Raw genomic sequence first — 114,159 nt, forward strand, 5'->3', positions numbered from 1 at the left:
CTATGCACATATTTGAGAAGTGTAGCTTGCAGAGATTTAAATGCCAAAGCAATTTAGAGACAGTATAATATCCATTTTGCTCATTACTATTCGTTCATCTCTGGTTATTATTGTGGGGCCTAATTGTAGCCTATAATTCTGGTAATTTCTTTGAAAAGTGTCGAAGAGGTAGTCTAATTGTAGGCCTCATAGTGGTAGCAAATAGTGACGAGTGGTAATGATTGTCAAAAAGAGGTTGCAATGATCATAGTCATTTCAGATTTGGTATGATAGTCTGGTATATGATAAAATTCCCATGATACATTTTATTTACTCTATCCAGGAGTTTGCCTTTTTACTCAATGAATGTCTCCAAAATCCGAGCATACTGTCATACAACAGAATTACGAACTGAGAACATGGGGAAACAGAGGTTTTAAAAGAAAGAGAGCTGCACTCTGGCCACCTATTATAACCCATTCCACGACCTAACAATGTAAGGTTCTGCCACAAAATGGCCAGCCTAGCCTGGGCGCGAGGTTGTAAACAGATTAAGGTTCCCCCATGTCAGACGTCTCGCCAGAATCTTTTTGTGGCGTTTTATGGCACTGCTGTAGGGCGGCCAGGATGCGCTCGGAAGTGAAACAAAGGGAGGCTGCGAGAACACTGGACTCCGGCGGTTCATCTGGAAGTACAGACCTCGCCACGCAAGCCCCCCCACTCCTAGTGGAATCCGTAAACAACAAACGCAGCAAACAATAAATGACAAACGCAATGGAACAACGTAAATCCCCAGTCTAGAACGTAGATTAGGCCTACCCCACGACACCTCGAAACAGTTATTAAGGAGGACTTGAAACTTTTCATTCTCCCGGTGTTTGCTTTACAGCCGTTTAGTTCTTAACCTTCAGAAATTTATACCCTATAAAGTTTTATTGCAGTCATATTATTTTATTGCGGCACACCGCATTGAATTTTCTTTCTCTCTTTTATGACAGTCGGCTTCCCCATCTCCTCCTCCCCAAACGAAAGTCCACATCCTCTTTGCTGTTTGTTTCCTCCTGAAAGATACCATAACAGGCCCAGGATTGGGTGGTACAAAGCCGTAATAACTAATACTGACCCCTTAGCCTACTTAAGAAGAAATAGGCTTTTTATTCACATATGCTTGGCGACGCAAAAAACGTCGATGTCTCAGTTGCACATCTGCAAGCCAGTAGTTCTGGTTGGCCCGAACTTCAATATCTGTTTTAATTACTACAGGCTGCAGGGATTCAGAGAATAACACCCAAAAATGTTATTGTACATTCAACCTCATGTTGCCTATATTGAGTTTCCTTAGTTCCACGCCCATGTTGTTATTTTCCATTTCTGAAAAGAAATCGATGAAACATTTAGCATAATAGTTTATTATAGGATGTTACAGGAGTATATAGGGTATGAATTGTACCATCATGCACCACACTGTACCAAAATACGCGCAATATATCTATAAAACTATTTCATCCAAGTTCATGAATAGACTGCTTTTTAGTTAAATATAATGCATGGACTCATTATGCAAAGGGTTGGGCATTTGCTGGGCGTGCCATTTTTGGAAAGACGCATTCGAAAATCATAGTTTTCTTTGCGTTCATCTTTGGAACAAAGCGAACATGGGCCTTAGAATCATAGCCTACCTCACATAACCTACCTCACCTAACCGACCTCACTAGTCATATGTCACAGGCCTCATGAATAGTATTTTCCACGCACAATACAGCACAGCCGATTGGTTTCATTCCACGTCCTTCTCTAACCCCTTCTCGGGTTCTACCCAGAGTGACACATTTTAAATACACCTAACCAAAACTTTTAATTTTCATAAACGTATTAGATGAAAACTTCAAGATAAACATTGCCATAGGGTCATCTTAATGAATGTTAGGGTCTAGGGCTATCTTCTTCAGGGAACCATGTGCATACTTGGCCAAATTGACTCCTTTCCTTCAAGTACAATTCAAAACAAATGCTCCGGCGCACGAGACACATTTTGAACACATGCTCCTTCTAAAAGATGAAATGAATTTGGAAGTATAAAAAGGCTCAAACTTGTTTTGTTCTCACTCACACGCAGAGAAGGCGCATATGCGCCCTATTACGCGCTCTCGAGACCTTCTCACTGTCTAAAAGGAATTGGCTATCTTAAATACAACTGCTTTATTTTCATTTCAATCTCATATCAATTCCATGAAGTTATCAATAGCAGTAAAAAGTGCCGAGACGTTGTTCTAATGTAAACTATTTTTTTAATACGAATCCAGCATCAGCAGTGCTATCTCACAGGTAAACAACACAGGACTGAATACAATTTACATGAGAGACACAAGAGATTAATGTGATATAAAAAAAAAAAGACAGAGTGGGATAGTAGCTCCTGGAGTCGGTCCTTACAGCGTTGTTGTTATTAAAAATGAAGAGTCCAGCTGAGATGACCTGAAGGCCTCTATAATGAAAGCTGCGAGGCTCGAGCGCATGAAGAGACAATAGGGTCTAATGCTCCTTAATATTCAGAATGAAGGACAGCTATGCGCGCGACTCCAGAAACGCCACCCATTTCATATCTCACTGAAAATGCATCGTAACAGTTTCCCAGGATGTTTGTAAGTACTCCCACAAACAAACAAACAAAAATACATGTACACCAAATAAGTAGATCATTCCTTATTGTATCGACAACACGGTTAAATCAGTTAACGCTCAATACATTCTGGACAAGAACATGTAAACAATATCTAAAACTGGGAAAACGACGTCTGCTCATTCAACTCCGATGTCATTTCCCAAAACACCAATTTTTAACATATGCAACTCATTCCGAATAAAACAATTGAGGTTATTCACCTAGGCCTATTTACAATCAATTAGAAATATTACCATCCCAAAACTGCTTTTCTTCAGATAGATTTCATTTTCAAAACACACAAACGTAAAGAAATAAATTACATTTCATTATGATATTAGGCATGCGCTAACAATGTAAACATTTTTATTCTTAGACAATGTAGGCTTGTTTTTCTTCGACAGGTGTTATATCCTGTATTTAAGCGCATATGAGTAAATCTTTTTGTGGCATATATCAAAACGAGAGAGTGTAAAAGGGCGGGTTATTGTAGGCCCTTTCATTTCCACGTAAATGTTTAAAAACGTTCCACTGTTAGAATGCACAGTCATTAAATGAATGCAAGTAGGCTACAGGCCAACGGGTCTACTGACCTTATATTGGCAGACCGAACTATATAAAACTAGGCTTAATCGCAGTCGCGAACAAGGTTCCATGTTGAATGTGAACTTACATGTTGCATGTTGCTTCAATGAAATATACCATGTCGCGCTATCTACCCAAAAACACGTATTCCTGATGAATTTCCACATCAAAGTAGTCTAAAATATTTACTCTCAGTAGCGGCTTAAACTCTTTAAGTTATGTTTTTAGCAATTACACAACGAAATAGTAACACTGACCGCAAGGAAATGTTAAAGGATAAATACCCCATAGACCAGGGTTCTCCAACCCTCTTCCTGGAGGGCTACTGTCCTGTGTCTTTTCACTCCAACCCTAATCTACCGTACCCGATTCTAATATTTAGCTGGTTGATAAGATGAATCAGGTTCATTACAACTGGAGTTGGTGTGAAAACCTACAGGAGAGTACCTCACCAGGAACAGGGTTGGAGAGCTATGCCATAGACCTTTCCATATGAAACCCTTATTAGGTTATTACGCACTTTTACGCACAAGGAACTTGAAGGTAAAATGATGCACATGTAGAAAAAAGAGATACATATAAGAGTGTGCACATACCTGTTGAGTTAGTATTTAAAGGGATTACAACAAATACATGGAACCCTGATATTTTGCTAAATACGAGCCAGTCAAAGGGGCTCTGGGGGATGTGACTCTACAAGGAATTATAAATAATACACTCATAATAATAATAATAGGCCAACCCCTTTACACTAGCTTATTAATCGATTTACAATATAACATAATTGGGGCAACTGAGTTGGGGAACTGCTGCTCGAATAATAAAATCATGTATTTTTCGTGAAAGACCAGTTATGTAAGGCGCATCTATGGAGCTGAAGAGAGGAATGGAGCGAAAAAGCTAAAAGATAAGAATAAATGCAGGTCGCACACTCCCTTTAACTACAACCGTTCCTCTTATGTATTAATGACCACATGAAACCGACGTTTCAGCACTTCCATGCCTCTCCTGATGAAGCGTTGGTGTCATGCGTAAAGCAATAAATAAGTGATAAAAGTTAGTGCTTGAGAAAGAGCCGCGTGAATCCACCCACCTTTCTACTATATAATGTAATATATGCTATTTAGCAGACGCTTTTATCCAAAGCACTTACAGTCATGCGTGCATACATTTTATGTACGGGTGGTCCCGGGAATCAAACCCACTATCCTGGCGTCACAAGCGCCATGCTATACCAACTCAGCTACAAAGCACCATAAGAGTTTTCTCTATTGGTCTGCGCTTCTATAATGTCAGAGGATGTTTTTCACATCGAGATGGAAAATAATAAAAACAAGCTTCCTGCACCCCCACTTTACCCACGACAGTCCATGTATGCCTATTTAAGGAAAAAGTCACGCGAAAGCAGACTCTTTGTGATGGTGGTGTTTTTTTAATATAACTCCCTTTTTTTCTTAATCCTTGGGTTGGTCCTTATTCATTTTCTTCATTTTCATCCGTCGGTTTTGGAACCATATTTTGACTTGTCTCTCGGTCAAGTTCAGCGAGCGTGCTACCTCATGCCTTCTGTCCCGGGTGAGGTACATGTTGAAGAGGAACTCTTTCTCGAGCTCGAGGGTTTGGTATTTCGTGTAAGGGCACCGCTTCTTCCGGGAAGACCGGGCATGCAACCAGTTGGCAGAGGGGTCATCTACAAGGGAAAGTCAGACGGACACCTTTAGTAAAGGGCAAACAAACACAGACCAGAACAGGCCCTAGACTAGCAAGCCTAATAACATAACTAAATACAAACATCGGTGCCTAATAACAAGATTTCCATGCCCATGCGATACATAATCGAGTTAAAGTGATATCAAAAGCCATGTCTCATATTGCTCCAAATGGAAGAGTGTTCGGTAATGTAATGGAGCAGAGGAGAGAGGAAAGTAGTCCATCACCTCCCCTCAGGCCGAAGGTGACCTTGGTGGGTCTTGTAAATGAGTTTAGAGGACAGGCGAGTTCTTCCTTCATGTTCACCATGAAAGTACATTCTGGACCACAAGGTGTCATTTAATATTGTCATAACATTATCATAAATGGGAAAGACAAAGAGAATGGAAAAGGTACTCGTGTTCTTCACCCCACTAGACCTTGAAAATCACCCTGGTTGTGAAAAGTGCACTCTACATGGATGGAACACTTGGAATGTGATGTTATCTCGTAAACTATGAATCTCCGTATCCCGTAGTTTTTTTTTTTGTCAAAACCTCCAATCATTGCAATGCACTCCACCCTTCAGCTTGGTTAGCAGGCCTCAGCCGAATGCAATTAGGGAAGAAAGCGCAGCGTGGTTATGAGGAGAAGCTATCCTCCCCCAACAGAGCCAAAAGCATTCGAACTATGAGAGACCTATAGTCAACCGAGGCTAACCCAAACAAAAATGCAGTCCCCCTCAAATGCGGTTGCTTTGGAAAGTGGATTATCTCCTTTTTATGGGAAATGTTCCAGGGGAAATATTTCTTGCTGTCTCCGTGGAGACGCCTCTCCTCTCTGGTGGCTTTCTCGGGAATGCATGCTATGTATTTTCATGTAGGCCCATCTACATTTCTTCACAGTTGCTTTTGGTATAACATCACTGTGCAGAGCCTGCATGTCGGGCTACCATGGTATTCAAATGGACTTGAAAAGCTTAAACTGAGAATACCGTGATTACACAAAAGGCCGTGGGGATATAAATCTCCCAGGCATGGCATTGGAACGATTGCATCTGCAAGTGGACACCAATACCTGTTCCGGGGCACTGGAGGTAGAAGTGGGCTTTGTGACACGCAAAGTGGTGCTTCGCATTCCCCAAGTACATAATCACCTAGTGTCATTCATCCCGTGCAAAGTCAGGGCTTTTCCTGTCACTGCATGACAAACCATCCAGTGCTATCCGATAACGCGTATGGATATGTGAAGGGTTATAGCTTTGGCCAATGGATCTGGGCATTTCTACAGATAAAAAAAAAAAACTGGGCTCATTGAAGCCCATGGCCATTTCTCTTAGGCTACATACATGTAACCAATGTGGGGAAATCCAATCGGCCCATGCCCCTAGACACGCACTTTAATACCACACCAACTGTCTCCAATATCCTAAATCGTATGATGCAATCCTATTTTTATCATGAAAGGAAATAACCCCCCTGGGATGATTGATAACCCTGTAAACCGATCCGTTGCCGGCGGACACGTCGGAGATAGAGGTGTGCCATATAAATACTTATGAGACAGCTCAAAGACATGATCTGCAACAATGCACGTTTAAGAGGGTATTGTCGCTGGATGATCATGGGGTGGGGGTCTGTTTTGTGACGAATGTTGGGATGGAAAGACATAATGGCTACGGACCGTTATAATACCATCATGTCTCTTTGCAATTTTACCTTAATAGTCTGAGAAATTGACCTTTCGTATATGCCAAGAGAGATTCGTTATTGCATTTCTCTACGATAAGGTTGCATCATAATTTTTTTTTTTTTTCCAGAACTGTCCCAGGGAGCCAACATACAACAATTAATAGTGATGTTGGCTGGTCTTATAACTTAATAAACTTCAGGGGCAATAACTTTTTTCACTCACGAGCCGCTGCTAGCACAAAGAGGGACGTGTAATTCCCAACTTCATTGCCTTTGCACGTAGTTTATTCTGGAATGCCGCCCAGGGCAACACAAAGGGGAATTCTGTTGCGCACCATCCATTAGAGAGTTCACGTTTGCGTGAACACATTTTGTGGATTCAAATCAATGTCCGTCTCCACCGTCAGTCCATGCTACTCGAAAATGACCATCAGTCAGAACCTTGACCTATCCAATTAAGGTTAGGCCTCAGATAGCCTATATTTATGGTATATCTCTCAGTTTCCCGGTGCACCAAAACGTTACCGGGCGAGCACGCACAGCCTATTTCAACAAGACTGTGCTGTGCGGAGTAGCACACATAAATAGGTTTCTACTCCGGCTCGGCTCCAGGCCTGATTAATAGCCAGCCTGATCTTATGAGGCAGTGTTGGTAAAGGACAGAAAATACATTTTATTCTGTCAAGGCAACCATAGGCATGGCTAGAACAGTGAGTCAACTGAGAGTAGTGACCAACATCCTCCACATAATGTCATATAGCTCAGACAAACGAGTCTGCTAGTAAAAAAAAAAATAGCTGAGAGTCTCACTTGGAAAATGTTTCAGATTCATTTTCTGGTGTTAAAGAAAGAGAGACTCTTGCCCACTCAACAGTCCTAAAGGCATCAATAAAACTTGCTTTCCAGAAAACGTCGTCAATGCGGTTTCTTTGCCAAAATAATAATTGCAAAAACGAACATATAGTCCAATCCCCCACACTCCACCTTCTAAACGACATTAAACGTCTATAAATAGACTACTGCCACCAGACGTGAATAAAACAAAAGCACGTTTCCCCTTAGAGAGGATATTTACACTAAAATATCGACTAGAGTTAAGAGGGCCTTGCCCTGGTAACCCCTAATTTTGCATTGGAGAGACTCTTGGCACATAGTTCAATAGAGGGACGTTTTTCTTGAGGTGTTGTTCAGTTATTACTAGATTAAAACAAGCTGCTGACAAAATGAACTGCACTAAAGTGCAATTGAGCGCAGAGAACCTGTTCTCAGAGACTGTGTGCCAAAACTTACACAACTCAGTGTGAAAAGGGCTGCAGTAAAATTATATTCACTACCAGTTGGTCCCCAAAACTAAAGCAGGACAGCGCAGAAAACCGCGCACGTGAAATGTCGCACTAAAAACAGAGTATCATCCATACCTTGACCTGATGTATGTATAAATGTATGATAATAATTCTAACGTAAACATACATAGTAAGTTAGACGCACACTACGGGACCAGATTTGGTAGTGAGAATCTATGACTCGCAATCTCTTTGTTCCTGTTTTATGACAGCATTAAAAGCTTTACAGACTGTTCACTTCCTCGTTTTATAACTTACTTTGATCTGGCCCGTCTTTGTCTTCGCTAACTTCACAAATATCCTTATTGTCCTCGAATCCGGAGCCCTGGCTGGAATTCATCTCTCTTGCCGAAGAGGATTCCAAAATGTACTCGTGTCCACCGATTTTGGGGGGTTCCCCGAGGTGTCCCAGTAGCGGCTCCATCTTGACCTGTCCCTGCCCGGGGAGGGATTCCGAGCGCGGAGCGCAGTCGAGCCAAGTGCGTATGTATCGGGTGTCGGTGGAAGGCACGGGCTGAGTCGGGATGTATGGATGGTAAACGGCTGGTAAGCCATTGGAGGCATGGGGGCTGAAAGGGCTCCAGGACGAGCTAAAAACGGGAGGTTTAGGCTGGAAGCTACAAGAGGGGAATTCGGGATGCTCGCCATGTCCCCCCGGTTGTCTGGAGTTGGAATACTGTACATTGGAAAACCTGGCTGAAGTCGGATCTTCGCTCTCGTGACTTATTATAGAGTCCACATAATAGTTGCTCAGAGTTCCAGAAATTGACATTCTCGGACATTATACAAAACACGGTTCATTGAATTCAAAACATGTAGGACAGAAGTCGTTTTTTTTACGCGACTCCCCTTCAACGAGCGCACGAACAAAGTAGAGCTGGGTTGCTGGGACTGTGCGCTCGGAGCGAAATGATTGGTCAGACTTTTTTCACGACCCTGATAAAGCGTCAATGGGGCGTAAATCAATCCGCCAAGGGGCTGCACCTCTCCTAGCACTGTACATATTTTCCTCTCTAAATAAATTGTCTTTTTTATGCAATATGCAAAATGGGAGTGCGTCCATATATATGTGGGTATCTGTAGGCTGTCGTAGAAATATCCAGTTAAATTATGGATCCCAAGGACATTATAAATGCATATTGGAAACAATGGACGACAAATAAGCGACCACATAATTTTCTTAATCAAACTGATACATGCATGCGTTTTATGGAACAAGGCCATTGAATACAATAAGCCTTATCCAATATATTACGTGTATGAATGCCCAGTACAGCATCAGAATCAAAGTAACATCACAATACTATTAAGGCGCCGTTATTTCTCTATCACTTTCATCTCTGGATGTCAAATCAAATCAAATGCATCTCTCTTGCCTATCACGTTTTATGTTTCAAATCTTCAGGTTTTAGACCTTTATTAGTTTGTTTTCTTCAAACTTCCGTCTGAGTTTCCTCTGGTGTAGGAAACGTCTATGTTCGTGCTTTATTGGCAGATTAACAGTCATGTTTCTTAACGAGCGCATTAAACACTACTGCGTGCCAATCCCCTGTCTTTATAGAAGAAACTACTTGAACTTTTTTGGTCGTTTAATACTATAATAAAATGCTACATCAGGCAGCTTTGATTTTTATAGACCTGATATATCGCCTGTGGCGGGGACCGTAAACGAGTCTGCTGTAGCATTCCTGCCACTGACAAAAACGCTCACTTCACACTCAGACACAAAAAGTAAACACGGAAGAAATGAGACTAATGAGACTACACCGGGATATTCTAAAACCCAGCGGATGATAACCATTTTACTGATACAGGGGAAAGCAAAGAAGACTCGTAAGTTAACGGTTTGGAGACAGTTCATATTTATTTCTGGCGGCTTTCCACGTATTGTGCATGACTTGTCACATTCAAGGGGGTCAAAGCTTTGGCCTCGGCCTTCACTGCTCTCTCTGCGTTCCACTGGCTCTGGTGCTAGCAACTAATGCATTTCAGCTTCAGAACAACTTCTATCAAGTGCAAAAAGGACGGCAATTTAGAAATACCTTCGGCTGATAAAACTTTGCCTTGTGTTTGCACTCGAATATATCTGCAGATTTATTGAGCACTAAATAGCCTAACAGCTGTTATGGTAAAAAATATAGGCTAATTGCCAAACACGAAAACATGCGAAAAGGGAATTGGGTTGATGAGATTCATTTGTAAGGTGATTTGAATGTTTTTCACTGCATACATTTGGGCCAGTAACCGAAAGGTTGCTAGATCGAATCCTCGAACTGACAAGGTAAAAATCTGACGTTCTGCCCCTGAACAAGGTAACCAACTGTTCCTAGGCCGTCATTGTAAATAAGATTTTGTTCTTAACTGACTTGCCTAGTTAAATAAACGTTAAATAAAAATAAATAAATAAAATAGCATTGCATGTAGCCTTCCACTGGCTTGAATGTTGCAGTGATAATTTAACGAACTCCACCAAATACCCGCTGTGCAAAGTGCCAACAATTTAATTAGATACATTGGAGTAGTAAACATTGAAAACATGATCTGCAAACCGCACGAAATGTAAAAAAAAATGTAAAGAGCAACGTTTAATTAATTGTTGTAGACTATAATGCATCGAGCATAAAAATGTACACAAATTAGACTCAGACTATTCTTCACTTATTTTGATAAGACATATTGGCGAATACAATTTAACATGGTAAATTGAGAAATACAGAAATCGTAACAAAATGTAATCATTGGTAAGCAGATAGGCCAACAAGTTACAATAATAAGGCTTTGATAACACAAAATGGTTAAATCAACTTAAAACAAACCATGAAACAAACATATTTATCCATACTTATAATTCATCATCAGATATTTCTTTCTACTACAGAGGCTCTCACTTTTCAATAAGAAACCTGATATTGGCAGGAGTTATAACAACTATCATATAGCCTCTCCAAAGCTATGGGCACAACACAGTCTCACGATCAATTCGTGCATATATGCACATAATGTTGATGGGCAACACCAGTGACGTGGAAATGAAATGATACCGTATGAATATGCTCAGGTTCTTTATAACTGTTTAAAGACACTCATAAAGTCTCTTAAGTGGATTTCCGCACAAGAGAGCTAATCAAATACGTTTTGTGAGTAGCCTACACTCGTAGAAAAAAGGTTCTGGATAGAACCAAAAAGGGTTATATTGCTTGCTTCATACATGGCACCCCTAAAGCTTATATGTAGAACCCCCGTATGGTTCCATATAGAACTCTTGGGTTCCATTCCATACAAGGTTCTATTTGGAACCAATTTTCTTCTATATAGAACCTTACGGGGTGTCATATATAAAGCAAGTAGTAGCAGCAGTAGGCCTATATTGGCTAGTAGTAGAAGCTTCAGCACTAGTATAGCATGCAGCTAATATTAGCCTATATGCTAAATAGTATGCAGTCTGCGGTTCTTTAGGGGATTGTTGCTACTAGCCTAAAGCAGTAAACAGTAACCTACACATTTGAGCAATAACTAGACACAATAAATCAGCGTTACATTTCTGTGGAATGTAAAGTACCAGCCTTTAAGATATTGGACTGCATTATCTATCCTGATAAGATAAAATATAATGACAAATAATATATATATAATTATATATAATCGTTAATCGTATATACATATATATATAACGCAGTATCATGAAGTTGTAGTTGAAGTGCAAATGCCTTTAGCCTTTTCGGCTAGCGTCTAAATAAGGGTAATGTTTTCGTGAATACTTTGCTGAAATAATACTACAGATGTGGAAGTTTGAAGGTTTGACATGACTGCATACAAACACACTATGTCTGTTAATGACCGTTCTGACATGCATATGTGTTATACTCTGTCGTCTTTCTGTGAGCCCCCTCTGGATAAGCCTTAAAGGGATACTTCAGGATTTTGGCAATGAAACCCTTTATCTACTTCCCCAAAGGCAGATTAACTAATGGATACCAGTTTTATGTCTCTGCGTGCAATTTGAAGGAAGTTGCTAACTAGTGTTAGTGCAATTGGTAACTAGCATTAGCACAATGACTGGAAGTCTATAGTAACTGCTAGCATGCTACTCGATACCATAGACTTTCATTCATTGTGCTAACGCTAGTTAGCATTGGCTCGCGAAACTACCTAGGAAGTTAGACTTCCTTCATAATGTATGCAGAGACATACAAATAGTATCCATGAGTTCATCTAACTCTGGGGAAGTAGATAATAGGCTTCAATGCCAACTGAAATGCAGAATGCAAAGGCAGATAGGGCCTAACCTGTTTTAAATTCATTGCCATTGAACGTGTAAGAATCCGCCTTCAGACCAAGTTAATGAAGTTGTTAGGTTTCATGATGACAGATCTCTCTCGCTCAAACACACACACAACACAGAACTCACACACACGCCCCTGAGGGCCTCGCTCTTTGAACCAGTCCAAAAAGTCTATACTCTTTCACATTAAATCATCAAAACAAACAAGAGAAAGTGTATCAGCCATTCACGTGTAACAGTCATATCCCCAACAGAGACATTCCTGTGGTAATATTCATGGCAACTCTTGGGTTATATATGAAGATGTACCTTCAGAAAGTGCCTTCAAAAAGTATTTACACCCCTTTACTTTTTCCAAATTTTATTGTGTTATAGCCTGAATTTAAAATGGTTAAATTGAGATTTTGTGTCACCTGCCTACACAATACTCTATCATGTCAAAGTGGAATTATGTTTTTAGAAACATTAACAAATTAATTAAAAATGAAAGCCCATTGTTATGACAAGCCTAAATAAGTTCAGGAGTAAACATTTGCTTAACGAGTTACATGTTAATTTGCATGGACTCACTTTGTGCAATAATAGTGTTTAACATTTTTGAATGACTACCTCATCTCTTTACCCAACACAAATAATTATCTGTACGGTCCCTCAGATTCAACCACAAAGACCAGGGTGGTTTTCCATTATTAATTGCACTTTGGGTGGTGTATCAATACATCCAGTCACTACAAAGATACAGGCGTCTTTTCCTAACTCAGTTGCTGGAGAGGAAGGAAACCACTCAGGGATAGAAAATTACAGATTCAACCACAAAGACCAGGGTGGTTTTCCATTATTAATTGCACTTTGGATGGTGTATCAATACATCCAGTCACTACAAAGATACAGGCGTCTTTTCCGAACTCAGTTGCTGTAGAGGAAGGAAACCACTCAGGGATAGAAAATAACTGAGAATGGATCAACCTTGTAGTTACTCTACAATACTAACCTAAATGACAGATTAAAAAGGAAGCCTCTACAGAATACAAATATTCCAAAATAAGCATCCTGTTTGCAAAAAGGCACTAAAGTAAAACTACAACAAATGTGTCAAAGAAATGTACTTTATGTCCTGAGTACCACTCTTCATATTTTCTAGCACAGTGGTGGCTGCATCATGTTATGGGTATTTTTGTCATCTGCAAAGACTATGGAGTTTTTTTTAGAATAAAAAGAAATGGAATAGAGCTAAGCACAGGAAAATTCCTAGAGGAAAACCTGGGTCAGTCTGCTTTCCACCAGACACTGTGAGACAAATTCACCTTTCAGCAGGATAATAACCTAAAACACATGCTTACTAAGACAACACTGAATGTTCCTGAGTGGCCTTATTACAGTTTGACTTAAATTGGCTTAAAAAAATCTATGGCAAGACTTGAAAATGGTTGTCTAGCAGTGATCAACAACCAACTTGATATAGCTTGAAGAATTTTTTAAAGAATAATATGCAAATATTGTACAATCCAGGTGTGCAAAGCTCTTAGAGACTTACCCAGAAAGACTCACAGCTGTATTCGCTGCCAAAGGGGATTCTAACATGTGTTGACTCAGGGGTGTGAATACTTATGTAAATTAGACATTTCTGTATTTAAACTTTAATAAATCTGGAAAAATTTTGAGAATATATGTTTTTACTTTGTCTTTATGTGGTATTGTGTGTAGATGGGAGAGAAAAAATATACATTTAATCCATTTTGAATTCAGGCTGTAACACAACAAAATGTGGTATATGTCAAGAGTATGAATACTTCCTGAAGGCACTGTATATAGAGTACATACCATCAATAGTAATGCTGTAACATTTATCTGTAAGAAATAAACGCATTTATCAAAAGCATATATGGCTTCTGAGTTTGTTTTTGTTCATTGAATTTTATTGAGAAGTTTGTGTTCACAATGCAGAAAATAATTTGTAAAAATTGTGAATGATATTTGTCTTGTATTACAAAGTTAAAACAAGATAGAAGTTAGAAAATGTATTGTAGACGGTAAATGTTAATGTGCTATTAAATGGCCTGCAAATTATATGAAAGCCTTGCCCCTGACGCAAAGTAAAAACAAGCTGGGGTGAACATGAGGTAGAGTCTGGTGCTGGTGTCTTTAATGGAGATCGTTTACAGCGTCTGGGCCTGCTGTACTTCACAAAATGTATTATTTTAGAAGGAGCGTTCACCACACCCAAGTGCACGCAGGCATTTTGGGGGAGGCCTAAATTAGCAATTTTACTCTCCACACGCCCATGTGCAATACATTAACTCTTGGGAGTGAAATACATGTCAACAATAACAACTATTTTAGATAATATTGAATGCATTTTTTGTGTGTGCAATTACAAAATGTAGGGTAGTGCGCAGACATGTGGAAACGGCGTATTCTCGCTGTTGTTGCATTCGTCCATTACGCACGAGCGTTGATGTGCAGTACTGGAGTAATTCAGGTAGTTTCAGGTTCCTGTGATACACGTCCAGCCCAACAACTTGAAACTACCTAAATCACACAACAGCTCGTCTCACATATTCTCTTCAAAGACCTTCAGAGAACCTGGCTGAGCCACTGGACAAGTTCCCATACCTTATAAACGTGGATGACCATCCATAAACGTTATTCTTCGTTCCGCAATATGAATAACATAAACAAAACTGTAGCCTTTATTCCATAATACACTAGCCTACTGAAGTGATCAGCAGTTAGAAAACGAGACAAGATACAAACTGCAATACAGTAGGAATAAAGAATAGGAGAGGAAGTAGCATGCCCATGCTATTTCAATCATGCACAGACAGGCCTATAACGCACGTTAGGACGTCTTTGTTAGCCACAATACCAGGCAATAATATTGTAGTGAAAAGTACAGTACTATAATCCTTGGGACACATCTGCTACCCTGACTTCCTGAGTCTACAATAAATGCCCTGTCAATTGCCCCTGATAAAATCTGGAGGCGGCAGACAGAGTCACTATAATCGTGCGCTCTTCAACATGGCGATGCTAGCAGGAGACGCTACACAGTCTCCTTTCGAGATAAAAGGCCAATAGCTGTATATCCGGTGTCCAGTGTGGGGAAGTTGCGGCATGTGTTTCCCATCAAATATTCATATTCAAACAATATCAGAGAAAGTACATGCAGAATGAAACCATAGATCACGTCAATCACGTCGAATGAATACATAAATCTAGATAACAATTGAATCAATAGGGATTAAATAATCTTATGTACACACTAAATACACGCACGTTATTAGTTTTTTCCTACGTGCAATGGTTGTCATGATGATCTGGCATAAGGCTATACATTGCTTCTTATTTTTAGCCTATAAATGCCACAGACCAGGTCGTAATTCCAGCTCGACCAATCTCTAATAATCTGGAAGACAAAAATAAGAGGAAATTCAATGTGGAATGCATGTACGCTGTTCCCAGAGGACGTGAACGACTGGCCTGTGTGTTGGCTGACAACCCACACATCAGCAGCGGAAACTCTGGCATCTGCAACTTGGCTTCTGTTTTTCTTAAAAGGGGGAAAAAAGAATGTCTTTTGAATTCAGAAGGATGGCTACAGTAAATGGTGGCCACTGAACCCAGCTAGTGAAAAAAGGGGAAATAAAGTTAAAGGCACAAGACAAATGTAGGCTAAACTCAAAAAAAGTATATTATATACATTATTCCTTTTTACAATTAATCACTCCTAAATCAGATTAAATTGTTTTCAATTAGACCTTGCATAAACCAAATATATGCATTGACATTGCTTGTTAGGATAAGGAAATTACACCATGCAACTAGGCTACTGCAAACCACAAATACTAGCGTAATAATAATAGTTACAGCAATTACAATCATCATTACAGGAAGAATAATCACAATACTGGAGCTCATATGACCTGGTAGGAGAAGGCTACTAGGAAGAGGGATGTGCTAAGGGTGGTAATAGGTGTCTAGAACTAGTAATTGTTGCAATGGGGTGTACCCAACAATTACACTAAATGTAATAGGGGGGAAAAATATTTATTTCAGCAGCTGTATGTTTTTCTCCATCTATCTACACATATCGAAGTTGCAAACTAAGAAATATGGGAACTGGGGAATATTTATTCAAGCAGAAGTGATAGGCGAAACTATACCAAAACAAACATTGATAATACAAGACAAAAATATATATTCTATCCCAGGCTTGCCTTTTGGAACGTCAAGGGCTCATGTGCGTAAGGAAACGTTTCCCTATTTCCCGGAAAGAGTAAACTTTAATTCAAATGCTCTCATTTAGAAAACTATTTTTGTTTTTTTATACATCCAATCATGCATTATTGTAATCAACACATTCTTTGTTTCAAGTCAAGCTATCTGAAAAAGGACTCCGTATAAACAAGAAATAATGTTTTAAATCCTTCCTATTTTACAAAATTGAAGTTCAAAATATTGTGCTTACTGGTGCACATTTTTCAGAGCTTACAAATACAATTGCGTCCGCAAATAAATAAAATAGTGCTTACGTTATAAATAAAGTGATCCTTTCAAATTGGCTTCCCATAGCCTAGCATGAACAGTAAACAATGGTCTTCGATTCAAGACAGTAGCCTGTGTCTGGCAAAAATACAAATTAAGCAACGTTGCAATCATTCTATTGAGCTATCAAGAAACAACTACAAGACAATAATCAAATAAAGTGCTTTTATGAAGCGTGTTGCGGGACAGGGGTATGGAGAAAGAAAAAGCTTCCCGATATGTCTCCTTCATGGAAAAACTCAAGCGTAACCGGTAACAGCCACCATATCCTCATGCAAAGTGTATAGGACATAGATAGTACTTTCATCCAGGCCGTCCTTCAGATCAGGGCCTCTACTACATCCTTCAGTATATGGTCCATCCTATTATTGACGTTGCGTCATCCCGTGCTCCTGCACACAGTCACGTCCATGTAGGCCTCTCTCTGCGCACCATGTTTGTGAGGAATCAGATGGGGAAATGTGTGACCGAGTCCCTGGTTCTGTGTTCCCGTGTCATCTTCTTCATCTTCATGCGGCGGTTCTGGAACCAGATTTTGACTTGACGGTCAGTGAGGTTGACACTGCGAGCGATCTCCAGGCGGCGATCGCGAGTCAGATACATGTTGAAGAGGTACTCCTTTTCCAGCTCCAGTGTTTGGTATTTGGTGTAAGGACAGCGCTTCTTCCTCCCCGCCTTCGCCCACAGCCATCCACAGGTTGCATCATTTTTGAATGTTGCATCCTCTGTCAAAACAAGACAAAACATGTTTTTAGTGGTAGACTGGCAGAACGCAAATTCTCTGTTCCAGGATATGCACATTTCTAAAATGCTTCCGCGGGCATTACCTGGCTGAGAATTTCAGTTTATGACGGAACATAATGGCACATGGCATGCCTCTCTCCCCATGTGTGTGTGTGTGGTGTGTGTGTGTGTGTGTGTGTGTGTGTGTGTGTGTGTGTGTGTGAGAGAGAGATAGATGTAGTACAATTGTTTTGTGTTCTATTTTCTCCTCCAATTCACTGATTGCTAGTTCTCTGGTAGTTCTCTGAAATGCAGGGTTTGTTATCACGTAGGCCTTAGCTAAAACGACTTACATTCTACTTGGGCATGAATAAGGTATTATCAAATGAACAAACTATTATCAAAAGGACAAATGGACATTTTGTAGGTCTACACATGCATAGGAGAGGCATAGGAATAGGTCTTACAAGTATGGTACTGAATTTAACGACTGTTGCGCCTACTGGAGTAAATTCAATTAGCCTAGCAACGCATACGTCAAACAAAAAACGATGCCAGACCCAAGTTTCCATCAAATCTATGACACACCTCAATATTTTCCTATGTTTCATTTGTAAATGGACAACAAGCTAAGTAGTAGTCTATCTGAATGTAGCAGATGATGTGAATGGTGTGTAGGCTTACAGCGAGGCATAGGCTATTGTTAGGCTAAATGATGCTAGCCTACTCCATAAATCATTATATGACAAAGCTCTATTCTGAGTAGGATATAGAAATCAGAAGATTTCACACAAAACTGAACAAATTCATTGAAAATCTTAAGTAGAAATGGGTTGTTGTTGACCCATTAATCGGTTTCACTAGGCCTATAATGACAATGTATTTTTAATATGCCAAATGCCGTTGGACAACTTATTTCGACATGTACTATTGACAAACATGCTATAGTTGTAAAGAAAAGTATTATTTTGAACAAAATTACGTCATTTTGAACACTCAATGGCAAATATTGTCATCCGTGATGACTTTACAACCCGAGTTGAAATATGTGAATATTTGGTTCATTGGTTAACGTCCGTGTTACATGACCCCTTTTTTAAATTGGATATTTTATGGCATCTCTGTGCTCATTTTACGAAACTATATACATGTTAGCTATAGCATCTAGCATTGCAACAGGCAAATTGAAGCTAGCATTAGCTTTAGCCTACATTTTATTGTGAGACGGTTATAGCCTACCCTCACATAAACCTGGGCCCACAGTCAATTGTAGGCTACACCTAGCTAACTGTCCCTAAACACAAAGGAGACTTCCGCTGTTTTGATGTTCAAAGGAGCGCACAGTAAAATTGAGTGCAATTTAGCCTGGCAGGGTAGTTCCGTGCAATAAATTAATTTTGAGCAATGGCTCCCTTTGTCCTCTCCTCTCTCTTCCCTTTAACAGCCTTAGTAAAAAAAATCACCTTGTCTCGATTGACCGAATCACGTTTTCCTGTGGCTATTGCCATGGTCGCGTTCTATCTTTTCAGAGCTTTTTTTTAACTTTTCATTCCATTTACCCACCTTGCGACTCCTGTCTGGGACCTTTATCGCCCTTGGGTAAGTCTGATGGGGGCTTGTCTCGCCGTAAACCTATGACTAAGTCTTCCGTGTTGGTCTGACTGGCCAGGGTGCTGCTGCTGTCGCTTCTCTGGGCTGGACACTCACTGCTGCCCAGCGCTAAGTCATCAATAACGCGCTTGATGTCAGTGTCTGGATATGGCAGCACCGGGAAGCTCAAGTGGTACAAATGGCTCGAGACAGAGTGGGGAGCGCGCGGTGGATTGGTCGTGGGCAAGCCGTGCACGCTGTTGTTGTACTCCTGGACTTTGAACCCGGAGTATGACTGCTCCGGGCGGAAGTAGCCCTGAATTGGACCAGAACCGCCCGTCATGGAGCCCATCTCTGACATTAGTCTGGTGAAGGCAGACACGTCCGGTGACGGTTTTGAGTGGTTGTCAGGTTCCAGGAGCAAATAGGAGGAGTCGTCTTTTCTGTTTGACGCGCTGTAAGGGCACGCACTGACCTGCGGCACCCGGACCGGACTCAAGTGTGGCTCGTCCCAGTTCAGTATTCCCTGGTGGTATTGGTATCGAGGCTGAGCCATAGCTTCTTGCGGCTGCAACGGCTGGTGCTGGTTCATTGTCCCGGGTATGGCCGTGTTTGGAACGGAACCCCAAATATGTTGGACTCTGCAGTCCGGGTCAGAGCGGGCAGCGTGCTGGTGAGGGTGGGCGAATGAGGGGGGCTCCTTTGGACGGCAGTCCACGAAAGAGTTAATCAAGGACGCCGTGAAAACGAATCTCTCAGAGCATGACATTGCTAGGACATATTTTCGCGAAAAGAGTCTGGCGAGCAGCTTCCTGCAAGGGACCCAATAACGTCTGGGGTTCACGTGCAGGCTCCTCCCCTTGCGGTGCTGGTTAATTCAAGCGCCTAAATCTGCTATTGCCAGAACTTCCTGTTTAATTGATTTCTGTAATAGGTTGCAGATTTCTTATCCATTCTCATATAGCCATAGCTTATCTTTAAATAAGTTAAATGTATATCGCCAATGTGTCAATGGAAGTAGCAGAGTTGTTTTCAAAATGGCTTTCAAAATGGCAGAGATTTTGACATGTTGTTCACTGCTAGATGGGATATCTGCATTAAATTATATTTTGGACACAGTGTGTAATTCACTCACTCGGTTTAATAATATATTTACGCCTGGCTTGTCTCTATTCCAAGCTGTATGAGCATATTCATATCCGTTCCTAACGTGTATGATTTTATAGGATTAAAGCTTTCAAACCTGTTGTCAAAATTAAGCAGCGTTTCGATTCGGCTACAATCCTTTGTTAAAATGACAAGTTTATCAGTCAGATTTATGCCTATAAATTCGACGAAATGTGTAGCAATGTCATATACATCGCACAAGTTATTAGCTCAAATGCACGCCTAGCAATAGCCTATCACTTACATCATTATGCACAGAAATTATGACCTCAAATCTTATTTTAAATGGATTATTACTTCATACTTTGTACAATCACACACTTATTTCTGTTTTAGTACAGGTTATATACAGTACCTTAGCCATGGCTCCTTATAACCTAATGAGTCATTGCTGTTGATTATTTATATTCTGTAAACTTTGTTTATTGTTTGTACATAAACCCCCCCAGCTTTACAGACAATCTTGAATGTTTCCAACAACGGATAAAATATATAAGTATTAATCTTGTAAATGTATTTTAACGCTGTATTGATTAGTAATAATACAACAATGATAACAATAGTAACAACTAAAGCCTATAGCTATAACAGCAGTAGTTATAATGTTCTTACCTTCTTAGCAACACATTGAAAATCTACAATTGTTTTCATTTTTAAATAACACACATTCCTAAAAAGTGGTGAAATTGCTTTATTCATTTATGTAAAGTACTATTTCAGTCACACCTACAGACACTTCAATATGGCATAAAAACAACAATTTAATGCAGGACTGTCTTTCATATTTGGTTAGAGGATAGGCCTATTCTGGGCACACAAACGAGCTGAAGTAAAAAACGAACTGTAGAATTTTCGATATAGGCTATCTAGTATTACATGTTTGAAATGACAAGAAATGACATGTCATGGCCCATAATCAGGGTTACAACTAAGCCTCAAGTTGTAATAGTCTTGTATTTTTTTAAGCAGCAACATTTTACTGCATTAGGCAATATGGCCAATGAAAACAGCTGGCAGAGCAGGTATGTTTAAAAAAATCTAAATCAAACCAAACATTATTTGTCACATGCGCCGTGTTGTTTAATGCATACTTACAAGCCCTTAACCAACAGTGCAGTTCAAGAAGAGTTGAAGAAAATATTTACCAAATAAACTAAAGTAAAACATAAAATAAAAATAATAACAAAAAGTATCACAATAACATAACAATAACGAGGCTATATACAGAGGGTTCCGGTACCGAGTCAGTGTGCAGGGGTACAGGTTAGTCGAGGTAATTTGTAATGTAGGTAGGGGTGAAGTGACCATGCATAGATAATAAACAGCGAGTAGCAGCAGTGTACAAAACAAATTCTGAATTAAGAAACAAATGAAAACACCTGTATGTCTCAACGATAGAATTATACGTGCTCTTTGGTGCCAGGTATGCGCAAAATATGTATCCTAAATAGGCAGGCCTAGTGTTCATTCAACAAGGCCCAATCAATGGAGTAGTCTACAGCATTGATGTGAAAGGTTTGACGAATTAAGGGACAATATGCATGTTGAAAATTTTCAGGGAATACAGATACTGCTGAATGCAAGTAAATGTTATAGTTAAAAACGAGGTTTACTAAAACAAATGGAAATTAGAAAGTTTTGGAAATGTCCCCGAGTCAACATCCTTTGTGGCCTCCAGATGTCACTGTACAGTTGAATCTATCGAAGGGCTCATGACACGTTGAATAGTGGGTACAGATATATTATTGTGAATTTGTAGGGCCTAGAGGTTTATACACCTTTCTTGGTGCACTGCATTTACAGGCTAACTAATACCATATGTTGGCTTTGGACAGACAACAAAGACTGCGTGCAACTAATACATAAATATGTAGCCTAATTCTTACAGTTCACTAAATTATAGACTAGCCAACTGATCAAAACTAAAATGCCCGTATGCTATAACCATATTTCATACAGATGAAACACATTGCTAAGAAACATAACTAGCCTACATTCCAATCGAGTAACAAATAATAATATCCATCCGATAGAAATGACAGATTCGTTGCAGGTAATCGTTTTGCTAAAAAGCACATTGGTCAACAAAAGCACTATTGCAAACTGATAGCCTAATATTTCATGATAAAGTCTATTAGCCTACACATGTTAAGGTCAGACTTCGACAGAAGAATACATAAGCACCGTGTCTGAGGAAAATATAGCCTATATTACAAGAAAAACAACGTTAAAACGGAGAAAGATGTAGAAGGTTGTATAAAACGTTTGCATGGGCGCAGAACGACCATTGCTACGGCTACGGCGTTAGTATTGCATAGGCCTGCACATTTGTCATTAACATAGGTCTGTCTATACAACTTTAAAAGCGTCACATATATTTAAATTGTTTATATTCTATATAGGCCTACGCTACATCATTCAATGTAGCTTTAACTTGGACTGCACACGTTGCCTCGTGGGATGAACTGCTCCCATTTTTTCTGTAAAGCCTGCCCCATCGGATGGTAAATAATAACAACAATACGCTATGGGATGACGTATTAGCTTACAGTAAAACTACACTCAAAAAAGTAACCAAAGCTTACCAGACTTCGAGGATATTGACGTATGACAAACATCCTTGGATTAAAACTATAGGCCTCTTGATCCAAAACCAAACGAATTTGTATCTTCCTTTGCAAAAACTAATCCAATCGTTTCCGGCGGGGCCTTTGGCCTCGTTTGTATTCCAGACACTGCAGTTTTGACGTTGACAACCCGTCTCATGCGGCTGTTTACTTTTTGTCTGGCGGGCTGCACTAAAGCAATTAAACATTTGTGGGGGACTTGGAATGATGGCCATGTCCTAGGAGCCCAGATAGAAGACTATCTTATATGCAAAGTACAATTTTAGACCCGTCTTTTTTTTCGTGCAACGAAGGAACGACAATTTACATATTCCGAACATTCCTTTTTCATAATCACAAAGAATTGCTCTCCAAATGGTGAGACTAACGACCGCCAAACTCGTATAACTGTATCCATGACTACGGAGCCCCCAGATTGCTATAAAGTTTTACAACTGATAAAGGCTCTAAATACTATGCAGCTGCTCTGGAAGGTAATGGGATCGATCGTATGCAGATATTTCCTCTCAAAGCTGGAATGCTGGGCTTTTTTTAAAGACAAACCCACGGGGCTGTCCATGCATGCATGAGTCGTTATCTATATATAAAAAAAAACGACTGGTTTTTATGAAAATAGAATTGTGAGTGCATTGCTTGCTGAGGATAGTAAAATAGTGCATTAGTAGAATTAAACCATATTATAACGAGCTGATTTGCATATCTTATAATCAGCACAATGCAAAAGTCTAACCTTGAGGTTGGAAGGTCGAGCACGTGCACTAAAGAGTTGAGTGCATGGGCTACATTACTGGAAATCGCTATTCATAGGCTATGTGCTACTCACTGCTTCCTCAACAGAAAACGAGTCAATATTTTACAGCATGGGGCCTTTGCCAAATTACCAACACAGGTATTGGTATACCTGTTTGTCTGGTATAGACGAAATCAGTAGCCTATTCGTAGGTCAAGGATTGAAACAATTCATATAGCATAGCTAAACCCATGGCCAGACTATGGCAAATAATGTCAATTGGAGTTTAAAAAAAATTCCGGTATGCTTACCTACCTCACATTTGTTTTTGCGAATTCGGAATCTCCGCTGTTAATCTTCGTTTCGACTACTCACGCAATAGATACAAAACAATGGCTATTAGAACTGAAACTTTACCTTCAATACTGTAAAAATCTTCAGCGGTGCAGACTTTGTGAAAGACTATCTAGAAATAGATCTAGCATCCTCCGTGCAAAAGACAAGAGAAATAACCCACTAGGCAAAAACTGGTCATTAAAAACAAATTAAATGTGATGACGTTGAATCAACGTGGAAAACTGATTGGATTTGCAAAAAATCATCAATGTAAGGAAATGTCATATTTTTTTCACCCAACTTTTAACCTAAATTGAATTACATGGTGACATGTTTTGTTGATTTCACGTTAAATTCAAGTTAGTTGACAACTAAACCAAATGTAAATGAAAATTAAACGTTAAACTGACGTCTGTGCCCAGTGGGAACGACAGTAAGTGGTTAACTTTGGGACATACGGACATGGACAAACCCACATGCAAGTTCTGCTAACAATTATACGTTTCCTGTGCCGTAAACCAGAAATGGAATGGCACATTTGAACTTTAACAAGTCTTATCTGGCAGATGACCATGTTGGCATCTTACGCATGAATGGAAGTGCAGAGTAGTCGTTCAATACGAAATCCTAATTTTATATTTAAAAAGCTGAACAAGAAGGGGGAAACTAAACAACACGGAATAGATTGCCTTGTGCGTAATGCAGGGTGTTTCACACATTAAGAACATTATATTATATACTATAGTGCTATGTAGTTCATCATTTTCAAACAGAACTTAAACAAAGTAACAACATTCTGCAAGGACCGAGATACTTCAATACCCTGCATCTAGTCACCAATAGGTTTTAGAGCATGACGCAGGCGTGTAGCCTACTTTTACGTTTCACGTATCTCTACTACCAGATACCCATTGGTATTGTTAACACTTGTATTGTTGTGATAAATATTACAATTTAAAAACAACAATAATAGCATTGTTGTTGTTGTTAGCAGTATTGTTGACTGTTTTTTTTAAGGATCATCTTTATTGTTGTTATCATCGTTATTCTTTTCTATTACTTTCATAATGACTACTGTCATAACTCGAAAACGACGAGAGGCGAGAGAAGAAGACGTGTATATTGATTGTTATTTGTTATTTATTTATTATTAAGTTGCTTGCTTCTTGGTAATGGGGTGTTATAAGACTGCTTTTGTTTATTTTAATTGCATGTTTATAAGTAGATTTCAGAACAGCTTTAAATCATTTGTATTGCATGATGAGTTATCCTTTCAAAAGTCAATGGATTCATTCTATAACATTTGCATTGCAGACACTATTAGCGCAATCAAAATGAGATGCTTTCAATCTAAGTCTTTTCTATTAATACGCTGTGTATTTCAAAATTGCTCCGTATTTTAGATTTTGTTGAAACCATCTTATTTATCCCACGAATATATGGACATAGAGCAAAGAGCTATGCTTTTGCATTAATACTTTGAGTTGAAATGCTGTTAACCAAGCAAACTGAATGAGACTTGACAGTTAGAGAAAACGTCTGCCTTCGGTGTGCAATACTATCCAATGACCAGAAGGTGACAGTGTTGCCTAACTTTGACTCCTGTATTTATTTGTATTTAATTTTAATCTTATCAGTGAGTCAAACTGAGACAAAGGTCTCTTTTACAGATGAGCCCTGAATGACATAAATTACAGAAAATACACAAATCAATATAAATACAAAAATGCAAGCAGAAAAACACGGTCATAAAAAACAAATCAGCGTTCTGAATTGCCATAGAGGCACCAGAACATCACCTGTAAGAACATTTTGAAGACTGTTCCTCAAATAAGGCGCAAGAAAACTAAACGCTGATTTATGTATGCAAAGGTCTGCAGTGGTGAGTACTGGTGTCTGCCCCAAAACAACAAGGCAGTGAGAATCTACTCTTGTCTTTTCATTGCGACATTACTGATACAGTTGTCACCATTTAAAGCTAGAATCCTTAATTGAAACAATAAAAAAGCTGTTACCCCGCCTCTGTTTTAGTAAAAAAAAAAAAACTCAGGGATGTGCCTGGAGAAATGTAACCACTACCAAATTCATAGACAGAGCTATGGATTGCAAGGACTGACCATCCATAATATCAAAAATGATTGTTGTAACCATGTTTTAAAGCTATACAGTGTTTATTTACATTTACATTGTTTACAAACATTGGAGTAAAACAAGCTTATATTTTGGGTTCTGGTGGGATACAACCGTTGAACAAAGCTCATTTAAGTTGTATTCTTTAAGAATCAATGGGTATATATCCTCAATTTATAAGTCCAAAAATGGATGTAGCAACTAAGGATGCTAGCTTTAATCACAAATACCCAGATACAGACATAGTTTCACTGCAGCATCTGTCTATAATGGGGCCTATGATGGACACAGTATACAGACTGTCCATGGAGATTAACAAACAAACATTGTTTTACACAAGAACAAATGTGAAAAGCAGACTCATCACAGAATGTGTTTGTCTACTCCATCCAGGGCCGGTTCTAGCCTTTTGGGGGCCCTAAACGATATTTGGTTTTGGGGGGGGGGGGGGGGGGGGGGGGGTCATTTTTTGTGACAGCAGAGAAAACAATGTACGTTTAAAGTTAATTTCCTGCAATTCTACACATTTTGCCATGACTTATGCCATGAGTGAGCGTGACTAACAAAATCAATGGGGCCCCCTGGAGGTCAGGGCCCTTGGGCACGTGCCCTGCATGTCCGGTTGATACTCAGCTATGATTACTACGAGTTTAGATAACTTGGCTAGACTAACTTATCAATCTAAAATGTAGAAGCTGACATGGCTAATTGAGTGACTGTCAGTGACTGACAAAACAAGAGAAAAACTGCTGATGCACAACCAAATTAACTAGCTTACACACTTCTGGCCCAAACACTGATGATTTGGATGGTCTGCTTGCAATTAGCATATTAATCCAATTAATATGGTCAAAATCTGGTTTAACAATGACACCCTGTACAGAGTCTCTCTTTCAGCATGTTGATACATCCGACCACAATAGACATGGTTTTCAATTCAACCCACAATTTTATCAAGGGCACTTTTGTTGTCATCCAAAAATCTTCCTCTTTCCATCATTGTTCCATTCTCTCTATCAGTCCACAGCCGTTAGATGTATTGTTCTGCTGTGCCCCTCTGCAGTGGGAGAGAAAGATGCAATGATGGGTCCACTATGAACCTTTATTCACGATCCCTCTGGAATCCGGGAGACGGAGACGTTGATTGGTTATTACTTCAGCCTGAAAAGGCCTGTGATGAAATAAACACGCTGTTAAGAGCATATTCATAAAGTATTTTCCTTGGTTTCCACTCTGCCTACTTGTCATGCATGCAGTATATTACATGTACATGCTATTTATTTTAACAAAGGCCCAATATCTAATAACCTGCATTCTGAATGGAAACTGTGTTTTAGTCATGTTTAACCTGTTGGGAAGTGTTGTCTCACACTTAAACATCAATGAAGAAGTATGAAGAACTAGACACTGTATAGTCTACTGTACATGGCAGTAGACCCTACCAGCACCTGTGTTAGCAATCAAACATCGATATGTAAAGATGATCGATAGGCAACCCGTGATCTCATGATGGATGAATTAAAAACTACTAGGATATTTATAACGAAGCCACTAAGCCAGTTGATTCATTCAAAATCATGCAAAACGCATGTAGGCATATAGGCCTACTTCTCAAAATGGAACCAAAACTGCACAATGCGAAGAAGTATTTTCCAATACCTCCTGAGTTTTATTTTTTATTCATATATATTAGGTGACAGCCAATCTAGATCATTGGACAAGGGTGAAGTATTTTATAGATATGTATTTCAGTGACTGTATTGCCTCCGACAGACAATTAAGATTGGGAACACACGCTCAATGTCCCGGGTGCCTATCGGGCCGAGAACAATTCAATAAAGAGGCTTCCTGTAAAACGAGCAGCCGATGTCGTCACTGGGAAGGACCGCCGGGTTTTTCGGAATCGTAAAACACTAGGCCGTTCTCTAATCAGAAGCTCTCGCTTCAAGATCGCGTTTGACCTTAAGTGACCGTGAAAGAGGACAAAACCAAGAAATTCGCTTCTGTCTGTGTAAAGTATCGTTTCTCTAACTCTCTTTATTCTATCTGATGTCAAATCCCGATCTAAAGATTTGTATATTTGGTTTGTGAGTGCGGTCTCTGCACAATCCCCCTTGAAGGAGAATTCTTCCACCGACCTCATGGGTTGCCTACTAGTGGACGTTTAATGCAACTATCTGGTTGCATGTCACTCAAAACGACGCAAGATGGCAGAAGAGAGCCGACCTACTGAAGAGAAGGACGTTGCACAAACGTGCCTGTCTCTTTGACTATGCATACGAATTCATATCAAATGTACCAATCATATTTTAACACAACTATATTCTACAAGTTTATAGTGCAGCCTAGAAGTGAATAAACAATTTTAAATACTTAGGCTACCCCAAGAAGAAGTCCAAATTATGCCTTCCTACTTTACTAAGCCATTGGGAAATAGGCTATTAACCAAATATGAATACAATTTGAAGACATTATTTAATTTTTCATGTCAATCATCAAGCATCACATTGTACAAAATCATGAGTAGGCTAACTCATAACAAGGCTAGTAAAAATTGTAATTTACATACAGAAAAAAAAAGAGAAACCGCTGATGTCCAAAAGAAGTATTCATGATTCATGAAGATTAATCGGTACGTGCGCTAATGATAACTTGTTGAATGTCCGAAAATATAGGCCTAAACTCTGTGTCTGGGAGCACGAAATATACCCATGTGATTTGAGTACTCAATTGCAAAATCCTATTTCAAAAAAGGACAATTCTGTTGTATACTTTTTCGATAGTATTATTGCTGGAAAGTACTTTTTACAAGATGAACACGGTAGAGAGAAATTCAACTCGAGGTAGGTCCACTCAAGAACATCTTAGACCACACATAAATACGTTTTTACCATTCTCATCTGATCCTCTTGTATTGTTTACGTAGGACCAGATCAAATCCAACATTTTAATCAAGATTTGAAAAGATAAGGCATAGACGAATAGCAAAAATCTAAATCGGAATTGTATACAATGCATATTATTGTCTTGGTTAAAAAGTCATAGGATAAACAAACAGCCATTGTCTTTGAACGGCTATCAAAGCCTCTAGAGATACTTCAAGCGACAATAACAGCAAATATTTTTTATTACGCAAAATTACAACTCAGTATTGACATGTTTTCTAACGAAATCTAAGGTATTGACATGGCACAGCATAAGAAGAAATTGCTAATTTCGACGGATACACAGGAACCCGCAATGCAGTATTTAGGCAGTAGCTCTCTCAGTAGCCTAGATTTTTCATTATAAGAAGTGTGTGTGCAGTAGTTATTGATAATTCATCGTTTTATTTCTCACTGTATCCTATCGTTTTCTACATTCAGGCTAAATGTATAAACAATTCAACAACTTTCAATTGTATTTGATTGGTCATATTGAAGCATGCATTTGCGAGACTCTCTCTCTATAACTAATAGGGTGAAATTACGCACTTGTTCTTTACGCACTTATCGAAATAAATAAATTGGTAGCATATTACGTTTCGAATTTATATCACAGAACCACTAAACGTTTTGAATAGTGTCAGAGGTAAAACACAGCAGGTCTGATTCATATATCCAAATGGGAACGCAATAGACTTGTATCAAACATGTAACACAATTCGGATTACAAGGATTGCATTCGTTTATCCATGTCCGTTTACTTTGTTCACCAGATGTTACTTAGGCTATATGTATTTATATTTACATTTACATTTAAGTCATTTAGCAGATATATAATATATATATATATATATATATATATATATAATATATATTAGCTATATGTACCAATACAGGTTACAACATTATATATAACGTTGTCTATATATCTTAAACCGGCACAATTCTGAAGTCCCACAACAATTTGTATCCCAATTTAGGCTAATTTAAGGACATTTAACCCGGGAAGCTATTCCCTACCGGAAAAAAACGTGATCAATTACGGCTGTAGAGAATTAATTAACCGAATTACAGGTTATTGACGATTTTGTGTGTTATTGTTTTGGGAAAACGTTAAAATACACAACGGCCTGCAAAAAAACACGATAAATATATCAGGCTATTTTGTGAAGTGCGGTTTCGCTGATACACTGCGACACCCGGCATCAACACTTGTCCATTACAGGCTATGCCGTCACCACTACCCCGGAGAGCAATGTCTGGCGTGAGGTGTTGACAAACCACCCACGTCATGATACAAAATGCCCTTTTTACTGGCCCTCAAAATATGGAATCGGCGACCAGAAAATGCGAGTGAGGTCAATTGGGCCTCGGCTTCTAACACGCTGCTGATTCGTGTAGGGCACCTCTGCACTCTGGCGCGGCCCACCACATCTGGACCACATCCACGCGATGCCAGCGGGCTAGTGCACTGGGCTGCTAAAAACATCCACGCCTTTCATTACGATTCTAGCTACACAACTCATCCAGATGTACTGAGTCCCATTTTAATGCTTGTGCAAGGCATGGAGCAAGGTTAAAGCGATAGTTTACTCAAATTACAAAATGACACATTTGTTTCCTTACCCTGTAAGCAGTCAATGGACAAGGTATGACAACAATCCATGCTTCGGTGTAGTTTCCACATGCTAATGTTTTTTAATTTGTGTCATGGGACCGATATTAGTATATCTCGCGCATCATGTCCAAATCATCCAAAGTATCTCAAATTATTTGTGAAGCTCAACAAAGTCACTTTTAGATGTTTTGAACAAAATTCGTCCCATGAATTGAATGGGATTTGTGCCACAAATGCTAAATCCTTCGCATGTAGAAAGAGAAACTAAACCAAAGCATGGCTTGCTGTCATATGTAAGGAAACCAATATGTAATTTTGTAATTTGGCTGAACTATTCCTTTAAGGAGATCCCCACACAACAGGTGAACGATGAAGGTTGTTGCTTACAATTACCTAATTAAACATGGTAGATATAGCAATGTTTGTGTTATTCGGTCCGATACTGAGGACTTGGGACATTTTTTTTAATTATTTTTGTAATTGTAGGCCATGAGTTAACCTGTAAAGCCATATATGATTATTGACAATATATTCAGCATAATGTTATTGAAATGAATTATTGGCGGGCTAAATAAATCCAAATGTAGCTAACAGTTATAACATAACTAGACTCTACAATTGGAGGTCAGTGCGTAAATGATTTCAATGACAGGGAAAATAATGGAACCAATAGTTAGCCCAGCACAATGAAGAACGTTGCCTCACTTTTTTCCAAAACCCAACTCCGATTTATAAGGTCAACATAATTGTAGTGCCCCGTAAAATTTCACAGATGAGTTGTGTGTTGCATGCCAATACATTTGGTTATTTTACTGCGTAGTCTTAAAGTTATGTTGATCTCGGTTTAAGTAGGCGGGCTTTTCCTCTCAATCAGAACGATGCTATGATGTGGTTTCATTGTGCGCGGGTGGGCTAGTGATCATTAGCGCGCTCAAGAGTTCCAACTCGTGCTCCTGTTTGTCAATACCAACACCTCTCCCGCTTCTCCCAGTTCCCCTGGCGACATAAGAAAAGAAAGCATAAACCTAACCGGATTCAAGATATACAGTGAGTAGCCTAGCGCATGGGCAAAAGGCAGGCCAAGCCCATGCTGTCACCCTTTAGTATAATTTCCTCTCATATTATTTTCAGTATAGTCTTTATTCATCTTAAATATTGTTCATTTCTAGCCCTGTAAGTAGCCTTGTCTTCCAGAGCCCCATTTATTCAGCCATATCCGGTAGCTGGAAATATAATAGTCTAGGCCTGGTTGAATGCGTCTATCGAAAAGTCCCTTTGCTGGCGTATGGGCCTATCAATAACTTTTGGCATGACGATATGCAAGGAAGGTAAATAACGGCATACGAATACATACCTAACACGATGAGCGCCTTATCAATTAATCTTAATGACTCTCCTTTCTCAATGTAATGTCAGTAAGTATCCAGCTATTGGCTATACGTTTGGTAGCTTAATGGCAATATGTACATTCGAAAATATTGTAGACATAAATATTGGACACCTAACTGTGCAGTGTTGTGGAGGGCATATGTGACAAAAAATAATAATATATAAAAATGTAAATAAATATTCAAGATTCAGACATACAATACACATTAGAATAGCCTACAGTTTTTAGGTTTTTATTTTTAAATAGTTATTACAGAGCTAACATGCCTAATAATAATAATAATAGTATGTTGGATACATATAGGGTAAACAGATTAAAAGTTGTTGAAAACGACAGGCCTATGTGACTTTTGAGAATCTACACAGTTGAAGGCCAACAATTTGTTTTGCTCAACAACAACAAAAATACATTTCAGTTATTTCCTCCGAGTTTTCAATCCTGAAATGTGGCGTAGCCATATTATAGCGAGCCGTTCAAAATAACACATTTGACCACTTGTATGGGCAGTAAGCTTTAGCACGTGCACCGCCAGAAAATATTTACAGTTGAGTTCATGACCTATTGGAATAGTGTTGGCACCAGCTGATGTGGTTGTCAGAAACATCATTTGTTTCCACAATCTATATGCTCTTTATAAAAGCACACCTTTGGGGAAATTCTAGCCCAGCTACAGTTTAGCTAGGCTATTAGTGTTGTGCCTTTTTAAATGTGTCTTTAGGTGGGGATTTTCATCCATGATCTTTTCCCACAATATCTTCTTACATGTGTCTATTGTTCTTCTTTGTAAATATTGTATATAGATATCGTCTATGTTTTCATGTGATTTTGACCTTGTCCCCATATATACCTATATGGGAATGCAGGTCTTATTCATTAATCCATGTAGGACCTATGTGTCACCTTGCAGCTCAGGGAGCTCAGACTGAGCTGACCACTATTTCTAGGTGCATCGTTGGAGGCCTGGTGTGTAGAGTCATTTCCTCTTCCTCCTGCATGCAGCGAATACGTTTTGAGCCTCAGGTCTATTGACCACCTCTGTCCAGACAAGGGCCAGACTACTTATTGTTTACAAGATGTCTCAAGTTCAACTGCAAAGTCCGCCGTGTAACAAAAGACTGTCCGCAATGCAGACTGGGGGAGGGGGAGTCTGCAAAGGGAAAGAGTGTAATAAACGGGGGAAGGGGGACGGGGACTGGACGTGAACTTGAGAGAGAAGAGTCTGGCATTCTTGAAATGAAGCATGCTCTTGGGACGGCCAGTTGGAGGGATATTGACATGGAAGACATCGCGGGATAGAGCTTGGACTCTCCTGCTTGTCTCCAAGCAAGCCACCAAAAGCACTGTCAAAATATTCCTATTTTAACAGATTGACATATTAATTAGCAATCTGCGTTGTTTAAAGAAAAAAAGACATATTTTAAAGCACACTCAGGAGTTTCAAAAATGAGCCTGAGTGGCCGAATGTCTCAAATCTAGAATATGCCTAACGTTACCATGTCCAAAAACGTTTAATAGAATTAGACCTATTGAATAGGTTAACAATTATTAAACGGCTTTACCCCATTTAACTTTGTGTAACTTTCCTATGACAGTAGTTCATATTGTCATTTTCTGAGAAAATACTCAAATGGAAAATAGGCCTACTAAAATATATATGTTAAATTTGCTTCCATATACCCGTCAAGTTTCACAGACATAAACATTGTCACTGTCAAATACATCGAATAAAGTAAAGTAGGCCAAACTATGATATTAAAGCACAAATGTATAGCCAATATGTGACATAGCCTGTCCTATCAATAAATGAGTTTTGAGCGTCACACTTTAAAATGGAACTTTATTTCTTCAGAGTTGGAATGCTGTGTGATGATGATAAGATCTGTTGCCTACTTCAAAAAGCCACGACATGCTAACATTTGTGGTTATGTTACAAGTTACACCTCCGTGAATCTTGAGCAAAGCTATAGGCTAACCCTGATATTGTATTGGTAGTTGGGTATCAAGCACACTCAAGTCCCTGAGCGTTTGAGTTATTGGAATATCTTATATTGACGAAAGCAAAATGTCGATCACAGTGAAGACAACGTTCAACAAAAGCCAAAATATTGCTTCAGTACTGCGGCACTATAGGCTACAGCGTCAACTTCCGTCACTCCAGAGTGGGATAGGTCCAGATGCACGTAAAAGGCCTTGAAGTGGCTATAGGCCATACGAAATGGGAAATGGCTATATTTCCTATACACTGATAAAATATCGAACAATTACAATTTACTGTTCAAGAGTAAAACAATTAATTATAGGGCCTGGTATTTCAACTAAGGGAAAATTGCATCTTTATTGTATTGCTGGTGGAAAGCTACTTCCGTGCTTGATGCCCATATTGTGCGTTTTCTAAAGGAGGAGAAGGAACTACCATTAAACCACAACGTAAACACAAAGCAGACGCGCCGTTTGTTAGAATGCTTTTGTCAAGTTCAATGTTAACCAGCGGTGGAAGGAAGGGTATTCTGAATTTATTGCCTAGCACGTCTAGCCTACGCTGTGATGGTCTGAAAAGCAGCACTGCACATGCCGTGAAATCTGGACTGCCATGTTTATAATCATTTAGTCTTATGCACAAACGTAATCAATAAGATATACTAGGGGGGAAATACATCATTCAGTTGTATTTAAAACAATAAAACTGAAATAACAACATTACGAATTAGGTTTCAAATGGCAGGCATTGCTATTTACTGAGGCTTACCTGAATAGAAATGCTACGGGGCACAAAAAGCTGCACGTGATACAAGCGCCGTAGGCTGTGTTGAAATAGGCCTATGAGGTCTAATAGCTGTTTTTATCGTCTTATTTTGGTATCGTATGTCAAATTATGTCTGGTCTGAGAGTAGCACCAGGATAATATCATTAAATATATGGGTTTGGGTTGGAATACTAAAAAAACTGCGACGGGTTTCCAAAAGTCTCTTGCAATGCGTAAAGCTGCAGGAAAAGTGTACAGTGTTGAACGGGCTTTGATATCGTTCCTCTCAAATTCTGTCAGAATCCATACCAAGCACAAACTTCCCCAATCAAGGTTGGAGCATTAGACTAGTGCTTCAGCTCGTCTTTGTAGTTGGTGCATTTATCAATGGTAAAGTGAAATAACCTGTATTGTTATTACATGCCTATGCTGGCTGTCTGAGCGTTGCCTAGGCTACATATGGCACATATTATGGTACTCCTACGTCTTAATCAATGCGTCCGTAGTGTATGTTTCAATCTGAAATGTCGCTCCGCAAAACTTTTCCATTGGCAACATTCCTCAAAAGTGTCTATATTTCACCAACGAGCGAAATACATGCCTATGTGGTGTGTCGACTGCCTTCACAACAGAGCACAGCAAGAAGAAAGCAAAAGGACGATGCAAAGGTGACGATGTAAAGCCTTTGAATAACGACGCACCTTTTACACCCTGACTAATCTAGACCGGCGTTAAGTGCAGTATGCAGCCGGAGCGCGCCTTAGCTCTGCTCACTATCCAACAATGAAACTGTTCGGAACCGGACAGATGCGTAAATCACGTCTTGAAAGACTGTTAAACAGATTATAGTGCGTAAATCTGCTTATCCAAACGAGCGAACATTCGAAATAATGATATTTCATACAGTTACGCGTGAGTATAGCCACTATGAGATCCTCTCAACACGAAGGGAACCATGTGTGGGGCTCCAAAGGCTAGAAGCTACTTTGAGGGCTTTTTCCATAACAAAAGTGACACAAAATATTGTTTATGTTGTGAGATTTACTGTATATCCGAGATATGGACAAGTGAAGATAATCAGACCTAGCATAACGGTGGCTATAGGCTATTCATAGGGACATAGAAACACCCTGTTCCCCGTGTAAATATTCATGATTAGCGTTATTGCTGATCGGGTGAGCACGTGACACTCAAGGTCAAGGTCAAGGACGGATTAAGGATTTCTGCAGTTGCCTCATGCTCTTTTTTCTTCTTGAACATAAACATTCCTCGTATCCACCTAGAACAGGATATATAGACTAACAACCAATATTGAAATGCAACTCATTTCTTGACGCTTGAAGTGAATTTCATTTGTTTTAGTTTGCATTAAAAGCCTATATCTGAAGTCAGTTTAATCTTTGTAGCCGCATTTGTCTGATTACGTATTGAATAGGCTAGTAATTATGTTAATTGTAAAATAAAATAGGCCTACAGATGAACAAAATCCTGTCTAAACCATTCATATATGTTTTGAAGTAGCCAATTGGCCTAGGCCTGCGTAAACGTCCAAGGGTTCCAAGAGTGTTAATGAAGCAGTAACACGAGCATCAGTAGGTGATACAAGTAAGGCTAAGTAATAACATACAGCACGTTGTATAGCTAGCCATTTCAAATATGGCTGTGTTTGCAGGCCTTCAACTTTCAAGGTATATTTAAGCAATAAGGCCAGAGGGGGTGTGGTATATGGCCAATATACCACGGCTAAGGGCTGTTCTTACACAACAACGTAATGCGGAGTGTCTGGACACAGCCCTTAGCCGTGGTATATTGACCATATACTTTAAACCCCAGAGGTGCCTTATTGCTATTATAAACTGGTTACCAAAGTAATTAGAACAGTAAAAATACATGTTTTGTCATACCCGTGGTATACGGTCTGATACACCACGGCTGTCAGCCAATCAGCATTCAGGGCTCGAACCACCCAGTTTATAATAAATTATATATTTGGCACATTAGCTTTTACCCATCACCAAAATCATTAGCCCCAGAAAGACTGTTATTTGGCACGAAAAGCATGATATTATTTGTAAAGGGTATGGATACTTTAAAAGTAATATTTTTTCAAGTTTTGATGCAGCTTTCATGATGGAGCATAATATGTAAAATGAATCACCAACTTAATGCGTAAAACTCATATTTCAAATATATTATAAACGGTTTGAATGTAACTTTACATTGCACTGGAATTTCTGAACTACATTTCTTGGTCTTAGACCATCCCTATTTCAATGTGTACATTTACCAATCATTATTCTATTTTATCTTTAACTAGCCCTATATAATCAGGGTTTGCAAACATAATCACATGTATAACACATATATTCCACGGAGTAACATTTAATGTATACAACATACTGGGATTAAAACAATTTATTAAGCATTACGCTATATTTTTAAAAGTACTGTTTTACAAGCGTTATAAACAGTATAGATTGGGAATATGATTGCATAATACGTTTCCTATTCTACTGCAGTAACAACATTGACATACATAACATATAGCCTATATATACCTCCATGTATAGCACGAGTTAAACCGTTAAGCAGACTTAAGTGTTACATTAAAGCAGGCAAGTGCTGTATTTACAGGCCTCTAAAACATTGTCTTTAGAGGGCTTGGTTCTTGTTTTATTTCTTCTTTTCAAAAGACGAATTGGCGATGCAATTGCGCAAGCAAAATAGCACACCAAATCCCAATCCAAAAAAGGTACCACGTCGACGTTTTCTTTCCTTCATTTTTTGTTCATACAGCAAAAACAATGTCCCTCGTCCAAATCGTCTAGGTCAAGCCTGACTGGCTACGGCGCACTGGTCTTGACTTTGGCCACGAACTTCTTCTCTTTAACTCTCCTGTTTTGAAACCAGATCGTAATCTGCCTTTCCGACAAGTTGGTTCCTGCTGAAATCTTTCTCCTCTTATCTTTCGTGATGAATTTGTTGGCGGCATACTCTTTCTCCAGTTCCTTTAGCTGCACCTTGGTGTACGGAATCCTTTTCTTTCTACCGCGACGAAAGGAGTTGCCATCGTGTTGGTGGGCCACTACATCTGCAATGGACAACAAAGAGAAACTGGAGTCTGGAAAATGTGCATTTAATTCTATAATTCAGTCTTTCTCATTGTAAGGGATAACCCATGCTGCGTTTTTGAAAAACGGCAGTGTATAACTGCCTACATATTGATGAATTAACACTACAATGAGGTATTCAGAAACTCAGAAAACCAGGAAGACAACGACCAAAATGGTCGCTCATATGAACGTGCGTGCCTATACCGAGACACATATTGAAATTCAATATTCAGCCCAAACATGCGATAGAATAAGGGATTGAAAATCATAATGCATTCGATGGCTTGCGATTAATGCACAGAATGAAAGGTAACTATATTGCGTAATCATGCATTAGAAAAAGCTTGCAATCATTTGCCTCATATAGGCTATCCAACCCATGACACAATGTGTCCCATTACAGTAATCTAATAATGTACTAAGACAGTGTGCAGAGCACATGTTTTTACCTGCCAACGCAGATTTCCAAAGGTGTCCGGCTTGACTCTGGTCCTTTGAGCAGTACATCTGGCCGCCCCAGCCATTCGTCAGTGCCCACGGCTGATAGCTGTCCATTGGAAGCAGCGTGTCGTGGCGGGGCTCTCCTGCCCCGAGAGTCTGCACCACCGACACGTCCAGGTAGCTCGCCATGGACTGGTAGGGGCTTGGGTACCCGTGGTAGAACGCGAATTCTTTAGCTCGGCTCGGGTATTCTTCAGACGTGACCGGGGTGTCCATGTATTTTTCCGCAGAGTAGCTGAGCGCGCTGGGCTGTGTGCAGGACTTGAGCGAACCCCGCCCCATTCTGCAGGGATAATAGCCGTTGCCAAAGTACCCATAGGGTAAGGGACCTGTGGAGGAGCCTTGAGGGACCGCGGGGCACGGTGTGCACTGTTTGCCTGGTTCCCCGGAGCTTGAGCCCGATACATCCACCGCGGAGTAGCCGGAGCTGTGCACCAGGCTAGAGGGGTGACCCCCCAGAGCGGAGTGGGCCATCAGATTCCTGCACTGGTTGGCCGCGAAATTGCCGCTACCAACCAGACCCTCCATGTTCTTGTTCAGCTCATCCAAGTTGTTTTCATACACAAACATAACCGTGTCCGCCCAGCGAGGATTCAGGACCAAGGAGGTGGTCATATCACGCTCACCATTCGGACGGAGAATTCTGTTTCAAAGACCCACGTCCAGAGTAGGACACCAGGTTACATCCACAGCTGGATTGACGCAACGGACCAAGACATGGAATGGCGCGTCTCCATTGGATGAAAAGCTTACCACGTGATAAGTACAACAAACCCTTGTTGGGGATGTCAGTCAAATACATTATTTATATTGCTTTGGAGAAATGGCACGAGATACTCTTCAGCGTATTGTTTTGTCATTTTCTATTCCCCAATTGTTGTGTTTTCTGCGGTTTCCATAAACACACTGTCTGGAATAAATAATAGAATTCAACCTCTGACTACAATTCTGAAGCACAGCATTTCAATAAAAACGGTGTACAAAAGCCTTTCTACATGCGTTTCGTACTGGATTTATAGGGTGAAAAAAGCATCCCAAAGCTCAATGCGCCTAGCTCTCCAAAGGCCAATGGAAGCAGACCAACTAGCATGTAGCGCCTAAGATAACCTTGCAAAGGACTACCTATGTTAAGGCACGTCAAACAACGATGGCATGAGGACGATTTTACCTGTGACATCTATTGAATGCGCAGAACATCTGGGAATGAATCACTTTGGCAATCACTAAAACAACAATCTAGTGATAATGTAACCTACTTTGAAAAATGCTGTTTCCTTGTTTTGTTAAATGATTGCATAAAAATCATATTGGCTTTCACATAGGGAAATGACCATTCAAAATGAACACTGTTAAGAGATACTTTTTTAAAACTTTCACACAAAATGACTATTAATGTAGATTTTACCACAAAACCCAACAGATTATGTTACACTGTTTGCCTTTTTGGTTCGGCTTTAATTAGATAATGTAAAATGCAGAACATTTCCCAATGGTTGTGGACATATTTAAAGACGTATAATCGTCCTTGCCAAATGCATGAAGAAAGTTTACCGTTGTAATAAAAGTATTCTTTAAGCATAACATGAGATTGCATACCTGGCACATTTTTGGGGGGATTTTATAATTTACTATTAAACGTCCAAAGCAGTTAATTTATGTGAGCTTTTAGAATATAATGCTCAATGTTCATGGCTAAAAATATATTACTGAATGAATCGTAAATATAATTTATTAACGGGATTGGAGGTCTTAGGAGTTCTAAAATACGGGTGAAGTTCAAATAGATTTAGCGGGGTTTTGAGGCACTTCAGAGTAATATTCTTTGTGTAATCATTATTTCTGTGGTTATGACTGTAGTTGTGAATTTGAGTGTTTTATGCTGAAATGCATAGGCCTATTGCCATTATTCCAGATATAGCTAAACGTGTCTAAAGTATGCGGTCTAAGGCTCTGCATCTCAGTGCTAGAGACGTCACTACAGACCCTGGTTCGATTCCAGAATGTATCACAACTGGCGTGATTGGGAGTCCAATAGGGCGGAGCACAATTGGCCCAGCGTTGTCCGGGGTTTGGGTTTGGTTTTTTCCGGGGTAGGCCTTCATTATAAATAAGAATGTGTTCTTAACTGACTTGCCTAGATAAATAAAGGTACAATATAAATAAATAAATAAATGTTATATCTCAAACCTGACATGAAGTGATTCACAAAAGCAAAGTACGCTTTCATTCTGCCATGAAGTGGGTCTTGGTTTGGAAAATCTGTGTAGGCTATGCCCGTCGTAAAATGATACACATAGTACACACAGTTGTAGAGGACGACATGAAAAACACAATTAATAAATACATTGTTACAGGTTGCTCTATAGCTTTTTCAAATCTATCTCATGTTCACAAATGTGTTGAGCGAGATAGGATTTGGGGCGGCAGGTAGCCTAGTGGTTGCTGGATCGAATCCCCGAGCTGACAGGGTAAAAATCGATCGTTCTGCCCCTATAATGTTCACTGGTAGGCCGTCATTGTAAATGAGAATTTGTTCTTAACTGACTTGCCTAGTTAAATAAAAAATTAAATGAGTGGGCAAATACTCATGTGCGTAAAAGCGGTGTTTCATCTGAAAAGTAGCCTATAATGCTGCAATTAAAAAACCCTTTACCTCTCCGACTCTGCTATTTTGAAGGTGGGCCTGATGTTATCTAGCATTATGAAAACATGTGTCAATCTGCTTCTGGAATTGCTATCAGGTAACGAAATGTACATTTTAGCTCAAAGGCGCAGTTATGCATCTTATGGTTGATTTTTGCGTCAGCGAGAGACGCATAAAGGTCCAGCGATAAGGACAATGTTTCAAACAACATAACTATAATGAAAACGTTTCAAGCAATAAATATAGGTTAAACTAGTGTCTGATTCTTCTCATTAGTCAGGATTTGTACATTGTGTTTAAATGGGATAGGCAGAAAGACTCTCTCCAACAACAGCCCCATCCCCTCACTCATTCCAACCCTCACCACACACACGCGCGCGCACACACACACACACGCGCCCGCGCACACAACCCCCAGACAGTAGTCTTTACATAGGGATCAGAATAGGCCCTCAAGGTCAAGGCCAAGTTTAAAGTGAGTCTGGCCCTCCCTGAAGGCTCTGTTTCCGCCGCCACCGACCAGACCAGACCCGCCCCTGCCTGAGTAAATGCTCAAGTTCAAGGCTACCTCTTTCTGTGTGTCATCATCACAAACACACAAGGCACACAAATACCATATAACGTTTGTAACCAGCACCTTTCTGTCATTTCAATCAAAGATAGACCTACAGACCACAGGGCAAGTGACTAGGCTAGCCTATATACGCTCAATTAATACATGATTTATAGAATCATTTATTAAGAATTCAATCTACGGTTTCCAAACGTACATTGAGATTACTCTTGAATAATTGTGCAATAGTGCAGGATGAGATTGCATGTCGTATGTTATGCTGTATTTGGCGCGTTTGTCTGCTATGTCACGTCTCATGCGTACCGCGTCGATGCCACGCGCCTTGGCTCCTGGAGGTGCAAAGCATCCGCCTAATGGCACATGTTGTACTTGCGCACAGAGCTACTGTACGCAGGAAATGCCTTAATAACCCTTATTGTCAAACTTCCTGCCCAGTTGTCGAGGCTCATAACGACTTCAGAAAGGGGTCGGTGCATTTCACGGTTATCTCGCTCTCCACGAAAATAAAAGGCATTTTCCTATACCCAAATCCAGGAATAAGGAATGGTAAGTTTCAAAACTGATTTGTAACCTAAGTAATATTAACTGTGCGTAATTGTGCAACTAACAAGGGGAGTGACTCGGAGGGAAGACAACAATACAAAGAGTGGTGCACACGTGCAAATAAACTCCGGTTAAATATTTCCTGGGGGGGGGGGAATAAAATGTATTACCAATGCTTTGAAAACGGTAATATATTCAATTTCAAACGACTTGTCCATAAAACATATTCAAACCGAAAATCTATACAATAACTAGCGTTATTTGGTATGAGTTACTTGCGAATACAGCAGGCTATACAGTTTGGAAATAATAAATTAGACTATTAGGCTACATTGTGGAATAAGTATGATATCATGCTGTTACTAAAGTTATTGAGGAGAACGTGTCGTGCGTAATTATAATGCATCACCAAACATGAATAGGCCTCACCAACATTTTTTGCACAAAAATAGGTGCATGTAGCCAGGCAAAAAAAATCGGACTTGTGTGTGTGGATTCGAAATGTAGATACTAAACATGCCAATGACTATTAGGGTAAAAACCCTGGGCGTTTTGAAATGTGTAATATTTTTTTTTTTTTTTACCAAAACCATATCTTGGAATTGAAGTGCTCTCTGGAATTTAAGAGTTCTGTATTCAATATTTGAGAATGATAAGGTCTTAAAAGTGTGATGAAACTAGTAGCCAACAGCCCAACACAATATGCCGCTATTTATTTGTTATGGCAATTCATTATTTACATCCAAGAACTGTCTGATCAGATATGCTACAAATGTTTAAAAAACAACAAATAATTCCTAATACACAAATAAATGCCAATTATTCAGCATACTAACCCTTTGCAAATGTCATGTAATTTCCCATTGCATCCCTGGGCACTTGGCAGAGATGGCGTGTTGCCATGGCCTCCCATTTAGCCCCTTGTGTGTTTCTGCGACTGACCCATTTGGCTTGATTCTAAAACATGTCCAACCCTCTGTATTGAGAAGATAGGTAGCCTATAACTTTTCTTCCCGATGAAAATGCTGGATCCCGACATTTAGATTTAATTTATGTGAACAATGGACATAAATATGGCATCAACATTCTGAAAACAAGACCCTAACAACGAACCATTGGGTGAATTATCGACGAATACTTTCCATATAGTAACAGTTTCTTTAAATATGAACCAGATGTCAAAGCAGCCTTGTACAGTATTTTCAATCTCTAAAGAACCACCATTTGGTGCAGAGGACAAGGTTGGGCGTTTCACCTCAAGTCACTACCGCAGGACTGAGGCCGAACAGTTTTATTAGAGGGGCCACTCTTTCGCCATGAGGTCTAAGTCCTCAATGAGACTTTCGGATACATTCAATTACCTAATAGTAGGCTATTGATGTTTTCTAAAGTGGATTCGTGGAGCACAATACATACTAATCAAAGTAACCTATTCCATTGTTGTAAAGTTGTTCTTAGGCCTACATTTTGTCAACTGAATATTTGCAAAAATGCAAATGCGAGCAACATGCTTTATTTTACAGCAGACATGGTTGCAGTATTGTAATAGCCTACAGTTCTTGGACACTAGGCATTTTCACGTTATTTTCTATTTTCCGTGTGAATATATCTTCACCATACTGATCTACCGCGCACGGATGATTACATGTTTGCCTAAATTGAACGTCATATAATATTATGCACCATTTTAAAGTATGGTAGAGCCTGTCTATTCAGTTGAAACCCAAAATGAAAAGATATTGACGACTGAGAAAACATAGACATAGCTGTATAGACTAGCCTATAGTTGAATTATTTTGATAATTGTTCTGCCCATGAAACATTGTCCATATATGGACCTTGCATGCTGAGTCGCCATTATAGAGGAGTGAGTATAATAGGGAGTCAAAAATACATTTTCCTGTATAGTAAATTAGTCAAAAATCTATATTTTTGAAAGCAGATTTTGGTTGAGTTTTTAAATTACATTTTCAAAGAGCTGGTTTGACAGCCTGACATGCGTGAAAAAAATTTATGTTTTTATTTGTATGTACTAAAAAACGTGAGCTACAGCCGTGTAACTTCCATTTTCACGCTTCACAGCCATTAACATCAATACTTAAGGCTTAAATTCTAATCTTGAGTTTTACGCAAGGGGGGAAAAAAAGCATGTTTAATCTTATTTGATCTGCAGCATAATTAACTTCACTGCGGCTATCGAAACCATTATCACATTTGACGCTTGCTATTAATGGGCATCAACACCATTCAACCATTTTGCTCTAATATCTGACAGAATGTTAAGCAGCACGTGGTTACTAATACACAACACTTGTCAAAAGGTCAAATTGACAGACCAGATCAAGGTCATTTCAATGAACATGAAGTCAGGCTATTTTTCAGGCTCAGAATAATGCAATATTATAACTGCAGTGTGGTAATTCATGTAGCTAGATGAGGTCGTTTATTAGAACACTGAAGGTATCAACCAAGCATCATCAGCAGCAGCCCCAGCATCACCCCTATAGTCAAAGTGTAGCTAGAATAAATTGTGTGACAAGTTTGAGGAAACAAAACCATGTTTCAGCACTGAAGTAAAAAGGTTATTGGTGCTGCTTACTAATGGCCTTTATAACTAGTACCCCTACACAATCATCATCAACAACAACAAATCATCATCATCCGAATTATCATAGCCACAGTGGTAACACAAAATACAAAATCTAAACGACTTAATTACTGTTATTGAGCTTGTTAAACTGAGTGAGTAAACAGTAGCAGTATTTAACATGAAATCAAGTTGTGAAATATACGAAATTGAAGTAGCCCGATGGTTATTTATTCCAAATGTCCTTCATGTCCGCCAGCACCAAAGAAAAGAGTGTGGAGTGTTACAACACTTTAGTAAGATAGAGTGGCTATTATGTGGTTACATAAATGCCTCTTAACTGCTTCCAAATGCACCGCCATTAAATGGTTGGAATAATGGTAAACGAGTGCATGCTTTCTTGAGCTTTAGCCTAGACACAAAGTTGGAAGAATCTTCAGATTCCTTAACAAATTGATTTACCATTTGGAACTATATGAAGAACTTTCAAATATATTGGAAATGATGTTCCCTGTCTCAGATACATGAAAACAACCAAGGGTAGTGTGACGCATCACACACAGGCAGCCTGTCATTGTATTCACATCAAGATGTCATTATGAAAATGACCATGCTCCTTCGAAGGGAATCGTAGCTGATCCTTAGCACCAACCTTACAACTCTGACTATCATAAAGCCACGATAGAGATCATTACAGTGTCCAGTTGTCACTGTTCTGTGGCGTGTTATTCCAGTGTGGTGTCAGATCATTTCATTTCAACCCGTTTCAACCAGTTCACATCAACATGGGTATTGTTGAATACCAATTGAAGTCCTTCTTTGCTATTTAGAATGGAACTGTTATAACAAGTGGATATAGTTGACATATGACTGGTAACATAAGATGTAAGTGTGTAATTTGAAAGGCATTCTGTAAGAACAAACTAGCAGATGACAAACTGTCCACTAAAGAAGACTTGACTCATTCGAACAGGAAATGGTTCCTACGAGACAATACGCACTATGACTTCTTTCAGAAAAGCTTTGTTCGTACAGGAAGGAGCATAACTACGTAGAACAGGACACTACACTAAAAGCACATGTTTAGAATTAAGATAAGGCATAGACCCCTCATTATGAGTGGTTGTCCGTTAGTCTGTCAGGGAATCCTAACCTAACAAACATGCATGTGTAACTAGCAGTGATGTCTGCGGGGGAGTTGGGAGGACATTTTAGTTCCACATCGAAAGTTAGGACTCAGACCTTAGATTGTGTGTGTGTGTTTATACGTGTGTGTATACGTGTGTGTGTCCATGCAAGGCATTATCTAAAACCATGTGGGCCCATGAAGCACAACCCACAAAAAAACAGACCTGGAAATCTGGCGACTTTCAGGAGGCTGGGGTCCATTTCAACAATGTACTGTACAGTATTATCTGGGTAAGTTACACCAAAGGCTTTAGTTCTCAGCATAATAGTTGAATAATTACAAAAGTCAATTCTCTTCACCACAAAACCAGGCTGCCATTTGATTCATAACTTGGGTCCCCATGATTGTTATGGAGACGCGCCATAATGTTGACAAGGTTTGTTGCCTTCTCACGTGATCTTTAGTAGCAGTCTCTGAATATAGCCTACATTACTCTACTGTACACCATTCACTGTTTTTACTGGGATGCCTGCATATTGGCCTTGTTGGGCACCTTCCTTGCCATGGTTTAGGGCAGGGGTGCTCAACTCTGACCCTACGAGGTCCGGAGCCTGCAGGTTTTCTGTTATACCTGAAAAGTAATTGCACACACGTGGTGTCCCAGGTCTAAATCAATCCCTGATTAGAGGGGAACAATGGAAAAAATGCAGTGGAACTGGCTTCGAGGTCCAGAGTCGAGTTGGAGGGGTTTAGGGCCTTAATGACATATATACACTCAGTGGCCAGGTTATTAGGTACACACATCTAGTACCAGGTCGGACCCCCCCCCCCCCCCCTTGGATCCAGAACAGCCTGAATTCTTTGGGGAATGGATTCTCCAAGATGTGGCGTTCAAACATTTCTCAGTTGGTATCAAGGGACCTAACGTTGTGCCGGGAAAAGATTGCCCACACCCTTACACCACCGACACCAGCCTGTACCATTGATACCAGGCAGGATGGGACCATGGACTCATACTGCTTACGCCAAATCCTGACTCTGCCATCAGCATGACGCAACAGCAACCGGGATTTGTCAGTTTGTGGTCCACCTGTTAGCGTGCACGATTCTTGCCATTCTCCTTCAACCTCTCTCATCAACGAGCTGTTTTCGCCCACAAGATTGCCACTGACTGGATGTTTTTTGCTTGTCGCACCATTCTCGGTAATCCTTAGACACCGCTGTGCGTGAAAAGCCCAGGAGACCGGCTGTTTCTGAGATACTGACGCTGGCGCGCCTGGCACTGCCAATCATACAACGCTCAAAGTCACTTAGGTCACTCATGTTGCCCATTCTAACGTTCAATCGAACAGTAACTGAATGCCTCGATGACTGTCTGCCTGCTTTATATAGTAAGCCACAGCCACGTGACTCACTGTCTGTAGGAGTGAACAATGTTTTTGAATGGGGCGGTGCACCTAATAAACTATGTTGAGGATATAAGACATGGTTCACAAGCATAGTGAGTGATCCGTCCATTAGCCCCTTAGTGGTCTTGTCACCAACATGCAGATTCTGCAAAGGATTTAGCACCTAAGCGAAGGGCATAGCACCAGACTGGTTAGGGTACTTATAGGGACAGTTGCTGTACCTCTATAGGCAAATACAATAGGTACTCCATCAGAGGCTGGCAGTGGGGTTCACTGATTTGGGTCAGATTTATTACAACCCTACACTGTCATAAAAAAAAGTACCGAATTGTACTTAAAGCGGTACAAATGTGGTACCCTGTAAGGTACGTCCTTTGTATCATTAGTTATAGGTACATAATTGTACCCTTGCAGTTTGTACTTTAAAAGAGCCAAAAGGTACACATTTGCCTTTTTAGGGTACTACCACAGTGAAAAAGCTGTTTGATCCTTTTAAGTGGCAAAAATGTACCTATTGTGATGATGTCTCATCAAATTGGACATATAGGTTGGATGAAAACTTGTCAACAGGATATGTATGTGGTCAAAATTACCATCTGCTTCTGTAGTTATTGACAAAGTTGATGGAATTACTGTTAGCCCACATATACTGTCAACTATTGATCTAACATAATACAATCCCAAATTATGAGACACCATCATGGCAACTAGCAACTAGGCAGGCAAGTTGAGCCATGACTGAAATAAAACATATTTAACTACATAGTTTAAGACAGAAGGCAACTTAGGCTACCTCCTCAGAAAAATACAAAAAGCAATAAAAACAATTCTGTATCATGAATATCCCTCATTTGAAAGATCTTTATCTAAAATGTTTGCCAAATATGGACCATTACAGATAGAAACCTACATAATTAGACGGTGAATAGCATAAACCAGATTAAGTGAGACTGAAAATATTACTTCATCGAGTAAATCATAAAAAAATAAATCGATATTGCATACAGAAAAGTAGAGTTGAGCCGATCTAGAGTATTAGAGAATAAATCCCCTGACAAAAAAAATGTGCTAAGACACAATCGCATGTAGACTATCACTTTAGCCTATTTAGATCATGTATTTTTTTTAATATTTTGAGAAGAGGAAAATGTCAAAAGAAACCATCTGAACTGAAAGTCGACAGGACACATCCTCAACAATAGACCTACTAGTATTCTGCAATCTATCGAAGTTATATATAATAGGCCTGCATGCACCTGACCTGCCTTTTGTAGACCTACATATAGACCTGCATGCACCTGACCTGCCTTTTGTAGACCTACATATAGACCTGCATGCACCTGACCTGCCTTTTGTAGACCTACATATAGACCTGCATGCACCTGACCTGCCTTTTGTAGACCTACATATAGACCTGCATGCACCTGACCTGCCTTTTGTAGACCTACATATAGGCCTGCGCATGTACATGTTCAAGGACGATGACGGAAACGGACACAAATATGAATAGCGGCCCATGGAATGTTATTACTTGTCATCTATAACATAACGGCCAAATAAATTAAAACAATTAATACTTATCCCTGTGCCGTTATATTCCAGGACTCTAAGGACTCTACAGAGCTCATTTCTCTTAACATGAACTAAAAACTTGGCTGGCGGTATTAAATTAGGATAGGCTGGATAAGATGTTATTTAGGAAATCAATAATGATTGAGATGCACGTTTCAATGGTTCAGTTTCCCATGTCTAACAGATTCACCAAGGTTAAGCTCGAACTGTAAAAGTACAGAATAATCAACTCAATTTTGTTTTGAGTAACGGACAGAAATAGATGTGTATAATAACCACTACCATTACGACCGAACTGCAAGAGACACTGGCGGCCATGTCGGATAATTATGACTGGCGTTTAGATTTCAGTGCGGATAATAAACTTAGAGGAATAAAAGTGTTTATGGCGGAGAATTCCCACGCAGTTCCAGGCAGTGCCTTGCGTTCTGTTTCAGCTTGAGCACAGTAAATACCCAGGCTCGAATCATTACACACTTTCATCTTCGTTTTATAATGGCAGTCTGTGCAGTCGTTCAACCAACCTGAGTTAATGGATGCGGAAACCAGAGCCAAGGCAAGTAACAAGAGCCTTACCTGAAAACGGGATAGGCCTACATGAGAGCCATTACGCACAGTTTATGCACCAGCCATTCTGTCAACTCTGAGCTAAAAGACATTTATCGTAGACGTAGCCTACATGTTCTCGTTATCAGTTGTACGACTCAAATTCAATCGCTAGAACATCTTGACAATGTGTTACGAAAAGTGCCTAAAACAAAACTTTACTACAACCAAATATCTATGGTCATGACACAGAAAATACGTTTTGGGGTTGGCAGAATAATAATGGTGTTCTGGACGCAACATCTTGGAGAGGGAAAAGCAATTGTTTTCCTATTAATGAAGAGAATGCATTTCCAAGTAGGCCTACTTTTAATAGTTTTGTGAACTCCAACAATGTCCATCAATGAAAACGAATACGGCATATACATGCTCCGATCGTCATGTTTTAATAATAATGATGTATACTCTACTTTTAATAATACAATATTATGCTTCTGCTTTGTCTAACATCAGTGGGGCTGTATTTCTTTGATTGCGCTGGGTTGGTTTGACATTGATATGGTGGTAGGCAATAACAAAAATAACCAAACCTTCAAATCCGAAGCGGTTGTCACAATGTAGGCTAATGTACACTGTATATATAACAGGAAACATTTCGAGAACAATGTATTCGATAAATGAAAAACGGGGTGAACGTTTAAGATGACAAGTACACTATCCATAAGGAACCTCATAGGCACTACGCACGGATATTTTGTCCCCTCACAAGAAACAAATGTTTGGGTCAAATTATAGGCCTAAGCGTACTAATAAATATTGAAATGACTATTATTAGGCATGTATTGTAATAACCTGCACACATGATTGTGTTAATAGAGGCAGTGTGCACTCCTTGTGATGTGTGTGCATCACGCATGTTTTCACCACGATTAGCCTATCCGCACCTCATCTGCACTGTCGGTAAGCGTCAAATCATTTGGGGGGGGGGGGGGGGGGGGGGGCACACCTGTTATTGAATATTTTGACAAGTACACAATCATTATTTGATTTACCCACATTCATTTCAAGTTCACAATATTACATAAGGCAGAGGGAAACAAACCTTTGCGCAAATGCATTAACGTCGATAAAAGATTTACTTCCACTTGGAAGCAAAGCGCACTGTCTGTCATTGACTGAAAAAAGTACAAATTGAGAGTTGCAGTATAGGCTACCTTATCTATATGTTTCAATTGTTTTTCATAACTGAATAAATACGCACTACCCTTGCAGGAGGAATACAGTGTGACATTCAAGACAATAAGGACTGGAACTGGAAAGTAGTACAAACAGAGTAATGTAAGCAGGTCATTATAGTGCATCTAACTTCAGGCCTAAAAATGGCAATGATTAAATGTTTGTCCCTATGAGCAGCACCTTCATTAGTAACAGTGAAATTGGGTTGACATATCGACTCTTGATGACACATACGCTAAAACGACCTGTCAGAGATGAAGCAAAAATAAATACAAATAACACAGTGGCAGACAAACGGAACCACCGAAGCCTATATATTTTTTTAACTAGGCAAGTCAGTTAAGAACAAATTCTTATTTCCAATGACGGCCTACCCCGGCCAAACTAGGACGACGCTGGGCCAATTGTGCGCCACCCTATGGGACTCCCAATCACAGCCGGATGTGATGCAACCTGGATGTGAACCAGGTACTGCAGTGACAACTCTTGCACTGAGATGCAGTGTCTTAGACCACTGCGGCACGAGGGAACCCTATAACCTCTATTGTGTGCGTGTCAAGCTTATATTTGTTTCCCCGACATAAACAGTGACCGTGTTTTTTACATGTATTTCTTATTTGACCTTTATTTAACTAGGCAAGTCAGCTAAGAACAAATTCTTATTTACAATGACGGTCTACCAAAAGGCAAAAGGCCTCCTGCGGGGACGGCGGCTGGGATTAGAATGAAAAATATATATAAATATAGGACAAAACACACATCACGACAAGAGAGACAACACAACACTACATAAAGACAGACCTAAGACAACATAGCAAGGCAGCAACACATGACAACACAGCATGGTAAACACTCAACATGACAACAACATGGTAGCATCACAACATGGTAGCAGCGCAAAACATGGTGCAAACATTATTGGGCACAGACAACAGCACAAAGGGCAAGAAGGTAGAGAAAAGTGTAGGTCCCTCTTGTACTGTACACAGACAGCATCTGCTTCGGACTGACAAAGAGGGCACGGGCCTTTGCCAAACGTCGTTAAATTAACAAACTCCAGTTTCAGTCAAGGGAGAAGGATTGGCATCGACTCTCACCGATCTCTACAGGGGTGGTTGGTTTATTTAGGTCTCAACAATGAATAAGCGTCGCGTTAAGTCATAATGAAACGCACAGAACAGCTTCAAATGGCATAGCGGTTCGTTCTCTGGTCCAATATGGCAAACCGAATGTTAAACGACACCGCAATATGTAAGAAACATGACATCATCAATACATACCATCATGGGGGTTGCTCAACATGCACGAACGTTTATTTGATTTTGTTATTCTTGGGTGGTGACATGGCTGGTTGATCCATCACCACTTTAATAAATTAGACTTGAAAAACAGGCTGCCTTAAATGTTCTAAAACGTTAAATGAACACAACAGGCCGATGCACTTGTGCTAATAGCCATTTTTTTCCCAAGACAGAAAAATAGCAAATTCATAATTCTAGCATAACTCAATTGATTAGTGAACTGAAAGAATATACGTTGAATCATAATCAGTTGTTCAATAATATCACGACATTTCGTGAAATGGGACTACATACGATATTCAGGCCCACTTTGAGGACAGCAAGGGATGCGGCTACAAATAATTCAATCAAATTATTTTGTAAATTAGCCTAATTATGAAATTAATGCTATTGGAATACGTTTGTTAGGGGAAATCTATCATCTAAATCTTCCATTAAATGGTGCAAAAACAAATCAGCTATAGGTTACCTATGCCATATGACGAATTCCATACAATTTGACAGACAGTTATGCATATTTGTCACTGATATATAGGCTAATATTCATTTCTGCAACAAATGCCGATTATTTCCAAATTTAGGATATGTTTTGATTGTTAAAACGAACGAAAACTGTGCAAATGAAAACTAGATATTTAATATAGACTTATCCTTCATTGGCAGCAATTCATTTGTGTTTTTGATCCTCTGACCTGAAACTAAAATTGACAATAAAGGTCTGCGTTTTATTAACTGAATGATAATTCCTTCAACGAATATCGGCCAGGACCTCATTTCCCAGTTGGTTTGTACCTTAAGCATTACGATGCTCGTACCAGGTGCATCTTTATTTATAGGTGAACTTTTTAAGTTTCCCAAACAAGCACGTCGAGAGAATGTTCGATACGTGCGTCGATAGACCATGTATATGTAAAATGGAAAGAAAAGCAGCACTGCTCTCGGATCAGCTTTCTCCATTCAAATTATTCCACAATACTGACGACGGATCAGATCCCAGAGAGATATTACAACCTATTGCTGCATTAGGCTATTGAAGCTTACCGAATAATAATGCACTAAATCACAGATTGGGCACACCATTGCCCACACGTTGTCACACACCATGAAACACTAGACAAAAATTACAGACAGTAGCCTAGTCACAAAATAGAACTTAATTGATTGAACATTAACTTGATTTCAATATGATTGAAATAGGCTATAAGCCCCTGGTATCTTAATGCAGTCACCTGTGGTTTTTCATTTGAAGAACCATTTTATCCTTCACTTGTTTGTAACAATTCCAAATACTATGGCAACTTTGTATTTGTAGTCAACTTCGTTCTGAAATTATCTGCAGTCACATATTTTTTTTTTTTTATGGCGCCGAAGAGCACTTTGTGTGCACTTTGGCTGATACCAGTGGTCTGGATCACTCGTAGACGTGAGAATATTTTTAAGAGCCACGTTACTAACGAAGGCTCTGAGAAACACATCGGCTACTAAAGATATAAGGTTCCAACGATGATCGGAACGCTACGAAGACTGGGAAACGAGGGTCAGCTATCATTGTTTTAACTGGGAACGGAAAATGAATGTTTCAAGCGAGCTTATCACTCCTCCCTATTAATTAGCGTATTGCTCCATCCTCTATAGACTTCTATCCATCTAAATGTTTATCTTCATCACGGTGACGCGTCCACAAGTGGTACTCCGCACCCTCGTTCAATGACAGCCTTCCGAAAGTGGGCAGTTAGTGGTCTGATCATAAGGGGGCGCTCAGTGCCTAAACCCACAAACCCTTTTCTTCCCCCAAAACATGGGCGGGTATACACTATGGGAAGCTCAGAGGGTAGGCCTATATTTAGTCAATATAGCCTAATAGCAGAATGCATTCGTGTGACCTATTGAATAGGAATTAGAGATAGGTCATTGGAAAAGGAGATAGGTAATTTAAGCGTAAACTGTTTTGTTTTTTATTTATTAGTCTCTCTGTATAATACTCGATAGACGTGTGTGGTTAACGTCTATATTGGGGTAGAGAAAAGGATCCAGATGTCCAGAACATCGATGTTTCACACATTTTTTAATTTATTTAACCGTTATTTTACCAGGTAAGTTGACTGAGAACACATTCTCATTTACAGCAATGACCTGGGGAATAGTTACAGGGAGAGGAGGGGGATGAATGAGCTAATTGTAAGCTCATCGAACATCGAATCACATCCATGTTCTACATGCATTTGGTAAGTATTCTGTAGACCAATTTTGATTGAATAGCGGCCAAATATGACTCTGGTTATTCGATCAGTCGGAATGTCCAGGATGATTGTTAGTTAATTATATAAGTACCAATCAAAAGTTTGGATACACCTACTCATTAAAGGGGTTTTCTTTATTTTTTTTTACAATTTTCTACATTGTCGAATAATAGTGAAGACATCAAAACTATGAAAAAACATATGGAATCATGTAGTAACCAAAAAACTGATTATCAAATCAAAATATATTTTATATTTGAGATTATTCAAAGTAGCCAACCTTTGCCTTGATGACAGCTTTGCACACTCTTGGCATTCGCTCAACCAGCTTCTCCTAAAATGCTTTTCCAACAGTCTTGAAGGAGTTCCCACATATGCTGAGCACTGGTTGGCTGCTTTTCCTTCACTCTGTGGTCCAACTCATCTCAAACCATCTCAATTGGGTTGAGGTCAGGTGATTGTGGAGGCCAGGTCATCTGATGCAGCACTCCATCACTCGACTTCTTGGTCAAATAGCCCTTACTAAGCCTGGAGGTGTGCTGTGTCATTGTCCTGTTGAAAAATAAAATTATAATCCCACTAAGCGCAAACCAGATGGGATGGCGTATCGCTGCAGAATGCTGTGGTAGCCATGCTGGTTAAGTCTTCCTTGAATTCTAAATAAATCACAGACAGTGTCACAAGCAAAGCACCCCCACACCATCACACCTCCTCCATGCTTCACGGTGGAAACCACACATGCGGAGATCATCTGTTCACCTAATCTGCGTCTCACAAAGACACGGTGGTTGGAACCAAAAATCTCCAATTTGAACTCATCAGACCAAAGGACACATTTTCACCGGTGTTTCTTGGCCCAAGCAAGTCTCTTTTTCTTATTGGTGTCCTTTAGTAGTGGTTTCTTTGCAGCAATTCGACCATGAAGGCCTGATTCACGCTGTCTCCTCTGAACAGTTGTTGTTGAGAAGGGTCTGCTCCTTGAACTCTGTGAAGCATTTATTTGGGCTGCAATTTCTGAGGCTGGTAACTCTAATCAACTTATCAAATCAAAATCAAATCAAATTTTATTAGTCACATTTACTGAATACAACAGGTGTAGACCTTACAGTGAATTGCTTACTTACGAGCCCCTAACCAACAATGCAGTTTAAAAAAAAAGAAGATAAAAATAAAAGTAACAATTAATTAAAGAGCAGCAGTGAAATAACAATAGCGAGACAATATACAGGGGGGTACCGATACAGAGTCAATTTGCGGGGGCACCGGTTATTTGAAGTAGTACGCACAGTTGAAGTCGGAAGCCAAATACATTTAAGCCAAATACATTTAAACTCGGTTTTTCACAATTCCTGACATTTAATCCTAGTAAACATTCCCTGTCTTAGGTCAGTTAGGATCACCACTTTATTTTAAGAATGTGAAATGTCAGAATAATAGTAAACTCTGACCTCAATCCCATAGAAAATTTGTGGGCAGAACTGAAAAAGTGTGTGCGAGCAAGGAGGCCTACAAACTTGACTCAGTTACACCTGCTCTGTCAGGAGGAATGGGCCAAAATTCACCCAATTTATTGTGGGAAGCTTGTGGAAGGCTACCCAAAGCGCTTGACCCCAGTTAAACAATTTAAAGGCAATGCTACCAAATACTAATTGAGTGTATGTAAACTTCAAACCCACTGGGAATGTGATGAAAGAAATAAAAGCTGAAATAAATAATTCTCTCTACTATTATTCTGACATTTCACATTCAGAAAATAAAGTGGTGATCCTAACTGACCTAAAACAGATTATTTTTACGAGGATTAAATGTCAGGAATTGTGAAAAACTGAGTTTAAATGTATTTGGCTAAGGTGTATGTAAACTTCCGACTTCAAATGTAGGTGGTCCAGAGTTCTTTTTCCTCTGCTTGCACATTTAACATGCTGATAGAAATTTGGTAAAACGGATTTAAGTTTCCCTGCATTAAAGTCCCCGGCTACTAGGAGTGCCGCCTCTGGGTGAGCGTTTTTTGTTTGCTTATGGCGGATTACAGCTCATTCAATTCTGTCTTAGTGCCAACTTCTGACTGTGGTGGTATGTAAACCCCTTCAAAGAATACAGATGAAAACTCTCTCGATAGGTAGTGTGGTCTACAGCTTATCATGAGATACTCTACCTCAGGTGAGCAATAGCTTGAGACTTCCTTAGATATCGTGCACCAGCTGCTGTTTACAAAAATACATAGACTTCCGCCCCTTGTCTTACCAGACGCCGCTGTTCCATCCTGCCGGTACATCGTATAACCAGCCAGCTGTATGTTGATGTTGTCATCGTTCAGCCACGACTCCGTGAAGCATAAGATGTTACCGTTTTAATTGTCCCGTTAGTAGTTTAATCTTCCGCGTACCTCGTCAATTTTATTGTCCAAAGACTGCACGTTTGCTAGCAGAATGGAGGGAAGTGGGGGTTTATTCGATTGCCTACGAATTCTCAGAAGGCAGTCCGACCTTCACCCCCTCTTTCTCCGCCTCCTCTTCACGCAGATCACGGGGATTGGGCCTGTTCCCGAGGAAATAGTGCATCCTTCGCGTTGGGTTTTTCAGAGTCATGAAAGGAAAAAGAGGATTCTGCTAGTCCATCGTGAGTAATCGCAGTCCTGATGTCTAAAAGTTATTTTTGGTCATAAGAGATGGTAGCGGCAACATAATGTAAAACGTCTGCCATCCTCTCTGGCGCCATCTTATCCTCTGCAGCAGAGGTAACTCTGGGTCTTCCTTTCCTGTGACGGTCCTCATGAGAGCCAGTTTCATCATAGTGCATGATGGATTTTGTGACTGCACTTGAAGAAACTTGAAAAGTTATTGACATTTTCCATTTTGACTGGCCTTCATGTCTTAACCTCTCTTGGGTAGGGGGCAGTATTTTGACGTCCGGATGAAAAGCGTGCCCGTAGTAAACTGCCTGCTATTCAGGCCCAGAAGGTAGGATATGCATATTATTAGTAGATTTGGATAGAAAACACTCTGACATTTCTAAAACTGTTTGAATGATGTCTGTGAGTATAACAGAACTCATATGGCAGGCAAAAACCTGAGAGAAATCCAACCAGGAAGTGTGGAAATCTGAGGTTTGTAGTTTTTCAAGCGATTGCCTATACAGTATACAGTGTCTTAGGGGTCATTTTGCACTTCCTAAGGCTTCCACAAGATGTCAACAGTCTTTAGAACGTTGTTTCATGCTTCTACTGTGAATGGGGAGAGAATAAGAGCTCCTGGAAGTAGATGACTGAGAAAATCACATGAGCTCAGTGGCGCGCACTCACGTGAGAGTTAGCTGTGTTCCTTTTCTTTTTTGAAAACATTGGAATTGTCCGTTTGAAATATTACTGAAGATTTATGATAAAAACATCCTAAAGATTGATGCTATACATCGTTTGACATGTTTCTACGAACGTAAATATAACTTTTTTTGACTTTTTGTCATGACATTTTGCGCGCGCTTCCTGCATTTGGAGTAGTGGACTAAACGCACGAACAAAAAGGAGGTATTTGGACATAAATGATGGAGTTTATCAAACAAAACAAACATTTATTGTGGAACTGGGATTCCTGGGAGTGCATTCTGATGAAGATCATCAAAGGTAAGTGAATATTTATAATGCTATTTCTGATTTTAGTTGACTCCAAAATGGCGGGTATCTGTATTGCTTGTTGTTGTTGTCTGAGCGCTGTACTCAGATTATTGCAAAGTGTGCTTTCGCCGTAAAACTTTTTGAAATCTGACACAGCGGTTGCATTAAGGAGAAGTTTATCTTTAATTCTTTGAATAACAGTTGTTTATTTTATCAACGTTTATGATGAGTATTTCTGTAAATTGATTTGCTCATTCACTGGAAGTTTTTGGAGGCAAAACATTTCTGAACATTACACGCCAATGTAAAATGTGGTTTTTGGATATAAATATGAACTTTATCGAGCAAAGCATACATGTATTGTGTAACATGAAGTCCTATGAGTGCCATCTAATGAAGATCATCAAAGGTTAGTGCTTACTTTTAGCGGTATTTCTGTTTTTTGTGACGCCTCTCCTTGCTTGGAAAATGGCTGTGGTTTTTCTTGTCTAGGTGCTGTCCTAACATAATCTAATGCTATGCTTTCGCCGTAAAGCCTTTTTGAAATCGGACACTGTGGTTAGATTAATGAGAAGTTTATCTTTAAAATGGTGTATAATAGTTGTATGTTTGAGAAATTTGAATTATGAGATTTTTGTTGTTTTGAATTTGGTGCTTTTGAATTGAAATTGAAATTCATTCCAGGTGACTACCTCATGAAGCTGGTTGAGAGAATGCCAAGAGTGTGCAAAGCTGTCATCAAGGCACAGGGTGGCTACTTTTAAGAAATGTGTTTAACACTTTTTTGGTTACTACATGATTCCATATATGTTGTTTCAGATTTTTGTTGTCTTCACTATTATTCTACAATGTAGAAAATAGTACAAATAAAGAAAAACCCTTGAATGAGTAGGTGTGTCCAAACTTTTGACTGGTACTGTATATTTTTTTAAGTAAAGAGAGAATGTGCAAACTTCACACTTCACAGATGTTTAATGGCTGATATCAATAATTTCTAATAATAGGTCAAGTAACAGACAGGCCTATATAGCAATATATAGGCGTACCAACATGCTAACCCTGTATTCCAAGCGCCATTTGACCAGGTTTGACCCGGTTTTCCCCCAGACAGAATACAAGCAGTCAGTCAACGTGGAGCCACTCGGCCATTTGTGATCAAAGAGTCTATGTATAACAATACAAACATCAACTTGGGTGATATCAGTAGCCTAAGCCATCCTTCAGCGCAATGTCCGCCGATTAAACCACGTGAATGCTCTGTCTCTACGTCTGGAATAAGAGGATAGACAGGTGGACCACTGCGCACCCAGGTTGCCACCCTCTCCCCTCTGTTCCCATTTCCATGACCACTCTGCTGGGGCTATGCAACGTTTATCCGGGCAAGGAAAGGTTTATACGTTGGGGAGCGGGACAAAGAGATGCAGAGGCTCTTCCACCAGTCTCATTTTATTTTAAATAAGCCTACCCAATTTGCCGAGCGAACCTGTGACAACTAACACTTCCTATGCCCAAATTAGACAAAAATTACGTTTCCATGCGTTTCCATTTTAGATAGCCTATCTAGAATGAGGGCAACGCATCGATTCAGCCATCTCTGCAATTCACTTTCACAGTGACAAATCGATGAGAATTAGGCGGCTATGCATCAGATTTTGTTTAGGTCTATGATGAACAAATCTACTCAATAGAATGTATAATCGATCCCCTCAGTGAAGTTAACACTCTTTAATCATCGATGGGATCAGGACTGGATTAAGCATTGTAACAGTGTTCTGGTGGAACATAATCCAATGATCCCATTGATCAGTCAACTAGCACTAGGCGCAACTGTATTGACACATTAGTAAGCACATAAGGTAGAATATTTCCTCTGATTTTAAAGGTACCAACTCGTATTTCAACGGGGGACTCTGATACATTTTGGCACCATATTTATGTTTGACTCTGTAGCCTATCAATAATATGTTTTACAACGTTTTAATAAAGCATGTCTCTGTTTCAATAATCATGAACATCATCATCGCCAAATGTGTTTACATAGGCCTAATTATATCAGTGTATGAGTTGGTGTTTTAAATACTATTTATGCCAAACTATACGTCTAAACTGTATTAAATCGGTCTACAATATCTGAGAAAATGTTAAATGCCCAGTTTTCTGCCTTTGTGCTGGTTGTACCTGCACACATTTACGAACATTAGGGTTCTAATGATTGACTTCCAAAAATACAAACATCAAACGCCACAGAACAATGAGGGTTGGTCTATTTCGACAGGGAAGCTTCTGTGACAGTAAGGAAAGGGAGGTCGATCTTAATTCTCCATAACAAGAGTACAAAGACTGGTCGGAGACCAAAGACAATTGAACACCTCCTTCCCTCCTTGCGCCCAGGCGGCGCCTTGGCGGATAGACCGTGTCTCTCATTAGCAAAAGATGTCTCGACCAGGGAGATATAAAAGCCAGAAAGAAGGAGAGAAGGAGGGGGATTCAAACGGGGCGACAAAAACAACTAATCCCATCTATGTAAACGAACTTGGCTCGAGTCTGCAGACAGAGCGTCAACAAGGCATGGAGAGAGACACCAATTTTGGATGATACAGTGGCGCACGCATTGGGAATAATTAGAATTGTAGGCGAACATTTTCAAAGGAGTAAACTTGGTTTATTAAACTTGAAGTCTGGACACAAATAGACGACATTATGCGTAAGTAGCCCTAAAGTATTCTCAAATATTTTAGTAGTCTGTATGCTGCCTTGGCTTCCACAGCATCGATAAAGTGCTCTAAGGCTATTCATTTTTAGGCCCGTGTTACTTTAGTAATGTACGCGTAATTACGCATGGACAATACATTGCCAAATAGTATGCTAAGGGTGTTATATCTCGACTAGACTACAACGACCGTGACAAACGTGTTTGGTATTCCTTTCGAATAGTAGGCCTATCCTATTCTATTGAGAAGTTTGGATCCAACCAGTTTGAAACAGACATCCACTTTCATTTCTAAAAGGAAATAAAAACGGTTCTTTTTCATTTAACTTTACTTTCAATGTTTGTATTTTCAGTTGCAGAGGGAAGAGTGGTTGATACAAACAGTGGACATGGAGATGAGCCATGCCCGCGCAGCTCAGTCAATTTTATTGATCACAGTCGGCGACACCGAACTGCCTTTACCCGGGAACAACTGTCCCGCCTGGAGCAAGAGTACCTCAAGGAGAGCTACGTTTCTCGACCGAGGAGATGCGAACTGGCGACAGCACTGAACCTTCCCGAGACCACAATCAAGGTAGCTTACCCTACTGCACACATGGACATTCTATTTAAATGTCAAATTAGTTTTTACCTCTCATTTTTGATCATTTTGAGAGTTAAGCCTACACTTGGCCCTGACTTCAGAAATGAGGGAGTTTAGCAACAGCTTCTGGCATTTACTTTTTTATAGGTAGGGAGTGTCAGTTCAGGTTCCAGAACTACCAGTTTAACAGTGATGGTCCAACCTTACCTGAATGTAACCTAAACAAAGCACATTTGTGATGTATTATAGTGTGGGTCTAGTGTAATTTATCATTGAGAAATGTGAAGCAGCCCAGGTTTAATGGCATCTCGGTTGGTAACTCCTTCCTTCCTCTCTCATCCTCCTTTCTCTCCTCCCCAACTCCAGGTATGGTTCCAAAACAGGCGAATGAAGGACAAGAGGCAGCGTCACTCTCTCAGCTGGCCACACCCCCTGGACCCCAACCTGTGTGCCCTGATGGTGAGCCAGGCTGCAGCAGGCCTACCTTACCCCTTTCTCCCTCCCCTCCCCCTGCACCTCTACTCTCACCACGGAGTGGGGGCAGGTTCCCCCTCTGTTCCCAGCCCCTTCGCTGCTCCCCTCAGGCCACTGGATCCCCTGCGCCTCTCTCACTCCCCCTACCCCAGGCCGGGTGGTCTACCCCCAGCGGCCCTCTACCCCCATTCCAATGTGATGCACCATCCCGCCACTTGCCCCTGCCCCCTCTGCCTCCACTGGGGATCAGACCAACTGTTCAAAGCCAGAGGGCTGACCGCTATTGGCCTGAATCGACCACGCAGTCCCAAAACTATGGCTGCCAGTCTGGACAGGAGGGAAGAGGTGCCTTTGCCCAGATGAAGTTTGCTGCACTAGCTACAAGGAAATGACGATATGAAGTCAATGGTGGTGACGGTACATTGAGCACAATCACACCTCATGATCAGATAAACTGCCCTCCCTGGAGGAGTGCAATTTGATCCAGCTTTCCATGTTGTTGGAGCTCTAGATTTACATGTGTCTGTCTGTAACAACACAGCAGGGGATATGAATACTGTTTTATTTATACATGTGAAATGCAACGTTCTTTCCAGATCGATGATCTTGAAACATTCCGGCCTTCACACATACGGTAGCTAATACTGGGGATGACCTTGAGGCAATAAGAAACGTTCCTTTTGTTGTAACTGCGTTTTCTTATGCGCAAGAACGAGACGTTTTGTTCTAACTGCTGATTCACTAAAAGGCAGAGGAGTTCCATTAGTAGAATGTCCAATTAGACATCGAAGGTAAAACATTTTTTTTAAAGTACAGACATTTTCCAGTCATAGAAATTCACATAATTCACTGTTTGCTCTGATAATCAAGTATGAATCTCAACACATGAGAAATGGCTTTGCAGAAACCACTGCTGCTCATGTGTTTGTCTGATGTTTGGACTATTCTATTATCTTGTCTAGAATTGGAACAGAATGCATACAGTGCCAGAATATGTGAAGGCGCAAAGTGTACAGAAGATTTTCTTTTCCATCTTTCGGAATATGTGATGATATATTTTAGTTAATACATATTTATGAGAAATCTCTGGATCAATATTTTAAAGAACAAATTGTGATTGAGTACACTCGTTTGCATCAACAATGACATATATTACTCTGTTAAGCATACTTTTACAAAGTCAATTAAATAAATAAACTCAACACTTCTCAAATCAATCTACATTTCCAATGTACTTTTGAATGGTTCGATTGCACACATAGAACCTACATTATAATCATTTAACTGTGTCTTATCTGATAACAGTTCCTTGGTCTAGGGCAGCAATACCCTTTAGTGTAAGGACAGAAGCTGGGAGACGAGAAGCAAGTACAGGGAGTGAACATTTAATAAACAACGGACATGAAACAGAACACGGGCAGCATCTGGACAGGGGAAACAAAATGACATTAATGCTGACACAGGGATCAAACTGAGTAAAAGACAGATATAGAGGGGGCAATCAACAAAGTGAAGGAGTCGAGGTGAGTCCACTGAAGCGCTGATGCCCGTAATGATGGTGACAGGTGTGCGTATTGATGGGCAGCCTGGCGCCCTTGAGCGCCAGAGAGGGGGAGCAGGCGTGACAGTACCCCCCCCCCCCCCCCAGGATGAGCCTGACGGGCTGGCCGAGGCATGGGAGCCGGCTGAGGCGTGGGAGCCCGACAAGCTGGCTAAGGCGTGGGAGCCCGACGAGCCAGCTGAGGCATGACGTGGGGTGGGAGCCTGCAGAGCCAACCGAGGCAAGGAAACCTCTCGAGCCAGCTAAGGCGTGGAAGCCTGACGAGCCAGCTGAGGCACCCCCGGTTCCTTCGGCAGCAGCACCCGGACCCGACGTCACCAACCAAAACAAAAAACAAAACTTCCTGATGCTTCCAATATGGGTGTCAGCATTCTGTAAAGACAGACGCTGGGAGACGAGAAGCAAGTACAGGGAGTGAACATTTAATAAACAGGGGACGTGAAACAGAACACGGACAGCATCTGGACAGGGGAAACAAAACGACATTAATGCTGACACGGGGATCAAACTGAGGAACAGACTGGGGGGGGGCAATCAACAAAGTGAAGGAGTACGGGTGAGTCCTATGAAGCGTTGATGCACGTAACGATGGTGACAGGTGTGCGTATTGATGGGCAGCCTGGCGCCCTCGAGCGCCAGAGAGGGGGAGCGGGTGCAAGCGTGACAGTTAGACTTGTTTAGATTACTGTAAGTAGTTCTTTGTCTGATTCAGCAGTAATCCCAGACAGACTGTAGACACAGAGGCTATCAATTACATTATTGCTATTTATTGACGTTCAGGTGCCCTGTTATTATAGATTGTATTACACATACAGAGACTGCATGTTTTTACCAGGCTAAAAATAGAGAAATTATAGTACAGGCCAAAACATCAACAGATAAGAGATGGCAGGTCAACGATGGACAGATTTAAAAAAAAAAGGGCAGAGCGATGTACATAATGGTTAAAATGACGAATAGAAGCCCTCACTGATGTATGCCATAATCAAAGTAATATTATACTGTAGGTCCGGGAATAAAACAATATCAAAATATCCACCTCTCATTGAAGCTGAAAACAAATGAATAGCCTTCTGCTGGACATGGTCGCAGCTGTGTGCCATTATGTGAAACAGCAAAGCACAACAACCCTCCACATCTTGTAAATTGTTAGTGGAGTGGTCATAAAATGTTCTGGACAGAAATCCGCAAAACAATGTTTGTAATGAAGCTCTGTTAACGTTGTAAAACAGAAAAAAATGGATGGAAGAGTTCGCCCTCCTCTGAGACAGACACAAAACCAACCAATTAAGAACAGCTCTGATAATCAGACTGGAAGTCTGGTTTACCAAGTTGACCATCAGGACAACACACTCTGCTCCAACTCTAACCTGTGCTGTTATCAAGAAGAAGAACAGAACATCATACTACCTTTCTTTCTATACTGTAGTCCCAAACACTGAGTGTCCATACAACCCTTTCTTTGCAAGTCTGTCATCTCTTGAAAAGGTGATAAACCGGGCTACTGGAAAACAGAGGATAATCCTACTTCGCAAGTCTTAAAACTTGGCGAGGTCACCCTTCTCAAATGTAGATCAAACACTACTTTAATGATTTACCTACAGGAGCGGTCTAGAATATATTACAGTATGTGTAACAATGTTTTACGGCACGTCTTTTTGGAAGCAAGAACTTTTACAGTGATATGGAGACAGGTCACTGAAAAATCAATATGGCACTTAAAGAACAAAAACAAACCAATAACTGCAGCACTATAAGTGCTTGCTACTGTAGGGTACATTTTGGGGTGTATTAAGGTAACCGAATGAAGTTCAATGGACGTTTTTTTTAACCCTACGTTCGTCTCAAATGAAATCAGTCTAGATTGATTGCTTTTATCTAAGCGCTCATAATGACTGGGCAGATGATTTCTAAGTGCCTGCAGTGGCTTAGATTACCCTGTGGTCTCCACACCTGCACAGGTGCTTAACAAAGTATAGGGAGAGATTAGTCTGTCTGAATACAGCTTATGTTGGCGGGACACCAAGGGGAAGAGCAGCCATTTGTGAAGGCTCTTCTGTCTAGGGTTCATCTCTACAGCTCCGTTGTGATCACGCGTTTGCCTGACTAAATATGACTGGCTGCCGAGACTGTCGAGGACAGATGATATAACACAATAGTATCAGCATTGGGAAAGGAACTCAAATAAAAAGTTGTTGCAATGACAACATTGTATTACAAATGGTAAATCGTGTGTCGTCATGAGTGGTCATCGTGCCCTCGGATGAAATGACTGAATACATTTGTATGCGGTTTATTGTTGCATAAATTAGTTAGCAATTTAGCGTCATTAAAATCGCTTGTGAGAGGCGCAACCAGCTGGAATGGTGTAAGCTTTTATAGGGACCAAAGGGGATGGAGAATTGCGGTCGTATCCATGTCGGTCACAGTAGCAATGATGTACAAGGTCTCTCAATCACCACCCTTATGCATTATGGCCAGTCTGTCCTCTGCAGCGTAGCTGGCGTAAGATACAAGTAAAAACCTGTTGTCTGAATCACAATCCCCTACCACCGCCTTGACCAATGCTACTCCAGACCAGCACAATCCCTCAGGATTCAAAGCACAATCTCCAATTCAAAAGAACAATCTCAGAGTTCTGAGCTCAAAGAGCTTTTGTCTTTCATATGAACAGTGACTGACGAATGAAGGAATGAAGCGATAGGGAACGGCCTCTGTAAATGCCATGGAAACACTAGATGGGAACAGACAGAGGGGAATCTCTTTCCCTCTGGAAGTCTGCATGGGTAATAAGATCAGACAGACACTGGAAAGGAAGACTCTCTAACTAGAGAACTATGGGCAAGCCAAGCAGCGAAAGCAGAGCAGACAGTAAAATCTCTGCTTCCCGCCCGGCGTTTCTGCCTGTGTCTGGGGAACGCCATTGTGTGATATTTACAACATCCTCCTGCTGGACATGCTAACGACATGCTAACGACATGCTAACGTAGCCTCTATCTCTTTCTCTTGTCTTAATGGCATCAACAGCCCCAATGCTCTGCAACTAGACTTCAATACCTTTATTTCCACATGCAGCTTATAGTAAGAGATCGGTTCACAGACCTTAAACAAGTTCTTGAAATGGCATCAAGTTAATAAGGTATACTTTGTAACCCCCCCCCCAAATGATGCATTTATAAGTACTTTGAAATAGACTTGATATTGTTAATGACAACTATGTGACTTGACAGAGATTTATTCACAAAAAGCTGCTGGATTGTGTTTAACAACTAACCATAACTACGCTCAATGTAATGTTTCCAAATGGAGGCCTACCTTTTTAGCCTTCAGCTACCAGACATCTTATTTTTAAAATGCTTCCCCTTGTGTTTCCCACTAACCCTCACAGCCAGCCAGCCAGCCAGCCAGCCAGCCAGCCAGCCAGCCAGCCAGCCAGCCAGCCAGCCAGCCAGCTCCACAAATGGGATATAAATACTGCGGTGGATAACCATCAGCGCTTCAGACAGCAGGACAAGTTACAACCTGAGCGTAAGCACCTGCTACTTCCGAGTTGAAATTACGTACCCACCTGAACATTTCAAAACAGCGCTCTGTAAAACATGAACGAGAAGTAACAGATATTGATTTAGATGTTTCGACATTTTTGTTTATTTGATTGAAAACGTCACAGAGAGTAAATTGCTGTGTCTCTGGTGGAATTGGTCAGACTGAGGAGTAACGTCTCTTGATGATGCTTGATAGATGAACCAATGATCCAACCACATTCTCTTCTGGACAACATCATCTTGGCAGAGTAAAAATAACTGTCAGCATGCCTGTAGTTATGTTGACCTGTACAACACACAGTCTCAACGAGTCTCAGATCGGCTGGTTTGGCTTGTTCACGGAAGAGTCAGCAGTCTTACGTCCATAGCTTCTTCTTTCACCAGGTCCCTGGAGTGATGGTGGTCGATGGCCTAATCACAGCGGTTGACCACGGTCTGGTCTGTAGCCTGGTATATCTCAATCACTCCGTACGACGCCACAAAGTGTTCGCCGGAGAGCTGCGGCAGCCGGAAGTGGGCTGCTGGAGTGAGATCCCTGTGCTGCATCCACATTAGGTCACGGGCCGAAAGACAAAGACAGCTGCTGTGCTTTCCCCAACAGGTGTGAGAAAATCTTATTTCACCCACCTTGTATTACCCATTTGCCCAAAACCTCATGAGAGGTGACATTTGTTACCACAAACAATCTTATATGTCATTAGCTGATTTTCTACCTGCTGTTCTGTGACAGGGCCATGATGTGTATTGGCCGCTTGGTCATAGGGGCTAGCTTAGAGATGGTGTAGAGGCCTGGGGAGCGCTGGGTCCTTGACATACCTGAGAGAGGGGCAGCCTGGGGTGGGGCAGCCTCAGGGTGATAGGGGGAGAGCCCTGCATGTGCATTTCAGCAAAGCTGCTGTTGTTGTTATCCAGCCTACCCAGAGAGGCACTGACTGGAGATGAGGAAGAGAGGATGAGAGGTGGGGGAAGGAGGGAGGAGAAAGGTTAGGTGAAGAGTATGTATGACAAACGATAGGGATCTCTATCAACGTGGGGCAAGCAGGCATCACAGAAAAAGGAAGAAGTGAAATAGGTAGTAGTTCACTTACTGGGTTCACTCCGAATCGGTGCACTTCACTCCCAATTTGGGCACATGCCCTGGAGAGGCATGGTGGAGACACTGTGGCCCAGCCCCTGGGGGTGCCAGTCTTGGTCCCGCCAGGGCCAATAGGGCTAAGAGAGAACAGTCCCGGGAGGATGACACTCAGACAGTACAGAGGGCTCCTTTGGTCGCACTGCAGCGGTCACCCTACGACTCCAGCTACACAGACATCATAGTTTAACATCAGCATGTGGTAGAGCAGGGGGGTCAAACTCAATTCCTGGAGGGCCATGTGTTTGCAGGTTTTGGTTGTGTCCTTTCAATGTGTCCACTGAGGACACGAGGGGAGTTCCTAACTAGTCAATGACCTTAACTGATTAATCAAGTACAAGGTAGCGAAAACCTGCAGACACTCGGCCCTGTATGAATTGAGTTCGACCCCCCTGTGGTACAGCTCTCAAGCATTCGTTCACTTCTCCAACGGGGGTTGTGTGGCTAACAAGTGACGGCATTGTTTGTCTAGTGTCTAGACATGTCTGGCCCTATGTGTTGCCCATGTGTGTTGCTGTCTATGTTCCTCTCTACACTTCTAGATTAGTATATCTGGACTAATGATTGAGCATTTCTGGGGGCACTGTGAAAGTTATGATTTCTGAGATTGTAAATATGCACCTCTGGGAATATTAATGTGCGTTTAATTACTTTTAAGTGGCCAAACGTATGTGTTAGCATTTATGGGCTATTAAAATAGCATGTGTGTTTGGATTTATGGATAAACCTATATAAAGGCGTGGGTCAACCTTAATAGAAAACATGGTACTTGCACGTTTACAGTAATGGGATGTTTGAAGGAAATGTTGTTGGGCCTTTTATTAAAGAAACATGTTGTTTTACTGTTGTTAAATTGCAGTCTAAAGAATAATAAGTACTAACCTTTGAACCTGTATAATCTGACATCTTTCAAATAGCTGCTCGGGTATTTATATGTGTCTGTCTGTGTACTGCATATATGCATAGTACCGTACACAGTTGACTCCTGATAAGTGCACTTCGGATAAGTGTACATTTGGAAAAGTGCTCACCTTGGCAGCCATGTTGCTTATGTATTGCTGTGAGTCAGTCTTGACAACAGGTGGCACTGTGACGTCTTTATAGGAGGGCGTTCCCTTGAGGAGCTGGTACACCTGGTCTACGATGCCCAGGTCTCTGAGCAGGCTGGCTCTCAGCTGCAGCCCCCTGAGACAAGGAGACAATGATCAGGTAACAGAAACATTGTTTGTTTTTGGGGGGGGTTGAGGTGACCATAGGACACAGCAGCAGGCAGAAGATAGTACTCACATCGGGATGGACGGGGCAGAAGGGAACTTGGTGGATTTTACCCTTCTCTCCCGCAGACTCCCCCAGCAGGCCCAGTCTCTGACACCTCCTCTGGCTCTGTTTCTCATGCGACTCCTGCAACTGCTCTCTGCACAGAGAAATGTTCCTGAGTATACTTTGTGTAAACCTGTATACAAGCACTGCTGTGTGCGCCATACATGGACACAAACATCCCTGCTATGTGTTTAGTCTATCCAGTAAACCTGCATGCACACATTATATATGGCACTGAGGTTGGAACTGATGTTGTATGCAGGTGTGGATGGGCACTTGTTAATGTGTGGGTGATGTGTTTGTGTCTACGCCACCCAGGTGCTACTGGCTCTGCTCCTTGCTCCTGGAGCACAGAGGACATTGGAATGGGCTTGGTAAAATTACATTTTCTTTGTGCTACTTTCTCATTTTATGTTTGGATAATTACGTTTGACTCAGCGCAGACGCTATTATGAGTCAGTGCAGACTGGACCATAAAACTCATAGCGGCAGACTATTATGACTCAGAACAGCAGACTATTATGACTCAGAACAGCAGACTATTATGACTCAAGAGCAGCAGACTTTTATGACTCGAGCAGCAGACTATTATGACTCAAGAGCAGCAGACTCAATAGCAGCAGACTATTATGACTCAGAGCAGCAGACTATTATGACTCAGAGCAGCAGACTTTTTTGACTCAAGAGCTGCAGACAATTATGACTCAAGAGCAGCTGACTCAATAGCAGCATACTATTATGACTCAGAGCAGCAGACTATTATGACTCAGAGCAGCAGACTTTTTTGACTCAAGAGCTGCAGACAATTATGACTCAAGAGCAGCTGATTCAAGAGCAGCAGACTATTATGACTCAGAGCAACAGACTTATGACTCAAGAGCAGCTGACTCAAGAGCAGCAGACTAATGACTCAGAGCAGCAGACTTTTATGACTCAAGAGCAGCAGACTATTATGACTCAAGAGCAGTAGACTATTATGACTCAAGAGCAGCAGACTATGACTCAACAGCAACAGACTATTATGACTCAAAAACGGCTAAAACGGGCCTACAATGGCCACATTCATCATGATTTTCAAAAAATTGTTTGTGATACAAATGTAAAATGCATATCAAACATCCTTCCTCCCAATTAAGTTTCTATGTGAGAATTGCCAGAACAATCGGAGATATTTCCGGGCCTTCCTGGCGTGGAATCACCCTATTATGACTCAGTGCTATGACTCCATAACATCTATGTGCTGTGACTCTATCATGACTCAGTGAAGTGACTACAAAGACTGTGCTATGACTCTATTGTGACTGAAGTTTTGCGGGGTCGTCAGCACACCTTGTCTCCTTGGAGCGGACGTGCTGCAGCCAGTCTCTGATCCTGCGCCTCTTCCTCGGTGGCTTTGCGTCGGTCACAGGTCCCCAGATTAATCAGCACCATTGTGTCATACAGCAGCCTGTCCTTCACCTCTCTGTCCAGGAAAGAGCCTGTGGTGAAGCTAGTGGAGTGGTTGATCTCCACACACAAATACACAAGTACATCACACTGTACAAATACATGAGCAAGTGAGTGTGTGTTGTCTCACCTCGATCAGCCAGGGCTTGAGGCGGTGGTTGATGAGCACGTGGAAGCCCAGGATCTGGAAGTAGGCCCCGGTGGCATTGTAGGAGGTGGCCTGGTGCGGGAAGCAGATGTGGTAGCTGTGGCGGAGCACCGAGTGGGCTGAGACCAGAGCCTCGATCGCCACATCCTCGATGTCGGCCCACAGCTTCCCCGTGTCACAACGCATCATCTCCAGGAGACGGGTCAGCGTGGACAACTTCCTGTGGGGAAGGGGAGAGAGACAGACAGAGGGGAAGAGACAGAGAAAGACAGACAGCGAGCGAGACAGCGAGAGAAAAACCATTCAAACAGTCAGACAGGAATGTCGCCACATACAGTATTGGTTGTGCATCGTGTCATAGACCTGTTCCGATGCCCCTGCCTCTTCTCGCGAACACTTTTAACCGTCACAATGTTGTCTGTGTGTACACTGTAGACACACGTTCATCTTCACTTTATCCCCACTGTTAAGGTTCTAGAAGTTAGTTTTGTTTGGGGGGGGGGGGGGCTATAATAAGCTCGACATACCAAGGCAGTGATGAAATATGAGTGGCAGTATATCAGCCTCCTGAGTTGTGACACATGCTGCAAATAAGATTGGTTGCTTGGCCTGCTGACAAGCCTGGCTGTGGCTCTTGCATACTGATACAAGTATGGTACGGGGGGACCTGGGCAGGAGATGGCCATAAGTCTCAGAGTGAGACATGACTGACAGCTCTGAGTCGTTGCTTTTAGACTGACATAAATTTGTTATAGCTGCTTCATTCCGACACAGGTCGCGTAAGCATGGTCTCGGTTTTGTGACAGACAGGGTTTTCTCAAGTGGATTGAGCTGTTATCCTAATGAGAGGGAAACATATATAATTTATACCTAAAATAATAGAAGTTGTGCTTGCCTTTCCCCTGCTGGAACCAAGCACTAGTACATATCTACACTAGAGAAACACATTGGTGTCAAATACAGCATCAGAGAGAAAGCCCAGGAAGACCCGTGTCAATAGATCACCTTTCACTGCCAGCGTTCTCGTCCCAGACAAAGTTCTCACTTTGTTTGTTAATGGTGTAGTTGGTCTGGTGCATGAAAGAGGCCAGTGTGCGAGATAGGGACTGCGTCGAAGAGGACCTAGAAAACAGGAGTACTTTCACAGTGCTTGCATGTTTAGCATTGTTGATAAGTCTTTTATGACAGAGCTAGTTTAACGTTAGCTTGAGTCATCAATGGGGCCATATCACTGGTTTAAAAAAAAAAACGGTTTGAGAGGAGCAAGACTGAACACACCCATTGTAGGTCTGAGTTCAAGGACAGATGTCTATCTTATCTAAGTCCGTCTGCCTGCGTGTCTGTGTTTGGTTGTGTTCCTGTCTGTCTCTGTCCCCTTGAACACGCTTACAACAGACGGACAATATACAACATATCAATACCGACAGAAAACAAATGTTACCATTTCTATGGTCCCTAACAAAACTACACAGTATGAACACGAAAGACCAATCACGTTGAAAGAAACATGAGATGCACACAATGTAAAACATGTCGCCCTCTCATTCCCACTTCTGTGGTTATGCCCATTGTGCCGTGCCACACCACGTTGTCGCGGGTGGAGTTGTAGCGGCTGGTGCAGAAACGGGCCAGACGCTCCTTATACAGGAAGATACGGAAGGGGTCGAAGACGTCACCAGCACGTAGATGCGTAGGTCAAACTTGAAGCCGTCAATGACCAATGGCTGTTTGTGGTGGCAGAGAGGGACAAGAACAACAAATAAGAATGGCTAAGACAAAGTAGAATATCTGGAAATTATGACAAGACAGGTTGAGAAAATGGCTGTTCCGCCTTACGCTGACAACTCAGATAATGGACCACCATTCGCGGAGATGCAGAATTGAAAATAAATACAATTTAGAGTCAATTTAGAGTCAGTGAATGTAACAGTTTAAAGGCCTATTATTATATTATTATTATAATAATGATAAACAATCTGCATTGTGAAACGTTATGTAAAATTGCTTATTATACCATTAATATTCCCAGCTGCATCTTCTTCTTCACATCTTCTTGTAAATGCAATACAATAAAAAAAATTTAAAAAAAGAAGGTCAACACAGCCAAAGTTCATCCTGCTCCTATTCTACTTTCATAGATGATTTAGATCAGGGGTTCTCAACCATATTCCCCCAGGGCCCCTTTTTTCACATGTAAAAAATGTCATTTAAAAATGTTGTTTATTTAGATATAGTATATTAAATAAAACACCAGCTTGAATTTGTTTAATTTGAAGGACCTAGGAAAATGTTTGTTTTGAAGCTCATTTCCTGAAATTCTACGTAGTTTAACCTGTTGGGGATAGGGGGCAGTATTTGCACGGCCGGATAAAAAACGTACCCGATTTAATCTGGTTACTACTCCTGCCCAGTAACTAGAATATGCATATAATTGTTTGATTTGGATAGAAAACCCCCTAAAGTTTCTAAAACTGTTTGAATGGTGTCTGTGAGTATAACAGAACTCATTTGGCAGGCCAAAACCTGAGAAGATTCCAAACAGGAAGCGCTCTCTCTGACTATATCTTGGCCTTCTTGATCATCTCTAACCAAAACACGGTATCTCTGGCATAACGTGACATTTTCTAACGCTCCCAACGATGAATGGTGGCATTGCAGGCCATGGCTGAAAAACATTAGCGCATTTGGATAGTGGTCGATCTGAGGACAATGAGACTGGAGGCGCGTGCACAAGCCGACACTATGTTTACTTTCTCTCTCTTTGAACGAAAACAACGACTCCCGGTCGGAATATTATCGTTTTTTTACGAGAAAAATAGCATAAAAATTGATTTTAAACAGCGTTTGACATGCTTCGAAGTACGGTAATGGAATATTTTGAATTTTTTTTGTCACGAAACGCGTCGGGCGCGTCACCCTTCTTTACCCTTCGGATAGTGTCTTGAACGCACGAACAAAACGCCGCTATTTGGATATAACTATGGATTATTTGGAACCAAACCAACATTTGTTATTGAAGTAGAAGTCCTGGGAGTGCATTCTGACGAAGAACAGCAAAGGTAATCAAACTTTTCTAATAGTAAATCGGAGTTTGGTGAGTACCACACTTGGTGGGTGTCAAAATAGCTAGCCTGTGATGGCCGGGCTATCTACTCAGAATATTGCAAAATGTGCTTTCACCGAAAAGCTATTTTAAAATCGGACATAGCGAGTGCATAAAGGAGTTCTGTATCTATAATTCTTAAAATAATTGTTATGTTTTTTGTGAACGTTTATCGTGAGTAATTTAGTAAATTCACCGGAAGTGTTCGGTGGGAATGCTAGTCACATGCTAGTCACATGCTAATGTAAAAAGCTGGTTTTTGATATAAATATGAACTTGATTGAACAAAACATGCATGTATTGTATAACATAATGTCCTAGGATTGTCATCTGATGAAGATCATCAAAGGTTAGTGCTGCATTTAGCTGTGGTTTGGGTTTATGTGACATTATATGCTAGCTTGAAAAATGGGTGTCTGATTATTTCTGGCTGGGTACTCTGCTGACATAATCTAATGTTTTGCTTTCGTTGTAAAGCCTTTTTGAAATCGGACAGTGTGGTTAGATTAACGAGAGTCTTGTCTTTAAAATGGTGTAAAATAGTCATATGTTTGAGAAATTGAAGTAATAGCATTTCTAAGATATTTGAATATCGCGCCACGGGATTACACTGGCTGTGCCCAGAGAGGTTAACAAGACTCATTACATCTTTTGGTAGGCTATTTAATGATAATAATAATAATAATAATAATAATAATAATAATAATAATGGTAATAATGATAATCATCATCATCATTAAAAAATAATAATAAGGAATATAAAGTCAAGACCCGATTTCCCCAAATGTTATTCTGCTACCAAATATGTTTTAATAGGATAATTTATATGAACCCTCAATATAATTATACTGATTATCTTTTACAGAAAGTGATTTGATCAACTGATAGCGACACTGGGAGACGAGAAGCAAGTACAGGGAGTGAACATTTAATAAATAACGGACAAGAAACAAAACAAAGCCAGCGTCTGGATAGGGGAAACAAAACTACATTAATGCTGACACGAAGAACAAACTGAGGAACAGACAGATATAGAGGGGGCAATCCACAAAGTGAAGGAGTCCAGGTGAGTCCAATGAAGTGCTGATGCGCGCAATAATGGTGACAGGTGTGCGTAATGACGGGCAGCCTGGCGGAGGGGGAGCAGGAGCAGGTGTGACAGCAGGCATGACAGCGTCTCACCTGAGCGAACCTGATGGGTCGGACGAGCCGGCTGAGGAGTGGGAGCCCGACGAGCCGGCTGAGGCGTGGAAGCCCAACGAGCCGGCTGAGGTGTGGGAGCCAGACGAGCCGGCTGAGGCATTACGTGGGGTGGGAGCCTGCCTCCACTACAGGCCCGTCGATGAGAATGGGGGTGTGCTCGGTCCTCCTTTTCTTGTAGTCCACAATCATCTCCTTTATGTTGATCACGTACTTGTCCTGGCACCACAAGGCCAGGTCTCTGACCCCCTCCCTATAGGCTGTCACGTCGTTGTCGGTGATCAGGCCTACCACTGTTGTGTCGTCGGCAAACTTAATGATGGTGTTGGAGTCGTTTCTGGCCATGCAGTCATGAGTGAACAGAGAGTACAGGAGGGGACTGAGCACACACCCCTGAGGGGCCCCTGTGTTGAGGATCAGCGTGGCAGATGTGTTGTTACCTACCCTTACCACCTGGGGGCGGCCCGTCAGGAAGTCCATGATCCAGTTGCAGAGGGAGGTGTTTAGTCCCAGGGTCCTTAGCTTAGTGATGAGCTTTGAGGGCACTATGGTGTTGAACTCTGAGCTGAAGTCAATTAATAGCATTCTCACATAGGTGTTCCTTTTGTCCAGGTGTGAAATGGCAGTGTGGAGTGCAATAGAGATTGCATCATCTGTGGATCTGTTGGGGAGATACGCAAATTGGAGTGGGTCTAGGGTTTCTGGGATAATGGTGTTAAAGTGAGCCATGACCAGCCTTTCAAAGCACTTCATGGCGAGAGACGTGAGTGCTACGGGTCGGTAGTCATTTAGGCAGGTTACCTTAGTATTCTTGGGCACAGGGACTGTGGTGGTCTTCTTGAAACCTGCGCATGCTCGGAGTACACATCCTGGTAATCTGTCTGGCCCTGCGGCCTTGTGAATGTTGACCTGTTTAAAGGTCTTACTCACATCGGCTACGGAGAGCGTGATCAAACAGTCATCCGGAACAGCTGATGCTCTCATGCATGTTTCAGTGTTACTTGCCTCGAAACGAGCATAAAAGTTATTTAGCTCGTCTGGTAGGCTCGTGTCACTGGGCAGCACGCGGCTGTGCTTCCCTTTGTAGTCAGTAATAGTTTGCAAGCCCTGCCACATCCAACGAGCTTCGGATCCGGTGTAGTACGATTTGATCTTAGTCCTGTATTGATGCTTTGCCTGTTTGATGGTTCGTCGGAGGGCATAGCGGGATTTCTTATAAGCGTTAGAGTCCGCTCCTTGAAAGCGGCAGTGCGGATGTTTCCTGTAATCCATGACTTCTGGTTGGGGTATGTACGTACAGTCCCTGTGGGGACGACGTCATCGATGCACTTATTGATGAAGCCAGTAACTGATGTGGTGTACTCCACAATGCCATCGGAAGAATCCCAGAACATATTCCAGTATGTCCTAGCAAAACTGCCCTGTAGCTTAGCATCTGCTTCATCTGACCACTTTTTTATTGACCGTGTCACTGGTGCTCCCTGCTTTAGTTTCTGCTTGTCAGCAGGAATCAGGAGGATAGAATTATGGTCAGATTTGCCAAATGCAGGGCGAGGGAGAGCTTTGTACGCGTCTCTGTGTGTGGAGTAAAGGTGGTTTAAAGTTTTTTTTCCCTCTTGTTGCACGTTTAACATGCTGGTAGAAATGAGGTAAAACGGATAGAAGTTTCCCTGCATTAAAGTCCCCGGCCACTAGGAGCGCCGCCTCTGGATGAACGTTTTCCTGTTTGCTTATGGCCGTATTCAGCTCATTGAGTGCGGTCTTAGTGCCAGCATCGGTTTGTGGTGGTAAATAGACAGCTACGAAGAATACAGATGAAAACTCTCTTGGTAGATAGTACGGTCTACAGCTTATCATGATATACTCTACCTCAGGCGAGCAAAGCTTTGAGACTTCCTTAGATATCGTGCACCAGCTGTTGTTTACAAATATACATAGACCGCCACCCCTTGTCTTACCAGAGGCTGCTGTTCTATCCTGCTGATACAGTGTATAACCCGCCAGCTGTATGTTATTCAAATCAAATCCAATTTTATTGGTCACATACACATGGTTAGCAGATGTTAATGTGAGCGTAGCGAAATGCTTGTGCTTCTAGTTCCGACTATGCAGTAATATCTAACAAGTAATCTAACAAATTCACAACTACCTTATACACACAAATGTAAAGGGATGAATAGAATATGTACATACAAATATATGGATGAGCGATGGTGTGCGGCATAGGCAAGATGCAGTAGAATACAGAATATACATATGAGATGAGTAATGTAGGACATGTAAACATTATTAAAGTGGCGTTATCTAAAGTGACTACCGAGAGAGCTGAGAACACACCCTTGTGGGGCCCCAGTGTTGAGGATCAGCGGGGTGGAAATGTTGTTTCCTACCTTCACCACATGAGGGCAGGCCGTCAGAAAGACCAGGACCCAGTTGCACAGGACCCAGTTGATGAGTTTGGAGGGTACTATGGCGTTAAATGCTGAGCTGTAGTCAATGAACAGCATTCTTACATAGGTATTCCTCTTGTCCAGATGGGATAGGGCAGTGTGCAGTGTGATGGCGATTGCATCGTCAGTGGACCTATTGGGGCGGTAAGCAAATTGGAGTGGGTCTAGGGTATCAGGTAGGGTGGAGGTGATATGATCCTTGACTAGTCTCTCAAAGCACTTCATGATGACAGAAGTAAGCACAATGGGGCGATAGTCATTTAGATCAGTTACCTTAGATTTCTTGGGAACAGGAACAATGGTGGCCATCTTGAAGCATGTGGGAACAACAGACTGGGATAGGGATATGATCCGTAAACACGCCAGCCAGCTGGTCTGCGCATGCTCTGAGGATGTGGCTAGGGATGCAGTCTGGGCCGCCAGCCTTGCGAGGGTTAACACGTTTAAATGTTTTACTCATGTTGGCCACGGAGAAGGAGAGCCCACAGGCTTTGGTAGCAGGCCGTGTCAGTGGCACTGTATTGTCCTCAATGCGAGCAAAGAAGTTGTTTAATTTGTCTGGGAGCAAGACGTCGATGTCCACGACGGGGCTGGTTTTCTTTTTGTAATCCATGATTGACTGTAGGACCTGCCACATACGTCTTGTGTTTGAGCCGTTGAATTGCAACTCTACTTTGTCTCTATACTGACGCTTTGCTTGTTTGATTGGCTTGCGGAGGGAATAGCTGCACTGTTTGTATTCGGTCATGTTTCCGGTCGCCTTGCCATGATTAAAAGCGGTGGTTCGCGCTTTCAGTTTTGCGCGAATGCTGCCATTAATCCACGGTTTCTGGTTAGGGAAGGTTTTAAAAGTCACAACAGGTACGACATCTCTGATGCACTTGCTAATAAACTAGCTCACCGAGTCAGCGTATACATCAATGTTGTTGTCTGAGGCTATCCGGAACATATCCCAGTCCACGTGATCGAAGCAATCTTGAAGCGTGGGGTCAGATTGGTCAGACCAGCATTGTATTGACCTGAGCACGGGCGTTTCCTGTTATAGTTTCTGTCTATAGGATGGGAGCAACAAAATTGAGTCAGGGTGAGATTTGCCGAAGGCAGGGCGGGGGACGGCTTTGTATGCATCGCGGAAATTCAAGTAGCAATGATCCAGAATTCTGGCAGCTCGTGTCGCGCATTCGATATGCTGATAGAATTTAGGGAGAATTGATATTAGATTAGCTTTGTTAAAATCCCCAGCTACAATAACTGCAGCCTCAGGATGTATGGTTTCCAGTTTACATAGAGTCCAGTAAAGTTCTTTCAGGGCCGACAAGGTATCTGCTTGGGGGGGGGGGGGATATACACGGCTGTGACTTTCATCGAAAATAATTCCCTTGCAAGATAATGCGGTCGGCATTTGATTGTAAGGTATTCTAGGTCAGGTGAACAAAATGACTTGAGTTCCTGTATGTTGTTGTGATTACACCATGAGTCGTTAATTATAACACATACACCCCCGCCCTTCTTCTTACCAGAGAGATGTTTGTTTCTGTCGGCACGATGCGTGAAGAAACAGGGTGGCTGTACCGACTCTGATAACGTATCCCGAGTGAGCCATGTTTCCGTGAAACAGAGAATGTCGTCATTCAGCCACGACTCGGTGAAACATAAGATATGACCGTTTTTAATGTCCTGTTGGTAGGATATACGTGCTTGTAGTTTGTCCACTTTATTTTCCAGCGATTGTATGTTGGCCAATAGTACCGATGGCAAAGGTAGATTAGCGATTTGTCGCTGAATCCTTACAAGGCACCCGATCACTTTCTCCTGCGAATGACGGGGATGAGGGCCTTGTCGGGTGTCTGGAGTAAATCCCTCTCGTCCGACTCATTAAAGAAACATTCTTCGTCTAGTTCAAGGTGTGTAATCTCTGTTCTGATGTCCAGAAGCTCTTTCGGTCATAAGAGACGGTAGCATAAACATTATGTACAAAATAAGTTACAAAGCCATTTTACAGCTTGTTTCTAGCCTAAAGCATTGCAGATGTTTTAGTTACTTTAGATCAGTATAAACAATAGAGAATTGTAAATTGTTTTATAATTTTTTTATCAAAGAAGGTCCCGCATCCCCCCACGAAACGGTAGCGTCCCATATGTGGGGCGAGCCCCCTAGGTTGGGAACCCTTGACTTCGATAACAAATAGACAGCCTTATCAAATTCTAAAGTCCACTGCAGGGTACAGGGCCAATAGTGTCTGTCTCTCCTCTGTCCTCTAAGAAAGAGTTTGGGATTTCCATTCACAGACATCATGCAATCAAATGATAAGGGTGTATTAGCTACACCTCCCTCTGAAATTGGATCCTGGACTTCCTGACGGGCCGCCCCCAGGTGGTAAGGGTAGGTAACAACACATCTGCCACGCTGATCCTCAACACGGGGGGCTCTCAGGGGTGCATGCTCAGTCCCCTCATGTACTCCCTGTTCACACATGACTGCATGGCCAAGCACGACTCCAACACCATCATTAAGTTTGCCGACAACACAACATTGTTAGGCCTGATCACCGACAACGATGAGACAGCCTATAGGGAGGGGGGTCAGTGTGGTGCCAGGATAACAACCTCTCCCTCAACGTGATCAAGACAAAGGAGATGATTGTGGACAACGGGAAAAGGAGTACCGAGTACGCCCCCATTCAAATCGACGGGGCTGTAGTGGAGTAGGTTGAGAGCTCAAGCTCCTTGGTGTCCAAATCACCAACAAACTGTCATGGTCCAAACACACCAAGACAGTCGTGAAGAGGTCACAACAAAACCTATTCCCCCTCAGAAGACTGAAAAGATTTGGCATGGGTCCTCAGATCCTCAAAAAGTTCTATAGCTGCATCATCGAGAGCATCCTGACTGGTTGCATAACTGCCTGGTATGGCAACTGCTTGGCCTCCGACCGCAAGGCACTACAGAGGGTAGTGCGAACGGCCCAGTACATCACTGGGGCCAAGCTTCCTGCCATCCAGGACCTATACCAGGCTGTGTCAGAGGAAGGCCCTAAAAATGGTCAAAGACTCCAGCCGCCCTCGTCATAGACTGTTCTCTCTGCTACCACACGGCAAGCGATAGCGGAGCGCCAAGTCTAGGTCCAAGATGCTTCTTAACAGCTTCAACCCCTATAAGACTCCTGAACAGCTAATCAAATGGCCCCTCCCCTCACCAGCCATTTTTACACTGCTGCTACTCTGTTTATTATCCATGCATAGTCACTTTACCTCTACCTACAGTACATGTACATATTACCTTGACAAACCTGTGCCCCTGCACATTGACTCTGTACCGGAACCCCCTGTATATAGCCTTGCTACTGTTATTTTATTGTTGCTCCTTAATTATTTGTTGTTTTTCTATTTTTGTTCTTTATTTATTTTTAAAATTTTATTTATTTTTTACTTCAGGTTATTTTAATAAATGTTTTCTTAACTGCATTGTTGGTTAAGGGTTGTAAGCATTACACTGTAAGGTCTACACTTGTGTTCAGCGCATGTGACAAATAAAATAACATTTGATTTGAATATATACACTATAGTAATTACTTTAGTGTTTTTCCGGACATTACTGTAGCATTTACTATATTGTTTTTGTTTTATATTTGATAGAAGTGCTGGCTTTTCTATAACCTGTAGGTAGGACTAAGGTCTGAATGGATAGTTCAGACCTTCTGCTCTTTTCTATAACCTGTAAGGACCACAATAAATGGTCTCTACATGTATATTTCTCACTTACGGGTGGCACAAATTGGGATATGGGGAAGGGAAATGGGCAGGGTATACGCACATTAAATACTGTAATATTACTATAGTTAAACTGTAGTGTTGTTGTGGACTAGTTTTTGCGTACGGTAGTACATAATACTGTAGTACTTAGTATAGTGTTGTACAGTACACTGCAAAATGCTATAGTAAGTACTAGACATGATCGAGAGATACTACAGTGTGTAGTATAGTATTCTACAGTTTACTACATAATTCTATAGTAAGTACTGTACTATTCTATTATAAACTGTAGCATTTTTTTATGTGGAGGGGAGAGGGTAAATCCTATAAAGTCATATGCAAGGAAAACGTATGCGTTTAAAATGAAACTTGAAGAATGTCATTGTGAGCTAGTCGTAATGGGTAGAGCCCAAAGGTTTTTCCTGGTCAGGTCCGGATGTTAGGAAAAACTTCGGACCCAAAACCTATGAACAGGGGTTTTAGGGGTCATCTTCAAACATGGTAGGCTATGAAGCGTAAGTCTTTAGAAATTGATTATGGTGATACCTGGTAGCATTTCAATGCCATGCCGAGGTCCAGAGAGACTGTGATGTCAGTCCAGAAGACTGACCAGTCCTCCCCCTCTAGTGCCTCCTTCAGGCCAAACCTGCGCGCTGCACTGGGACCACAAAAGAGAAACAGAGTGCCTTCAGAAAGTATTTACACCCCTTGACTTTTTCCACATTTTGTTGTATTACGACATGAATTTTAAATTTATAAGATTTAGATTTTGTGTCACTGATGTACATACAAAATCATCCCATGATGTCAAAGAGGAATGATGTTTTTAGAAATGTTTACAAATTAATAAAAAATTAAAAGCAGACATTTCTTGAGTCCATAACCCTTTTGTTAAGGCATGCCTAAATAAGTTTAGTAGTAAAAATGTGCTTAACAAATTACATAAGTTGCATGGACTGACTGTGTGCAATAATAGTGTTTATCATGATTTTTAAATGACTAACCCATCTCTGTACCTCAAACATACAATTATCTGTAAGGTCCCTCAGTCAAGCAGTGAATTTCAAACAGATTCAAGCACAAAAAGCAGGGAGGTTTTCCAATGCCTCACAAAGAAGGGCTCCTATTGGTAAACAGGTAAAAACAAAAGCAACCATTGAATATCCCTTTGAGCATGGTGTAGTTATGAATTACACTTTGGATGGTGTATAAATACACTCAGTCACTTCAAAGATACAGGTGCCCTTCCTAACTCAGTTGCCGGAGAGGAAGGAAACTGCTCAGGGATTTCATCATGAGGCCAATGGTGATTTTAAAACAGTTACAGAGTTTAATGGCTGTGATAGGAGATGATTGAAAATGGATCAACAACATTGTAGATACTCCACAATACTATCATAAATGAGTGTGAAAAGAAGGAAGCCTTTACAGAATAAAACATATTCAAAACATGCATCCTGTTTGCAATAAGGCACAAAAGTAATACTGCTAAAAATGTGGCAAAGAAAGGAACTTTTTGTCCTGAATACAAAGCATTATGTTTGGGGAAAATCCTACACAACACATCACTGACTACCACTCTTCATAAATTCAAGCACGGTGGTGGCTACATTATGTTATATTTTTGCCCTAGTACTACACAGCTGATTCAAATAATCAACTAATCATCAAGCTTTTATTATTTGAATCAGCTGTGTAGTGCTAGGGCAAAAAAATAAACGTCCACCACTTGCGGTCCCAGGATCGAGTTTGGGAAACGCTGGACTAGGGGAGTTTTTTAGGATAAAAATAAATGGAATAGAGCTAAGCACAAGCAAAATCTGAGAGGAAAACTTGGTTCAGTCTGCTTTCCAACAAACACTGGGAGACAAATTCCCCTTTCAGCAGGACAATTACCTAAAGCACTACCAAGACAACATTGAATGTTCCTAAGTGGTCTAGTTACAGTTTTGACTTAAATCGGCTTGAAGATCTATGGCCAGACTTTAAAATGGCTGTCTAGCAATGATCAACAACCAACTTGACAGAGCTTGAAGAATTTAAAAAAGAATAATGGACAAATATTGTACAATCCAGGTTTGCAAAGCTTTTAGAGAATTACTCAGAAAGACTCACAGCTGTAATCACTGCTAAAGGTGATTCTAACATGTATTGACTCAGTTGGTTCAATACTTATCTAAACAAGATACACTATCCAGTGGATTCGGAAAGTATTCAGACCTCTTCACTTTTTCCACACGTTGTTATGTTAAAGCCTTATTCTAAAATTGATTAAAACATTTTTTCCACTCATTAATCACAATACCCCATAATGACAAAGTGAAAACAGATAGGTAGAAATTTTAGCACATTTATTTAAAAAAAAACACAAATAGAAATATTTACATAACTATATGAGACTCTAAATTGATCTCAGGTGCATCCTGTTTCCATGGATCATCCTTGAGATGTTTCTACAACTTGATTGGAGTCAAGTTGTGGTAAATTCAATTGATTGGACATGATTTGGAAAGGCACAAACCTGTCTATATAAAGGTCCCACAGTTAACCGCGCATGTCAGAGCAAAAATCAAGTCATGAGGTAAAAGGAATTGTCTTTAGAGCTCCAAGACAGGATTGTGTCGAGGCACAGATCTGGGGAAGGGTACCAAAAAATGTCTACGGCATTGAAGGTCCCCAAGAATAAAGACATTTGGAAGCACCAAGACCACCGTTGGGACAAACAGCAATCGGGGGAGAAGGGTCTTGGTCAGGGAGGTGACCAAGAACCCAATGGTCACTCTGACAGAACTCCAGAGTTCCTCTGTGGAGATGGGAGAACCTTCCAGAAGGACAACCATTTCTGCAGCACTCCACCAATCAGGCCTTTATGGTAGAGTAGCCAGACGGAAGCCACTCCTCAGTAAAAGGCACACGACAGCCCACTTGGAGTTTGCCTAAAACCACCCAAAGGACTCTCAGACCATGAGAAAAGATTATCTTGTCTGATAAAACTAAGATTGAACTCTTTGGCCTGAATGCCAAGCGTCACATCTGGAGGAAACCTGGCACCATCCCTATGGTGGAGCATGGTGGTGGCAGCATCATGTTGTGGGGATATTTTTCAGCGGCAGGGACTGAGAGACTAGACAGGATCGAGGGAAAGATGAACGGAGCAAAGTACAGAGAGATCCTTGATGAAAACCTGCTCCAGAGCACTCAGGACCTCAGACTGGGGTGTAGGTTCACCTTCCAACAGGACAACAACCCTAAGCACACAGCCAAGACAACGCAGTAGTGGCTTCGGGACAAGTCTCTGAATGTTCTTGAGTGACCCACACAGAGCTCGGACTTGAACCGATCGAACATCTCTGGAGAAACCTGAAAATAGCTGTGCAGCGACGCTCCCCATCCAACCTGACAGAGCTTACATTGTTAGCCCATAAAATGTTATGTGTTATTACATACAGACGGGAAGAACTATTGGATTTCAGAGCGGTGATAACTCACCAGCACTACCAGCCTTACGACCAGTAAATACGACTTTCCCGAAGCGGATCCTTTGTTCACACCAACCAGGGCAATTGAACTGATTCCAGAGGCCGACCCAAAACAACGGCCGGAGGAGAAGAGGGATTTGGAGCGGTCTTCTGGTCAGACTTAGGAGGCGCGCACACCATCCACCGCTTCCGAGTATATTACTCGCTAATGTTGAGTCCCTGGATAACGAAGTTCACATGATCAGGGCAATGGTTTCTTTCCAGAGAGACATCAGGGATTGTAACATACTCTGTTTCACGGAAACATGGCTCACTCGGGATATGCTGTCGGAGTCGGTCCAGCCATCTTGATTCTCAGTTCATCGCGCCGACAGGAATAAACATCTCTCCGGGAAGAAAGGCGGGGGTGTATGTTTCATGATTAATGACTCATGGTGTAATTGTAATAACATACAGGAACTCAAGTCCTTTTGCTCACCCGACCTAGAATACCTCACAATCAAATGCCGACCGTATTATCTTCCAAGAGAATTCTCTTCGGTTATTGTCACAGCCGTGTCTATCCCCCCTGAAGACAATACCACGACTGCCCTCAAGGAACTTCACTGGACTTTACGCAAACTGGAAACTATATATCCTGAGGCTGCATTTATTGTAGCTGTGGACATTAACAAAGCAAATCTGAGGAAAAGGCTACCTACATTTTATCAGCATATAGACTGTAGTACACTCGCTGGAAAAACACTCAACCATAGTTATTCCAACTTCCGGGATGCATACAAGGCCCACCCTCCTTTTGGCAAATCTGACCACGACTCCATTTTGCTCCTCCCTTCCTATAGGCAGAAACTCAAACAGGAAGTACCCGTACTAAGGACTATTCAACACTGGTCTGACCAATCGGAATCCACGCTTCAAGATTGTTTTGATCATGCGGACTGGGATATGTTCCAGGTAGCTTCAGAGAATAATATCGATGTATATACCGAGACGGTTACTGAGTTTATCAAGAAGTGTATAGGAGATGTTGTACACATTGTGACTATTAAAACCTACCCTAACCAGAAACCGTGGATAGATGGCAGCATTCGCACAAAACTGAAAGTGTGAACCACCGCATTTAACCATGGCAAGGTGACTGGGAATATGGCAGAATACAAACAGAGTAGTGAAGGCAATCAAACAGGAAAAACGTCAGTATAGAGACAAAGTGGAGGCGCAATTCAATGGCTCAGACACAAGACGTATGTGGCAGGGTCTACAGACAATCACAGACTACATAAGGAAACCACGCCACGTCGCGGACATTGACGTCTTGCTTCCGGACAAGCTAAACACATTCTTTGCCCACTTTGAAGATAACACAGTGCCACCGACGCTGCCAGATACCAAGGACTGTGGGCTCTCCTCCTCCGTGGCCAACGTGAGTAAGACATTTCAACATGTTAACCCTCGCTAGGCTGCCAGCCCAGACGGCATCCCTAGCCGCGTCCTCAGAGCAAGCGCAGACCAGCTTGCTGGTGTGTTTACGGACATATTCAATCTCTCCCTATCCCAGTCAGCTGTCCCCACATGCTTCAAGATGGCCACCATTGTTCCTGTACCCAAGAATGCAAAGGTAACTGAACTAAATTACAATCGCACCGTAGCACTCACTTCTGTCATCATGAAGTGCTTTGAGAGACTAGTCAAGGATCATATCACCTCCACCTGTCACCCTAGACCCACTTCAATTAGCTTACCGCTCCCATAGGTCCACAGACGACGCAATCGCCATCACACTGCATACTGCCCTATCCCATCTGGACAAAAGGAATACCTATGTAGGAATGCTGTTCATTGACTATAGTTCAGCATTCAACACCATAGTACCCTCCAAGCTCATCATTAAGCTTCAGGACCTGGGTCTGAACCCCGCCCTGTGCAATTGGGTCCTGGACGTCCTGACAGGCCGCCCCCAGGTGGTGAAGGTAGGAAACAACACCGCCACGTCGCTGATACTCAACACTGGTGCTCCACAAGGGTGTGTGCTCAGCCCCCTCCTGTACTCCCTGTTCACCCATGACTGCATGGCCATGCACGCCTCCAACTCAATCATCAAATCTGCGGACGACACAACAGTAGTAGGCTTGATTACCAACAACGACGAGACAGCCTACAGGGAGGAGGTGAGGGTTCTGGCTGTGTGGTGTCAGGAAAAGAAACTCTCACTCAACATCAAGAAAACAAAGGAGATGATCGTGGACTTCATGAAACAGCAGAGGGAGCACCCCCCCCCCCCCCCATCCACATCGACGGGACAGCAGTGGAGAAGGTGGAAAGTTTTAAGTTCCTCGGCGTACATATCACTGACAAACTGAAATGGTCCACCCACACAGACAGTGTGGTGAAGAAGGCGCAACAGCGCCTGCTAGACACGTGTATATGACCAATAAAATTTGATTTGATCTGTTACCATGACAAACTGTCCATATGCTGTCCATAACAATTTCAGAAACGAACAGATTTCAAACAACACAGATTACCCTCAGCTCCAGCTAAATTAGAAACATCATATTTTCTTGGCGTTCAGAATATTTTAGCATGAAGATACTGAACATTTCATCATTTCTGGAAATAATCATCTAAATCTGACACTCAACTAGAGAACGGACCTAAGGATCTGTATTTGCCATTGGCAGGAAGTGAAGGAAATGTGTGGTTCGGTTCATGATGTGTATGAATGGACACTGTGTTTGTTCTTGGTTGCGTATCGCAAGTGTTACTTTGGTGTTGTGTTGAATTGTGTGCCGTTGTGTAGTTCTGGGTTTGTGGATAACATAATCAAAGGCTGCGGTAATGGATAGGACTTGTGTAGTTGTGTGGGTTTTATGATTATGTAGATCTGTGTACTTGACTACATGATTGTATTTAGTTCTGTGGTTGCGGATCAGATATGGTCGCAATGCTTACTGCTTAGTTCTGTGGTTGTGTACATGGTTGCTCATGTTCTCCCACTCTTTGTGCGTGTGTGTGGCTGTGTTTGCATGTGCGTGCATGTTGTGCATTTTACACACATATAGTATGTTGTTTGAACCCAGAGACACAGTGTGGGAAATCCCTATGCGAAGGGAAAGGAGGCAGAGCACAGCTGCCCTCTCATCACATGCCCTGAATGTAGAGCAGTCTGAATGCCGTCTGGCTCTGCCAACAAAGCATGCCACAATTTTATGGGCTTGTATATACGTGCGGTTCACCCATGATCCTAAAGCCGGTCTCTTAACATCTCTTCCACAGCCCAGACAGTCCTTTCCCTTTTCTGTCTGTCTGTCTCTCTCTCTCTCCCACAGAAAGTCCTACAGCGCTTCCTAAACACACCATGTCGTAATCTTGGAGGCTGAGCTTCTCTTCTGCTTTTGACATTTAAGTTAGGCCAACATGAATAGTTGGCTAGGCCGAGACCGTTTTGGAAGAGTCTGTACATACTTGGTTTGTCAGGATAATTCCTTTACTTTCAAACTGACAAGACAGAACCATTGGGTCTTTCAAATTCTAACGGTGTGTATTATTGAAACTGTACGATGGGTCAAATAGTCAGAGGGATATATCTGTCATTACACTGGTGTACCAACATTTGACTGTGAAAGTACTAAACAAATTTGACACTTAATTCTACTGCCGATCCGGGTTAATATTACACTAGATCAGCATTTGATAAATATTGCGATACAGAATATGAGAAAGAAAATTGCTTGTCAATCACTTTTGCTTCTTACTAAAAACCTGATGCTCAAGGCCACGAGTGTTGAGAGCCAAATAGGTCTAGGTTAATGAGCTCAATTGATGATATTTTAATGACGCTCGATCAATGGCAATAGATCATGGAGACAATGGCGTTGATTGATCAGCTCTATAGGGATTAAGCACGATCCATTATCATTAGTAATTACTGTATTCAGTCATTCAGTGTGAACATCTCTATGCTAATCATCGGGTTTGATCGTTAGGAGGACGGGTATAGAGGTACTCACCGCTCTCAAACTTGCAGTTGGTCAGGTTGATCCACAGTCATCTGAAAGAGAAGAAACAGGCAGACCGAGGGGCAGATAGGTGCATTCTGACCATCCCTGACGAAACACTGACCATCCCTGACTAAACACTGACCATCCCTGACGAAACACTGACCATCCCTGACAAAACACTGACCATCGCTGACGAAACACTGACCATCCCTGACCATCTCTGACTAAACACTGACCATCCCTGACGAAACACTGACCATCCCTGACTAAACACTGACCATCCCTGACGAAACACTGACCATCCCTGACAAAACACTGACCATCGCTGACGAAACACTGACCATCCCTGACTAAACACTGACCATCTCTGACTAAACACTGACCATCCCTGACGAAACACTGACCATCCCTGACTAAACACTGACCATCCCTGACGAAACACTGACCATCCCTGACGAAACACTGACCATCGCTGACTAAACACTGACCATCCCTGACGAAACCCTGACCATCCCTGACTAAACACTGACCATCCCTGACTAAACACTCACCGTCTTTGACTAAACACTGACCATCTCTGACTAAACACTGACCATCCCTGACTAAACACTGACCATCTCTGACTAAACACTGACCATCTCTGACTAAACACTGACCATCTCTGACTAAACACTGACCATCCCTGACGAAACACTGACCATCCCTGACTAAACACTGACCATCCCTGACTAAACACTGACCATCCCTGACGAAACACTGACCATCGCTGACTAAACACTGACCATCCCTGACGAAACACTGACCATCCCTGACTAAACACTGACCATCCCTGACTAAACACTGACCATCTCTGACTAAACACTGACCATCTCTGACTAAACACTGACCATCTATGACTAAACACTGACCATCTATGACTAAACACTGACCATCCCTGACGAAACACTGACGAAACACTGACGAAACACTGACCATCCCTGACTAAACACTGAACATCCCTGACTAAACAGTGCCCTGCTAACGCCAAGTTTAACTGAATTTCCATTCACAATATTGAAATGTTTTCTCCAATCATCCAGATTTGAGTGGGATGTACTGCACGGACTATAAATCCTTGTAATAACAAAGTATGGTTCCATCAAACATATGGTTTCATTGGGACGGCTTTCTACATTGATTGTAAATTGTGCTTCAAGTCAAACACATTGCTAGCCAAGCTTTTACAATAAGATCCAGCTATACTGAGCTGCTCAGTGTCAGCAGCATGTCATTTCTGTAAAGGCCCGAGTTCCCCAGTGCCTACTAACAGGAAGCACAGTGCACCAAAGGCCCCTCCTTCCATTTCTCCCCCTCTCCCTTCCCCTGGTTACTGAGCCAAGATCCTAGACAAACACATCATTGGCCAGTACAGGAGTCTGATTCATACTAGTGTTACTACCACCACCTACTGGCTACAGGTCTACGGAGCACCATGCTCACCCACACTGCCAAAGCTTACACCTCATAGCAAGAAAAGCTGGCTGCTAAACCGCAAAGCCGCATTCATGTTTTCAACGTGCCCAAAAGTCAACCTCGTATGCATATACATAAACAAAAACATAAATAAACAAACAAATACACGACAACGTAAATAAATAAATAAATAAATGAACTGAACCAACCGCTCTCTTTTAATAAGAGTCAAAATAAAATGGTCGGGTGTATCGCATTGTGACTGGTCCTCATAAAAAATCATGCACCCTGACAATAATTAAGAGCAGGGCAATTTGACTTTCCGCCGTTGGAAAAGACAGACTCTTAAAAGGCACTGGTCTTGTAAACAGAATCTGAGAGCTCATTTTAAGGACCTGTATAGTTCACATGGCGCTTATTACTAGTTTCTGAACTGTTAAGCCTTCTCCTCTCCCAGTAAAAAAAAAAGAAAAAAAGGGGTGTGCCAAACTGTGCAGTAAAGAAATCCGCCATAAACTGTCCTTCGCTCTGCTCTCTCAGAGTCCTTCATCGGCTCCTGAATGTCATACGGTATGCAAGATATTTTAACGAGGAGATCAACTGGGTGGTGTGCCGTGGTGGGTACAAGGTTGACAACAAGGGTCTGGGTAAAAAAAAACACACTGCCTGCTTATACATGATATAATTTTAACTACCAATACTGTTATTATTATCATCAATGTATATAGAAATACTAATCGTTTATAACAGTATTTGGTATGCAGTAATAACATAAACCAATAAATGGGATGGTCATTGCATCCTGGCCGTTGCTTTTAGAAGCCCAGCTCACTCTGGGGTCTCTCTATTTGCCACCACCACCACCACCACCACCACCTGACAACCCTACACACCGACCCGTACCACCCAGCAGCACCCAATCCTATTTGGATCTCTGACCCTCAATGTCGGGCAGCAGACATCAAAAAGATCCCCTTGTTTACCCCTTGTTTGTGGGGTTGTGGCCCCATAGCCGCAGCTTTCGTTGCCTGTGCGGTTTGTGGGCGTGCCGAGGGACCTTGGGAGGCATGTGGAGGGGAAAGAGTGGGACGAGGGGCCTGGTTTAATGGACAGGTACTGTAACCGGAGAGCTGTGCTCCTGGCTGCTGCAGCGTCGCCCACTGTCTTTACAGACAGGCAGCTGCTCATAACCCGCCCGACGCTGCCTCCAGGCCCCACCCCCCTGTGCCACCTCCCTCCCTTCCAACCCCCTAATACATTCCTCCCAGCATCCCCCTCAGACAAGGCTCAGGCTGCCTCTTGGGATCCAAATGGGCTGCCAGCACTGCCACATTTATGACATAGGTAATGTGTGTGTGTGTGTGTGTGTGTGTGTGTGTGTGTGTGTGTGTGTGTGTGTGTGTGTGTGTGTGTGTGCGTGCATGCGTGTGTGACCACGTGCGTCCAATCACAAAAGGATTAGGAAGAAAATGGAGCCTTGAGGTACCTCTTCTTCCTGATGAGTGCCACTCCTGGAGGGACATTTGGAGTGTTGGGCTCTTGTCCCTGCTGGCCACCCTGTGCCTTGTTGGTCCCTGGGGAGTCACACGATGATGATGGAGATGTCTCCTCGTCTAGGACATCCTCAGGAGGCCTCATCCTATTGAATGCAAAAGGAAGCAAAACATTATTTAATTATCAATCTATAGGGATATATACAGTACCAGTCAAAAGTTTGGACACACCTACTCATTCCAGGGTTTTTCTTTATTTTTTACTATTTTTTACATTGTAGAATAACAGTGAAGACATCACAACTATTAAATAACACATATGGAATCATGAGGTAACCAAAAAAGTGTTAAACAAATTGGTATTTTACCAAATAGGGCTATCTTCTGTATCCCACCTATACCTTGTCACAACACAACTGATTGGCCTAAATTCATTAAGAAGGAAAGAAATTCCACAAATGAACTTTTAACAAGGCACACCTGTTAATTGAAATGCATTCCAGGTGACTAACTCACGAAGCTGGTTGAGAGAATACCAAGAGTGTGCAAACCTGTCATCAAGGCAATACTTTGAAGAATCTAAAATGATGTCTTTACTATTATTCTACAATGTAGAACATATTAAAAATAAAGAAAAACCCTCGAATAAGTAGGTGTGTCCAAACCTTTGACTGGTACTGTATATATATATATATATATATATTCGGCATTTGTTAAAAAATATTTACATTCAAGACCAATATAAAATCTTAGTTGGCCCCCATTTGAGAAAGTAGGAAATTGTATGTGCTTTAAAATAAAAGCATTGCGGGTGTTCTGGGAATTAATCATTAACACAAACTACCAAAATAAACACTGAACAAGCACATCTCTGCTACCAGTGTTAACTGCTGTGTCAGTATCAACTGGCTCCAGACACAGAGTCCGCTTCTGGTCAACATGTCAGCATAGCAGTAGTAAACACATTCACCTCCAGGAGAATGGTAGAGATGTATTCTACTAACCAACACCCCTGTGAATGTAAACAGTGAGGAGTACCCACATGGCTAACCACAGGGACACCTGAGCTAAGTAGGGCAGACAGTAAATAGCTCAGATTACTGAGCGTGGGCTCATCAAAGCACTGAGGTTAACCAAGAGGGTTACTATAAAAGTCCCAGATAGGTAACTAGCCACCATGCAGGTGGATGGGAGCTGAGACACTTTGGGTAGACTGGGACACCCAACCTGGCTGGATACCATAGCAACATAACCACCTGAGTTGTCTGGTCCTTATTCATCTGGTTCCATGGATGGTCTGTTTGAACCCAGGTAAGGTGACAACAACTGTGAAACTAAAAGCAGAAGCTGAGGTGTGGAAAAGGGTGTGTGTAACTGATAGCCTACCTGGCATTCCTTACAGCACTGCTCAAATATGGCCACACTTCCCCTCATACGGTGGAACAGCTATGGGGCAAAACAGAATTATCATGCAGCTGTACCCTACATGTGTCAAGTGTATGCCTACTCTGTCCCAAAAAAAGACAGAACGATTCTGTCAGAACCATAGCCTACACATATCTGTAAGCTACTCTACAACCATAAAATGCATGACATAGCTAGCTCATCTTTGATATTCTGTCTAATTTACAGACAAACTGGCATGGTGGGAAATGGAGGGAAACGTGAGGGCACAACTCCGTAGCTAACGTTACCCTACAGTAGACAGTAACGTTAGCTAGCATACATAAAACGTTTATCATGTCAACATGCACCTCGAACTGTGCCACTGTGGACCAACTTCAACTTAAACCCATTTTAGCTAGCCATTATTGACTGTCTGTCGTTAGCGTTTAATATGAAATATTTTCTTACCTGTATCATGTCAGGCCCGAATGATTCTTCACCACAGGTCGGTAGGCATGATGCTCCAGACCGAAGACACGTCGTCTTTTAATAGGCGCTAAGCTTTACTGTTCTTATGACCCGATGGGCTTTTGATCGAAGCGCCAAATACCTTCTTTTTTTTTTTTACTCGCGCTGTCAATCAACTACGAACCTCGTAGTATTGGTTACTATGGACATTCTAGAATCCTGGGGACAAATGACCCTGGAGACTTTACAGAAGAAAATAGTCGGTTACACATCAGCTAATAACTCAGCAGGTGCAACTGTATCCGTGGTTGGCGACACTGTCTGGGGGCCTAGTCTTCCCTATGGCTCAGTTGGTAGAGCATGGTGTCTGCAACGCCAGCATGGTGTGTGTAACGCCAGGGTTGTGGGTTCGATTCCCACGGGGAGCCAATAAAATGAAATGTATGCATTCACTACTGTTAGTCGCTCTGCTGAATGACTAAAATGTAATGCCAGCTCACTTCTGGTTGTTACAAACTCCTTCTGGTTAGGCTTATTTAATTATTTCACTTAGCATACCAGTTCATAATGCGTTCTAAAAATAGCATTACTCTAATTTACCAAGGTAGGCAATGTTCCTACAGTCTGATTGGATGTTGCGGACTTGAATTTAGGCCTACAGGCTCTGTGACATGACATTTCAATGTGGTAAAGGAGGGTAGAGAAATGTTCTTATTGGCAGGTAGGCAGCAGAAGCCAGTCGACTGTGCAAAACTGCAATAAGGTAGGCCTATAGGTGCGAAAAGGTAGACGTGTCTTACGGTGTTAAGGGCGGGAGGTAAAGGATAAGTTGCAAACATTGGTTTTATTAAAATAGTGGTAGAAGTAAATAACAATGTCGGCAAAAAAAAACCCACTTAGGATGTGTTTAGACAGGAAGCCCAATTCAGATATTTTTTCACAAAATTGATCTAATGTGAAAAGATCTTATGTGATTGGTGAAAAGACGTTTTGCCACCTAAACAAGTTTGCTTCCGTTTGTTTCTCTTTACTTCCTAGTGTATTTATTAGGCCCATTCTTTTGCAAAAAAATTCTTAAACGAAACGGGGTGGGACATACCTGAATTTGTCCAATAAAACTCACTTTAGTTGCATAACGTAGGCTAATGATTATACCCATGGGGTGTAGGAATCATTACTCCAAAACTGAACGTTTTGCAACGACAACTAGCGTTTCTATTGGACAGATTAAAGAACAAACCCAAAGTCAGAACTCTGAATAAATGCACAAACTATGGGAAATAACTTAATTAGTGACACATAACTTGCTAGCCATATGGGGAGTATGTTATAGTCATACACATGTTTAAAATCATAGCAAAGTTAAAAAATGGCATAATTTAGTGCCAGCACAGAAGGAGGCGCAGGGCTTGTGTAATATGCACGTGTGCCAATCAGGCTGTCGCCATCACAATTGGCCGGATTTATAGCTGTAGCTAGCTACAGATTGTTACAACAGATAATGTGATTTAAGATTGTTGGTGTCTATTACTGGGAGTTACAGGTTAGATACTGTTTGGTCTAGCACAGAGAATTTTCAACCAACCTTAACAATTTCTTCCAAACATGTATCTTCTAAAATGTATGTGTCCAGTTACAAGTGGTGCTTTTGAATTTGAAGTAATGAAGTAATCCAACAATGTGTACACGCCATCTTTCAAATCTTCTCTCGTTGATCGAGACAGGTGAGTGTCTCGATCTGCGGCACTTTGGGGTGGACACCCACCTATCTTAATCAATGAGAGATGATTTGAAACAGACAAGATGGAGGTGTACACATTGTTGGATTACTTCATGGAGCATTTTCTAAATTCAAACACACCACATGTAACTGGACACAGATATTTTAAAGGATACATGTTTGACTGAATCGAGAACAAAGATAATATCAGCAAGTTAAGGTTGGTCTAAGATTCTCTGTGCAACCAGTACCTAACCTATAACTCCCAGTAATAGATAGATAGATACCAAACATCTTTGGTTAAATTACATTATCCGGTGTAAGAATCTGTAGGTAAGCTGTAGCCTAACGCATTAGATCAATTTCTATATTCTCTATGAGTCTATCTATTCAACTGGTCACGGAAAGCTATAGGCCTACTGGGTGGGCAAGCTTTTGTTCCAGACCTGATTCATCATCTTACTGTTGACCAGAGGGCTGGGGTCAATTTGAATTGAATGCAGTCAATTCAGGAAGCCATTTTAATATAAAATTCTATTTTTTTTTTATAAAAAGGCATCTATTTTCCATGACTTCTCAATAACCTGAGAAGTAGAGGTGATTTATTTCAAATGTTTTTTTCATTTGAAATAAATCACTTCTACTTCTCAGGTTATTGAGAAGTCATGGAAAATAGATGCCTTTTTATTTTTATTTTGAATTGTTATTCAAGTTCACTTCCTGAATTGACTGCCTTCAATTTGAATTGGTAGGCCGCCCTGGTTGACCAGACTGAAGACCATGATTAACCCAAAAATCAAGATAAACACTATCATTCAGTTCACCGTGCACATTATGCTCCCTGGATCAGTCTCACCTTTTCCTCCCTAAAACCTAGTAAGCCTATTTACTCAATGTGGATGTGTGTTGTGACATTTGATCTCAGAATAGGGGCGGATGGGCGCTGTCCTGCTATATCCCCATAGAGCACTAATGGTAGTTTAGACATAATCTTGCTTTCACCCAGAATGTTTGGAGAGATACGTTTGGACACAACAGCTAGCAGAGAGTGAGAGACTTTTTCATGGTAGGCCGTCATTGTGAATGAGAATTTGTTTTTAACTGACTTGCCTAGTTAAATAAAATAAATGCAATAAATGTTCAGTATCATAGTAACACATTAACACCCCAAGGGGGCAGGTGGTGTGAGTATAGCCTACACCAGCTGTTTCTTCTGTGAGTTGGCCATGGCCCCAGTTGGAATCATTGGATGGTGGGTGGTGGCTGCTCAGTAGGTGGGCCTGCTATGGATGGACTGCTTTGCGTCAGTGCTGTTTCAGCCACACATATGCTATTTGAGTGACTGACTGCTTGGTTGGGTTTACAGCACACCCATTGTCTGAACTATGGGGATGGCTTCTATATCAGCCTACATGACATAGCCACTACAGTCTACTTCCTCCCCCCATCAGTACTCTCCTCTGACTGATCCTGTCAGATATCTAGCTGTTGGGCAGCCATTTTCATTCCTCGCCCTGAACAGGGCCTATAAATCAGGTGCCCCCCCCCCCCCCCCCACCCCACCCTTTCACGCATTCAATTAATCCAAATGATTTCTACAGGAAATCTGATGGACCAATCAATTCACCTGCACATTTCAATACCCCTGCAGATCCATCGAGTGCCTCTGTGGCTGTAACTGCACGGCTCCATCGCTCTTGTAAAAACATTATTAATTGCTACGCGAGCTGGGCCATCCATCTTTCTCCGTCCGTCCGCCCGACACGGGCCCGGCAGGCAGCACAGAAAAGGCTGAATGTGTAATAATGTGCTCTGGCGACAGGCCGCGCCTACTACTACGTCCCTTTAATCCTATTAAAACAGCTAGCAGCTATAGGGCCGCTCCTCTCCTCTCTGTCGCCATGCAGGGCCCAGTGTGATGCTACTGACACTGGGAGACAATGGTGTGGTCAGGAGGTGGGGGAATCTCAAAAGACTCATCGGCCTTTAGACTCTGCACCTATCGACCGCTCTGATGGTGGTCATTGTTTCCGTGTTGTTGTTGGAAGGAATGCTGAGGATGTGTTTGTGTGTGTTTGTGTGTGTGTGTGGGGGGGGGGGGGGGTGCCTTTGGTTGTAGCTACGGTAACCTACCACCACCCCCCCATGCCTCACTGTAACCCGTGTGCCTGCCATTGTCTGCTAGAAGCTTCCCTCCTTCCCTCTGCTGAAAAATGGAGTAACAAACTGCTCCAGTTGTTTTGTGGTAGTTCAGTGCTTGTCTTTGGACAGTTATGTATTGTGTATTTGGCGAATATTATAACTTAATGACTGTCTTTGTCAGAGACAGCTGTGGCACCCCCTTTCTTCCATTTTACATGTCTAAAGCCACGTCTCCAGCAGATGGTCAGTGGGGAAGAGAGAACCCTGGACCCCTACCCTCCCCCTCATCCACACACCAACCTCCACGTATCCCACCTCACAAAGCTGGTCAGTGTCCACCCCATCATCCATCAAGGTCTGGACAAGCCCCACTCACACTAAAGCCATTGCATGAAAACACTAGCAATCATGGATATATCTGAAAGTCTATATTTTGAATGTGTGACACTTTGTGACAGTGTTTAGAAACTTGATCTAAAATCTCTAGATCTACAACCTTCCCTATAAAGGCCCGATGAAGCAGATTCGTGCTCTTTGGTATGGTGTAGAACATAGCCTAGAGAGTTGGTTCTAATATCATTTCCTCACTCAGCCAGCTAATTAAACCAGCAGCGCATCAGCAGTTAGCACTTAGTCATAATGACAATCATAACCCTTCTGTAGTGTCGGCAGAGTAGTCTACAGGGTTTTTCATTCACAGTGAATGAGCACAATAAGCATCCATTCATTCACCCAGTGGATGAATGGTCCACTGTTGGGATCAGGGTCCCTGTTCTGTGTTTGTGTGGTTCTACAAACACAAATCCAATGGTCAGCGGGCCAGTCGGACACATTGCGTTTTAATATTAGCCTGCTGAGAGATTGCCCTGTTTCAGAGCGCTAATCAATTAGCATGCTCTCGTTTGTCACAGCCCGTGCCCAGAGAAATAAGCTTCAGTCGCCTGTTAAGAGTATATTGATTTTACACTTGCCACAGTCAAGGCATATTGTTGATGGTGCGTGTCGTAGGGGTGGTGAGGGGAGGTGTTCGGGGTAGGGAGGGAGGGAGCTTGTTGTGGTCTTTAAAGAGCTTGCATGTGATTCAGTACACTGCCCACTCCCCTACTCCCTCCCGTCTTGCAATTTATTAGCGACTTCAGCCCTAAACCAGAAGGCCCTTTGACACTAGCAAGTGAAAACAATTTTCACAGCCAGGCCCACTTTTTCCAATACCTCAGGTCACGTTGTGCTGCTACGGCTGTGGTTATAAGCCTCCGAGAACCTGTAGTGTTTACTGAGGCTCTTAGCAGATTCTCTGTCAGTTCCTGGATGGTTAAGGGGTTCAATTGGAGTAGTAGGGGTATGGGAGGAAACAACATACAGTGGCAGTTGAATTGGCTTCCCTTCAATATAATTATGAGAAACCAATCCATTTTGGGGAAGTTATGCTGAACAAAAATATAGACGCAACGTGCGACAATTTCAACTATTTTACTGAGTTACAGTTCATATAAGGAAATCAGTCAATTGAAATAAATTCATTAGGTCCTAATCTATAGATTTCACATGACTGGGCAGCCATGGGTGGGCCTGGGTAGCCAGGCCCAGCCAATCAGAATTATTTTTTCCCCACAAAAGGGATTTATTAAAGACAGAAATACTCCTCAGATTCATCAGCTGTCCAGGTGGCTGGTCTCACACGATCCCGTAGGTGAAGAAGCCAGATGTGGAGGTCCTGGCCTGGCGTGGTTACACATGGTCTACGGTTGTGAGGCTGGTTGGACGTACAGCCAAATTCTCTAAAACGACATTGGAGGCGGCTTATGGTAGAGAAATGAACATTACATTCTCTGGCAACAGCTCTGGTGGACATTCCTGCAGTCATCATGACAATTGCACGCTCCCTCAAATCTTGAGACATCTGTGGCATTGTGTTGTGTGACAAAACTGCACATTTTAGAGTGGTCTTTTATTATCCCCTGCACAAGTGTAATGATCATGCTGTTTAATCAGCTTCTTGATATTCCATAACTGTCAGGTGGATGGATAATCTTGGCAAAGGATAAATGCTCACTAACAGGGATGTAAACAAATTTGTGCACGACATGTTAGAGAAATAAGCATTTTGTGCGTATCGAACATTTCTGGGATCTTTTATTTCAGCTCATGAAACATGGGACCAACACTTTTCATGTTGCATTTATATTTTTGCTCAGTATAGTTCCATCACCGACAAAATCCCAACCGTAGTTTTACATTGCTTATGAAATGTTGAGATGGTTATTCTGTTGTGAGGGAATAAAAAGGATTAATGTACATATGATCAAATTGCCTGGCACTACTTCTATAAATTGTGATATGGATAAGTGTAATCATTATTTTCTGTGATATATGAAAACTGTTTTATATTTTTACTTCAGAGGATAAAAAAAAGCTAGATGGCTTCATAAGTTGATGCCCACTGCCATTGGTTACAACATAATCGCAACCAATACCCTATGCTCCGCCTATCAACATCCTCTGTTGTCTCCATCTGCGCTGTGGGCTCAGGTGCCAGGCTTCAAACACAGCTGCCCTTTGACCTCATCGACGGATTACCTCACTACCCAACTGTTTTGCTTAGGAGGGTCAGTGTTATGTCGTTTTTCATCCTCCGTTCACTGCATTGTCATGGAAATCATGTCTACATGGTCGCAGCAGCAGTGTGATCACAGTGAACAAGCCTTAAATTGTCTGGCCAAAATTGGACCCTGCTCACAACCGTATTGCCGTATGATTTCTGCTTAATGTACAGCCGTCATGTGGGCTCATGGGGGATGGGCTGTAATGTATTGGTAATTAAAACAGCCATAGTGGGCATCATGGAAGGACCAGTGAAGGCTTCCATTTTAACCAATGGAGGCTTCAGTTTCAACCAGAACCAATGAAGGCTTCCATTCCAACCCAATAGGCTAATAATTAAAATATTTATGGTTCTGTCGCGTGCCGTCTCATAATTTAAGGTTGTGCCTATATTGGCTATGACGGGTAATCACTATTTTTCTCTCCTCTTTTTTTAATCACACACACACACACGGATGTCAGCTGTCTGGTATTTCACTGTTGCAGCTTTGCTTAGCCTTTGTGTGTGTGTATAGGTCCAGTAGGAAACACAGGGGTTTTGGCCCATGTTTCCAGGCCCCCCAGCCTCTGGTCTCAGTCCGTCCTGCCCATGTGTGTGGTGACCAGGGTGGGCCTGATGGAAACTTGACACCCTGGCCACATGTGAGACTCATCTCCCCCTTTCCGATTATAGGAAAAGTCCCCCTAGCTGCAGCTGTCTCAGCCCCCCACCTCCAACACATGCACACACACACACACACACCCATAGTCCACAGCACAACACTACACCTCACCACATGACCATATAAAGACACCAAAACTCAAACAACAAAAACACCTCTTTACTACTTCCCAGCCATCACGAAGAACAGAATAAGGACCATCAACCACTCCAACTCTCTCTCTCTCTCTTTCACACACACGCATGCACGCACGTCCACAGACACACACAAACACAAAAACACACAAACACACACACTAAGCTGGTTAGGAAACTCTACACGTCTGAGTGTGGGTTTATCGGCATCCGTGTGGACAACAGCCGTCAGCCTGTAAAACCGTCTCAGAGCCTCCAACTGCCCCACAATGGAGACCTATTAGACTTTTTATCACGTCTATGCCGGTGGTTTTGAGGAAGAGGGGAGTCTCACAACCCCCAAAATGGCTGCCCAACGACCAATAGTGCCCACTGTTGTGACAACATGATTGGTGTGGCTTTTCTATGGTTTTTATACATTCATTGAATTATGTCTCTAATTTACAATGACTCGCATGAAGCTGCGTAGTGAGCAGCGACACTGTGCAGTGATTGTTGTGTGGTGCGCTAACTTTGACTTTAGTGTGATGTTCTCACCCTTTGATGTCAGCTGGCACTGTGGATAGCTGTGAGATAGCCTACATACCTACAGAAGCCAAAGCTGCTGGATTTAAGTTTTGACACTGGTTCAGCCCCATGCTGATCTGACTGCAGCCACTAAATTAAGAGCTCCACCTTGAGCCATCAGAAAAGGAAAGGATCAGCTCTGGAGGAGTTGGATGGCAAGAAATAGTTGAAGTCGGATTCCATAAACATCTCCTCGTGCAAGTAGCCTTTAGTGGCCATGATATATCTGTAGTGGTAATGGATTGCAATTTGAAGCTGTAAAGTTGCTTGAATACAGTGTGTCCGGTCAAGCCACAATTCAGGTATTTCACGTAGTCATATTCTTCAGTAATCAAGGTGTGTTTTTCAAAAGTTGAAGTTGTCATTGGCACCTTGAGAGAGTATCATTTTCCACTCTAGTGAGCAGGTCCGTCATTCACAAGCTACAGGAAAGTATATTTAAAACCCACTTCCCTCACAACCCCATGTGACCAGGAGAATTTGCAATATTCATATAAATCTACCTGAAATTGTTTTAAAGATCTAAAATCTGGACGATCATGACCTGACTGCTCAATTCTATGCGTCCAGTACATTATCTGTATGATTGAATCATACATTACACATGGATATACAGCTATTGTCAGTGCTGTAGAATACCTGGTAGCCCACTCTGTGTGAGAATGTCTGGATGAATATGTTGAATTATTGATGAGCAATGAATATGAAACACCCAAATGATGAGCTATGACCGGATGTCCTGACACCTGGCTTTTCCCCTTAACGCATAGTTTATAGCTGGTATTTAGAAATAGATTGAGGCTGAGCATTTTTATTCCCATTCAGTTATAAGCGAGGGGTTTCATACAACTAAGTAGAATGAAAGTGAAAGTGAAAAAAAGCAGTGTAGAATTCATTTTTCAGGACCAGACCTGACCACTGAGAAGATGGTGCCACCCGATGGTCTGAATTAGCACATAAACCCCTTCAGAATCACAACGCTTGAAATGCAATGGAGCCAATCTCAATAACTACCAGAATAGTATAAACGTGAGATGAAATGTGGATTAGATGGGATATTACGGCAGTCTGACTTCTAGTGAATTATTAGGGATTTTCAAGGATTATTTCCACATCTCTATCATATAAATGCAATGCCCCGCCCTTTGTATGTTGCTCCTCTTCCCCCCAACAGCATGCAGACGGACTCTGCTTCTCTCTCCTGCAGCTTGTAAAGGCGCCATAATTTATTGCTCTTGTCATCTGTAAAACATATCAAATCTACCTCCTGCTGAAGTGAAGCAGCTTCGCATAAGAATAGGATTTGTCTCGCTGCATCAGGGTAGGACGAACCCACACCCCCTCTCCCCCGTCATACCCCGCAAATGATGAAAACAACCCAAAAAACAAGGGAAGACAGAAATTGTGTCGGCCTCAATATATGCCTACGTTTTCATGATATTCTGTATAATTAGGAATATATTATGGATGATCTACTCTTGCATCCTCTTACAAGAGTTATGACTGCATTGAATGAGAAGCTGGCCATGTCCATATCTAGATGCTTTGAATGTTCGTAGTTCATGGTGAATGTTGAAAAGGTCCGTTCCTTTGTTCTTATCTGCCGTAAATGTTGCCTGTCTCACTAAAATTGGCATGAGAGGAAATAATGCATAATAAATCACAAAAATTCAACAATTAGTCCTCAATCATTTGAAAATACAAGCGGAAGCACATATTTGCAACCTTTATCTAACTAGGCAAGTCAGTTAAGAACAAATTATTATTTACAATGACGGCCTACCTTGGGCCAATTGTGCGCTGCCCTCTTGTACTCCTAATCACGGCCGGATGTGATTCAGCCTGGATTCGAACCAGGGACTGTAGTGACGCATCTTGCACTGAGATGCTGTGGCTTAGACCGCTGCTCCACTCAGGAGCTCAACCGCTCTTGCAAATAGTGAATGATTTCATACCAATCCTTTAACAAAAAGGGGGGGGGGGGGGGAAATCAGATTTCAATATCATCACATTTAGATGGCTCTGAATCTGTTTTTTATGTGTCAGCTTGAGCTTGTTGAAAGTATTCCTACCAAATGAGAGTTTGCATTAATTAGTTCTACACCTTGCTGCACTACATCTTGCTGCACTACATCTTGCTTCACTACATCTTGCTGCACTACATCTTGCTGCACTACATCTTGCTGCACCTAATCTTGCTGCACTACATCTTGCTGCACTACATCTTGCTGCACTACATCTTGCTGCACTACATCTTGCTGCACTACATCTTGCTGCACTACATCTTGCTGCACTACATCTTGCTGCATTACATCTTGCTGCACTACATCTTGCTGCACTACATCTTGCTGCATTACATCTTGCTGCACTACATCTTGCTGCACTACATCTTGCTGCACTACATCTTGCTGCACTACATCTTGCTGCACTACATCTTGCTACACTACATCTTGCTGCACTACATCTTGCTGCATGGTGAACTGTATCTAACAGTTTCAAGATACATCCAGATTCCTGACATCTGTAAATAGTAATGGAGTAACTTTATAGAGATGAAGTTGGCATTTGACCAAATCCTTTCTCTTAGAAGCTTCAGATTTGATATTCACGGCTGTCAATGCCACTTTTGGCTACAGCAGTGCTACAGTTGTTACACATTCTTTGGTTATTGTCCAATGGCAGTTAGGGTTATTAGAGCACGACCAACCACAGAGGAGCAGCAGAGAGGTCGATTGATTACAAGACCCTCACTTGTGGTGTATCAACATGGCGTCAATGAGTGATAGATGATTGGACACACGCATCTCAATAGACTTAAGTGTTCTCCCTTCGTCTCCTCTTCTTCATCTGCACTGATCTGAAACTCCAGGATACTGTAGATGAAAGCAATATAGCGGTTGAAAGAGGAGGCATATGGGTTAAAGTGAAGGTGGAGGGGGCAGAAGGGTGGTGGTGGTGAAGTGGGGTAGGAAGGAGAAGGAGAGAGATTTTAGGGCTGATTTATACTCTCACTATAATCCAGCGAGGCCCATGTTCAGAGCGGCAGTTAAAATGATATAGACATCTTGACACGGAGAGAAGAAAAGGTCTGACAGCTCCAGTCACCGGGGAGAAGAGACTCAGAGTTCACCATCAGGGCTGAAAGTATGCAGGTATATTGCATTCCCACTCATAATAACCTTTCACTCGAACAGGCTCCAGTTCAGCATAGGAAGGAAGAATTATGAGGACACATACACATGGACTCTCACCACCAGTGGCTCAAATTCATAGTAGTGTACAGGCAGGTTGTCACCAACAGGTGGAGACAAAGCTCTTATCAATTGAGTGGATGGAGTTAACGTTTCTGGGATAATTTAGTTTCTACCTGGAACTAGTTGTTGATGAAATAATATATGGACACGAATGACAAGAGTGAAGTGACTTATTGGCAAAAGCCATGAAATCTAAGGGTTGCATAATGCTTACTGACAGTGTTGGGGGAGCTACACTGAAAATCTAGTTTACCAAGCCACCAATTACTTATATTTTAGTCATTTAGCAGACACTCTTATCCAGAGGAACTTACAGTAGTGAATGCATACATTTCATACATTTTTTTTCCTTCCTCATACTGGTCCCCCGTGGGAATCAAACCCACAACCCTGGCGTTGAAAACACCATGCTCTACCAACTGAGCTACACGGGACCACTTCACACTGGAAGAAGTTAAGCTACACTAAAGCTACCCTTAAGAAAAATATAGTTCACTCAACTAAAGCTACTTTGAAAAGGTAACAAGATGACTAGCATGACTTGGTAATTACATTGTTTGTATACCCAACCAGGACCAATGTTGATGACTATTCACTACTGAATACAGGCTTACATTAGGAGTAAAAGAAAACATCACACTGGAAGTCAATCTGAAATGTCATAGACTAAACATTGCATATGTTAACAGACTGTGTAATTAAGCCTATTAAACACATAAACAATGTTTCAAGTGAGAATTAAGCAGGTCTGATGCAAAAAAATAAAGGAAATGATCGCCTACTTCACCCATATTTTATTTTTTTCAAAAAGAGTAGGCCTAGTGGGTAGTTCCAGTAGTTACCCAGCAAACCTGACCCCATTGGCCCCATGTGGGATTTTGGTGGGCAAGGTTGGCACGGGCTAGCCCACACCAGCCTGACACGGGCTAGCCCACACCAGCCTGACACGGGTTAGCCCACACCAGCCTGACACGGGCTAGCCCACACCAGCCTGACACGGGCTAGCCCACACCAGCCTGACACGGGCTAGCCCACACCAGCCTGACACGGGCTAGCCCACACCAGCCTGACACGGGCAAGCCCACACCAGCCTGACACGGGCTAGCCCACACCAGCCTGACACGGGCTAGGCCACACCAGCCTGACACGGGCTAGCCCACACCAGCCTGACACGGGCTAGCCCACACCAGCCTGACACGGGCTAGCCCACACCAGCCTGACACGGGCTAGCCCACACCAATCTCACATCAGCTCAACATGGACTAGCTTTAACCAGCCCAACACAGACTAGCCTACCCCAGCCCAACACGGGCCAACCCACACCAAGCCCAACATGGACCAGCCCACACCAGCCCACACCGACCCAACACAGGCTAGCCCATACCAGCTCAACAGGGGTTAGCCTGCATCAAGCCCAGCACGGGCTAGCCCCACAACGCCCAGCTAGAGACGGCGTATCATTAGAGAGGTTGTGGTTTGCACACAGTTATTTTTGTACAACCATTACTGAGAGTGGGGTTCCAGTTTAAGTGTTCTGTTGTGTGATGCCCAATCTTTTTTGATTTTGTACACTGCCAATGATAGTCTTTAAAAATACTTAAATAAATGCATGTGACTTATGAGAAACTTAACAGTTTCTCTTGTAAAAAAATATATGTATGAAAGTAACAACTTGGTTGTCTTTCTGATGAAGTGTATCACGTTTCTTAAATACCTTTAAGGCTTGAAAATTATGCAATCTATGCATTGAATGAAATTGTGATGAATAAATAAATTCCTATTAAATAGCAAAGGCTCATCGGCCCAATGGGGGCAGCCTACATGGGGCATTATTTTAGCCTGCATTGGGCCCACATCGTACCAATGGGCTTATTTTAGGTCAAGTGAGGGTTGCCTTAACCAAATATGGACTCCCCACACTATGTGTCACACTGGGCTGCCTTTAGTACGAAAAAATGTAATGCAACTTTCAATTAAACGACCAGTTGAAAAACAGGTTGGGGGTGGGTTGTGGAACGCTGTCAGCATGACCACTGTCCTTTAAATATGTCACTCATTGCTTCAAGCCACACCCCACCACACCCACCAAATGGAGCAAACGTACCTCAAAGTCTGTGTAAGAACATTGAAAAACGTTTTGGGGAAACGTGTTGTTCAGTGCGTATTGCCTACTTCACTCATATTTTCTTTTTTGTTTTTGCAAAAAAAGTAGTGTGTAGTTCCAGTAGTTAGCTACACCGCTATATGGCAAAAAGTAATAACTACTGTGAAAACACTACCGAGACTTGAATTTAGTTCAACTACCACCAAGCTACTGTAAAATGTAATTAACTGCACTAGCGGTCAAAAGTTTTAGAACGCCTACTTATTTAAGGGTTTTTCTTTATTGTAGAATAATAGTGAAGACATCAAAACTATGAAATAACACATATGGAATTATGTAGTAACCAAAAAAGTGTTAAACAAATCAAAATATATGTTATATTTTGAGATTCTTCAAATAGCCACCCTTTGCCTTGATGACAGCTTTGCACACTCTTGGCATTCTCTCAACCAGCTTCATGAGGTAGTCACCTGGAATGCATTTTAATTAACAGGTGTTCCTTCTTGAAAGTTAATTGGTGGAATTTCTTTCCTTCTTAATGCGTTTGAGCCAATCAGTTGTGTTGTGACAAGGTAGGGGGTATACAGAAGATAGCCCTATTTGGTAAAAGACCAAGTCCATATTATGGCAAGAACAGCTCAAATAAGCAAAGAGAAATGACAGTCCATCATTACTTTAAGATATGAAGGTCAGTCAATACAGAAAATATCAAGACATTTTTGCAGTCTCAAAAACCATCAAGCACTATGATGAAACTAGCTCTCATGAGGATCGCCACAGGAATGGAAGACCCAGAGTTACATCTGCTGTAGAGGATAAGTTCATTAGAGTTACTAGCTTCATAAATTGCAGCCCAAATAAATGCTTCACAGAGTTCAAGTAACAGACACATCTCAACATCAACTGTTCAGAGGAGACTGTGTGAATCAGACTTTCATAGTCGAATTGCTGCAAAGAAACCACTACTAAAGGACACCAATAAGAAGAAAATACTTGCTTGGCCAAGAAACACGAGCAATGGACAATAGGTCTGGAGTCCAAATTGTTTCAATTTTTGGTTCCAACTGCCGTGTCTTTGTGAGACGCGCTGTGGGTGAACGGATGATCTCCGCATGAGTATTTCCCACCGTAAAGCATGGAGGAGGAGGTGTTATGGTGTGGGGGTGACACTGTCTGTGATTTATTTAGAATTCAAGGCACACTTCACCAGCATGGCTACCACAGCATTCTGCAGCAATATGCCATCCCATCTGGTTTGGGCTTAGTGGGACTGTCATTTGTTTTTTGACAGGACAATGACCTAACACACCTCTAAGCTGTGTAAAGGCTATTTTACCAAGAAGGAAAGTGATAGAGTGCTGCATAAGATGACCTGGCCTCCACAATCCCCCGACCTCAACTCTGTTGCATCCCGCAGTGTGTGTGACGTTTGGTGTGGCATTATTTTATGTTTAGAATTTTTGCACTTAGTTTACAAACAATCTGTCAACGATGGATTTACAGTGGTGGGGTGTTGGACTGATCTTGTTGATCGTGTACATACCCGCTACCAACGGACTAAATTATGAAAACGCTGCTGGCAGCGGAATCCAATACAGCAGAGAGTTCCTACTACAATGCAACTCAAACACGAACGCGCTGGATATCCCAATGGCCCATCTAATCCCCGATTGTCTGCGAGTGGATTACAAACCTAAATGAAAACGTGGAAAACGCAGGGGAATCAGACAAAGACTTAAAAAATGAAAGAACAAACTTCCCTTACCCACCACCTTGCTGATCAATGCCCAGTCACAGAGGGCATTGAGCTGTAAGCGAATCTGTGCTTCCTACACGAATACCGGGAGGCCTGTTTGCTGGCGTTTACTGAGGCTTGGCTGGATGACAGAGTCCAGGACAGGGAAATGGAGCCGCCCGGCTTCACTCTGGTCAGAGCGGACCGTGATCTGACAGTCACAGGGAAACATCACGGCAGGGGCATCTGCCTGCTTGTCAGGGACCAGTGGTGTAAATGGATCCTGGTAAGAAAGTGACTGTACACCCGACACTGAACTGCTTTCTGTGTCACTGCGACCCTACTATCTGCCCTGTAAGTTCCCACAGTTGTTTGTTACCGTTGTGTACATTCAACCGAAAGCTAATATAACAAAGGCATCAGAGATTACTTCTAATCTGTCACAGAAACTGGAATCCATCTCCCACGGCGCACCCACATTTATTTTAGGGGATTTTAACAACTGTACTTTGCACAAAGTCCTGCGCACATACCACCAGTATGTGAAATGTCACACTAGGAAAAATAAGACTCTTGATTTGTTCTATGGGACAATACCAAAATGCTTTCTCTGCCACCACCAGACCTCCCCTGGGGACGTCAGACCACAATGTTGTCTACCTCAGGCCAACCTACTGTCGCCTCCTGGAGAGGGAGAAACCCACAGTTAAAACTGTCCAGATCTGGAACGACAACGGTATCACTTGTCTCCAGGGGTGTTTTGACTGAACTATGTGGGAGGTATTTGAGGACAGCAGCTCTGATCTTGACGAACTCACAGATGTTATTTCAGACTATGTAAACTTCTGTGTTGAGTCAGTTGTGCCTGCTAAAATCTGTAAAATCTTCTCTAACAATAAGCCTAGGCCCTAGGGTATCAAACAAATCAAAAATCACTACTTAATAGGAAGAAGGCAGTTTATGTTGAGGGTGATAGACAGGCTTTGAGAGATGTACAACGTGAGATCAAAAGACATACTGGTGGACAAGGAGGCATACAAGCAAAGGGTGGAGAGGACCCTCTCCTCAGGAAACGCAAGGGTGGCCTGGCAAGGGATTAAATCCATGGCTAGTGCTCCCCACATAGGCAGGGGAAAAACCAATGCTGACCTTGGGAGACATGAGGGCCAGAACATGGCTAATGAACTGAATGTTTTCTTCTCAAAATTTGAATCAGACAACCTTGTGTCAGAGGTAAAACAAATGGAAGCATCATTACAAATGTTTGAGAAGGTTGTCGTTAAACAGGCTGATGTTTTGAAGTTGTTCAGGGATGTAACGCACATAAAAGCCCAGGCCCAGACAAAATAAGTGGACGTGTGTTAAAGCACTGTGCTGAACAATTGGCTGGTGTTTTTACTGACATTTTCCAATCCTCGCTTGACCAGCAACACATACCAGTATTGTGGAAAAACTCAATAATTATAGCAATTCCTAAAGCATGTAATCCCTCTGTGCTGAATGACTACTGCCCTGTTGCCTTGACATCCTTAGTAATGAAATGCCTTGAGAAAATTGTGAAAAGTCATATTCTCCGCATCACCCAGAAGCTCCTCGACCCATTTCAGTTTGCCTACCAGCCCAGCAGAGGAGTCGTTGACATGCGCAACACCAATACAGGCTCTCCTCAGGGATGTGTTTTGTCCCCACTCCTGTACATTTTGTACACTAATAGTTGTACTAGTTCCCATCCTGACAGACACCTCGTTAAGTTCACTGATGACAATGCCTTGATCAGCCTGTTGCATGATGACGAGGAACACCATGGCCCGGTCCTAAATGACTTTGTAGAGTGGTGTGACGAATCACACTTGGTCCTCAATACCAGTAAGACCAAAGAGATGTGCATAGACTTCAGGAAGCATACAACACCTACCTCTGCAACATCTATCAGAGGTCAGAACATAGAGATTGTAGAGGGATACAAATATCTGGGTGTCCCCTTGGACAATAAGCTTCACTGGAGTAAATGTACAGACCTGATCTACAAAAAGAGTCAACAGAGACTGTACTTTCTCAAAAAGCTGGGATCTTTTAATGTTAATTGTACTATACTGACTCTGTTTTACAAACCTTTCACTGAGAGTATTTTCACTTTTTGTATTGTTTGTTGGTTTGGCAATTCCACTGTCAGACAGAGAAATATGCTGAGAAGGATTATCACCACAGCAAGCAAGGTACTTGGAGTCAAACAGACAGGCTTGGATGAGATCTTTAAGGTCAGGGCCCTCCATAAGGCTCACAAAGTCATTTTAGACCCAAGCCCCCCTCTGTATCCGGACTTTGAACTACTCCCCTCTGGGCGCAGGTATAGGGCACCCCTCAGCAGGAAAAACAGAACAAGACAATAATTTGTGCCAGGTGTGATATCCCTCCTAAATAGCTCGGGTTAATGTTCCTATCGACCCAGTAAGGCCAGCAGGCTAGTCTCTTTTTAATGGTATGGAACTGTTATGAAAGTTGTATTGTCAATTTGTTTTGTTATTTAAACGCCACTTTAAACGTGGACATGACACTGCAACAAAATTTCCCCATGGGGACAATAACGTCAGTAAAATTTAGATGGTTTGGGATGAGTCGGATTGCAGAGTGAAGGAAAAGCAGGCAACAAGTGCTCAGCATATGTGGGATCTCCTTCAAGATTGTTGGAAAAGCATTCCAGGTGAAGCTGGTTGAGAGAATGCCAAGTGTGTACAAAGCTGTCACCAAGGCAAAGGGTGGCTATTTGAAGAATCTCAAATATAAAATATATTTAGATTTATTTAACACTTTTTGGTTACTACATGATTCTATTCTACATGCAGGTCTAGTTCACTACTCCCAAACACTGGCCACATGATCAGGCACAGGCCATAAGCATAATGCCTGTTCCTAAGAGGTCCATACGACAGCAGTACGGTCAATACAGTGGCCACATATAAATCAGTCCAGCTACTCTGGGAAAAGGAGAATGGCCCACAGCAGGTTTGAGTTTACAGTTGACACCGAAAATAAAGAACACTTTAGACACAACTTTACTGCGTCTCAAATGGCACCCTATTTCCTACACACGTAGAAAAAAGGGTTCTAAAAGGGCTCTTTGGCTGTCCCCATAGGAGAACTCTTTTTGGTTTCAGTTAAAATCCTTTTTGGTTCCAGGTAGAACCTATTGGGTTTCATGTAGAACCCCCTGTGGAAACGGTTCTGCATGGAACCCAAACGGTTCTACTTAGAACCAAAGGGGTTCTGCTACCTGGAACCAACAAGGGTTGTTCAAAGGGTTCTCCTATGGGGACAGCCGAAGAACATTTTTTAGGTTTTAGATGGCACTTTAGTTTCCAAGAGTGCACCTATAGGCTCTGGTCAAAAGTTGCTTTGATATTGTCTCTCTTGGTGTGCGCTGCAAATGAATGTTCTCTCTTTCTCTTGCAGAAGAGGCTGCTCAAAGAAGTAGGCCTCCTAGAGTAAGGTGGCACACCACCAATGATATCCAGCAACTTCGCACAGCCATTGAAGAGGAGTGGGACAACATTCCACAGGCCACAATCAACAGCCAGATCAACTCTATGCGAAGGAGATGTCTCGCACTGCATGAGGCAAATGGTCACATCAGATACTCACTGGTATTCTAATCCATGGCCCTACTTTTTTTAAAGGTATCTGTCACCAACAGATGCATATCTGTATTCCCAGTCATGTGAAATACATAGATCAGGGCCTAATGAATTTATTTCAATTGACTGATTTCCTTTTTTACTCAGTAAAACCTTTGAAATTTTTACATGTTGCATTTATATTTGTATTTATTTTTTATTTGACCTTTATTGAACTAGGCAAGGCAGTTAAGAACAAATTCTTCTTTACGATGATGGTCTACTCCGGCCAAACCCTAACCTGGACGACGCTGGGACAATTTTGCGCTGCCATATGGGACTCCCAATCACGCCCTGTTGTGATACAGCCCAGGATCGATCCAGGGTCTGTAGTGACGCCTCTAGCACTGAGATGCAGTTCCTTAGACCACTGCATTACTCATGAGCCCTATAGATACCTTGTTCAATATATACAGTATTTCATCTCCAAACGTTTATTGATATCCCTCTAGATATCCCTCTAGTGGTGTGGGGGCTGTGCTTTTGCAAAGTGGGTGGGGTTATATCCTGCCTGTTTGGCCCTGTCCGGGGGTATCATCGGATGGGGCCACAGTGTCTCCTGACCCCTCCTGTCTCAGCCTCCATTATTTATGCTGCAGTAGTTTATGTGTCAGGGAGCTAGGGTCAGTCTGTTAAATCTGGAGTATTTCTCCTGTCTTATCTGGTGTCCTGTGTGAATTTAAGTATGCTCTCTCTAATTCTCTCAGTCTTTCTTTCTCTCTCTCGGAGGACCTGAGCCCTAGGACCATGCCTCAGGACTACCTGGCATGATGACTCCTTGTTGTCCCCAGTCCACCTGGCCGTGCTGCTGCTCCAGTTTCAACTGATCTGCCTGCGGCTATGGAACCCTGACCTGTTCACTGTGATTACTATTATTTGACCATGCTGGTCATTTATGAACATCTGAACATCTTGGCCATGTTCTGTTATAATCTCCACCCGGCACAGCCAGAAGAGGACTGGCCACCCCTCATAGCCTGGTTCCTCTCTAGGTTTCTTACTAGGTTTTGACCTTTCTAGGGAGTTTTTCCTAGCCACCGTGCTTCTACACCTGCATTGCTTGCTGTTTGGGGTTTTAGGCTGGGTTTCTGTACAGCACTTTGATATATCAGCTGATGTAAGAAGGGCTATATAAATACATTTGATTTGATTTTGATATTGATATTGAAAACAAATACATTTGCACAATGAGCACTATCAAATACATTGTTACAGTTGTTGGTTAGCTAGCTAGCGAATTTAAGCCATATTAGAATTAACAAGAGCAAGACAAAATTAAAGTTCAACTGTTGCCAGGGTTCAGCTGTGTGCTCACTGTGCCACCATCAGGACAAATTGGACATATTGCCTTAGCATGAGCTACTTCTATACTGTATACCACGCATGGCAAAAGTATTCACAGTGTTTGTAACGTGTACCAAGTGTTGTTACAATATGAATTTTCTTGACTGATTTATATGCATTTATGTGCCGGAGCACGCCCAGGTAAATTATAATTGGTCAATACAGGCCACATTGTTTTAGGCACTAGTGTAGAAAATGTTATGTTGGGAGAACTTTGTCCATAGACATCAAGTTTTGTACAGATCGGTCATTCTGTGCCAGAGGAGTAGCATTTTAAGTGTTTTTCACAAAATTCAAAATGGTGGAAAATCCACCATGGCGGGACTTATTAGTCCTTAAGGCAAATTTGTTTGTTGGGAGGAGAGGGACCCATGTACCGAATTTCATGACTCTAGATCACACTGGGTGAGGGACGTAACCATTCAAACTTTACATTTTCAGTCACTTGATATATTGCCAGCATGTGGCCAATTGGCTGGGCATTGCATGAGAGGGTGTGGCCCTTGGCCCTTTACCAGCATGCAAGGTTTTGCACCCTCCTAGGCTTTCCCATCTCACGGGAATTTGCATTTTAATTTTGCCTTATGGAAGAAGAATAGTAATAATAATAATTAGGGGTTCGCTACTTGAACCACTAGTAAGGAACACCAACAAATACATTAGGGTTTGACCAGCTTAGCTGCTGAATCCCTAACAAGACATGATATCAAGAACAAGATAAAACTTGCTGAAATGAGCCACCTACGATTCCCCACATGGCTGCT

The 114,159-nt window shown here is 41.8% G+C and overlaps 5 protein-coding genes and 1 non-coding gene across 11 annotated transcripts; 1 reads left to right on the forward strand and 5 right to left on the reverse strand.

The window, feature by feature from the left end:
- Positions 1-2,163: 2,163 nt before the first annotated feature.
- Positions 2,164-8,872, reverse strand: LOC106600835 (homeobox protein Hox-B9a). The gene is made up of 2 exons (XM_014192543.3): positions 8,208-8,872; positions 2,164-4,916 (listed from the first exon to the last, which is right to left on the reverse strand). Exons 1-2 carry the CDS (start codon positions 8,719-8,721, stop codon positions 4,681-4,683), a joined length of 750 nt encoding a protein of 249 aa, XP_014048018.1. The 5' UTR covers positions 8,722-8,872; the 3' UTR covers positions 2,164-4,680.
- Positions 8,873-16,647: 7,775 nt separating this feature from the next.
- LOC106600834 (homeobox protein Hox-B10a) lies at positions 16,648-19,859 on the reverse strand. Its single transcript, XM_014192542.3, has 2 exons — positions 19,063-19,859; positions 16,648-17,501 (listed from the first exon to the last, which is right to left on the reverse strand). Exons 1-2 carry the CDS (start codon positions 19,856-19,858, stop codon positions 17,224-17,226), a joined length of 1,074 nt encoding a protein of 357 aa, XP_014048017.2. The 5' UTR covers position 19,859; the 3' UTR covers positions 16,648-17,223.
- A 17,375-nt stretch (positions 19,860-37,234) lies between these two features.
- On the reverse strand, positions 37,235-39,101 carry hoxb13aa (homeobox protein HoxB13aa). The gene is given in 2 exon segments (NM_001139573.1): positions 37,235-37,845; positions 38,317-39,101. Coding segments are annotated over 2 exon segments (915 nt in total). The 5' UTR covers positions 38,984-39,101; the 3' UTR covers positions 37,235-37,597.
- Positions 39,102-41,874: 2,773 nt separating this feature from the next.
- On the forward strand, positions 41,875-62,743 carry LOC106600832 (homeobox protein XHOX-3). Of its 2 annotated transcripts, none has more exons than XM_014192540.3 (3): positions 41,875-42,132; positions 60,823-61,043; positions 61,419-62,743. In XM_014192540.3, exons 1-3 carry the CDS (start codon positions 41,940-41,942, stop codon positions 61,887-61,889), a joined length of 885 nt encoding a protein of 294 aa, XP_014048015.1. In that variant the 5' UTR covers positions 41,875-41,939; the 3' UTR covers positions 61,890-62,743. The 2 variants fall into 2 exon arrangements, with proteins under 2 accessions (XP_014048015.1, XP_014048016.1); XM_014192541.3 differs by lacking the exon at positions 41,875-42,132 and adding an exon at positions 59,044-60,463.
- LOC106600831 (tubulin polyglutamylase ttll6) lies at positions 62,740-93,636 on the reverse strand. Of its 5 annotated transcripts, none has more exons than XM_082973635.1 (11): positions 93,462-93,636; positions 92,994-93,053; positions 91,601-91,753; positions 88,672-88,712; positions 71,684-71,800; positions 70,661-70,898; positions 70,414-70,546; positions 69,052-69,178; positions 68,796-68,949; positions 67,721-67,932; positions 62,740-67,564 (listed from the first exon to the last, which is right to left on the reverse strand). In XM_082973635.1, exons 5-7 carry the CDS (start codon positions 71,755-71,757, stop codon positions 70,520-70,522), a joined length of 339 nt encoding a protein of 112 aa, XP_082829761.1. In that variant the 5' UTR covers positions 71,758-71,800; positions 88,672-88,712; positions 91,601-91,753; positions 92,994-93,053; positions 93,462-93,636; the 3' UTR covers positions 62,740-67,564; positions 67,721-67,932; positions 68,796-68,949; positions 69,052-69,178; positions 70,414-70,519. The 5 variants fall into 5 exon arrangements, with proteins under 5 accessions (XP_082829761.1, XP_082829760.1, XP_082829759.1 ...); XM_082973634.1 differs by having other exon boundaries at positions 71,684-72,402; positions 93,462-93,635; XM_082973633.1 differs by having other exon boundaries at positions 70,661-72,402; positions 93,462-93,635.
- An 11,265-nt stretch (positions 93,637-104,901) lies between these two features.
- Positions 104,902-104,977, reverse strand: trnae-uuc (transfer RNA glutamic acid (anticodon UUC)). The gene has a single exon. It is a non-coding gene; the product is annotated as a tRNA-Glu (tRNA).
- Between the last annotated feature and the right edge of the window lie 9,182 nt (positions 104,978-114,159).

The sequence above is a fragment of the Salmo salar genome, chromosome 03 (assembly GCF_965601325.2).
Source record: "Salmo salar chromosome 03, fSalSal1, whole genome shotgun sequence".
In the NCBI taxonomy this organism is placed as follows: Eukaryota; Metazoa; Chordata; class Actinopteri; order Salmoniformes; family Salmonidae; genus Salmo; species Salmo salar.

Excerpts from the sequence above, each read along its gene's own strand:
- LOC106600835 (XM_014192543.3), bottom strand. The coding sequence starts at position 8,721 with ATGTCAATTTCTGGAACTCTGAGCAACTATTATGTGGACTCTATAATA. Across the intron at positions 4,917-8,207 it reads CAAAGACGGGCCAGATCAAA|ATGACCCCTCTGCCAACTGG; the intron begins GTAAGTTATAAA and ends TTTCCCTTGTAG.
- LOC106600834 (XM_014192542.3), bottom strand. The coding sequence starts at position 19,858 with ATGTCATGCTCTGAGAGATTCGTTTTCACGGCGTCCTTGATTAACTCT. Across the intron at positions 17,502-19,062 it reads TCCCAGACAGGAGTCGCAAG|AGGATGCAACATTCAAAAAT; the intron begins GTGGGTAAATGG and ends TTGTTTTGACAG.
- LOC106600832 (XM_014192540.3), top strand. The coding sequence starts at position 41,940 with ATGGCACATGTTGTACTTGCGCACAGAGCTACTGTACGCAGGAAATGC. Across the intron at positions 42,133-60,822 it reads AAATCCAGGAATAAGGAATG|TTGCAGAGGGAAGAGTGGTT; the intron begins GTAAGTTTCAAA and ends TTGTATTTTCAG. Across the intron at positions 61,044-61,418 it reads TTCCCGAGACCACAATCAAG|GTATGGTTCCAAAACAGGCG; the intron begins GTAGCTTACCCT and ends CCCCAACTCCAG.
- LOC106600831 (XM_045714997.2), bottom strand. The coding sequence starts at position 89,637 with ATGGTCAGTGTTTCGTCAGTGTTTCGTCAGTGTTTCGTCAGGGATGGT.